Source organism: Vanellus vanellus (genome assembly GCF_965231255.1).
Source record: "Vanellus vanellus genome assembly, chromosome: 13".
NCBI classification, from domain to species: Eukaryota; Metazoa; Chordata; class Aves; order Charadriiformes; family Charadriidae; genus Vanellus; species Vanellus vanellus.
This window is the reverse complement of record NC_138918.1, coordinates 9152062-9296240: the sequence shown is the minus strand read 5'-3', so window position 1 is coordinate 9296240 and position 144179 is coordinate 9152062. Positions and strand designations below refer to the sequence as shown.

The 144179-nt window shown below is 42.3% G+C and overlaps 2 protein-coding genes and 1 long non-coding RNA gene across 4 annotated transcripts; all 3 read right to left on the bottom strand.

Annotated features, from left to right (window-relative positions):
- Positions 1-18359: 18359 nt before the first annotated feature.
- NSG2 (neuronal vesicle trafficking associated 2) lies at positions 18360-53939 on the bottom strand. The gene is made up of 4 exons (XM_082490098.1): positions 53784-53939; positions 39983-40102; positions 20658-20768; positions 18360-19080 (listed from the first exon to the last, which is right to left on the bottom strand). Exons 1-4 carry the CDS (start codon positions 53910-53912, stop codon positions 18889-18891), a joined length of 552 nt encoding a protein of 183 aa, XP_082346224.1. The 5' UTR covers positions 53913-53939; the 3' UTR covers positions 18360-18888.
- Positions 53940-65956: 12017 nt separating this feature from the next.
- Positions 65957-70119, bottom strand: LOC309677141. Its single transcript, XR_014269660.1, has 3 exons — positions 70104-70119; positions 68536-68638; positions 65957-65988 (listed from the first exon to the last, which is right to left on the bottom strand). It is a non-coding gene; the product is annotated as an uncharacterized lncRNA (long non-coding RNA).
- Positions 70120-80361: 10242 nt separating this feature from the next.
- On the bottom strand, positions 80362-124184 carry CPEB4 (cytoplasmic polyadenylation element binding protein 4; the record flags this gene model as incomplete). 2 transcript variants are annotated; one of them, XM_082489760.1, is made up of 8 exons in its annotated part: positions 80362-84793; positions 88193-88374; positions 88572-88686; positions 89596-89714; positions 90648-90737; positions 93190-93363; positions 112976-113057; positions 123063-124184. In XM_082489760.1, the coding sequence occupies 8 exons, from the start codon at positions 124182-124184 to the stop codon at positions 84566-84568; spliced, it is 2112 nt and encodes a 703-aa protein (XP_082345886.1). In that variant the 3' UTR covers positions 80362-84565. The 2 variants fall into 2 exon arrangements, with proteins under 2 accessions (XP_082345886.1, XP_082345887.1); XM_082489761.1 differs by lacking the exon at positions 123063-124184 and adding an exon at positions 118691-118924.
- Between the last annotated feature and the right edge of the window lie 19995 nt (positions 124185-144179).

The window sequence follows — 144179 nt, the reverse complement described above, 5'->3', positions numbered from 1 at the left end:
TCTTTTAGTAGTGAATCTGGAGTTACAGAGCTGGTATGAGTTTTATGGCTAAAACTGCAGACATTTTCTTTTTTTTTTTTTCCTTCTGAAATATATAGCAGGAGTATTGAGGTCAAACAAGTGTGGGTACTAATGAGCCCTTCACAAATGTGGTGGAGGACCATTTAACAGGGTACTAGGAGACACTGAGAGAATTGACTTCTATAATCATTTAGAAGCTCCTCAGAAGGAAAAAAGATAAGTCTTAATTAGCTAAACTCATAAATATAGACAAGGGAAGAAGCATGTATATGATGTAAGGGTAAAGTGGACAGGGTAAACAGAAGGATTAGGAAGAAATTCCCAATGTATAACATCACAGTTGTGAATTTATTATGAAGATAAGTTTTATGTTGACAGGAAGGTCAGAGGAAAAGATGTGTGGGTGCTGCAAAATCAGAGCATATAATGGTAGTAAACTTTATCAGCGATGGACAATAGACTAACTGGTTCTCTAGTACCAAGACTAAATGAGGGGTATGTTGTAAATGAGAGACAGTCATTAGACAGACAAGGGCAAGAAATACACAATTAAAGAATGGAAAAAAAAAAAAGAAAACAAAAAGCCACAAAACCCCAAGGTGGAGATTCTTTGGAGGTTTTCTTTGAAAAGACCATGTTAAAAAATAATGTGGCAAATGTGAGTCTTGTCAAAGCTGGATTAAAAGAAGAAAGTACAAGTATAGTCAACTCTGCACCAATATGCAAAAGAAAAGATAAAAGGTAGAAAGATGTAGTCGCAGCTATGCAGACATGCTCCGGGGTGTATTAGTTGTACTACAGGAGGATGTACAGAGTTACCCAGAGGTGGGTGTGAAGCACAATATGACAAATGTGGCAGGACTGCGCACTGGACAGTCTGCCAGTACGAGCTGCGTCTCACACTGTGAGCCTGACAAAATGATAGGGACGCAAGAAGATAAGAGTAATGGAATTTCTCATGCATTGATTTTCTTGAAACATTTCCTAAAGGTCCTGGCAAGGTTAGCGTAAGCACAAGGTATGATAGTGCTTTACTGTGGGCTTTGCCCACTCAGTTAGTGTGTTTTGTTGGAAACAGAAAAAATAGACACCTGCGGCTATGAATGTAACTTGGTAAGGGTTGTAAAAAAAGATGAAAAGTGTAAAAATTATACCACTTATTTGCACACACCTGGGATGTCATGAAGGAGGTGTCACACCTCACGACTGAGAAACTGAAGCCGCTGAGCCCTTCTGGCAGCTGTATTGATGGCAGTGTCTAAAACTCGGAGGAGAGCTTTCGAAAGGATTCCTTGGCTTGCCCTGCCCTGTGCTTGTGCCCCCGAAACAGTCAGTGCCTGATGATGACTGTCTCCTTATGGTTGTGTCATGGGAGTGACACAAACTGGAAACAGGGAAAGCCAGGAATAGCGTCACTGGAGGATCTCACGCTCCCAGCCGTGTTTCCGTGCCGCACATTTACAGCCATCCCCTTTTCTCCCGGCCTAGCCACTGGACTCGCTGCTTCAAGGTCTTGAAACTCTGTGCTCAGCAGTTCATATTGTGCTGGCTGGCGCCCTTTGCTCCAGCCTTATCCTCAGAAGCCACATTTAGTAGCCTATGCAAGGCGCGCAAACGTCTGATCTGTAAACAAAAGCACAGCGACTGTCAGCTTTTGTTTGGATCATAACCATCAGCCAAGTGCTTTGGGGGTCAAGGCTTCCCACTGTGCGCTCCGTTTTGAAAGGGACTCTGTTAAATTATATATGTGCTGGTATAAAAATGGCAGGCGTTTGCTGCAAGCTGGGTTAATAAACAGGCATATTGTACAGCTGCCTCGTTCGTGCTAAAGGGTAAGTCACCTTGTCGTGCAGAGTTGCCAAAAGCCGAAGCCAGGGCCACAGGGGTCAGTTTGGGCTCGATTCTTCCTGGGGATGGAGTTGGCTCGTGGACTTTCTGTTCAGTTTTGGGTACGCAGTTTGCAATTGCAGTCCCGGGACTGTGATTCAGGGGTGGGTTTTTTATTCTCTCCCCCCTCTCCTGTACACTGGCGTTGTTCGTAGCCATGTCCGGGCCATTCAGCTTTGCCAGGCCTCCTTCGCTCTCATCTTTTGGGTGGGCAGGGCTTCTCCCACACTCCACCCACTCTGTGTGCAGGTCCAGGAGCTGCACTCCAAATGCTGATCCAGGTTATTGTTTGCTTTTCCTGCCTTCCTGATGTTTCCACAACCATACGTGATGGAGGCACTTGGTCCCCTATAGCAAACCTCTGCATTTGACTCACACCATTTGAAGGATTAAAGGCAAGTTACAGCACAGCTCCCTTTCCCCCCTCCCAGATCAAGTGCAGGATCACCGTAGCCCAACAGGCAACCCCTCAGCCCACTGATTTTTTGGGGGATGATTCCACTACATATCGATGGGCTGCACGCAGACAAGGTCACATCCGGCCTCGAAGGGATAGGCAAAGCAGGGCAGGAAGCTTCTCGCTGTCTTTGGCAAGCCATCGAGGTGACCAAGGGGGTTCATACCACACAACTGCCTCATCCAATTCTGTCTCACACCCGGTCAGAGCCCAGGCTGTGCCCCATCCACCCCTCTCCGTCGATGGAGCTGGGGCTGGGGCTGGCATGCACCCGGAGCTGCCGCTGAGTCTAACTGGGAGAGACGGCAGTCTCAGGGTATTCGGAGGCTCCCGTAGTTAAGAGCAACACAAATGCTTTTTAATATCCTGTATATCATTCTGATTAACAGCTGGGGGACATTAATGCAGATACAGTCTCTGCATGGCAGAACGAGCTGGAACAAAGGCAACAGCAAAACCATCTTTCTCTTATTCCTAACCCCCTCGCCAGGGGTGGGTGGAAGTGCTAAACTTTCTGGTACTTGGGAAAAGGGAAATGATGATAGGAGAAGGAGAGTGTCAAAGAAATATCCTCCATTTCCAACTCCTCCTCCGACTTTGTACTCCCCTCCGCCGCCTCCTCCCCGCACACACGCTCTTCAGCATAATCTTCACGAACTTTCAGACTAAAAAAAACCCGAGCTGTTCTTCAAAAAGAAGTAGTGGGGGTTTCTCCCCAGTATTATGGTACCATGCACAAAGGCTGGGTCTGCGCACGCTGGTTTGCCATGGCAGCAGGGTTTGGGAAGAGAAGGCTCTGCAGGCTGGGAATTCTCTTTGGAGGAACAAAACTGATGCAGCTCAGTTCGAGACTCCCATGGTTGCGGCAAACAGACCAAGGTCAGGGGGAATGTGTCATGCTTCGGGCCTCATCAGCGATCCTTTAAATATACTTTCTTTCTGGAATGCCAGAGATTTAATCTTGAACCTTAGTGCAATTAATATAGGATAAAAGTGTTTACTCTGGTACCTTGTGTTGATATTTTGACAAAATGGAGGTGCTGAGCGCAGGGAATAAAATACTTTAATGAGCAGGAGAAATAGTTGTTCTTTGTTCTACACCTCCCTAAATTAAATCATTTCCTTTCAGTTTGCTTAGTTCCCGAGTGGGAAAATTGCTGAAAATGGACAAGACTATTAAAGAGAGTTATAGCTGGCATAAACGGACCTTCGAGGAGAGAAATGATAGGACTGTATTAGAAAAATAGATCTTATTGCAGCCCAGCAAAAAGCAACAGTTTGGGTTTACAATGTAATTTGCAAAACCTGCAGGTGATTGCAGGAATACAGAGAGGGTAAAAAAATCAATGATGTGAATTATTAAAAAACAGAGGGCCAGATCCTCCATTAATATGAACTGGCTTGGTCGTTAGCATCTCTAGGATACGTAGAGCGCTACAAGTGAGTTTAGCGAGACAATTCTGAAGGGCAATACAAGGATGAGACAAAAAACTGTCTCACTATAATTTGGGATGAGTGTGGTGTTCGTTAGTGGTGAAGTTGGGAGTAAATCATTCTGACTATTACAAGAACAAGCTGAAAATTCCCTTAAGCCACTCTGCTCCGTCATATATATTGTGTGGCAAATCTATTACCAAAACCAGTTTGAAAAATCTTTCGGAAGGCTAAAAATACATCCTTGGTGCTATTTGCTACTAAACCCTAAAGCGAGGTTTCTTGACATCATTCAGGATTCAGAGAAAAGCATTTGAAACACCTGAAATTACCTTAAGATAGTCATTCTGTATCTGAAAGTTACCTGAGTGGAAATCTAGGGGGTTTCAGTCAATGGAAGATTTGCTTCTGATCTCAACGCATCCAAGAACCTGCCTTAAGGTCACATTCCCCGCTGTGGGCACCCGGCATGGTAGTAGGTGAATGGTAGCTCCTTGCAAAGCTGAGACTTTCCCCTTCCCTCTGGGGTGGAGCTACAGGGATGCTCTTTCCAAAGAGTCCAGTTCCCCTGTGGCATCAGGCCTAATTGTGGTTGTTCGGGTTTTCTGAAAATCTGGACACCCACTTCAGAACCCAGGGCAGCTGTGGGAGAATTGCCTGGAAACAGAGTGGAGTTTCTTGGAGAAAATTCACCGGTTCGCTGGTGAAGGGCTGATTCTTCCCTGCTCATGTTTTCCCAGCAAAACTACCCTAGATGATGCCAGCTGCAGAAGTGGGGATTCGCCTCTTCCCCGGGGCAGCCACAGGCACTCAGAGGATGGGGCTGATCCCTGTTTCCCCCCAAAGCGCGTGGCAGAGGACTGCTGCTCTCGGCGGCCTTCGCCTTCAAACGTAGGAACGGAAACTCCCCAGGAGCTGCCAGGCTGAATTCAAATTAGAAAGCAGTGCCGAGCCAGCTGGTGGAGTGTGTGAGGACCGTCGCCGAAAATCCCCGGGCACCAACACTCCTCTCCTTTCTACATGCCTCGGCAGTCACCACCCACCCGTTTGCCATCATCACAATTTGGAGGTAGGATTAGTTTGGGATACGTTTGACAGCCTTGGCACGCTCTATATTCAGGGGGATCAGACAGTAACATCCTCTTATTTCTCCACAGAGCCATTGTCAGCAGGTGCTCACAGTCATTTTGGGTTATATAGTATCTGGTCCCTTTCATGGTACAGACTCATTACATTGATAATTAAACCGATAATGCCTATATGTCTGCTGTTATCTCTGAGGAACATGCAGCCTGAGCGGCGAGCCATTAACACACCTCACCACTCATTGTCTTACAGCAACGATGAAAGCTTCCCTAAACTTCACTCACTCTCCTTCCAGCCAGACTTTACAGTCAACGTGAGATTATACCCACGTGTTTTGGGTTTTTTTTAAATGTGATTTTTCAATTACGGAGCCAAGCCTTGTTCTTGCGGCTGGTGCAAGTGTATGGGATCCCAGTCCAAGTGCATGGGATCCCAGTCCAAGTGTATGGGGTCATGGGCTGACAGAGCAGTGAGATGTCCCGCTCCTTGGGCTTCTTGCTCGAAGCAGAGAGAGCTTCTTGCAGCTCCAGCCCTCGCCAACCCTCTGAAGTGAAGCGATGCACCAGGCAGCCTGCCTGGGCAGGGGGCTCGTGGGGACACGTGGCAAGGACGTGGGTCTCAAGCTGCAGCCCCGCGGACTTATTTCATGCCTCAGAAATATTAAAAAAATGAAGTCCTTAAAATTAAGAAAATCCAGCCTCGGGTGAGACCTTCAGCAAGGTACCCCTGATCCTCACCGGGGAAAAAAATGCTTCGCCGGTGCCTGGCTTCAGGAAAAGCCCCGGTCAGGGTGAGCAGCCCCGTGCCAGGTCAGCTACCCTGGCAGGGAAAAGGCTTTGTATCTGCCACAGAGTAAGACTTTGTGTTTTCTGATTTCCATGTGTCTGAAGGAATCGGTGACCGGGGGGCCCTCTCTTTGGGTCTGAAAGATGCTCTTTGCCTTGCGTTCCTCATGCCGTTAAAGCACCAGTATAGATTAGGGGTGGACCTGCTGGGAAGTAGCTCTGAGGAGAAGGATCTGGGGGTCATGGTAGACAGTAAATTATCCATGGCCCAGCAATGTGCCCTTGTTGCCAAAAAGGCCAATGGAATCCTGGGCTGCATAGGGAAGAGTGTGGCCAGTAGGTCGAGGGAGGTCATTCTCCCCCTCTACTCTGCACCGGTGAGGCCACAACTGGAATACTGTGTCCAGTTTTGGGTTCCCCAGTTCAAGAGGGACAGGGAACTGCTGGAGCGAGTCCAGCGAAGAGCAACTAAGATGATTAAGGGCTTGGAGCATCTCCCTTATGAGGAAAGGCTGAGAGAGCTGGGACTCTTTAGCCTGGAGAAGAGAAGGCTGAGGGGAGACCTTATTATGGCGTACAAGTATCTGAAGGGTGGGTTGAAGGAGGATGGAGCCAGGCTCTTTTCAGTGGTTCCAAGTGACAGGACGAGGGGCAATGGGCACAAGTTAGAACATAGAAAGTTCCGTTCAAATACACGGAAAAATGTCTTTACGGTGAGGGTGACAGAGCACTGGCACAGGCTGCCCAGGGAGGGGGGGGAGTCCCCTTCTCTGGAGATCTTCAAGACCTGCCTGGATGCAGTCCTGAGTGATGTGTTCTGGGCAATCCTGCTTTGGCAGGGGAGTGGGGCTAGGTGATCTCTAGAGGTCCCTTCCAACTCTGAAAACTCCGTGATTCTGTGATTCCATGATTCCGTTATAAAGTCTTGATACAAGGAAAGGAAATAAAGAACAGACTTTAGAAACAAGGGGAGGGCAGCACAGAAGGGATTTCTGCTGAAGCAAATGAAGCCATGCCATAGCCAGGGAGGAAAATAAGTTGAAAAAAGAAAGAGAAAAACCCCAAAACAACAAAACAGAAAATCAGAAGGAGCTTTTCATCTCAATTACAATGCTCTTCTTTCCAGTGGAAGCTGAATCAAGTGGTCTTCAAACAGGCCAGAGAAATAGAATTCAAATTGAAATTTTATATCCCCCTCTCGCACCCCGCTCAGCCCAGCGCGGCGGCTGGAGAGGGCTCTGCCCCCCGCCTGCTCCTGCCCCCACCCTGCCGCTCGCCCCCGCTCTCGCACAGCCCCTGGCAGCCAGAAGCAACAAGCCCTCAGGACGTCACGAGCCTCTACCTTTCCCTTTAACCTCGAGGTCCTGTTTCTCCATCAATCAAGAAGGAACGGGGCACCAGGCTGTTTTCCTAAAATGACTGTGATGGTTTTTATTTCTCACAGCAGGCAGCTCCCTGACACAAAATGCATCGCAGGCAGAGGTAATCAGGGATCCCAGACCAGCAGCCTAACCACACCGACTAACTTTCTCTCATCTCTCTACCCAATTACATGCTGTAAAATGCTCTCTCTGAAAGTAATTAGGTTGTCTTGTTTAGTCCCTGCACAAGTGATTACAGAGAGATTCGCGCTCCTGTGAGTGGTGGAATTACTCACAGCAGATACATCCCAGATAAAAGCACCCACTCTACGGCCTTAGTGCACTTCAAGAGCATATTTGTGCTGTTTGATTTTAAATACGCACCAAAGCTTAAGCTCATGTCGCTTCAATGCGTTGCACTGTCCACACTACAGGACACCTCTCTGCCTCGGCAGCTCTCAAGAAGCAGAAGAAGACAACTGCCGTTCGGTAATAAAAAAGAAAAAAAAAACACCAAAAAATAACACGCTATCATTTAAATATCTGTATTCTCATGGGAGACAGCAAATCTGACTTACAGAGCCGTATAGCCAAAGGCTGGTGGATCACCAGTACTCATGGCAATGCCCAGGCGTCCGCTCCCTTGCTGGCAGATGGCACAAATTGACATTTTTTGTTCCCACCTCTGATACGTATCTCAGGACTTAGGAACTTGTGCCAGCTTAATGCAGAGGCAATTCTGCATTCTCCCAGTCAAGCGGGAGAGAGGGCTGAGCCCAAACCTGCCACTAAATGCCAACACGATGGAGTTGAATGGGTGACGGGGTCCATGCGGTGCCCGGAGCCCAAGGATGTGTCTCCTGCTGGGCTGTGCCGCCGGGCACGTGTGCTCCCGGCCCCGCAGTGACCCAGGGCTGTGCCAGGCTCTTTGCTGGACAGAACTGCAGAGGGGTTTGCATGGGCTGTGCTACAGGGAGCCTCATACGTTGCATCTGAGGTTCCCACCATCTGTCTCCCGGTTTAAGTTCTCAGACTTCACAGTTGAGCCTAGAGGATGTGAAAAGTGGAGCACAAACAGCACCCAAATAAAGGCAAGCGGTTGGGTAGGACACAATTTCTCGTCTGTTTTATGACTTCAATAATTGTTAGATTTGTTCCCGACTGGGGATGGCCTAATCCTCCCCCTCCCAGAGCAACGCAGCTCTGGGCACGGGGGCTTTGCTGGCAGCAACAGCTTCCAGACTGCATCTCGCTGCAGGGCTGTGCGTGCTCTGCTCTGTAATCATCGCAGAGACTCTATTGACCAATGTATATACTTCTGAAATGTAAAGCTCTAAATACCATCCTGGTTGTTCTCCAGTCACTCTCCTTCTCTTTCTATCCCATAAACTTCCCCCTTATCACCACTTTCCTGCATTTTGCCATCTTATGTCAATTTTAAAGGGTTCCCCCAGGAACAATTTTATTATCCGTGGCAGAATAGAGGCAGATTTAAATACATTCGGTCAAAGCTGTCGTTCAGATTCTCAGAACAGCCTTTCTTCCACCACAGGGCTGTGCGTTTCGTTTACACGGTTCTCCCCGAGGGCCCGATTGCAGGGAGCCAGCGGTGGGATTTGAGATGGAATTAGGTAATACAGGACTCTGCTGTCTGAACATTATATAGTGCGTTTTTTCACAGACACACAGACTTTAAAGGGAGGGAGGGGAAACCTTATTTAATCGGCCGGATCATGCACGGCTGTTCAGTACAGTGCTGCGGCTCAGGCCTGGGCGGTGATGCGGGAGAGGGTCCCCACCCCAGGCACGTTTCCACGCAGGTCCCGGGATGCTGTGGGACTTGCAGCACTCCCAGACCCCCTCTGCACCGCGGCAACCGCCAGCCAGGCTTTGCAAATGCTGCGTGTGCTGCGCTGTAGCTGGTGGCAGCCCATCTCTCATACCGCCTTTTTCACCCAGTCTGAAGTCTAGGATGAAATAACCCGAGGACCAAACGGGAAGGCAATAGGTACTGGAAGTGCAGAGGTGTTGCCAAATACCTCATGGCTTCAAGTCGGGAGCTAAAAAGCTGCCATACCCCTCCGGGAGCACCTGATGTTATTTGATGATCTGTTCTCTGCACAGGTGGAGTGTGACGGATGGGGCACGGCTCCTCCTGCCGCTGCTCTTTGGGGTAACACGTGTGGTCTCGCAGCGCACGAGGTTTGGCTGCCCACACCCCACAACCCATCCTCCGTCCCAGTAATCCCTGCGAACACGTCGGAGCGCCCCAGGCTCCCCGGCAGGCTTTGCCCCTTTGGGCTTGTCTCTGCCCGGCCGGCGCTCTGCTGAAAAGAGCCCCCGCTCTGCTGCAGGGAGGAAACAATTTGGAGGCAGGTGGACCAACTTGAAAGTGAAAACCTCATGATGAACACATTTACTATGCAAAAGAAGCCAGTTTTAGGGAAATATATTATCCTGTGCTTGTGCAAAGACTTAGAAAAAAGGTGTTTGAGCTTAGCTTTTGGAGGGCTTTGCTGTTTCTGTCAGTTACGTGGTGCCTCCTAGGAACCTGGGATTCCTTAATCCCCTGCTACTTCACAGAGGCATTCACTGACATGACACACAGCCCACAACAGGGTCTGATGGGGTTTCAGCCCTCTACATATCATTCACTGACATGAACTAATCCCCCTTCTGCATCTCAACGTGGTTCATTGGTTTCCCTGGTGTGGGGAAACTGAGGCAGGCATATGCCTGGTGCCGTGGTGTGGGACTGTCACCATCACAGCCTGGACTGGACGGTGGGTGGGCAGCCGGCTCACCTGCGTCACAAACACAATTCCATCACTTTCCCTGAAATTAAAAAAAAACAAAAAATGGCGAGGGATAAATAAATTCTTCATTACTCCATTTAGTATCTCCCTCTCTCTCTCTCTTCAACCTGGAAGGAGGATGAAGAAATGTTTCTCATTTTTTTCAACTTATGGTTTTAAAACTCGGTTCTTTTTTAACTTACTTCTATTACAAAGATGTCATCAAATTGGGGGTGGACTGTGGGCTGCATTACCCTGTATTCTTGATGCTTAAAATGCGTTGTCAGGCTGTAACCCGCTACAAAAATTCACTGCAACTCCAGACCAGTTAGTGGGCAGCTCTGTCTCATCCTGTGCCATTCATTTATTAATTTTGATAAAGAAGAGCAAATTGTTACAGAATGTGTTCTGTGCATTTCAATCAGGTGCAATATTAGCGGCGCTGGCGGGGTGATGACCAAGGCAAACAGTTCTGGACACCCTTTGCTTTCTGAACTGACATTTCAATTCACTGCTGGCCCAGAGACACAACACGAGCTCGGTTACACGGGGCTTATTGTTCCTGCAGTTTATTTTCTCCTTATAGTATTTGACCGGCACAGCAGGTACCATTTGCTGGAGAAAAGAACTGAAATAACTAAACCCTTACTGAGCTGAGACTCCCTGGATAAAGCGGGAAGCGCGGGCGCGCGGTGCCGCTCGCTGCACCCCTCCCCTGGGGGAACCCACCTTGGGGGGGTCCTTCCTGCAGCCGCAAATCCTCCGAGCTAATGGCTTTAAAACCATATCACCTCCAACAGGACTCTCCGCTGCACCATTGACCTGTTCAAGCTAGGGGTTTGTTTTCTTCGGAAGCGATTCGGGAATCGCTCGGCCCTTGGACGAGGTATTTCACCCCCGTGCAGGTGCCGCTCCCGCCTCCTCTGGCCGCTCACCCGCTTTCTGCAATCCCATTTTTCTGAGGCGCAGTCTTTTTTGCAGCATCTCTGCAGAGACTGGAAGAGCGGGGGAACCCTGAGTTCACTCAGGACTTTTCAGGATTTCCTCCATGCAGCAATAAAGCGTATATGGGGCCCACAAAAAGCAGTATAAGGCCAATTTCTTTAATAGCAGCAAATCCCCATTGAAACAGGACTCGTTCTAGCAGCTAGGTTATGGCTGTATGTCCCTTAAAGTAATAACAACAGTGATGGGAGGAGGTGTTTTCTTGAAAACATACTTACAGTTTACCAGAGTTGCCTTTTCTTGCTTGTGTGTGTGTTTTTGTGGGGAGCACTGGTGTGTACACAGTGTGTACAGCAGATGCAGATGCAGCTGTAGCGTGGCTGGCACGCACACACGTGCGCGTCGGCAGAGGTGCCGCTCGACAGCCTGTGCCCTTCTCGCCCCCACAAAGACAGCAGCCCAGCCATCATTTCTCACTCCCAGGCTCCGGTGGTGCACGTGAACCCTCGCAGTCCTGCTGTGGTTTTAATGGGCCTCGTAATAACTTTTCACAGAAGCAACCGCCGATACCTACAAAATATCAGCTGTTTAGGGACCCCAGTGTTTTATTTCCACCTCCCCTTCATACTCTCCTTTTCTCGCACTCCCTCCATCGAGTTATTAATATGCGTCTGTGCGAAAATCAACAGCTCCTTCATCATGTCCATGTGAAAATATTACTGGAAATAAAAAGGCTGAAGAGATGGCAAGTCATCCCTTTTTTATGGGCAGTCACCACTGTGCCGCATGGATTGAATGCAGCAGGGAAAAGCAACAAAGCCCTGGTGCTGAGCAAGGAACAGAATAGATTTTTCTCCCCTTCTTTATTTAGTTTGAGGAAGTTAAAGTGGCATGTCTGGGGTTTTGGTTTTGTTTTTTTTTTTAAAAAAAGCTTCATTGTCATTTTTTTTTAAAAAAAAAAGCTTCATTGTCATTTTTTTAAGCAAGGTCAAGATGCAAAAGTAAGAGATAATGGGGTATGTTGCAAGCTGGGGTGACAGCACGGACGTGGAGCATGCACAGATTAATGTCATCTGTATGAGCCAGTGACTTTAACATCTTAATTACTCATTTAAGGTCTCAGTGATTAAGCCAATTGATCAAAACCATCAGAAAAATGCTTTCTCAAGGGATAACATGGAGCAAGGAGGGAATGTTACAGCTTTAAAGGTTAAGTGACTGCGACACCTCTGTGAACTGGAGCCTGAGCGGCGATGCCGGCGCCCCGCGGGAGCCCACTTCTGCTGACATTGCCTCTTCCTCAGCAAAAAATCATAAACCCACTTTTCTCCTTCTGTTATTCTCTTCCAGACCTTCAGCCTGAGGATCAGATGGAGAAAAATGGTTCCTCTGAAGTACCCGTTACTTGCAGCATCAAACCAAAACTCTGCTCAAACGAGTTTGTGCAACCCGAACCTGCTCTTAGCTGTTAGCGCCTGGCAGCTAACGAGGTTGCGTTGGAAACGCTGGTCCTGCTTAAATGCGTGGAGCAGTCCACATCTCCAAATCTTTGCCGTCTGTGTGTTTGCATCCTCCTTGCAGAGCCCCCAGGGAGCCTCTCCTGTTACGAGAGTACAGAAACATCCACGGCTCCTCTGCAATGGCAGTTGAGACTCTGCGCAACAAAACAGCGCCTGCAACAAGCTGCGTGTTGGGGGGACGACGACCCGTAAACCGGCACGATGTGGGCACATTCACAGCGCTGCACGTATGAAGCAGCTGGAGCCTGCTGAAGGTACTTGTATGGCAAAGTGTTGGAAATGTTGGTGGGTCAAATGGTTTTGGAAAAAGACGGGTTCAGCTTCCCCTTCATTAATGAATTTGTGAAAACATCCGAAAAAAATGTTGGGTTTTTTTTTCACTGTTTAGGTACTTTAATTGCTACCACTAATTTTGAAATTCCCTTCACCTTTTTTTTTTTTGTCTTTAACATTTATACTTGTAAATTCCCAAAGAAGCTCCAGCTCTACTACAAAAGTTCTATTTTTCGCAGAAGAAATTCTCTTATTCCACTACCTCCTTTCAACAACTCTTTTTTTTTCCTGATGGCAGGGGGAGAGTGTTTTTCCAGTGGGCCAAAACTCCATAATTCACACAGTAATTCTACTTGCTGCTATAAAAATAGCCACATCTTCCCAGTGGATTAAGCTGTCTTGCACACCAGACTAGCCAGTCCGGACCTCTGCCAAATGCTATATTTACATTTCCAAACTAGAATCTGTTTCTAATACATTTTTATGGGGAGTTTTGACCCTTTATATTTATTGTTAATGAGCTTTCATCTCTATAATAGCCTTTCATCCCAAAGGATCCTGAAGAGTAATTGTGATAACCTGGCATACAAAATATACACAGAAATCAATTTACCCACCATTGAAATGTAGCCACGACTGGAGGGGTTGAGAATAAGCGACTGTTGAGCAGAAACCTGTGCAGTGCTGCAGTGCTGTTCCCGTTTGAGTGACAGGGCGAACTAATTACCTGCACTGGCTCTTGTCCAGACGAGCAGGGTTCACCCATAGGCCTGCAAAGCAGCTTGCGGAGAAGGTATTTAGTGACCACGAGGGCTGGGGAGCTTGGGGTTTTGGGGTTGTCTGAAGGCCATGGACAGCTGCACAGTCATCCAGCAGGGAGATGGTTCTGGTGGAGTCCCCAGCATCGGTCTCTGCAGAGACCCGGTGCCACCATAGCCTTCAAGCAGTGGTTGGAACGCTGCTGGCATCCTCGCTGGGCATCGCTCCTTTTGCCGCAGCAGACAGAAACCCCCTCAGCTTTGTGACTGCACAACCACAGCGCAGCATGAGCTTGTCTCTTAACCCCTGGGACTGTGAAGGGAGAGAGCCTTGGCCATTTGCAGCTGGTGAGCACTGGCCTTCAATAAGCCGTGCCGATGGAGGAGGGCAGGGGAGCGGTAGGTAATAATGTCGCCGTCAATCACCGATTGCCACAGGGAAGCCTCGGCCCGCGATTCGTCTAAAACACCGCTGCGAGTGGTGTAAATATTTTATTAATGGCTGCCTCGGTTTGCAGCGTTTTCATTATTGCTCACGCCAGCAGCGCTCACGCTTTGCGTTATCAGCAAGGGAAGCCACGGGGCGGTTTGTTCCGGACCCCCAAACCCTGCGCTAACGGGGCCTGCGGCAGCCCCTCTGCGCAGGCAGGAGCCCCCGGCGCAGGGCAGCAGTGCGCAGCCCCAGCAGATGGGTCCTGCTGCGGCAGCGGGTTCAGGCTCAGGCCATCCCGTCATGTCAGAGCAGGGCAGGGCACTGGCAGTGCCGGGATGAGCTGTGCAACCTGCCGTTAAGAGGCTTTTCCGTTTCCCCTTGCTCTGCTCTTCCCATTCACAGTCCGCCTGACAAAAGCCTCTCCGGCACTAATCCTGCCCAGCCTTCCCCAGTGACGAGCGGTTCAGGCATGATGCCACCGCATTTATAACCTTCCTTTACTTCAACTTGCCATGGATTATTTCCCAGGATGGAGCAACCCACAACTCATCCAATGACTTGTCAGACACCCTCCTGAGCGAAGTGACATTCTCAATCAAAAGGATTTTTACCTTTTTTGCCCCTCAAAGGGCACCCGCCCAGGCGAGAAGGGGAGCTGAGTACCAGAGACCCCTGCCTTTGCTGGGCTCTCATCCAGTGCCCTCAGTGGGATCCCTGTAACCCCCCCGCCACTGCATTTAAAAAAAGCAAAGGCCAAAGAGATGGAAGGAAAGAGCCTTCCCTTCCCCCGTCCCCTCCCGTAAGTCATTTTCTCTGGCCTATTTTACAGGAACTGAAAATCTATTAGAGGAATAGCTTAATCCGGTTTGACTGTAATAATTAGGGTGCTTTAAAAAAACCCTGACTAATCGTATAAAATGTGATTGTAGACAGTTCAGTGCACGACCCTTACACTTATCACTTGAGGTATTATTACAAACCAGAAACAGCTGGCAAGCATGGAGGAGGATAAAGGGGGAAAAAAAATCACATGCAAAGGGACAGGGACTGCTCCTTTTCTGATCTCGTAACAGAGGCGCAGGCAGCGCCTTGAGCTGTCTTTCAAACACGGATCCAAAGCATAAAGTCACCTCCAAGACCATGGACAGACGCCTCTGTTTTCATCAACGGTGTTCCCCACCAGCCGCGGAGTCCTGCGTCAGCACCTCCTTTTCTCACACTGTTTTTGCAGACGGTTCAAGAGGATTTGAATTAGTGGAGGAGCGATTCCCCTCGGGGCACGCTGCAGTCAGCAGATGTTTGTAGCAACAAGGGTCAGCTTTTCCAAAACAAGACAGTCCGTATTAGTCAAGCAGGATATAGTGCTTTAGGGTCAGTGGGTTAGGACAGAAAAGCAATGCTCACTTCCATGTCTGGGCTGGTAGCAATCTCTTTTTCTCTTGCTCTCGGTCTTTCTCAGGTCTGACAGCCACAATTTCTCCCTTCCTTTCCTGCGCCTAGGCTAGGGGCAGCTGAGTTCCATCACGGCATCACCACACCTTTAGTAAAGCTATTTTTTTTCCCACATGTTCCACCAGTCATGCCACAGGATTGCTGCCTGTTCAGGATGCCCTTGTCCCCACAAGATGAGGTCACTCATGTGCTGACACTTCTTGTTCATCCCTCCCTACCACTCCAGATACGACAAACAGTCCAGGCACCCATCTACTGCATGACTGTCTCAGAAGAGAAATCAACTCTTCCAGTCCCAGTGGTCCACAAGCATATTTTGGGGGAGAATTCAAAATCTGAGCCCACTGCGGCAATCTAGTATAACAGAGAAGATCACCCAAAGGGACTCATGCCTTAGCAGGGTGAATCACAAATGAAGAGGTAGGAGATGACTTGACTTGGCCATCACATAAATGTTGGAAGAGGCACAGGGAAGGGTCTTGTTCATCAGTACCACTAAGAGCCAAGACTGAGCCCTCGCCCAGACATTAGCTTGCAAAAACACTGCTCTGTACAGCCAGTCAGGAGCTTTAGACTTCACAGAGAGATGACAGCCGGGATGAGACTGTACTATCACCAATATGCTACTTTAATCAGCATTGAAAACATATGATCAAACTTGAAGGAGGCTTTTAAAGACTGAAGTAAGAAGAAGATGTACTACACTTTCAATTTACTCTCCCTCTGTTACTGTGATTAAAATACGTGGTTGATCTTGGAAGCTCTATTGCAGCTTGTACAAAAGCCAAAATAACAACATTCACAGTAATGGAACTTGCAGCTGGAGTTGGGTTGTTCGGTTTCTTTTACTCTCCCATGAGTCTTCCTTGGGTCTTATTTTTTCCCCATTCTGCTCCATACAGATTTTGATCTTTCCTTTATTAAATAGGAATGGTTATCCCCACTGACTCACTTATCTAATAATAGCTGAACCTTTTAATTCAAATGATTTGATTCCTGGGGTTTTTAGATTAAAGTAAACATACAGTTAGAGTATTACTGGGAGAGTGGCAAGAGAAATACCATGGTCAAATTATCCTGTGACTCAATTCTGCAAAGCACGCTGAATCCCTTTTAATACATTTCACAAGTACTTGGTGGTGACCTCTAACACCAGAGTGGTTTCTCTCCTACAGTAGCTCAATTTCACAACTCTGAATACACTTTTTTTTGGAAGGAAAGCCATCCAAAGGTTTTTATAAAATGTTCTCGAGCCCTGGGGAATGAGCCAATTTAATGTCGGGGTATCATTCCATTTCGAAGAATTGAAGGACTTGAGGAAACACAATCTGCTTTCTCAACAATGTGAGATGAATATAGTTGTGGTTTCATTCGAAATCAAGCTGCAGAGTTTGGATACAGAGCTCAGATTTTTCAAAGTTCAGCTGCGGCTCTTGGTTTGTCAGATGTATTTCCCTGCAGCACTCTTTTTGTAACGGCCCTTCTGAAGGAGCCTGCTCCAGCATAGATGAACACTTGCATTGGGAGTAGACGGCAAAGACAGCATTGCTGCCAGCCAGAGTTTCTATCATTCATTGGCCTTAAAATGGGAAGGGAGGGGAGGTCCCTCCATAAAGTCAAGAATCACCAATAGAAGATCAGCTTGGTTTTAATTCCTGTTTTTCTATTTGCAATTGAAAAATGGGCAGGAACGTTGGGGATAAACCCCCAGTGATTAAAGCGGAAAATGTCAAGCTGTGGAAATGCCTCCTGAAAGCCAGAGTGACCTTGGGACCCCTGCAAAGGTGCAGTCCCCACTGCAGCCACGCTCGACAGCACCAGGCACACACACATCACCACCCGCTACCTCCCAGACCACAGCACAGGTCACTGAAAAAAACCTGCTGGAGCCACAGACGCTCAGTCACATCTAGCTTTATTTTAATCCCGTCAGAAAAGTTCAAGAATTACACCAAAAAATACTTCAGTCTCTGCTACCTACTGACAAAAAATACACCACAAAATTATAAACTGTTCAGTGGTTTGCTGGAGTTTTGATTGTTGGTGGAGGGGGTGGTTTGTACATTTTGAGTGAGAAATGAATTTACAGGTGGAAGGGGAAGGAAGGATAGGAAATCAGACAATGGCATTTGGCACTACATTTTTAGCTACACTATACAGTTATTTATCATGATGCCTGTTAGGACTGAGGAGTTCTGCCCTCATTTACACCCTCTAGTGTCTATGTATGCAAAATGGAGGACAAAACTGCCCAATGAGGGGGAAGAAGGGGCCAGTTCCTAATTTCCATCCCAGTCTAGCCACAAATCTGAAAAAGCAGCCTTCGTCAAATGTGAGCCTTGCCCTCCCTGTGCACTCTGCTCCTGTTGCTCAGTCTCACCCTGCCTGCGCTACTGAGGAGCAGAGCTGCTTTGCAGCAATGGCTTGCAGCTCTGAAAAAAGATAATCCTTTTTTTTTTTTCTATCCCACCAGTCTGCACTAATTGCACGTACCATTTGTGGGGAGAGGATGTTTTACATTGGCCAGAACCGGATCAAGATTGGGGTCTGGTCTGTGTTTGCAAGCAGAGATTTGATGGGACCCTTGTACCTTGAGAGCATGCTACGGCCATCCCTCTCTAATTACCTAGAATGACATTAAATACTGTAGCATCTGAAGCTGAAGGAGGGAAGCAAGAGCATCCCATTTCATGGGTGCAGCAAAATTAGGGGCTGAAAAGTTAGAAACTTAATACTGTTCTATACTATCACCACTCTCGAGAGGCTCCTCAATTCACAATGGCATTTCTCTGTCTCTGGTGACCCTCAGGAAAGAGGTCCCAAAGGATGAAGCCTCATGTAAATTGCCAAAGGTGATGCAGGAAATCTGTGCCAGAAGCACAAATAAAGCCCCGATCTCCTGATTTCTAGTCCCATGCTCAGAAGTATATTAATGATTTCACTATAGCAGCCTCTGTCTGCTTCCATCCTGTTCCATATCCAAAGAGCAACCAGGATTTCAGCCTCAGAGCCCAGCGAAGATCACCAGCACAGTAGCGGCTCACTACGAATGCCTAGATCTTTCTGGATTTACTTAGGCCACTGTGCAGGAGTGTGTGTGCATGTGTGTTTGCATGTGTGTATGCTTGAGGGAGGAGGGGATGAAATATTTCTCTATCAGCAAATGAACACTGATGCTAGATTCAATTTGACAGCAAAATATCCCCCCTTTGGCAAGCTAAACAACATCACAATGTCTCTGTACCAGGTTCTTCCTACCCCTCTCTCTAAAGGGTTTCAGCTGTTCCTTCACTGCATGTTAAGCCTCTGTCACAGCTTTCTAGCAATGATAAAACTTTGTGGGATTCTCTTTGCTGCTTTTATCCTCTCTGGCTGTTTATCTAATTTGCTTTTTTTGTTTTTTAATTTCTTTTTCTAACAAATAGTTAAGCAATGATTTAAAAATATTTTTACATCGTAAGATACAGTCAACATCAAACATGCCTTTGTACAAGAGCTCGACTCGGTTACAAATCAACAAGAACAATGCACGAAAAGAAATATCCATTAAGATGACTCCTCCACTTGGGTTTTATTTATTCCTCTTGTGCTGTTCTCACAGCACCCTCAGCTACAGCGATGCAGTATAGACATGGTGTTGTCCCCCCACCCTCTTACTTTGCCCATCATCACTCGTTAACTTTAATGACCTTCTGTCTTGGCAGCCTTGGCTTCGTGGTTTACCGATCCTGAAGACAGCCAGGGCGATACAGCCCGGGAGCTGGTCTGCTTGGCCATGCTGTAGTGGCTGATGACAGTGTAGAACCTGCCCCGGGAGTTGGAATCCTGTGCGGAATAGTACGCATCCAGTGAGGCTGGGATGCACCTCTTGTGCTGGAAAGGGGAAGAAAGCAAGAGAATAAAGAGTGGTCCCATCACCTTCAAGCTCTCGCTTTAAAAAATCTCAGGGTTAGCTGTTTGCATGGATGACGCTTGACTCAGACTTGCTGCAGCGAGAGCATCTGCTGCGTAGCCCTGACTGCCTTTCAGCACCATGGGAATGCACAAAGTTTAGAGTCAGGCAACAGCCTTCAAAACCTGTTGCTATTGGCAACCCTGGTTGCAGGCTGATTTCATCCGTGGATGGCAAATGGGGACTGCAAAATGAAGGTCTGACTGGTTTGGTACATTACTGGCAGGCACAGAGGCTGAGGCCCCTTGCTGGAGTCCCAGCAGGGCTGGCTGAGCAGCTCTTATCGCGTGCTGGACTGAAAGCTCTGTAGAGCGAAGTCCAGAACTAATCCTCAGACAAGCAGAGGACAGGCAAAGGAAGAGTAAGCTGCTTACGTGCTGCTCTGTTACAGTGTGTTATCTCTGACCTCGAGGATGACCACCTTGGTTGGGGATGGTAGGAAGCATAGCCCAACTGGCCAGCCCTTGTCAGAGCTTCTCGTCTGTGCAGACACTGCCCACGCATCTCTGCTGGGCCAGTGCAGACACTTGTGTGCTCAGAACTGCAGAGACAAACAATTTGCTTTGCAACAGCTCTAAAAGAGCAATCAAATGATAACGAATGTTGGACTGGTTGGGATTCACGGGAGTCAAAGTGGCACCAAGAACACAAGGGGCCCCAGGTACAGTTATTAAATTATGAGATACCCCAACTCCCAGTATAATGTGACTAGCTGAAATCTGAGTCCAAAACCTTTAATCTCTTCAGAAGTTCAGGTTTGGATCTGATTCTGAAATTCACGACTCTATCCTAACTTCATTTTTATATAACTTAAGAGAATAATTTACAATGACTAATACACCAACATCCTTACTCTGTTTTCCAGCCCACAGACTACCCACAGTGTGGTCAAGACTCTTGTGAGTTTATGAGTTTATTCACATAAGGAGTCAGTGAACTATTTTGCAAACTTTTTGGTTGTTTTTTTTTTAAATCTCAACAAACCAGGTAAATAGTTCTCTGTGAATATTCAATACAAAATTGCTGGGCAGCAGCGTTTTAGCAATTAAATTACAGGGTTTTGTTCTTGATGGAGGCTCGAAAGCACCTTAAAATGAACTACATGGGCAAATTCATATTTCTTTCACAAAGGACACATGTGCCAGCACCCTGGGACTTTGTTTTGCACTAAAATGTATGCCAGTAAACCTCAGTCACTTGAACGTGTGGGAAGCAAATGCAGGAGACCAGCTGCAATAAATCCATTCACAAATATGACGGATTGTTCCTGAACATCTGTCTGTAGTGTTCACCAAATGCTAATCCCAACAATTTCAGTGTAACAGTAGCTGACGGAGGCAGATGCAAGTCCACATTTCCCATAACACTTTTCCCCTTTCAACACATTCTTGCCAAATGTTCTGTTTGGCCTGGTCAGAAAAGCAGACTAGACTGTAACCATGTAGTGAATTAGAGTCTATCATTATCTCAGGCAATTCATCCATCTGAAGTTTCTTACCTTATAAACAAATCCATCTGGGCAACTGTGGTCGTAAGTAAAGGCTTTGTATACCACAAGAAACACTATGCAGGCAAGGAATGCAAGAGCCAGACTTATGAGAATAGTGACCTACAAAAGAGGGATAATGTTACTCTACATATGTTAAAATGGCCTATGAGCAACCTCATAATTAAATGACTTATAGTAACAGCCATGCTAACAGACTGCAGTCTTCACTCCACTGTGCAGTATTTAACTAAGCATGGTAATTGAATGAATGCTAGATCCAATGCCTTGAATTCTCACATCATTTCCATCCCCCCACAGACCTTCGGGAGTGCACATTCCTGTGTTTAACCCCTTGCAAATGTATGGATTTTATAGAGGCATTTGGTGTTCTCGGTGGCTTTGCGTTCCCATGCTCTCAGCTGTTCAACAAACAGCATCATCTGTTGGCTCAGCAGGATCCACCAGCAGCCAGAGTCCACATTCAGGGTCTAATCTGTGCAGTTAAACTATCTCATAACCATGGTGAGATCCCGCTTTTCTGATAGCAGAGGTAGCTGAGCAGGTAGGAAGAATGAAGCCTTTGCAGCACACATCCCTTTGTGCCTTCTGGGTGATGCGGCAAGGATAAGTTGTGCCTTGCCAAAGGGAAGGCTGGAGAAAGGGAATCCTTCTCTATCACAGCTGTAAAAGGAGAATACCCCAACCACCAACAAAGGCCAAGCATGTAAATCCTGCAGCATGTCCAAGAGCAGATGCCAGTGCTGGCGGTACCAGATGAAATACCCTCTTTTGGGCCCAGTTATTCCCCCTCTCCTCATTCCCGATCAGGTTACTTTGCTGCACCATTCTGTTTCTTTGCTGTAGCTCCCTTCTCTCCAGCCCTTCCAGGTCCCTCATAAATTGTTCATTCAACAGCAAGTTTCCTGGCCCCATCCAGATGTCTGAACTGAGGCCCCGATCCTTGATTTTAGCTGAGCTGTGTCCTCCCTAAGGACTGAGCAAGGGTCCCAAACACACTCTTGTTCTCCCCTTCCCCAAAGGTTTCTTGGTCCCAGCTGGCAATTCAGCAAATGCAGCATAAAAGGCTGTGAACCTCTACTGCCTAAATTACAGCAACGCATACTGTCAAGACTGTCGTTGCACACTGTTCTGGATTGGCGTGAAAAAAATATCATAATCCCTGGGGCTCCAGTGTTACCATGCAAACTAGAGTTCCTAATCAAATGAACTCACTTGCAGAGATGATGGGGGTGGGCACGGCAATAGGGGAAACATTTAAAGCTGTTGCACAGCCAGCAGCATGGGCAGGGAGCAGCAGCAGCAGCTCCCCAGTTTGCTCTGGCTCGCTGGGACTGGGCACCAGCAGCACACATTTTGCAGGATGGGAAAGGGGCTACAACATTCTTGTGAGCTGTGAGAGCTCACACTGGGGAAGTTCCTACAGCAAAAGTTTGGGGTCAGGCATGGGTTCACAGGAGGGATAGCAATGAATGAGGCTTTTTCCTACCTACAACCTCAACCTGTTTGCTTCTGAATCCCACTTTCCCATCATGGTACCAGAAGCCGTGCCCGGGGCTATATATTTTCCTTGGTCGCATCAAAACCCATCTACTGAGAGAACAGCAACGGTAGGATGTGGCAGGGACTGTGTGCCTGCCCTGGCTAATGCCCCTACCTGCAGGCATGCTACCACAGTACCACACACGTGTTCATCCTCCAAAACATGCTGCCAGCCCAATATCAGGGCTGCACCTACCTGTAATAAAGGCAATCATTATAATTTACTGCCCTAGCAAGGAAGAACCACAAAATTTTCAGCTCCATCTAGTCACTCAGGGTTCATTCACCCTTTTGTTGTTACAGTTGTGTCATAATCTTCTGTATTTTCTTGTATGGGTGTGCAAGGAAATTGAATAGTAGGTACAGGCGGAAGTTTTCCTTAACTAAGTTATAGGAGACTGATGATGGTAGAAAGTGGGGAAACACAGAGATAATTCCTACAGTATAGTGGACAGGCTCGTCAAAAACAGCAGTTAATAAAGAGCAAGCTGGCCACATCCCAGAATTCATCAACATATTATTAATATAACAATGATATTATGTAATATTATATCAATAAAGATACACTAATTGCTTAATATTGGTTCACACTGAATTTTGCTCTATTTCTTTCCTGCAGTCATCGTAGCAGCTGTAATTCTGAGAACCTGTATGACATGCAATCCCTGCACAGACTCAAAGGGGCCACTGTAATTGCTTGCAGTGCAGGAAAAGACTTCTCACCCTCATCAATCCTGCAGAAAGATGCACTGCCTGGTGAGATGTTTTCCTACATCGCACACAGCACATTGGGACTATTACTCAGAGAAGGTAAAGCAGCTCTGGCAATGCCACCTGCAATGCTGGAAGATCCAGAGCTACAATTCTGGTGGCTGTTTAAAGACAAAAGGAAAGACTGAAGGTAAATCTGCATGTGCGGTGTTAAATCTGAGCCAACACATCCTGTTCAAAACTCAGGAAAGAGAGCACTGTGGAGACTGTATCTAGCAGGAGAGTTTTATAAATTCATTGTTAGGTAAGAATATTTTAGAATAAAGTGTAAAAAGGTAGCAAGATTGAGGCTAACAGGCTTTTCCAGTGATGAACAGTTCACTGAAGCCCCGACCCGCCTTTTAGAATAACTGCTCATACTAACCTCCTCCTTGGGGCCCAATCTGCTACAAAATGGGCGAATTAAGCAAAAGGCAGCTGCAGAGGGAGAAGCACTTACTGCTGGATCTCATCAGAGAACATGTGTAAGAGAGTCCTGGTGTGCTGAAAAGGTAGCTGGTAGAAAAGGAGTACAGTTGTATGAATTGCACTAGTCTGACCAAGAAAATATGGGCTCCACCTCCTCTCCATCAAAGCACACTTGCCTGCAAGTTTGAACAGAAATATTTCAGACCAGCTTTATTGTAGCCCACGGGTTCCCAACCTGGGGAAGCCTTGTCCCGATTCATAGAGGGAGAAGTCTCAGTCGGATTCAAGGGAGATGGAAATGAAATTTGCCATGATTTCTGCCCCCAAAAGAAGTCATATTACATCTGAAAAAAATGAAAAGAAGTCACTTTTTGAAAAAGTATAATCGCAAGGAGAGACTTCCTGGATTAAGTATGCCAACTGTTTCCATACTGTTTCAACAGGAAACCTGGGAGAAAAGACTCCCCTTCAAAAAGACCCCTCACAACCCAGCTCTGGCAGGCCAATGTGGAAGAGCATTTCCCCCTGTGGAACAGATGTTCACCAACTCTTCCCCATTTAAAAGGGTAGCATGTTAGGCCTGGTACTTCCTCCAATAACAATGTATGTAGTAATACAAAGATGACAATGACACAAGTCTCCTTTGAGGTTAGTTTGAAGGCAAGATGTACATTCGTACAACGAAAAAAGAAATCTTGCTTGGGTTAAGCTGAAGGAACAAACTTGTGCTCAGGGCAAAGGAATAGACAAAGGGCAATGAAATTACACCGAATGCCATCTGGGAATGCATAGAGTGTAACTTAGTGACAAAGTACCTCTTGATCCTGAGCAGTAAGAAGCTGCTCATCCTCTAGTTTTTTTTAGTAAATACAACCTTCATCATCAGGGTTAGCAAGAGCTGCACACCAGCAGGACACATACACGCTGTGCTATGATTCCTCCCGCCCTAATGTGTACCTGGTTCCTTTCTCCCCATCTACATCCCCATTTCCTCCATCCCAGACAGATCCATCAGGGCTGACTGCACCAAGAGAAGAGGCTGTGAAAGGGGAATATCCCTGGACGGCAGGATGTCTCCCTCACCCAGAATGCCTCTGTGTCTGCCCTCCCCAAGAACTGCCACCAAAGTTGCTTTGAAGGCTTCTCACTCTGAGCCAGTTACAATGTGCAAGTTCTTCCTTTAGCCTTCAGAAAAACAAAGAACCAAGCTGTCTGGAATAAGAATGAACGTCTCTTCTTTTGTTAAATCCCACGTACAGGCACAGCCTATGGAAATGACCATTAGTAATGTGATTTGACTGGTTCCTTTCCTCTTGTCTGCCCACTGAGCCCCTAAAAATAATAAATTCCCCTCTGCTCTGTCGCTCTGCTCCAGCAAAGCACTGACACCCAATTCATTACCTCCCAGGAGCAGGTCCCTCCGCTAAGCTCTCCCCTCCCTCCCGGGTGTAATTGAGCCCATTCTCACCTCCCTCCTGACGTTTCATGCACTTGCAAAATTACAGCGTGACACAATATTACACATGATGATACATAGTGTAAAATTGCTCTGGGATGAAATGTCATGTAAGATGTTAAAACCCAGAGAAAAGAGAACAAAAATCCACGCCAGAGCTAAGATCCACCTCTCCAGCTATTCCAGAACATACAAAGCTTCATTAACATTCAAACACCAAAGAATCACAGAGCTGCAATACCTAATAAACCTCCACTTTTTTTTATGATTAACATGAACCTTGGCAGTCTCTAAGCAATATAAACACTCACAGAGGGGAAATAAAATTTAGTGAGCAGATAAAACCTAGAAGTGCTGCAGGCATGAATCTGTCACGTGTGACTGCTCCAGTGGGTAAAAGAAGGAAGAGGGGGGATTTGCCTGCCCTTTCCCCAAAGTTTTATATGGTTCCCAACGGTTCCCTTCAGATGGGAGCGTCTGCTGGAATGGAGAAGTAAGAACATCATTACCACACCAAAAAACTCCCCATCCTCCACAAAACATGGAAAGACGCCCTTAACATCCATGAAAGATGATGTCAACAACAGCACACTTGGCTTGGTTCCTCTCCACCTTTCCCATCAAAGAAGCACACGTGCATTTTCACAACACCACCAATAAAAAAAAGATATATCCTCATCAGGCAACAGGACATAAGTTGCCACTAGGTTTTGCTCCAGTGAGATGATACCTAATTGCAATGGTGTTCCAGGTAACCTGGCTTTCATGATGTCCGTCAAAGTATCCTTCTTACTCTCTGATTTCAACTGCTGCTTGTGTTTTTTTTTTTTCATCAAAAATTCCCTTTTTCCCTCTCTAGTGACAATGAAAAGCTTTATTTAAAAACAAACCAGAGAACAATGCCACATCCAAACAACAAGGCATTCTTTTGATACCCTTTTCCATTGCAAGGTTTCTACAATTTTATTCCTTATTGTTGTCATTGGCAAAAAAAATTTCTGGTTTATGCCCTTAGCTTTTAGAAAGGGTGTGCACCCTTCACTTCCCATGGCAGTCAAGAGCAGGGAGCTGCTGGTCCCTCCAAGAATTGAGCCTTACGGGCTTTGACAGCAATACTGATAACCTGCTGAGCTGCAGAGCCAGCAGGGAGCTCCATGCCAGCACTGGGCTGGTACTGACTGTCACATAAACCAGTGAGATATTTCGGTACCCTGGAGTCCTGGGAAACCTGAACTCTCTGGAAATACCTAGGGGGAAAAACGAAGTAGAGGAAGGCGGATCCTGATCAGAAATTGATGGGAATGCTACTGCACAGAGCAGATATTCATAAGGAAGGATTTTCAGGCAGTGTAAGTGGGGGAAGGGTCTGTCAGCAGATGGCAGTTCCCTCAAATTTATGCACTGTTTGAACTGAGTTGACAAATATTATTTTTCCCAGTGGGGACTGGATGCAGACGGCTCTCTATTAGTATTCAGCATCCAACCTGTGCTGGTGAGTTACCGGGGGATGGTGGTTTTGTTCCCGCTTAAGCCACATATTACTTGCATTAGCAGCTGGAGGAACATAACTTATAATTGTGGCCCTGGTGGCAGGGCTTGTCATTCCACCTTTATGTTTTGTTTGCAGGGTCCACTGATGGTGACACACACTGTGAGGACTCGGTATAAAAATGGCTAAAAACATTGGATAGGTAGAGAAAATAACATGGGTGTTCAAATGCAAGCCACCAAGCAGTGAAACACAGAAGACGACATCCTACAAAACTGTGAAGCAACACTTTTTGAAGAAGAAAAGGTTGGGTCTTTTTCTAACCAAACCCACAATTAATCTATGAAATTAATCACAATTAATCTAACAAATTTATTCTGTACAATATGGTCGTCAGAAGGAGCTCAGTAAGATTCCACAAACATGAGACATTCATATGGAGAGCCTCCACATGGCTTGAAGTAGGGCTTAATAAAACAAAAGGCACAGCCCCTTCTTTCCCCTCCAAGTTCTCGTATTTGATGACATGAAGCATTCACTTAGATCCAGATCCACAAAGGCAGTCAGGCATCTAAATGTCCTTCAGTTTCCTACAGGACACTAGAATCAGTAGGCACCTTCTGTAGGCTCAGGTGTCTTCAGAGGGGTAAGAAATTGTCCATTTCGGATTTTTACACATTGGTCTGACACATCTGCCTCTGGGTCACTAAAATGGGTTTCAAATGAGATGGTCAGCTAGTCTGGTACAGTACTGCAATCCTTGTGCTCCACTACTAATGCTCAAACCCGTCACTGCTCGTACTCAGGCAGCAGCCTTATCACCTGCTGTCTAAAATTCATTTGGAAAATCACTGTGCTGCCCTTTCTTTGGGGGGAAAACAGCTGCATTCAGTCCAGCTTTTGAGGAACTCAGCAAGTACCACCTGCTCTTTGTGGATCAGTCATAAGCCTCAGGTGCCCAGGTGTTTGAAACCACCCTCCATTTGCCACCTAAGTGCAGCAGTTCTCAGGATGCAAACAGATGATGTGATGATCTCTATCAATCTGTCTGAAGAAAACAGCGCAGAATATCTCTTCCGTGCTCATGCATCTCTTGTGAGAGGCTAGCAAGCAGGGGTTTTCATCAGCGTGGGTGGCACTTCTTAGATATCAAGCATGATTTTTTTTCTAAACCTGGCAAATAAATATTTGACTCTGTACACCTTTCCCACTGCTCAAGGCATGCAATATATATGCTTACATACGCTCAAAAATAGGAGTACAGCCAAGAAGATGCCACAACCAGGAAAAGCATTGCTCTCTACAGGAAAACCAGCCAGACAAGCAGCACCCAGAGAAGAGTTAATGCTCTCAGAGTGAAGAATTGTGTGTTACTGTGAAGGTGTTCAGTTTAATGCCCAGGTAAAGACCATTTACCATGGAAAAAACCCTACAAAATTCTGCAGTCTTCCTAGTCTTAGCAGCTGTAATGTGAATAAGGGACCTCAGAAGGCAGACACCTCTGTCCATTCCTGCACTGCAGTCTCATTCTCTTCATATTCACGTTTGTCAGGAAAGGCTGCCACCGCCAATGCTGTGTCTGGTTCTCCAAGATACCTTCAACGTGGCTGAGTACTGGGAAATTCTGTGACCTTTAATAGGCAATTCAGTTGAAGAAATTCTCTTTCTTTCTAATTTTCTCTTTGTAGAATAAAAAAGACTCTGAATGAGGCAAAATTTGTTAAAAGCAAAATTGGCAGAAATTCTGTCAAGGTTATTTTCACAGAAGGGCATAAAAGCAACAAGGGCAGCAAGGCTCTTTCCATAGTTTATGGCAAAGCCACTACACCTGGAAACCTATCCATCCATTGACAACCTAGTTAACTTGCATGCACGGAAAAAAAAATAATCACAAAATCATCAATCCATTTGCCACAGGGCCAGTCCCAGAGGCCTGCCGCTCAGTAGGAAGGTTTCAGCTGTAAGGGCATCTCACTATACGCTCATACATCTCATTATAAGGATTCTGCTTGACAGTGTAAAATTCAGGAAGGTAATTTTTTCCTTTCATCCCGTAACATCTTCCACCTGATAATTAAATGTAAGATTGACAACATTAGATCTCAACATGAAAGCTACAGCTAAAGTGAAAGACTCAGGAGCACTTCCCAGCTCCCAGATCCAGCTGTCTATCCTGGCTGCCTCCCACCTGTATGCCAGGATGAAATCCAAGTGTGAACCACCCCATCATTTGAATCCAGGTTGCTTTTGTAAGAAAACTCAGGAATGTAGGCAGGGAGGGAGCCACGGGCTGACAGGACACTCAGATGGATCGACCAGGGGGATAAGGAGTCTGAAATACACTCCAAGATCTGCTCTACTGTTTAGACTCAGCCAAAGAAATGGTGTGGTGCATTGCCCATCTCCCTGTTAAACAGCCTAATCCGTTCTGCAGATAAAAATTATTTGGCTGCACTTCTCCAAAAATGGCATTTCACTCACTGTTTTTACAAATCTTTTTGTAATAAGTTGCTGGTTTTGCTGATTTTATTGGGGGGGGGGGGGGGGGGGGGTGTTAGTCCTTTATCTTAGAATCCATAAACATAAACCAATTTGGCTGCAATTCTGCTAAGAACACTGAACACCATCCATGAGGATGGTATAATCTTGGGGTCCAAAAACATTTCACATCTGCTCCACTATTCCATGGGTTGCTTTTAGCCCACACAGCCCAGCAATCAAAGTCCAAAAAACTCACAGAGTAGAGAAAAGAGAAGGTAATTTCTCCAACTACCCTAAAGCCTCAAAGGTATCCCCTTGAAACAGCACTAGCTGTCTTTGAGGCCGTTTGCTATTCCTGCCGTGTCCCTGTTGGCTCTACCCATGTCTGCATACACTACCCCACCATGACCACACCAGTGAACCTCTCCAAGTTTGCAAATCTTAAAAAGAAATGTCTACCTTCTGAGATGACTATGTATCCACCAGCAATTCTTCTGCTCCGCACCTTGTAATACTGTAAGTGCAGCACGAGTGTGGAACAAGAACACCGTGTTTCTAAGCAATTTGTCAAATAATTAAATTATGCACACAATAACTAGCTGGCTCAATTATATTAGCCGGTCTCCATCATGTAATATAATTTCTAGTGGCTGTTTAGGCACTAATAGCCTCAGATCTTTTTAACTGTGTCTGGTGCCAGCTGCGGTCTGCATGACGTCTTTCTGTGCCAAGTCAAATCCCTTGAATGGAAAATTCATGGCTCAGTTTCCAAGCCCCCGCTCCTTATGGAAGTTCTAAAAAGCCATTTGCAATAAGGATGCTTCAACCATTGAATATTAGTGAATTTCTACTTCAGTAAATAAAAAGCTTTTTGGTTTGCTTTTTCTTTTCTGCCATTTAATGGCATAAAAAAGGGCTTCATCAGAAAAGGCTGGTATATTGAGATGCTATAATTTTGTTTCTAGGAACATCAAATAAATACATGGCCTTTTTGGCAGATCATACAGGTGTTTAAACATCTTTTTGCCCTCCTCCTACAAGAATATTTTCTTCCTTTTTCAACCATCATTCCATCCTTATTTCTGCGACTCTGCTACCTTCAAAAGAGAAGCAGCAAAATTTAAACAAAACCCCCAAATTAAACAAGTGGGGGTGACTTAGGAACACTGTTTATAAAAGTGCTTTTCTTCCCAAGCCCATGGTCCTAATAACACCTGACATACCATTTCACAACCTGAGCAATGCTGGAAGAGGCTTCTTTCCAGATCACTAATTTGAGATGGTTTTTCAGTTACTGGGATTGCAGCAGACATACATCATCTCCACGGCTAACCCTTCATCAGCGACATGCTGCAATTTCCCATTGCATTGTGCAAAGCCTTGGCTGTGACATTTTCTCTGGTCACTTCATGTGGGACATGACAATGGATGCCTCAGCTCATCAAGGGCCCTTTTTAAATGCATTAAGAGGAATACAAGATAAATCAAGTAATCAATAAAATGTCTACTTGCCTACCCTTTGCCTGCCAAGACTCAACCTCTGAAGAGTCTCATACATGCAAAATCTTCCCCTCTCCCTGCTTCCCTTGCACTGGATTTGTGCAGGGAAAGCATTAGGAGCCCTGAGTAAGAACGGGTTCAGGGATTAGCACATAGCAACAGACCTGGGAAATGCAGATTGTGTTCCTTGCTCTGCTACTGGCTTTCTTGGACACCTGACACACACTCAGGTCCAGCTCCACAGCTTGCCCCCCACTGGTACTCACAGACACCCCAGTAAGATTCACCCAAAGCTGCAAGCATCGAAGTCCCCAAAAGCTTGGCTTTTTCTGGGCCCATGTGTGCAAAACCACGCAAGCACCAATACCATCCCACCACCAAGGGTCACTCTGTTTCCAGGGACAAGCTGAGGTCTGTCTGCTTTATGAAATTACCTTCTTCCACAGGCAGGGCAATTTTCAAAGCAAACCTTTCAGACTTGAGGATCGATGTACTGGGCTAAGGCACAAAATGGTATTCCTCCAGGTATGTTTTCTTGTGTATTTGCCTCTTCCATCACTTTCTTAACATTTTGATTTTACATCTGGCACCACCATTTTCCCCATCAGCCATCAACAACAGAAGACTGGATTTAAAAATGCACAGAACAATTTAAGCTCTTTATATGCCAGGGCAGAAGATAACTTTCCTCCACCACTCCTCAGTCCCATGGACTTCTTAAATAAAATGAAATCAAAGGTCAAGCTTGCACAAATTAAAATGCCTTTGTTCACTGCACTCTCATGGTCAAAAAAAAAAATCAATTGGAAGCTCACTCCTTAAAGAAGGTCAACATATTCACATGCATTTCAGCATCTATGTCTACCATGATGGGTCAGGAAATAAAGCTAATAATACAGCAGCATTCATGGTCCAGTACACCCATTTCTCTTAAAAATCTTATTCTTATTATGTGGGTGCTTCATACAAGGACAAAGTGAGGACCTGGTGAGCAAAGCGTCCCCTGGATAACTTAAGAATTAAAAGCTTTTCCATTTTAAATTAGAAATGTGAAGCTTTATTGCTGCAAATGACTTACAAAAGCTACTCTTTTAAAAACAAACAACAAAAATGAGTAATCTAGCTGATTATGATGCCTTCAAAGGCATGAGGCCAGTTCCATTAGCTGTGGATCTGACCCAACAGGCTTAATACATCTGCAAGTACTAACAAGAGGGAGCTCAGGTCTGTTTAACATTCAATCAGCAGCCCGTGCTGCTTTATAAATAGAGAGAATGAAACATTACATGGAAAAAAAATGTATGAGTGAAGCATTTCACTTCCCTGATTATTATTTTTTTTTAGCATTCTGTGGTTTGGCTATAAGACTCAAAATGCACTTCATGACAGTCAATAAACTTTGCTTTGGCTTCAGTCAGCTGAAAACTCTTCTCCTCTGTTCCATTCGGTCCCTTTTGCTACATCAGCCAAACTAATATTAAGCATATTTCATTCAACCTCAAACGCTGACAAGAAAATTACTCAACAAATAGGGCTTACTGTGGGGTGGCAGAGGTACCAGAAGGAAACATGGTATTGTATTGTTGAAGACAAAGACACAGTGTAAGAAATCATTCAGACTAAATGGAAACTGCAATTACATTTCATAATTAGAGGAATGGGTATCTCCATGCAGTCCCTTATGAAAATCTTTTTCAAGCATTTTGTTCCAAAGCAAAGGGTCAGTGGAAGTTTCTGTTCTGTTACTACTTTCTTCCTCCAATGTATCATGGTCTGGAGAATTTAGATTCAGCAGGTCTACCCCACAAACCCTTAGTCACATGACTATTCACTATGACTTCCATTTTTAGACATTTTCTGCATAGCAATTAACTTTCTTCTTCCCTCCAAAAATCAATTAAAGGAAAAAAATCTCTTCAGCTGATTAGTCTGTCAGTGCTCGCAGATGGCAAAAATAAAATATATTTGAGGTCCTTTATCTGACTTTGCAAAAGAGTACGTGTATGTGTTTCTGTAAAAAAGAATACAAAACAAGAATACACTTTAAGGAATGATCCATTTCACATAAAAAATGTCTTTTTTTTTGCTTTGCTTTGCTAAGTGGTCCCTAACCCAGTTGCACAGAGCACTCTAGTTAAATCAAAATATACTACTCTTGCATGTGTTTTTGACACAAAAACTCTTCCTGGCTTTACCTTCTTGGGACCTGGCCTGTACCAGAAAGCCATGTATTAGCTGGGAACTCTTACAAAACCCACAGACTTTTACCCAGACGAGGGAAAACTTGCAGGGTTTATAGCACCATACCTGGGGATGTGATCAGAAATACCTGTGTTCTGGCAGCTGAGCCACAAATTCACATTCCATTCATCCTCACAGCTCCAAATTGTCACTGATGATCACAAATGCCTCCATCAATCTACCTCCATGCAAGCTGTGAGACCAACTAGGACAGAAATGACCTATCCTCTTCTCTGCCCATTACAGCCAGAGGAAGAGAAGAATGATTTCTGAGCTCAGGCAGAAAGATGATGAGCAACATTTCTCACTTCCTTTCACATACACACATGAGAGTCTGAATCCATGCAGGTGCTAGTTTGCTTCAGATGTAAGTAGACACAAGGCTAGGCAGGGCTGGGCGGTGGGCGAAGAAACTGTGACCCACTGCACTGCAGTGGAAAATATTCAACCTTCAAAGACAAGGCAAAGAGACAACTCACTCCATTGCTGTCTGGAGAAGACTTCGGTGAAATGAGGGCTGCCTGACACCCCTGCAAAAAGAACACACCCACTGCATCTGAGCCCACTGGGAAAGGAGATTGCCTGATGATAGTTGAGAACTCCCAAAGGAGTAAGCCTCCAAATCAGTCCCTGGAGACTGAAATCAACCCCTTCATACTGACAGCTCTCCAAGCCCCTCTTTGAATGCAAGGCTCGACAGGACACCATTATACCATCCCCGATGCTGGTGCCAGCACAACAAGATGCCTGAATGCTATTGCCACTGCTCCCCTGTGCCTGCCACCTTTCTGATTTGCCTCCACTTTGTCCCTTTTTCTCCTGGATCACACAGCCCATTTGAGTGCTGTGCAGCCTGGAAACAACATCTCAGCCACATTAGCAATTATCACCAAAGTGAGAAAAATCTCTGTGTATTAGAGCGTGTTCCCTCCCTCGAGCACCACTCACATTAGTCAGTGTAATGGGATCTTTCAGCAGCCACTCTGCATCTTCTAGATAACCAATGTGATGTGGCAGTCGCCATGGTAACATTGTTATTGTTAGCATTAAAAAGCAGTAAGGAAAATTGTCCTGCTCACACTCAGAGGAGTCCTTTCTCTATGGGTTACTCCTGCCCTGTAGTAACTTAACAATTAAAGGAATCTTTAAATTTATTTAGCTATTGAATGGGCACAATGAAAAGCGCCATGACATTTTACCAGGATTCATTCCTTTGCAGGTTAGAGGAAGAACTATCAGCATAAAGCAATAGGCTACAGGTGAAAGCAGAACATCCTATGGAGAAGTCTGCAGGAACTATGGCACGGAAGGGGAGTTTGGGAAGGGGGAGCGGGGAGAGCAGAAAGAGGAATGCCACATTTGGGGCTCTGTGTGCGTGCAGCAGAGCAAGGGAGAGTTGTCACCTACACAGCTGCAATGGTCATGCACCCTTTAAAAAGAAGGGCAGGGTGGGCAGGTAGATATCTGTGTGCATTTGGGGAAATGAGGCATTTCTCAAAGCTATCCTCCTGGTACAGTCATTTGGCACACAGCAATTCTCTGCACCGCAGTGTACAAGACACCTTGTGCTCATGTCTCAGTGGACCTTACCCACAGAAATAAAGTGATCAAGACCTGCTCCCCACCTTCCTCCAAAAGCATGCAAGCCTGGAACTCTCCTTTCCTCTGAACCACAATGCCTGTGACATCAGGCCTCTTCCACTACAAGATCTACCTGAATACCCAGGGGATTGGATGGGTCAGATTCTAGTGGTGCAAGCAGGGGTAGCATCTTCTGTTTCAGCAAAGCTATTATCAACAGCAAATCAAGCTCTGGCCTTGGCCCAGAAAAATCTTTCTTAATTAGGAGCCAAGTATTTCAGATACTGGCTTGTTATTGATAATGAACAACTATTGCATCAATGTCTGTTTTGTAAGGTCTGGCTGGAGACAAACCAATTTTGTTCTAAGTCTTTCACATTAGGTCAGAGAAAAATAATTGTTTCAGTATGAGCATTTCAATGACACAAACATTTGAATGGGTTCACTATATTTTAAAAACCTGATGAAAAGTGTGGTGAATAATTCCATCCACTGGATCTGCATGTATCAGAGCAGGTTCAGGGTGGAGGGAGGAGAGGGTTGATCTAATGATAAGAAATATATTGTCATTGCATACTCAACAGGAATGGATTACACACCCAGTGACTCTGAAAACAGATCTTGCCAACTCATAGCAAAAAGAATGAAGTTTCCAGTCTTCTTCTGTGACGTAATGATCAATATGTGCAGATGATTTTTCCAGGAAGATAAATTGCTCACAAGAAAATACCTTAAATATCTCTATTTTCCCCCCATACACCCACTCTCAACTTGTTCTGTTAAAGGCAAGTACATAGTCTAATTATTCCAACTCTGAAAGGCTGATAACTTCAGCTTTCTTAACAAAATGATCCATGAAAAGGAAAGAACTGTGGAAGACTTGAGAAGTCAGATAACTATGGTAGTTTACTATCACCCAGCTAATAGTTATTAAATCACTGTCTCCCTGAAGAACCAGTAATGAATGCTCTATGGCATTTGGTGATAACAGAGGTCAAACTGGTTGCACGTGAACTTACTTGTGTAATAAAGAGAGCAATTTGCACAAAAACAGTAACCAACAGGCAGTTGTGTGTGTCAACCCAGTGCTCCGTATTGTAAGCCTATGCTGGAAGGCCACTACAGTGCCTTTTCTGGTGCTATTTCGAGACAGAAAAATCTGGGCAAACTCAGGGCTAGCACAGGTCTACCTACACTCACTGGGTCTGACTGGATCAAGCACAAAATCCATCAGCAACTATTCTCCAGCTTGTTCTTTCTTAAGCAGGGTGTTGATGTCTTGAACACAAGCTCTAGCTAAGCGACAGTAAAGAATGTGGGTAGAAAACCACTCTTCACCATTTAAGTGCTTCTGGTTGATTTCTGTGTGACCTGGACTGGTTGGAAGACGAAAGGAGTCACTGGAAACCCTGTCTTCCAGAAGTAACAAGATTTTTCATTCAATGGATAATCTGCTTGAAAAGCAAAAGAGCATTTGATCTCATTTCAGTATTGACAGAAATAAGGGCAGAAACTCACAAGAATGGAAATACTTGCATATGAGAGAATGTTCTTTAAAGCTGTAACATAGGATACCACTGGCAAAAAGCAGCAGTAAGCCCCACCTCCAATGCAAAGTGGTAGATCTGGTGTCCAACAAAGGAACATGATTCTATGATAGACAGATCATCACATTTGCAGACCTTTTCTAGTGCACCTCAGTGTCATCACTAGATGGTAAAACATGGTAACATGTACTGCCTCCAAAGCATGCAAAATGGAAGGTGAACACCAGTCACTTTTCCCCTCCAGACTGAGAAACCTTGGTATATGTCGTTACTGCAAAATAAGATCTTTGCAGCAACTTCCTAGAGGGACACACTCAAAAGGCATAAACTGGAGGAGGCAAGGTCTATAAATCACTGCCAGTCAGCTTAGGAAAAATGTTGTCATTGCTTCTCTGTGGAGGAGTAAAATGATAAAAGAAATTTCTTTTATGTATAGATGGCTCAACCATAACACTATTTTAACATCATTTTCTTGTAACACATCTGCACACAACTATTTAAACATTGGTTATAAAGTATGTATGGGGTGACTCATCCAGCTGAAGAATAAGCCTAATTGGTCAGACTTCCAGGACACTGTGTGCTGAGCTATAGAGAATCATAATCTCATCTATTAGGAGATGTGACAAGTTGCAGAAGCTATCTAAAATTCCTGGAAGAGGTAGTGTGAAATAAGAACCGTTGCCTAGGGACAGTCTCTTCTTTACGATTAATTAAAGAGCTCAGATCTGTGCTATTCTGGATGGATGAAAAATATGCATGCATAAGCTTAGATTCTGGCTTTGGCTTGCTCATGCAAGAAAGTTGTCTAATAATTCATTAGCCTCTTCAATAAAAGATACCCAAAAGGCGGAATAAAGGGCATCTGTGGATTTGACTGCCATGTTCATATGGTCCCAAAATTTCCCCCAGAGATCCTGCTCTTCTGTATAATGCAGCTACACGACTTAGAAAAAAAACACAACAACAAACAAAACCACCTTGGGAAGAGTTTCCTTCTTCCCTGAGAACATTCCCATATCAAGTGACCATAAATAGAGGAAAGAAAAGCACTTCGTTGATTGACACAGGAATGTTAAAAACCCTTCCAGAGAGATTATTAGTGGGTAGGGAGCACAGTCATAAACGTGGAGCCCCAGCAGAATTTTTCCACAAGTACTTAGTAATGATATTCCCTTTGCCATATTTCTGTTTGAAATTATGATAATTCTACTCTTTGGGTGAAAAATAAAATACAAGACATCTCACTTCGTTTTCTCCAGGATATCAAAGCAGTGCAATAGAAAACAGGAGAGGACCTCTTGGCTGTTTCTTTGCACCTTCCTACTGTCCTGTCTCTTTCCCCAGCATCTGGGTACCAGATAGTCCTCCTCATACACAGATTAGTAGAGCCATAGTAGCAAAATTTCTCCCTGCGAAAACCCTTGAATTCAGGCATTGCTATGGACTCACACTAGTTGTACATGCATTTCCCATACAGATCCCACTTACATGGAGTGCGCTAAACCAATGGACCATCTACACTTGGATGGACTTTTTGCCTTTCCCTCCATAATTTCTCTTTCAGAAATCAGTGGGATCATTTACTTGCTTTTGCCAGTGTATAGCTACCAACAGCCTGGCTTAAGTATAAATGAACGCTTTAATTTTAATCAGTGTGTTAGCAAAAAGGTGTGGATGGTATTTCCAACACACCACATACTGGAAGGCTATACAAAGCAACCAGCCAGCAAAAGAAAATACAATTATCTCATTTATATTATCTTTTTTTTTAAGCTTTTAAAAGTGTAGCCAAACTGAGATAATAAAAGTTAAGTATTTACTATTATTTCCTCTTACAAAAAACAAATGTAAAATGATTTCATCAGTACCAGATAATAAGCCTGCTTATAACCAGAGGGCAGTATTTTTAATAACTGCACTAAAAATATGCACTGATATAAAAATGTGGTGCAATAAAAAAAAGGTACAAAAGGTAATGAAATATTACCTATTATCTCAGCTCATTTTTGTCAGGAAATAATACTACAAACTTAATATGATACATGGAAGCCTTATGAAAAGCAGGCAGGGAGAGGCTTATAGTCTTATCCAGTATTAGACGAGAGGCTAAGTGATTAATAAGTTGACATTGAAGAGCACAGCATGGAAATCATATGGACTTTAGGGAAAGGAAATAGTTTCAAAATGAAACTGTCATGCCGCCAGGCTGCATAGGAAGAGGCACAGCTTCCACAGCCATCCCCACCGTGCAGCAAAGGGGAAAGCAGCTTAAACCTCTGTCAGTGCTGTGCACGCAGCTGGAGCCTCCGGTGCGCCCACTCCTGCTGCTGTGCAGTCCTTGTGCACACACAGGTGAGAGCAATGGGAGAACTGCACCAAAAATAGGAAGGGGAGAGGAAAAAATACATTGCAAGGAGAGGTCTGAATGCAACAGCAAGTTGGCCATTTGAAGAATGGGAAAAATAAGATATTCTATAGAAGGAGTTGAGATGAGATTTATCCATAGCAGTGGATGAGCTATATATCTAACTTATGGGCCTCCAGCATACACAGTGAGTACAGATGAGATGTTCTTGATTGCTTTTTTAAATTAGGATTTAAACTTGGTCTTACCCTGACCTTAACACTGCTCAAGGCTCCAGAATTAAGTTTTAAATACCCAGTGAAGCACCGCTACTTACAATATCAACAATGCCATTTATGGCAGGTCACTTCACTTCCAGGAAACTCTACATTTACTGTTGTTTCTCAGGCACATTGTGTCTGGTTCTGATTTGTACATTGCTCACACTGGAAAACGTCTGCTGCGGTTTCCAAGACTGGGGATTTAACTGTGGTTAATTCACTGTTTGCTGTACTAGTGGTACCAATGGAGAGTCACTACTGGTGGTAAATAGGTACTACCCACGCAATAAGATCAGTGAAGAATTCAGCCAAAATCAACAGAGTGTAAGCCCCTGGTAAGTAATTTAGACCAAAACATGTGATGTCCACTGAAAAAAAAACCCAAGAAGCTATAAACATTTATTCATAGACCCCTTTAGAATAAATTACAGCTTTAAATACCCTGGACGAAAGCAACAGAACTGCCCTTGTGAAATATATGTTAGTGAATTTCTGGAAAAAAACAGAAAGAGTGCCATTGTGTAGTGCTTCAGAAGAGATCAGCTAAACATTTCTCCTTTCCATAAGTTGAACAAGCCTTACCTTGAAGTTTATCAAGGATGAATGGTAACAATTTTTTCTGGATCACATCCCAATTTTAAAAGTGATAGTTTTCTTTTAAAATACTAGAAAATAATTATAATAAACTTTTTTATTTCTTGCAAAACTAAGAACCGGGCCTAATGAAAGACTATTCAGTTCCTTGAGTCATTTGCTGTTAATTCTCAAGGATGATACCCTTTCACAAAAATTTATAAGCCCAGCTTTGCAAGGAACACAACTATAGCTACGCACTGCATACTCTCTCTGTTTTCTACTCAAGTCATTGATATTTCCTCTGACTTTGGAAATGTGAAATCAGATCTCACATTTTTATCACTCCCATGCTCTGTGGTTTAGGAAAAGGACCATATCTTCTCAATGAAAAGGGAGAAAATGCTAGCAGCTACACGCTTGGAGGCTAATTTTAGGAGGAACTGAGCCATTCTGATATGCAACAGTCAACAGGAACTGAGGGCATTCAATAATTCATGAGTTTCTTTCCATGTCTGAGTAAAGCCTGTTGAAAATTTCTCAAGGAAACATTTTTCACCAGAAAATTCCAATTCCTGTGAACGAAAACTGCTTACAGCACAGGATATGCTTGGATACTTGTCTAATATATCTTTTTTTATCCAGTTTGAAATGGCTTTTAATCTATAATAATATAATTATATAATAAGTAAATATTTTAAATATCAAGAGTTGTTTGACTACAAGACAAAAGAATATTTAAAAGGCAAAACAAACTTTCAATCAATCTTCACTGTGATTTTTTAATTCTTTTTAAACACAAATGTTTGAGAAGAAGAAAGATTCAAACTTGGTTTACTTTCAGTTTGTGCTGGAAAATATTTTCATAACTTTTCCTGGGAAAAGGAAAACTTACTTTCTTACTTTAGATCTAGTTATGAAGGTATTTTCATGCCTGTCTTCAAAAAAAAAAAGCTTTATACTCATGCAGATAAACCTCTCTTTGACCCTAGTGATGAGTGGAGTGTTAAATTTGTTATGTCTTTACTGTCACTTTGATTCAGTTATTTTAAAATGAATGGCATTTGCATCAGAAGGCAGCAGAATAACCATTTCTTACCTTTAGCCTTTCTGTTACACCATCAGTGAAACTGACTGTGAATTCAGCAATTTTGGGCACTCTGAGTTTTCCTTTGTTCTTCTGGTCAGGCTGGTATTCTGTTCTTGTTTTCACAATTACCTGGAAAATACCAACACTTTTAAGGCTTCTGCACACAGCATACATTTTTTTTGTTATCTAAGCTTTTCTATATAAACCATCCCATGGACCTACACAAGTATCTTAAGAATCACAAATTCACACAAACTCATCATACTCTCAGGAACTGAGAGAGACAGATACATAGGCCTAAGACAGTGATCTTATCTCACTGCATCTTAAAATAGCTGACAGCAAAGTGCTTGACATCCACTTTCATTTAGGACTAGGCATATAATTCTTATATCATATTCAACAGGCAGAACATGCAGAATAACAGCCCATCCTAAAGAAGAGCCTCACTTATTAAAAGCCCCATCCTAACAAGTTCCACTGAAGCCAATTTAAATTTAGGCCATTTGGTGTCTCATTTATTCAGGCTTCAGATTATCAATATTAATCTCATACTATCACCTTGGGTTTTCCCCAGACAATCTCAGTGTCATTTGCTGACTAATCCAGGTCCTACTAATCTTATAAAAATGAGGTGTCTTATGCCAGTGGAGAAGCCGTAAGTGGCTTTTAAAAGGATACAGTCAAATTATCAAAATTGCATTGTCAATCTACATTGAATTTATTTGTAATCTAGAATGACCTTAAATATTTTGGGTGAAATGCACCCACTGCAAACACAAAAAAGGTAACACCTAATGCCAACTGTTCCCAGAGGGGACGAGCATCAAGGCTGTGCTCTGAAACTAACAGCCCTTCAGAGGAGTGAGCGTATCCATGCCATTATACACGAGAATCTTAAAAGACTACCCATCCATGAGCCTATGCAGCTAAATAGTGTCGTGAGAGCATGCCGGCGTAGCCACACTATCTTACTCTAGCTGGAAAATGCAAGAGAAGACAAAACAGCCCTGTCTTCAGCACTGGCCGAGAGCTGGAGCTCATTCCTAGAGAAGGGGGCTGTGGTTGTGAGCATACACTACCGATGCACTCCTGCACAGGACTCCCAACCCAGGGACAAGGCCCACAAAGCATACAACAGTTTGGTGTGGTTTGCAAGGTTTGGATAGGTTAAACACAAAAAGGATAGAAAGAACATCAAAGCTCTCAATCCCAGGGCCAACACTTCCACTTTTTGACCTTCCATTCTGAATTGCAGGACTACACAGCCATCAGCCCTGCCAAGGTGAAAATTAAATGCTCCAGGAGTGGTGACTGGTTCATATGAGAGTGACAAGACCGACCCTAAAGCTCTCTGTTAGGAATAAAAAGTCTTGAAGGATTGAAAAAGATTAAGTGATGCACAAGGTTGAGTTACCAGCTAGTGAAGAATTTATTTCCAAATTAAGATAGCAAAGTCTGGTTTGGACCAGAGAAGACCCCAGCTATTTAATCCTCCTGCACTTAATGCTATGTGAAAATCAGTGAGAGAAAATCAGTGAGGAGTCATAAGCCAATTTTCTGGATTCAAATGCAAATCATTAAAGACTGATGAATATTTACATCCTTCAGCAATTCCCTCTCAATAATATTTATTACAGTAGCATTTGCAACATTAACACTTGGGAAGAAGAGGGGACAAAAAGCCACTCAAATATATTTATGTTAGCATTTTGTAACTCAGGATATCTGATGACACAACACGGATGATGGGAAATGACCCATGGGGGCAAGCTTGATTTGGCGGGTTTGGGATGAACACCAACCCTACTCTGAACCTACTATTGCATCAAACCCTACTGTTCTCTAAAATGCACTCCAGCACGCTGTGGACCAAATAAAGCACAGCTTCCTCTCCAGTCAAGAAAAACCAGCCCAGGTTAGCTCTGAGCTATGAGTAAGCAATAACCTCATTTTCTCACTCAAAAGGAGCCAAGTGCACTCAGGACTCCGTGCAGCTGGCCCCCACCTTTTCAGTCTTCTCCCTGCCCTTTTGTAAACCCAGTACAGTAAATTATGGAGTGTCAGCCATCAACACCAGCCAACCAGTGTTCAGAAACGGCACTCATTCTGTTTTCAAACCTACTAGTCACAATATCCAGTTCTCCCAAATTCATGTGTCCTGCTTAACGCAAATCTTAGTTGCAGACAACATTTTTTAATATACACTTTTCCACAAACTCTAACATTAGGTCTTAATGAAGGACCACGAAGCCAGAATATGCTAAAAATAAATTAAAAGCCTTACTTGTTTCTAGATGTAATTTAAATTTCTTCCTTTTTTTTTTCATTAACGCCAGTTTTCTTAAGGGTATTTTTTAACTGTTGTTACATTCAACCTATAAGCAGGAAAGTTTGGATTATACTGTCTACAGAGATACAGCATGAGACTGAAAATAAGCCCACACAGCCCTTCACAAGGCATCAGATTCAAGTCCAGTAGCAATGTCTGTGAATAAATAAGTAAGCTCAGTCCCCAGCCAGCTCAGAAGCTACTTGAAACACAATTCGCTGAGTGTGCCAGCAGGGAAATGGGTGTGTGCGCAGAGCCATAGTCATCCTGCTGGTCAGTGTTTTGCAGAGACGTTTGCAGAGGTATCAAAAAGCTTTCATAGAGGAGGTAAGAACTACCTTTGCTAAATGCCTTTTGGCATTGCAAAAGCTAAATATCTGCTCTCCAGAAGTATCTTTGTCAGACACCTGGTGGAATTACTCAGCAGAAGAAAGCCAGGGCAGTCAATAAGATCTCCTCTTTAAAGGAGAGCACCGAAATAAACTGACAAAGGGCAAACAGAAAGCTGAAAACCTGTAGTGTGGGGGTAGCATTCAATATTGTGGCAGTAACGATAAAAATGCAATTTTGCTGAGGGCACAGGGTGCACATTTAGAAGTTCAGTCCCCTGCAGTCTAAATAAATAAGCCTGAGCGTGGATCCCACTTTTACAGCAACGTTCACCCCCTCTTCATCCAACAAGCTGCCATCAGGATGCCCACGCAAAGGCTCTTGGAAATGGAGTTGTGTTCATCACACTCCTTGAGCCTCCTGCTCGAGTGAGACCACCCCAGTCAGGGCTACCTTAGCAGCATCCAGAGACAGGAGTGAATGCTGTCAGATGGTAAAACAGGGATACACACGCACCCCCCACACACAGTTTTTAGCGCAGCATTTGCTACGCTGACAGCCTCCCATGCATGTGTCAGTTTTGAGTGTCTCTGAAACAGGTTTAAATGAGAGCTGGTCAAAACGCAAAAGAACTTTTCTAAAGCAGAAAGTATTAACCTAAGTGCAAATTTAGCAAAGGCATAATTAATCTTACAAAGTTTTTTCTATATTTTTAGCATTATTGGATTTTTGCGGTTTTGGTGGTTTGTTCTGTTTTCATTTTCCAGTTTTCTGATTTGGGTTGGGTGGGAAAGGAGATTTCCTTTCCCCCTGTTCCCTGCCATCACTCCTTTTTCACCTTTTCTTTCCATTTTGTCACTGAGAAAAAATTCCTGGCAGTAAAGTCTTCCAGAAATTCTAACCAAATTGCTGTTGGATGTACAGTAATAAAAACCCCACTGACTCCACAGTCAGTGCAATGATCAGCGTTCATTTATCACTGGCTGCCCCAGAGCAGTTCCATGAGAGCCCAGGGCCCCGCTGTTTCAATGCAAACAAGGTACATTCATCTCACACCACGACAGGTTTCCTGGGAGAGAGACTGGCGTTTATTACAAACCGCAGCAAACAAAATGATCCCCATTCCCTCTTCTTGTCTGTTTTGCAGCTTTGCTGACTTCAGTAGAGTTGTTCTTGATTGAAACCGGTGAAAAGGAGTTTAACATCAGGGTCCCGTGTAGGTTGCAATTCAAAGCAAACTGAAGTGAAAGAAATGCTCAGCTCCTCATTCCCTTCTCTGCAATGCCGTCGTGGTGGCAATGAACTGCTGTAAGGGGGTAACTTCCAGAGCTGGCAGCGCTGCTTGGCTGGGCTCTGGCCTTGGCAGTACAGACAATAAATGCAAATAAGCAAACCAGTGCTTACATGGAGAACTTGAATACTCACAAAAAAGATAATTAGCCCCCTCCCCACCTCCACTGCAGCAACACCATTCTGCCCATTCTCTGCACTTGGCTTTCACTTCCTCCTGCACGCTCCGTAAGGCTTAACTCACACTCCTCGTGGTGAGAAGGGTCTGGCTGGTTTAAGTTGGCAACCCTAACCATGAGCTTATGGGGACAGAGATTTTTTATTATTGTTATTGTTGTTGTTGTTATTATTATTATTATTCCTCTCATGAAGCAACCTGCACACCTGCAAATGAAAATTAAAAAGCAAGCACAGCCCTATCAGCTTTTTGGATTGTTTGAGCCTTTGCAATTGCTGGATAGATACCCTTTGAAGTTTTTTGGACACTTGTCAGCCATTGTGTTTCATTATCAAGTCCCTGATTCAGCACCAGCTTACGTCTGTGCCTCACTTTGTATGTTGTGACCATCCACCAAAGAAAGAAGCTTCCCTGCCAGCTAAGTCCCGCCTATCTATAGCACTTAAAATCCAGTACTGTGGATGGAGTCTAGAAGAATACTAACTCAGGGGATCTTCCTGAAAACTGTGTTGCTGCTGTAACCTGTTCTTAAAGTTTTCACACTATTTCTCAGAGACCCTCCACCTTAAACTGCAGAGAGACTGTGCTGTTTATGACAGATGCAACAAAGGGGACACAATTAAATTACCTGGGACTTCCTTCATTTTACATCCAAAATAAAACTGTTCTTTGAAAGTTGCTTCCTAGCTGAAGTTTACAGACTGATTGTAAGAATAAAAGAAAAGAAAAATGGGCTTCCATGGAGCAGCAAAAAGACATGTCTAATTATGGGAATCGACACAGCCAGTCCTCTCAGCTTCCTCCAAAACTAAGTTTATTTAGCATTTGAACTCATTAACTTCCAACTCAGTGAAGCACTTAAGCATGCAAGCAGTCCTATTAACATCAGCAGAATTAGTCAGATATTTAAAGTTAAGTGTGCATTTAAGCGCTTTGGCCAGATCAGAGCTTAAGCTGGCTTCAATCACCTTCCCACAGCCAGCTGTAATACCGATGCTCAGGGCTCCAGTGGCATCCTTCAGTGAAACTGCTCAAAGCGCTTTATATACCAGCATGACCCCAGTATCCCCCTATTACTGAGGGAGGAGTAGGAGAAAAAAAGAGGGAAAAAAGAAACTTAGTAATATTCTGAATCACACCAGTGATTGGTGGTTGGGTCAGGAAGACAGACCACGGCTCGCTGCTACTTCCAGTGCACTGTGTTTCCTCAGGTTTTCATTAACTGAGTGATAACAGTAGCTCTAGCACATTCTCCATACATATATAACATTTGGGGGATTAGGGGCTAGCAAGAGATATGGCTGGGGTGGGTAGGAAGCTAGATGCTCGATGGAAAATAGCAGCTCTCTGCAGAATTGTTGTCCTCAGTCATCCCAGGTTTGCAGACGTAATAACACTCTCCATTTCTTGGATGGTTTTCACTTTCTGTTCTCTTTCTTGCATCTTCTGATTCCTCGTTCCAAGCCCTCAAATGCTTCCCTGCAAGAGTTCAGTAGCAGTCTATAGAGAATGGCCTGTGAAAGTTATAAAAACCCAAACACAACAGGACAACAAGCCATATCTATCATGCTGCTCCACACAAGCAAGATTTTTCTAATGATGCTGTTTGCTAATACATTTATCGAGTCCTAAACCTAAATGCAGTTATTATTCTAGGCTTAATGCTAGTGACACCACTGGAATCAATAGGAAACCTTTCCTCAGCTTTAATGAATGCAGGACCAGGTGCCTTCTCTGTAGCAATGCTTCGGAAAATTATAGGTGTGCTGAGGTGAGAAACAACAGATGAGAGTCTGCGTACACCAGCAGGAAATCCATCATCAACAACCTTGAGAAAGTAAACAGTAGGAGAGTGCTGGGAAATATAGAGATTTTGGATTCTGAAAGAAAAAGGAAGTAAGCTTCTAACCAAGTGGACTATATTAAAAGCATTTGTTTTCAGGAGGTAGGAGCAGAGTAGACATGAAATATGACAAATGGAAAAATATCACATTGAGCACGGAACCTTAAAAAGGATTTTCCTGCAATGGGATGAAGTAAGTGTTTCAGAAAATGAACTGATATGAATTCTGAGTCTTGTCGCAGACTGGCTAAATGTAACATCATTTATTGCCACTTTATATTTGCGTTTGAGCTCTATGGTTTTCCCTGAAGAAATGAGTAATAATATTTAACATAACTGGCATTGTGAAAATTTTAAATTATTCATTTGGAAAAGGACATGCAGCCCCGCTGTAATTCCCACTTCACTGCCACAGTGCATGTAATATATTGTGGTTCAGGTGCTGCAAAGTGCAAACCATAAAAATTTAAAATACTACTTCCCGGGATTATTAATAATGAAGAGTCTCTCACTCAGAGTGGCTTTCAGATTGACAGAGGAGATAAACAAAATGTGTTTCTCCTACCAAGGAGAAACGTTTCCTCCAGGTTCAAAGCTGGACTCTCTATTCCCACAAAATGGTTGTAACACACCCATCAGTTTCCATGTGTATTAGTCATGCTCACTTTTAAATGAAAATGAGACTCTTGGCTTCCAAAGACATACCAGCCTTCATTGCTTGCAGAGAGAGAGGAGAAAATATAAACTCATAACTGGCACCGACATTGTGGTTTCCTTTGCCTTCATTACCCAACTGAACACCGATAGCTGAGAAAGTCCTTAGACCAAGTCCCAGCTGCAGCATGCTGTCCAGGTTACTGATGATAGCACAGTGGTGACCCCTGGTCTTGGCACTAAATCTGCTGTGACTGAGTCAGTTTCTATGCTTACGTGCTACAAGCCAAGGGATGGCTAAAATTCACCACCTACTCGCACACAAAATACTCCAGTGACCTACGAGCTCTAATCCTCACACACAGCCAACTTCAAAAAGCAAATGAGATGCGCCCATTGCCAACTGTAGCTGAAGTTAAAATACCTAGCAGTAAAAGAGCATAGGAAAAGAGATGGAAAAATCATGTTTCAGGGCTTCAATCTCTTTCCTTGCAGGCTTAGGATGAAACATTCATAGACATGAGCAGATCCATGCCTACTGTAGCATCTCCTGGACCTCCTTCTGACTCTTGCACTGGCTACTGCTAGAAACAGGACATGTTCAACTGGATGGACAAGTAATCTGAGAATACCTGGCAATCACCAAATTCCCAGATGTTTAAACTACTAGCTCTTTAAAAACTTGCCCAAATAATTATGACTACGTCCCATCCCATGGGAGAGGCAGCTATGCTTCCAAATCTACAGGATGAACATATCTCAGCAGGCAGACTTCCCAGAGAATTATATTAAAATTGGCATTTGGGATGTATGTAACGGTAGTCCCCATGGCACCCTACTCACTATCTGAATACATGGATATATGGAATGCCTGAAATATCAAGCAGCAAAAACGAAGGTTAAAAAAAAAAAAGAGATGCCTGGGGATCAAATCCATAGGCAATGGAGAAAGCCACAGTCAGTAGAAACACTGCTTTTTTTTCCTGTATCAGCTCATCTAATGGAATTTGTGCTGGAAAATGAGTTTCACAGAGGGTGGTAGAAAAAAATGGTCTCCTGAATCAGTGCCAGGAGGATATTCCAGGCATAAGGAACATACAAAAGGACAAAGACAGCAAACGTAATCAGCCCTGGCATCACCAATGAAAGGCAGTACAAAGTGCAAAGGCTGCATTGGGAGCTGAAAGCTGCTGAGAAGGGAAAAGCATAGCTCACAAACACAAAGGGAGCTTGGAAATTATTCAGCTAAGTCTCCCTACAAATCCCTAGGTGACCATAACCATCAGGAACCTACAGTAGGCTGCGAAGAGGTGACAAAAATTGATTTCAGTAGATTCAGCCAGGAGAGGGCACAGCAAACCAGACAAAAGAATCAATCACTCGGCTGTAGTGATGGTAAATTGGCCAGGGTAAATTAGCAGAGCTCCCCACTGATTTCATCTAAACCATGCTGATTTACACTAGTCAAGAATTCTATCCAGTCTTACTCTCTAGAGCAGTAAGTAACTAGTATGCGGGGTTCACTTCAGTCTTGCTGAAATAACTTCCACCTGCAGCAATGGGCTTTCATGTTAGAATAAAGAATAGATTGCAACAGGTTTAGCCAAACATCCATACCATAACACACTTTTCCTGTGTCCGTTTCTGCTCTTTCTGCAGAACACAGCTCTAGGAATTGCAGTGCAGACATAACCAGGTTTAAGAGAGGCAACGGAGCTCACAAACCCAGACATGAGCTAGCTTTAAACAACTTAATTCAGACATGGATAGCAGTGCAGTTAAGGTGAGAAATTTCTGCACAGGCTACATAAAACCTGAGACTTTCCACATGCAAGAGCTGCAGTAGCAACATGCGTTATCTGTATGCAGGTGAGGCAGATGACTGCTACCCCAGGTGTCCGCGACGGCTGTGAGAACACGCTCGGATGGCAGCACAGCTCTGCTGCGACTGGACCGCCCGTCCGTGGAGGTGTTTGGTGTGCTGTAGGGGATACAGCAGCTGTATCCAAAGAAAAGGAGCATGAACTGCCAAGAACCCCAAGTAGGGCTGTCCAAGACATGCAAACAAAATCAAAAAGGCTACCCCAGAAATGCTGCACGGCCTGAGTGAGCGTTGCTGCAAATACTTATTACAGCTTAATGAGCAGAGGCAGTGTTTACATTCAAACACACATTTAGAGGACAAATGGATTTGCACAGTGCAGAAGGGGGACAAATGTCACATGACAGGAAGGCTCAGACCTTGGTACATGTGGGGATTAGGCAGAGTATCCCCAAGTGGAGAAAAGAAAGGATGGAAAAGGCAAGACAGCCTGCCCATTCCTTCCTATTTGCAATGCTCTCTTTATTCCCTTTCTTTTATTCACATTTTCTTTCCCTTTGCATCCTCCTCCTCCCTTTTACTCTTCCTTCCTTCAACTGCCACAATTACTAGCCCTGCCCCGTCTCTCCTTTTGCCATTTGCTCCATCCCACCAAATTCACCAGCAGCGTGAGCAGCAGCACAGGCAGCTCCCCCCATCGGGAGCCCCCCCAGACAGCAGCAGGGAAGGCTGAGCTGCCTCTGGCCCCACCACGAGTAGTAGCACTCTGAAACCATCTCCCCGCTGCCCTGACGGCATGTGCCTTCAGGCTGCCTCGAGCCACCGTGTGCCACTGGGCTTCACAGAGGGCAGGCTGACATCAGTATTTCAGGACAGAGCTGTGAGTAGTCCCCTAGGTACAAAAGCACTCATCCAGCGTACTATTAATTATGCCTGCTCAGCTGGTCAGGACAAAACATTATTTTCTGTTAAACCAATAGGGACAGGCTGCGAACACAAGGGACCCTCTGGATTTTCAGGAACTCTTGATTAGTCTGGGTAACCGCATGGAGAGGGGTGCGGCCAGGGAGGGCGAGAGGCAGGAGCACGGGATGGGAAAAGCATTTGAAGAGAGCAGTTACACCTTTTTTTCTTCTTTCTTGGGTTAGATGGCAGGAATTTGTCACCAGAGAAATTATTTCTCAAGCCTCCAGATGCATTCAAAATAAAGAACAATGGACCACATGATAAGCCTTCTGCAGCTTTCCCCACAAAAGAGATGCCGGATGTTTTTTTCAGCCCTGACAATAGCTTTCATGCACTTTTGTGTTATGTAAAATTAGGATTGTTACTGCCAGAACAGAGGCATTTCCTGCTGGATTATACTGAAGTGAGCCTACAAGACCAAGGGGTCCCCAGTTGTTGGTCTCATTTAAAATTTCAGCAGAACAGTATGGTCCCTGAAAAGCTGCATATCTTTTAGCATTATCATTGCAGAAACACGTAACGATTACAGCCAAAGCACTTTGTCTACGCCTAGGAAAACAAGTGAACATCTAGCCTTTTCCCCTTTGGTCCTAAAAGAAAAAAGGCTTCTTTTTTTTTGCTTTTTGAAAAAAGAAGAAATGAAATTCAGAGACATAAAAAGCCAGGTCAGGGGCTTGCCACCAGTGACGGCTATTATTCCTGTTACATAGATGGATTTCAGCAAAAAGGCCACACAAAAATTATTTAAGAGCCTCTGTCTCTGCCTTCTGCAAATGCCACCCCAGCAAGAGAACAGGGGGCAAGGGAAATGCTTGAAGATAGTCAATAAATATAAATACACAGCAGGCTTAGCCCCCTAGGGGAGAAATTACTGTCCTGGGTACATTTTTCCCCTTGCAGTAATACACCTGCTGGCAGAATGAGGAGAATGCTGATGCTGCAAGGAAGAATAGCACAAACCTTGGGAAGGGACATCCTCATTTGGTGGAAATAGTCATTCCAGTGGCAAATAATTTTAAAAAAGGTTGCCAAATGCAAACCTCCTGAATTCCTGCCTGGATTCTTCCAAGAGCATCAATGTGGAAGTCAGAGGGAGCTGCTAAGCTCGCAGCGCTTTGAAAAACAAGCCAGTTAAGAAAGCATCCCCAAAAGGACAGGCAATGAGTTTAAGCATACCTTTAAGAAAGTGTTTGGCCCTATCACCCCACACATGATTTCTTACAATCAAGGAACTATCTGAAAAGAGATGGGCTTCAGGGATTACAACACATGAGCAAAAGCCTCATTTTTACGTTCTTTCTCTGTATCCTTTCTCTGAAAGGGAAGCCAGACTCAGAAAACACTTTGAAAGAGAGGAAGCTAGAGTGAAACACCTACAGAGGTTAATGCTGAGAGTCACTTTGAGTGACTCTCAAGTGATCCAGTTACATAAATATCCTTAAAAAGCAGAAAAACAATGCATTTAAAGCCCTTAAAACACAATTTCCAGTCTGTAGATTCCAGAGACATACCATTCCAAAGGTGAGTATACTGACAAACAATAGGTTTCTTTTTCTTCAACTTGCATGCAGGTTTTTAGTCTAAGCCTCGACTGGAAAAATCCTATAGATTAACAGACCTTGCAAACCTTTGCCGTGCAATATACATCCTCCAGGGGAAGGCATTATTGCACACTGATAGTAACAACAGTTGGGCTGCCCCGCACAGACCTAGTATCCTCTTGGATCGCTAGTCAAAGCCTCCTTTACCTGATTCTCCTTTACCAGACAGACTGAAGTGAGAGCCAAGCACACAGCCCCAAGCTGCAGTAAAACCTCCTTGCTCTGATTTTGATGCACCCTGGATTGCCCCAGACCCAAGGTAAGATCCAGGTTGAGAGCTCACATCATCTTAAGCAAAGATACCCTCTAACGATGAAGAGAAGCCCAGAAAAGGGAGTATTTAGCAGGGTAATTTTTTTTTTCCTTTGATTCTAGATTTCACTTGCAGGAAAATGCCAGGGTGCACCAGTTCGTTGTTGCTGCAGTGGCAAAGGTGATGAGAGTGGCACCAGCTGGGGGCAGCCAGGGACCTGGGCATTGCCTCCTTGTGGTTACCAGGGAGCAGCGATGGGCTTGCATTGAAGAAACCCAGCGAACAAAGCCCTTCTGAGCTGCTGCATGCAGACCCCAACACCAAACCTGCTTTGGCTCCGGTCATTTACATGGCATCCCATAGAAAGTGCCTTGGCTTATGTCTTCACTCTCCCAAGCTAAAAATCAACTGCCGTCAGGTTTTAGAAATACATAGAAAAACAGTCAAATCAATTTCAGGGTTTTTTTTTTAGCCCTGCCTCCTGACTACAAGGCAAGTCCAAACAAGAATACACTCTGAAAGGCTTGAAATCCATCTCCTCCTCAGGCTCACAGTCTGACCGAATTCAGTAGCAGCTTTGCTTTCCTAAGTATAAAGCTGAAATTTCCCCGCATCACTTAACCTTTGCCCAAGCTCCTCACCTGAGGCTCAACTCCTTATTAGCAGATCTTTAAACAGAGCCTCTGCCCTAGGGTGAACTCACCCCAACAGAATCTGTTCTACAAAGAGCAAAGGAAATAGATAGTGAATTATTTTGCTTTTATCATAAACAACCTCTCCTCCTTGGGAAGGGATATCCAGTCGCCGTTAACTCCAGGCCTACTGCACACAGGAGCTAAACCACAGTCTGCAGAAATCAATACCGTTGACTCTAATGAGTTCTGAATCATGCTTAGCACTCCTGGAGATACATCCCACTCTTCCAGCAAAGTAAAATATGGATGTCAGTAGATGCACTGACAGTAATGTATGCTAATGAAAGTAATGTAACCTAACAACATGTGAATTATTGATGTAGGCATGTTTAAACAGAAAAATCAGCAAGGAATCACACCAGACCAATACACTCCAGTGTTTGTTCACCAACAGGCAATTGGAACGTGGTGGTTGTGAGAACACTCATTACCACTTTATTAGCTTGAAAGGACTTTTGTTAGGTTATCCATGTCTCACCTGATACACGAGTCATTTAAATTTCACATCGTGTGACACTGCGTGATGTCAATAAGCCATTTGTACTAGCATCAGATGAGCTACTTTTACACATCTATAGTTTCCTCTGAACTCTTCAGACATTTATGATAAATCATACTGTTTTGCCTGAATTATTTTCTTAATCTTATTCACCAGAGTCATAGATAAGGGCTGGTTTAGCCTCTCATTCACAATTCATGGAAGTGTAACTCTCCTGAATGCAGCAAAGTTGCTCCTGATTGCTGTGAGGCACATGGCAAATCAAACTAGCTCCTTTGTCTGGCACAGCTCTGGTTCCCAGGATGTCAAGAGAGTTGACTCAGCTCTATCATAAAATAAACATAGTTTGTCTATCTAGGCAGTTTTATCACATCCATCATCATGTTCTCCTAATGTATTTAGAGAAAATTCATTTTGTACTACAGCAAAAACAGGATATATGTTCAATAACCATCAGTGTTAATTTTACTATTATTCCATTATCCTGTGACATCTAATCATTCTGTCTGTGCTTTCAGGTGAGTTGGCTCCATCTCTGTGGTATCTGGGAACTACATTGCAGACAGGCTTTGTTTTTGCAAGGACTGTTGGGGCATATGGATTTTCACGGTCTCATCATGTCCTCACCAGGTTATATTGATATGCATCGTCACTGCATCGATACAGACAAAAGATTTCCTAGTACATACTGCATTGAAAAACCCCAACCACCAAACCACAGCCAATCACTGATGCACATTTCTGGACATTTTAGTGCTGCATTTGGTTCTGGGAGTATTGATGGGCAGGGGAGAAAGCTGTCCCCTGGCTGGAGCCAATGGGGGAAACCAACCCCTGGATTGCTCCATCCCCACCCCATGCAAGGGGAAACTCAGCCGCTCTCTTCTGAGAAATCAGCACCCTCAATGCCCAAATCAGCTCTGCAAAGCCACGGAGAACAAAACAAACCTTAACCGAGATAATTAAAATAGCTGCTTATTTCAGAAGAGTTACCACATTACTCTCACTGCAGGCAATTAATCTTACTGATAACAACGACACATTGTGAACCACTCCTCAGTTTCTCCAGCACTTGCAAGAGAAACACACTACGTCTTTTCCAGTTGCATTTATGAAGGAATATTTGGGGCTTTTTTGAGGAGAGAAGGAGTTGAGGGACAGCTGCGTGTTTATTTGCTGTGTTAAAACAGATAAACACACTATGAAAGATAACCCCTTTTTATTTATGGAATAAACACAATGCCACAGTACATCTCATCAAAGACCAGTAAGTCACCAAGGCAGTGAAAACTGAGGGGCATGTATGTGTGCGGAATCATGCAGGAGCGCCGTTCGATTCTGATTTACCTTTTCCGGAGCCGGGAACTGCAGGTGATTTACTTCCAAGGGTGTGATCAAAGGAACTGTCTGAAAACCATCTTCGTTGGATGGTTGTTTGCTGTTCTTGTCGTTCAAATTACTCCCCAGCTTCACCATTCTCGGACCTTGCTTTCCAGACCTAAAACCGGGGAGACGGTCAATGTCAGGGGGGAGCGGGACGGGGAGGATTCCTGCCTCACCCTGCTGAGTTGGACGGAGCGTATGGCTCACCTGGGCTCGGACGCCCCCATTTCTATACACCCCGCAACGCCGCTTGACTCCACACACACGATTTGCCCTGCCTCACGCTGACACCCCTCAAAAACCCCTCAAACCCCCCCACCGTCAGCCCAAACGGAGCGGCTCCTGACGCACCCACACCCCAAACCGCACCACCGCTGCCGAAAAACCCGCACACGCTGCCGGGGACGGGGGGGAGGCTCATGGCCGGTGGCCCCCAGGGGTGCTTTTGCATGACCCCCCCCAATTTTTTGTGTGCAGCTTCCCCTTTGAGGGTACAGCCCACCACACCCCGGGGGGACTCGCGGGTCCTCTCCTCCCAGCTCCCCGCGGGGGGTCGCGCCGCACGGGGGGGGGGGGGGGGTGGGGGGGGGTGTGCTGCGCCCCCCCCCCCCCCCGCCCCGCGCCCCTCCCGCCGCCCCCGAGCCCCTACTTACTGCAAACCAGGCGGTCACTGGCGGCGGCTCGGCCCGGGCGCTGCGGCGCGGGGGGGGTGGGGGGAATGGGGGGGGCAAGGGAAGGCGGAGGCGACGGAGGGAGGGTGGCGTGTGTGTCGGGGGGGGGGGGTTAAAGGTTTCCGTTAATTTGCGTCCGCGGTGCTGAAGGGACAGCGCTGCGCTCTGCGCTCGGCTGCAGCTCCGCAAGCGCGACTGAGGGCGGGCGCGGGCGGCAGCTCCCCCCCCCCACCCTTCCCCTTCCCTCAGCCGTTCCCCCCCCCGCGCTTTCCCTCAGCCCGCCCGCCCGCCCGCCGCGCGCGCACGCCCGCCCCGCGCGCCGCCGCGCGGCCTCGGGCACCCCCTGGCGTCCCCGCGGCGCACGGCGGGCCGGGGCGCCCCCTGCAGGCCCAGCGCGGCGCCGCGGAGGGGGCGCGGGGGGGCGGCGCGGGGGGGGGGGGGGGGGCGCCCCGGTGTCGTGCGGGCGCAGGGGCGGTTGCATGAAGGTCAGAGAGGGCCACGTGGAAGGTGTGACACTGCCACGGGCACCCCCGCGGTAGCAGAGGGGGCCGGGGACTGGAGGGGGTCCCCCAAAGCGGCCGTGGTGCCGCATGGAGATGGGAGTGGTGAGACCCCACCTGCGGCGCTGCGTCCGGCGCTGGAGCCCTCAGCACAGGAAGGATGAGGACCTGTTGGAGCGGGTCCAGAGGAGGCCATGAAGATGGTCAGAGGGATGGAGCACCTCTCCGATGAAGACAGTTGGGGTTGTTCAGCCTGGAGAAGAGGAGGCTCTGAGGAGACCTTATAGCCCTTTCCAGTACTTAAAGGGGGGCTATGGGAAAGCTGGAGAGGGACCTTTTACAAGAGCATGGAGTGATAGGACGAGGGGTAATGGCTTCAAACTGGAAGACAGTAGGCTTAGATTGGAGAGCGGGAAGAAATTTTTCACTCTGAGGGTGGTGAGGCACTGGCCCGGGTTTCCCAGAGAAGCTGTGGCTGCCCCATCCCTGGAGGTGTGCAAGGCCGGGTTGGATGGGGCTTTGAGCAACCTGGCCTGGTGGGAGGTGTCCCTGCCCATAGTAGGGAGCTCAAACTAGATGATCTTTAAGGTCCCTTCCAACCCAAACCAGTCTATGATTCCATGACTGGTGTTGCTGCTGGGTCAAGCAGGCATGCCGTTGCCCCTCTATGGCCCACTTTGCCATTGACCAACTTGTCGCTCACCAGGTTGTTGCATAAGGTCAGTCACTGCCCCTTGGTGCCCACCCCCATGCTGGAACAGCCTGACAGGAACAAGCCACTGGCCCTGCTCAGCTTTGCACGGGACTCTTCTCCCATTCCCAGAAGCCACATCTCCACCACCAGCCTGGTAACCCATCACCACCACGGCAGGAGGTGCTGCCACAAAGCACCAGGCCGGGTCACCAGCAAACACGCTCCCACCCGCCAGCAGCCCTGGGATCACCAGCCCTGCAGGATGAAAAGAAAAGCCCTGAAGCGCTTTGCTTGGAGACAAAGGATACTTTGGGATGACTTTAGCCTGATTTGTTTATAAATATAGAATTTGCCTCCAGAGCTTGCAACTTGGCATCTTTTGCAAGACCTAAATATACTACTAAAAGGCGTGAACTGTTTCCATAATAAAGGCTTTTAGAACTCACTTGTGAAAATTCATGTAAAGCCATAGTTGGGCAGAGCAAGTGAAAGCGCGTGGTGCTTCGGTATGAGCTGGTTCACAGTACGGCAGGTCAACGTCTAGAGCCAGAAGTGCTGAGAGGCGGTCAGAAGAGGTGGGACAGCTAAAACTGCCTTCTACTAACGTCACCTTACATGGTCCATTGAAGAGCTTGTTTCCGGTAGCTTTGCCAGTTTTTAATGCTTGGGTCGGAATTTTCTGTATCACATTTCTGCATAAGGCCAAACAGAAAATTTAATCCATGAGAGTTTTTCTGTTTTTAAGAATAAGGTTCTGCCACATACAAAACTTAACTTTGAATAACTTTTACTCAGAATGTTAAAATTCGTCAGCAGGTAGCTTTCTAATATTCTCAGAATCATCTGCAAAAAAAGCTGATCATGTCGTAAGAATTTGTGAGCTCATATTCAGGAAATTCAGGAAAGATTTCTTAAGCTCAGTAGCAGAATTCCCCCCAGATCCCATCCATGAGAGGCACACTCAGCTCAAGACTCAGCAAGATTTTCACTGTAACTACAACTGCAAGTTGCTGCCGACTGGACCAGGAACAGATAGCCACAAGGAAAGCTGACAGGTTGCATCCCACAGGTAAGGGATAACGTAGGACTTATGCTCTACGCATCTGGAGAAGCACATGAGACCACTCACTAAGGATTATTGATTAAATTACTACAGTATAATGATTTAATATTAATACCAGAAATCAACCGTCCATGCCCATCGGGGCTAGGATCTGTGCAAATGCACAGCAAGGTATAAACCCTGCAAAGTCTCTCATGCTCTGCACAGAGATGAATGTCACTGTGATAGTTCAGCTCAGGGTGATTATTAGGGCCTTCAAATTGTGGAGGTTGTAAGAGAATCCAAAAGCACATACTTTGCAAATGATGACAGAGGTCCAGTCTTGTCCCAGACGTTCTCCAGATCCTGAGCAGAAGCCTTCTGGTCCTGTGGAGCACTGGACCAGGCTCCTGTCAGAGTATTTCTTTTCTTTCATGTCCAGCATCATTGAGGAACCTCTGGAGACCTCCTTGTGCTTAAAGCAAGAACAGAGTCTGGCTCTGAGCCCCCTGAACCTTCTCCAGGCTGAACAATCCCGACTCTGTCAGCCTCCATCAGCCTCTCCCCGTATGGCAGATGGTCCAAGCAAGAAAGTGCAAGAAAGTGCAATTGCAGCAACTCTTTCCCCAACTTTCAATATTACAGATGATATCACCTGGAGTGATTTGACTATCCGAAGAGATTCACAGACTCTTCCACTGAATGCATTATTTGAACTACTCTTAACTCCTCTGTCAGCAAAATGGCTATTTTCAACTGAGGGACTAGGAAATATTAAAAAATAAAAAGGAAACATTGCATTGTGACCTCATAGAAATGGCATTGTGGTTTTCCACCTTTGTCTGGTAATTACTAAGGGATGTGAGAGCTCTTTGTTGAAAACCGAAGTGATGTCTTTCATAGCTTGTAAATGCATTCTGTGATCTGAAAACTAAATCATTTTCATGCGCATCAACATTAGGAATGGATATCCTGGCAAAACACTACCTTAACAACATCTAGGCAGGTCCTCTGACGTAAGAGAATGTCTTAAGCAACAAACACGCTGAAGTTAAACCTCCAGGATCACTTGTGAGAACCCATGGACAGTGTGGTTACACAATGAAAAATAAGGTTGCAAATAAGGTTATCTGCTTGCCTGGGACGTCTACTCACTTGAACACACTGAGAGCACACTCGCAGAGTTTAATATATTAACTTTAGTTGGTTATACTTGAATACTCCTCAGAGTAACATAGCTAAGGGGCAATGAGGTGAAACCCATTCCTTTTCGGGCATTACTACCACTGTAAAATACCTTTCATGTAGCTGCAAATCTACTGATAACTAAACAGAACTAAACTCTGCTGGAGATACTCCATATAACCCAGAGAACGCAGGTCAACATTGCCAGCACTGGCAGTTGGAGCCACTTTTCCTCTAGAAGGCTTTTAGTTCTGAGTACCAGCAGCGAGAACCTGTGATAAGTGAGCAGATGCGTCTTTTACCTTATGACTTTTCAGGGTAGAAACACGTTTTACGCAACGTCTTTCAGTGGCACCATCTGAGAATTTTGGCAGTGTGGAGGAGGGAGATGGGCAGAGAGATGTTGAATCTCTCAACGCCCTCCTTGGTGTTACATCCAGTAACTTCCATTTCCTCCATGAGACTGAATGAACTAGCATGGCACCACTTAGGGTCAGTATGCCCCGTTTCAGTTTGAAAACACCACTTTGCAAAATGCCTCTTTCACAAACAGACAAACTACCCGGAGTAAATTTCCATAGCAGGATGCTCTATGGGAAAAAAAAATGGATGCCTAAAGTCGCCAGCAAGATCCTAAAAGAGAACATTCTCTAGGGACAGCGTTAAAGCAAACCCGACAGAATATAACAAATCAAAGGGCAACATACAGATTTTCTTATGAAGGACATACAAAGTCTGACATCCGCACCCACGCAGAGCAGATCAGTGACTGGCAACAAGACAAAGCAGCAGCATGAGCAACATGAGACTCCAGAGAAATAAACAATGTATTTCTTCTGTCAACAAAAATATATGCCTCTTTATTTTTTTAATAAGACTTCCACGATATATTATTTTCTATTTCCAGTTAAACAAATTAGAGCAGAATTACTGTTTTCATTATCAGTTTACACTGAAGATTATTGGCTGTCATTAAGAAGCATAATATTTGTAATAGGGCTAGGGCATAACTTTTCACTGTGTTGTAAATTCTGCAACTTGTAAGAAAAATGTCAGTCACAGAGAAGTTCAATCTCTACCCGCTTCAAGCCCGAACACATGAATCAACTTCTCTTCAATGTTAATGAATATTATTTTACTTACTTGCTCCTTGATCTATGAAATTCTTATGCTCATTATTGCTCGTCATAAAATATATTGCCTGCACTCCATGCATTTTTCCCTATAGTGTTCTTGCTCATTATTATAAGTACCATTATTTTTATCTGTTTTCATATATTGAAAACCTGGGATCAGGCTTTCAATGAGAGTATTTGAAAACATGTGAACAGGCAGCAGAAGTTACTAGGAAGTGAAACGACAAAACTTGAAGGCGCAAAGTGAGGACAAAGACTCAGGAAGCCAGACCAGGCAAGGTGGTCAAGGTAGGGCAATTCTAGGGGGAGCGTCAGCCACCTCCAACTCTGCTACCAAAACATCGGGTTTGTTTCCCAGACATTCACACTAATGCCTTTCAAAATTAGTCTAATACTAATACAACAATGAAACCCAGCACAGAAGTTCAGGAGACAGTTTAAGCCAAACCCAGCCCTGATCTAAACCCCGTGGCTTAACAAATGCATACAGTCAGAATTCAGATCTGTGTTTTCCCGGAGAAAACACCATGATGTGGATGGAAAGTAACATTTAGACAGAGCACATCAACATGGGAAGAAACCTTACCACAATCTCAACCTAAACCCAAAATATAGGACTATTACCACTAAAATGCTTGCCCGAGTGAACTGCAGACCTGTAGAGGCAGTCTCTGTTCCCTTTCCATGCTCCAGACTGCTCCTCACTGCTCACCCCCCCTTGTTTTGCTCCGTCTAGGACAACAGAGTCAAGAGAGGAGGGCACTTCTGTTCTTTTCCTCGGGAGATTATTCCACAGACAAATTAACACCACAGTCATGAATTTTTAACCTCTGCATAGTTAAAGGAATTAAAAATACCAAGGGGTGTAAAAAGTGATCGTATACCTTTTAAGTTGGAGGTTAACTGCTCGTAGTCATTGCTATGGAGGAGCTTATCCATTATACAGAATTACATCGGCGCCACCGACTTCCCGTCACACTCACATTAGGAACAAGAAAATAAGCATACAGCAGAACAGGAAAAGAAGCCATGTTAATTTATTATTCATTTCAAAATACAAGAGATTACAAAGATTCTGGAAGAGAAGGAGCATTTGTCAGTGCCTTAATGAACCTTCCTGCACGGCTCTTTTAATCTGCCTCCATTCCTCGCCTGTGCAGGAATGCCGGGCGTGCAATACATTTCACACATTCACAGTGTGAATGTATTCTTGTCATGATCTCTGGGAGACTTCACAAACCAGACATGTTCACACGCAGCCCGGCAACATCCGCAGTTCAGCTGAACCGCTCGGATGAGACGCACGTGGGTTCACAATGTAGAGGAAGAAGAAGAGAGCCTCTCATTAGCGTGCCCCATACATACAGCACAGAAGACGTGATACAGCCCGTTCTAAGAGGGGCCACAGTCAACGGGAGGTGAAGTACTCAGCATTTTCCAGGAGGTATTCAACCTCTCTCTGGATCAAGGCATACTCCTTTTTTCCTCAGGGGCCTCCATATCTTTTGTTTCTAACAAAATGAAACTGCAGCTACACACATTGATTTTTCACTAGCTGCAAGGCAGGCAGAAACCTTCAAACAGGAATTCTTCTGCATCAGATCAGACGGCCGTGATGCTGTCACTAACAAGTGAGCAACTTCCTCTGAATGTTTATTAAAAATTCACTGTGGCATTAATATGCTTCAATAAATTTTGCTCTTTTCCTCATAAAGTAAGCTTCCACTGAAACAATAGGTTTCCCTGCTACTTCAATTTGCTGGAAAGCCTGTAATGTTAAACTCATCAAAGTCCGGCTGCTTTGGTTTTTATGCAAATTCCTATCATCATAGTTATAAAAGTGCTTATGCAATGAAAATATACATAATACACAAACCTGCCCGTGTCACTGAGAATTATTTACGAGAGCTATAAATCAAAGTTGCATCTTGTTTTGTTTTAAGGGCCTAATGCACACATAAAATGTCACATATGCCCAAACTTTGCTTTCAGTCACTTCCCAAAAAAAGCCCAAACCAAGCCAGAATTGAACTGCCTGCTGAAGGCTATTCTTTAGTCAGAGTCCATGCAAAATTGTATTAGAAACTTTCAAGTTAAAACATGAGCATTGACTACCATAGAGGGCCCTAAAGACAAAGACATTTGCTGGATGTAAATGTTCAGTGAAGACAAAGGTCACCTCATACTTTCCCGAAATCTGACCACGGTAGAAACTCCACGTCTTGTTCTCAAGTTTTGCTTTAGAGCTGAAAGCTTTTCACGGCAGGAATCAGCAATGAAATACTATTAACCCTGGTGATTGATGATGTTGTAATGGCCAAGTTATGATAACCTCACGGGCCATGGGACTGCAGAACCTCTGCTGTTAGGACAGAGGAATCTATCACAATACCAGAGCAGATGGGGCCCGAGCAGAAGAGCTGCCTGGCAAGCCAAGCCTCCAGTTTGCAGGAAATGGGATTTTATCTGAGTCGGTGGCTTTGGTCCAAATCAAGCAGGAAACAAACTCTTTTGAAAATGCCCACAAACTGGAAATTCCCAGAAAGGTCACTTCAGAAACATCAAAACACTTGCAAAACACAATTCCCAAGTTCCCAAGCCTGCGGCTGAGCAGTGACACAGTCTCTGGCAGTAGCAGCAGCATGTGTGAACGCAGCTCCGCACAGTAGCTGTGGGAGCTCCCAAGACCCTCTGGCTCCAAGTGCAGCCCTGATGCTGAGGACTATGCCGGGAAGGCTGCCCAAAGTCACAGCTCCACATCAGGGAGTGCAGGAGCTCCGGCAGTCCTGCTTCAGCCAAGCCTCTTAGCGCTCCCAGAAATGGAAAATCAAAGTGGAGTTCAAGCTCCTGGGATTTTCTTGCTTTTAGCTTTACAGCAGGTTGGAAGTGGTAGCCCCAGACCACCGGCTGGAGTTTTGAGCCCCCAAGCCCTGGACAGTCCTCGGTGCCATTGGACAGAGGAGGCTGTGTTTTCTGGGCTGACCTGCCAAGAAGCGCTCCAGGAACCAGGGGAGCTCAACATGGCAAGAACTCACCGACTGGGATAACTTCAATCAAAACATTTCAGGCCCAGATGTGCTATTTCCAGCTCAACTTTGTTTTACCAATAAATCTCAAACTAGCATGGAATAGCAATATAAACCCCAAAGGCCTTACTCTCCATTGCTTACCTTCATATAGAATCATTTGTATTTATGAAAACACAGTGCAAAAGAACACTCATTCAGACCAACTTTAAGGTCTTGAGACGAGTGGCTGGCGCTAGTATTTACAGATAATAAGAATTCAGCAGCAATGCCTTCCGTTACTGTGTGTGCCCCGGCTGCTCCCTCCCACCCCCATACCGCAAGGCGCCTCTCCAGTTCTCTGGCAACTGTTCATAGGGCTGAGATGAAAAATTTTCAAACTTTTAGAATAAGCTAGAGTCTTTGTTTTCTGTGGAAAGGTAAATCATGTCCTGAGAACAAGGCAAAGCAAAGACAAACTGTGACCTCTATATTTGCACATCTGCTTCGGTTCACACTCCAAGTGAGATTTGTTATTAAAAACTTCAGGTAACTGATATGCATTTTGAAGAATGTGAAAGAACAACACTGCTTCCCGGGAACCGCAGCAGGACGGTATGACACTTGCGTTTGGGTCTGCAGTGATGATTAAGGACTTCAGAGGAGGATCAGTTGTTTTCTGAATCTCAAGTATATGATCTAGTGCCCTGAGGTTCCCTTACTTATTTCTGACTCCTTTTAACAAAGAAGGCTTCGATAAAGTTTTTCCTCTATAAACCAACCCTTTTTTTTCTTGTTGAAGATGTTACTAACTTGGATCATATAAGCATTTTTTAATGCAACACAATTACTTCCTCTTCTGCATTTTATGCTTAAATGGTCATATGAAAAAAAACATGCATTACTACAGGGGTCTGAGCGGGTGGTGATGGTGCATGTGTCAGCTGGTCTGGTTTGTATATCTTGAACTAGGTTTTTCTCCAGACTCTTTTTTCAGCAGCTGAACTGCTCTGACTACCCTTGTTCACAAGAGTACCTTTGCAATCTGGTCCCTACATTAATAAGCTAGACTTCATCACCCCAAAGAGTTAGAAATTGAACCTAAATCAGGATATATTTTTTCGTCCCTCTGCTTTAGCTGTTCTGGCCCACAGTGATTTGAAATGTAAGATCCCTTTCAAAGTACTGCCAACTGAAATTTCTTTTCTGTTAGTGGATCCCAACCAATTAATTATACCATCAGCACCGCAGGGTTTCTGGGGAAGGGGCTGCTGGCTCTTCGTGCGGTTTCACACACGTTGCAGCCTGAGAAAGCACTGCTGCCCACCAGCCTCCACTCAGGACACGAACTGCATTCCGGAGCGAGCTGGAAGGGAAGCACAGGCAGAACAGAGGCATGTTGGACAAAGGCTATGACAAGTAGGCAAGAAGACAGATTTGCTGGGATTAATAAGGCAGGCAGTAGTTATTTCTTTCTCGTGATTAGCAGGATGTTAACATGGATAAAGGCATATGGCAAAGTCGATGCTGCATAGGCCCTCCCCCCTCAAATCATACCTGAATGAAAACAGAGCAGCACAGCGCTTAAGCCGGGAATACTGTGTCCCCACAAAATCTAGCCAAGCCACTGAAGCTGGGCAATGCCGGGGCTGGACTATCACACCTCACTGGTCCCCGAACACACAAAGGGGAAGCTACCGCCCTTCCATTCCCCACATGCGTACCAACAAAAGGTCAAACCTGTTTTATAGGGTCTGAGTCTTCCCTTGCACCTTCTGGTCATTTACACACGTGAAGCGGCCACAGCAGGCACCTAAAACACTATTAGATAGCCACAGCAGCTACTGACAACCAACCTGTACAGACTTTTCTAATTGTAAGAGGTATATGGATAGGAATGATCTAGGGCCATATTTATCTTTTATAATTTCTTCCTTTTAAAATAATTTAGCATAGTACCACAGACAAAGGACTATATTTATCCAAAGCATCTTAATGAGTTGGCTGAATTTCATTCAGAGATTTAGGTTAATGTATCTCATCTATCCTGTAAGAGTAGCAATTACGCACCGGGAAGAAAAGCTTGTTTTCCAGGGCCCCTTAAGTCTGTGCCAGAAAAGGTACCAACTGCAGGTGTAGTTTACAAGAAAAGAAACATTAGAGCAACAACTCTACAATTTCCAATCCAGGATTATAAACTAAATACTCTCCATGCAAACATTTCATTGATAGAACTGTGGGAACAGGGAGATCATCTCCCTTAGTACAAAAAAAAAACCCAAACCACCACCAAAAAAAGATGTGACTCCAAACACGTATTTTGAAAATAGCAAAGAACTATGACATTTTTTTCTCTGCCAGAAAAATGATCACATCTTGATTGAATACTTTGCTTTCTCACTTCCTTTTCCAAGCTGAAATGTCAACTATTTTAAGTAAAATCGGAATATTACTCAACTACAAATCAGAAATGAACCTTGATGCCAGAGCTGTCATCAAAAAGGCACATTCCAGTTATATACTTGCAGTTTTACTATTAAAAAAACAGATTAAACCCTTCCAAATGCTTTGCTGCTTAATGACACAATCACTAGCATGTTATTAAAGCTCAACACTCTGACATTCCAGTCATCATATCTGCAAACACTAAGACATTATGCATTGAGAAAACAATCCTTTTATTGAAACCAAGGACATTTAATTGTGACAGGTGAATGTTTTATCTACAGAGATGAAATCCATATACATACTATTTTTGTGCAGTCTTCATGTTCCATTTACACAATTTGCTAGTTTAAAGGGTTTAACAGTCAATCAAGAGTTCAAGTATGAAACTCCGTAACAGAAGAAAATTATATCATGTTATTGAAGTCAGCTAGATAAACAGTACCTTCTGATTATGACGATATCATTATGTGCTTCACGATGAACAGTAAGACAGAAAATATTCACCTGGTTTCATATTCAAAATACTTGCTGAGATTCATGTATAAATGGATGAGTGAACAGAAGGGTAATTGTGTATTATTTTAATATAATAAAGTCAAATTTATTCAAATCGGTAAGAAAAAAAGTGTTTCTTTATATCTTGTGTGGAGTTCTGCCTTACTGAATTTGTGTTTGTTTATGATTCTGACAAGCTACAAAAAATACATATAAATACAGAGTCAACACTAAATGTGTATCTCTATTCTTTTGCAAGCAAACTGTCACAATATTATGATCACTAAAAAGCTTTTGAAAACTAATAGCTAAGTGAAACACTAGACTTAATGACTTGAAATAAATATCTTGCAACAGAGCTGTTTAAGCCACTGTAAAAACAAACCTCTTAAACAGTAAAAGCACATTTGCCAAACAAAGAACCTGTGTTCACTGAAATCATTTGCGGTCTTGCCAGCAACTTCAGTCAGAATTAGATCAAAATAAAAACTTTCACTACTTTTATGTTTTCTTTTGGATTGAATCTTCCATTATTTCCTTGCTATACCCAGCCAAAGATGGACTCCTCCTAGAGAAAAAAGATAACAAAAAAGTGAAGTGGTGCATTCCCTTTAATATAAAAAAATGGATATAAAGTGTGACACAGACTCTATTCAGATTCTTCAGGTTTTACTTTAGACCATGACAGAAGGATTTAACTCAATAAAAAGGCAAAATTCACCACTCAGCTTTGGCAATGCACACAGCGCTTCCTGCTGCGGACAGAGCTCCTCTGCTTCCCACACACGACCGAAATCTTGAAACACATGTGAGCCCCATGTCAGTAATACTGAAGTATACAACCAGTACTTATTAATAACAGTCAAAAATACCTGTGCATCTTTTAAAAATATTTTGGTTTAGCATTTAAGTTTGCTTGGCAATTAATGGACTACATACATACCTTGTCCAGGTAAGATGGCTCCTTCTGTGAACTTTGGTTCATATCATTGCCTGTGGGAGAATATTATGGGGAAGCACATCATCATTTTTAGTCACACTGAATCTAATCTTAATTGCAGCATTCCAAGGATTAAATAGGCAGCATTAGAATTCAAGTAGATTTTTGTTCTCTCAAGAAAACTATTTATAGAGGCTATAAAATGCAGCATTAATTTTTTAGCTTTATTAATCTGGTAAAAAAAAAAAAGATAAAAATGAACCCCGTTTATTCAGATTTGTTGATCCATATCTAAACGTCTGCTAGAATTATTCCATTTGCTTCAGTTAATGAAAAATTCAGATGAATAGGAGACTTATCTCCTTGATTTGATGTTGTGCAAAATCTGCTAATTAGAAAGAAGGTATTAGAATTGACGCGTTTCACCTAAAAAGAGCTTAATAGTAGATTCTCAATTAAAGCTCCTGAAAAATGAGGTACAATTACAATTAAGGATAGAGTTGGAGGGGGGGTGGGAGGTTTGGCGGGGTTGGGTGGGTTTGTGTGTTTTTTTTTTAAGTCACTGGAAATTATATATAAAGATAAGGCCTTCCCTCCAGATGACAAAAAGAAATGAGTATCTGAGAAAGGAATGGGCCCTATCCATAAGTACAAGCTTGACAAAGCAGCACATTGCATATCCATAACAACAGAAAAGCAGATTAGCAGCCATTTTGTGGAGAGGGTAAATCCACCTCGGAAATCTTGTGCGTCAGCTGAATTCTTGGCTTGTTTACAGTAACTTGAATTTTGGAGGCAATCACGTATTAAACATTCTTCCTTGTCTCTTATTTGCCTTTTTCTTAAAAGCAAGCAAACAGAAGTCCTGGAAGACTTATTTTTTTTCTTCAGCGACTGCTAAGGCCTACATATACATTAAGAGCTGAGCACAGAAACATCTGGAATGATTTCAGCTGCAGGAGAAAGTACGTGAAAGCTGCTAGATCCAAACCCTTACTTTAGGTAGGGAAGCACAGTGTTACTATGGCTGCTGCAACAGGTGTTAAAAAGTCCTGCGAAAGACATACGCCCCCTCCGGCGAACCTCTCCTGGCGAGGAGGAACGGATGAGCTCAGGAGGAAGGGTATCCATGCCCAACCCTGTGCAATTCTTCTGTTTCACAGGTGCGCACTCACACAGGCATGAGTCAAATATAGTGTTACAGTTGCAAATAATTACTCTAATTACTGCAGACAAATGAGCAATAATATGGATGAACTACGCAGCATATAGAGAAGGATATAGCATTCTAATTGATGACAAAGATAAGAGAATAAGGATTATCAGAGCCAGGAAACAGTGTCCGTATGAGGAGGGACTTAGTAGACTGGAACTTCTCAGCTTGAGAGAGAACCAAATGGGAATATGACAGAGGCCGATGGAACCATGATTCGTATAAAGAATATGAATAGCACATAATTAATACCCAGCATCTCATAATAACATAATTAATAAGGAATTAGTTTTAAAGCAAACAGAAGAAGTGCTTTTCCACATAATGCAGAATATTTGCAGAACGATTGTGGACTATGTTGTTGCAGCATATTGTGGAATTTCTTATCCTACTCCAATAATACCCACTGTAGGTCGCAGGGGACATCCATTGGGGTAGGCAGATTTCTGTTTTGAATGAGAATCGCACTTCTTTTGTTCTCATGAAGAAAATTTTTAATGGAATATTTTCTTGTCATGTATGTGGAAATCTAATCAGTATGCAACATACAACATTTTACAAAAATAAGACGGTGGTAACAATGGATATATATTTTGGTATATACCCTAACATGTCTACGTGTAGAAAACTTCCATAAAAATAACTATAAGCTAAGCAGAAGTGCTGCAGGTGAATATACCATTTTTTATCTTGTCTGGTAATTCTTCGCGGATAAGTATTTTCTTTTTCCTAAAAAAACTCATCAGACTGTGAGGCCAGAAATTCCAATTACATTTGTAAGCATACACTGTATTATCTTAAATTGTGCAGCAACTACAATGTCTCTAATTGAAGTTGTCTCAATGCAGAGCACCAGTTTTAATTTCCAAGTCATTTTCCAGTAATGAAATAGCTGTATTCAGGGCACAGCGTGAGAACATGTTCGATGGTTATGTTAAATTGTTTTACAGCTACCTTTGGGAAGCATCTAATATATTTATTGTCTGTATGAAACCAACCACCATTTTCCTATGTGAAAAAATAAATTATTATTCATACAAGCGCTGCCTTAGACCAACCTGTGAATAATAGTTTACAAATTTCATGTGTTCAGAAAAAGTTGCAGACATTTTATCTTCATGTCTTTAATGTCAGACTGCAGCAAACACTTCTGCCATCCTTCTTCCAAATTAATACATATAAGACCTTCAGTGAAACACAAGGGGTTTTCATATATGGCTAGAAGTGTCTAAAGTATGTAATGAATTCCATAATTTGTGAGTTGTAAAACCTACTACCCAAAACAAACAGCTGAATGGACCTTAAACCTAGGGATCTTAAGTCAAATCACTTGCATTAATTATTTGTTTTCTCTAGTAAAATAAGACATTATCAGTTCATTGCTTACCTTCTCCATTAAATTGACTGCAAGTCAAGAGTCGACTTCTGAACTTTTCATTTTCTTCAAGCATTTTTGAAATTACTTTCCAAACCTTAAGCCAGACTTTGGACTGAAAGATAAAATTGAACTTTCTCAGTGAAGCATATAAAAAGTTTGCATTAAAACATCTATAGGGCAGAACTTTGAATTCTCCAGCATTACTGTGAAGTCCAAGTGGTTTTTTGTTGAGGGTTGGGAAGGGGGAGATGTGGAGGAGGGATATATACGTGGGCTATACTGGAAGAATCACCTCTATTTAAAAGTCAAACCCCATCAATTACTCCATGATTTTCCACATGAGATATCCTCCTCCTTTCTTGCCTAGAACTCTTGTTTATCCAGGACTTGTGAAGTGCCCTTCTAGATAAGAAGAGCTTATGAAAATGTGTGTAGAGTCATTAAACTCTCTTCAAAGTGATCCAAAATGGAGGGGTAAGGGTGGGGAATAAAACTGCTTATTTTTCCAGGAGCAAAAACTTTTCCATGTAATCCCTCAACAGCAGCCTAATTCAGACCCCATGCTCAGATTCCAGAATAGCAGTGGCCTTACCTATTTCGTATCAAATCCATATTAAACTGTTTTATAGATGTTGATGACCTTTATTTTAGAGGCATAAAGCTCCATTTATAGTGGGCACATTTCAAACTTGCGCATTGAAAATATTAAACTGGAACTGTTGACAAAGGCATTCAGACAGAGAGGCGGCCTAACAACTATAAATGGCTGTTAACATGCCAACATTATGACTTTTGCTGGACCCCATCCGTGAAACTAGTTTAAATCTAAAGATAATTCCTTTCTCATGGACATTTATTGCTAAAACATAATACATATTCCTCATTCTTTTTGAAGACTCTTTAATGTACTAGAAGAGGGATATTATAGTATGTTATTAGCTGTTCCTCTGAAGTCAGTAGTATTTTGCTGGTTTTAAATCAAGTATCTGTGACATTACTGTATTATAGTCTAGCTGATTACTTGTACTTCACACACCACAAAATCTCATAATGAGTTACTCTTTTAATAAATGTGCCTTTTAAAATTTCAAGCATTTGTTGAACTACTGAACAGGAACAGAGATACATTTGTGGAACAGAAAGTAATTTTGTATTGCTACTAGTATGGTGTTCATACCTCTGATTCTTGCCTTCGCTTCTTCATAACCTGTGGGATTTCTTTGCTTCAAACAGAAGAGGAAGAGGAGCTGCAGAGATTTTCCTTGCCAGATTTCACCCAGCAAGGTGTGCAGCACCCTGGCCCCAATCCAGCAAAGCATTTCAGTACAGGCTTTAAGTCAACAACATACTCTCATTTTTCAAGGTAAGCACACACTAAGTGCTTTATTGAATGAGAGCCAGAATTTTAAAGCCTCCAGAGAGGGAAAATAATACCATTTCTCTTTTCTGTAAGTAAGGTTTTCAGTAACAGACTACCAATTCAATCTTTTAATCTCCCTCATGCTCTCACATAGATATACACAGAACAAGCAGAAAGCGTTTTTCTCAAATGCAAAGGTAGATCCCACATTTTATACCTTTTGCTTCTTTCGTTTAATTACTTTATCAACATTTCTTGAAGGGAAGGGAAAGTCAAAGGTGTCAGCCTTAGCCTCTTGAAGGTCACCTAGGAAGAGAGTTTAGAAAGAGTATTGTGAGTGTTTACAAAATATTCCCGAGGAAGCTGTAGGTCTTCCAGAGGGATACTTATTTCTGGTCCCAGCAGGTTACAGGATATCAATCCTTGCATCATGCTGACTATCACCTTGCTTATTTTCTCCATTATAACCATGGGGCACGTGGGTGTCTCTCGAATGCCACAAAACAGATTTCAAAACTGTGCATCAACCAAAAATTAAGCCAACAGGCTTCTGGGAAATACACACTAGCTTTTAATTCCCTCTTTTTCGTCTTGCTATGGCAGCTGCTGAAATTTTGCCTGAGCTCAAAGAGGAAATGGTGAGTACATGGAGGCAAGAAACCAGACAAATGACCTCTGCTAGCACTAAAAAACAGAAGCAAGAAGGGCAGGTTGATCTTGTGGCCTCCAGACACACATAGCCGCGAGGAGGAAGGACGCAGGTGAGTTCCCAGAGGGGTGAGGACGGTGGCTTTCCAAGGAGCTGCTGGACAGGCAGGGCATGGCGTGAGCTGAGCAAAAGGGTGACCCATGTGGGGATGCTGAACATGGTCACAGCCGCAGGCTTGTCCCCTGCCGCAGCAGGGCTTCAAGCAAACCAGCATCCTCCGGGCCACCACAGCCCCACCACCAGCTACCCACGGCGGCCACATCGCTGGAACAAGGCTTTGAGTTACCGACAGTCACCAGCTGCCTCCGAGCCACAGATTGGCGTCACTCAGATAATAACCCAGCAGAGCTGGTGCTTTTAATTACAGACCAATGTAACATTTCACTTTGTCATCTTGAGAAAAATGCCTTTTAGGAAGAGGAAAAAATGCAAGAAAATGAAAACATCTCAAGAGCACCAAGTTAGTAAGTTCAGGACCACACTACCTTTGTCACCCTTCATTTCCAGCTCACACCCCGGCTTCTTCTCCAGAAGCCAGGTCACGTACTCCATTTTCACTCCATTTCATCCTGTGCAGCAGGGCTGTGTTTCATTACAGATCACAGCCAGTGGAAAACTGCCTAATCTTTTTTGTTTGCTTTCATAAAAAGAGGCACCCACACCCATGCCCATCCCAAATTTCTTTGGTCCCAGCCGCAAAGGAAGAATATTAAGAAACATCTTCAGGCTGTGACAGCAACGAGGGAGCCAGCAGCACAGCGGCTCTCTGGTTAGGGGGGAATCTCCTGAGAGGAGAAGGAAAGGACCCAGTTCGGTGTGTAACAGAGTGGCTCTGTTGGACATAGCTTATTTTTGGCCTAATCGCTACCACAGAAAGGGACGGGGAAGGCTGCACTGCCGGCAGCCACCTCACCTTACAACATGGAGACACTGCAGTTCAACAGCCTAAGAGTTTGGGGCAAAAATATTAAATTTTTCACCCACATAAGTTTAACACCATGTTCCACCTCCTGCCTGAATACCCAGTCCGAGTGTACTGGGCACATTAACAAAAAAACTGCCGCGTTCACCTCTCAGCGTTCCCAGTCTGATTGCAAGGGAGGACCGTAGTGGGACAGTACCAACAACACACCACAGGGAAAAGGTTTCCCACCAGAAGAGAACATGGCGGCAGCTCAGCCCTGGCATGCAGAGGTCCCTGGGGCTCAGCAACACGTACCATGGCGATGGCCGACAGGCTTCACCATGCCACAGCTCCCCACCGCCTGCACCCTGCCACGGGCGGCTGGTGGCCCAGGGCCAGCCTTGTCCCCTGGCGCTGAGGTGGCCCTCAGCCCCCCGGCCTCCCCCTTGGGGCTCGTCTGGGAAAGGGGAGGCCCAGCCTGGCCCCCCTCAGCCTGCCAGCAGCCATAGCGGATGACGGAGCCGCAGCGGTGGGAGCCGAAGCTGTTGACATAAACGAGTTGCACCGGCGGCCTCCCCTGGTTGCGGCCGGGCTCCATGTGTGGCGGGGCAGGAGGGCGGCGAGGCGCCGCCGAGGCTGAGCGCTGAGGAGAGACGGGGCCTCGGGGGCCGCGGGGAGCATGGCACCCACCGCCCCTTCTGCTGGGCGGGCATGGCGGGAGGGGGCCTGCAGAGCACCCCTCCTGCCTCGTCCTCTCTGATCGCCATCGGCCCATGTCAGTGCCTCGGCTGGATGGTGAAAATGGGAGAAATAACTGTTTTCTGAGCAGGAAGGAGCAAGGAGCTGAGTGCGGAATAGGTGCGGGCCTTGTACCGTGCCAGTGTCTCTCAGACACACACGGTGGTAACCTGCTCCACAAGGCTGCTGTCAGCCAGCGTTAGTCAGGGTTTAGCACAGGGTATGCTGCCTGAAGTCATATATTGATATATTTCATGCAAATTATTGATGAAGTGGGATAGGGGACACGTAATGTCTGTCTCTGCTGCAATTTAGAGAGGAGGAACAAGCAGCACTTTGCTGATGCAGTTCCTGCGTTGACATAATGTGTTTTCACACCGGTGTACTCCAAACAGCTTACCTGCGAGTGCACGGGGGGGCTCCCGCCACCGGGTGAGCAACATTTATGGAACATTAGGCTAAATACCTGCTGGCATTTTGTCCCTCGAGCAACAGCAGGCGTGCACGCGCCCCGTGCGATACCGAGAGGATGCCCATGGCAGTGGGGAGTCCCTCCCATGAAGGTGCTCCACAGCGACGGGCCCCACTGCAGCTGCGGGTTTGTGACACACGGCCGGTGACAAATGGGACTTCTCAAACCACTTAAGAGCACCAGCGCCATTGATTTTTGCTTTGGCACTGAAACACCGCTCGGTATTATTTCCCAGAGTTTCAGCACACTTAGCTGTCCAGAGGAGGGAAAGCATTGTGCCTTAGAAAGAATAAATTCTACAGAAAGACTTTCCCCCCCCCTCCCCCCTCCCATTGTTTTAGCAGCACCAGCAATAGGAATGGTGACGGCGATGTATCGCTCTTGCGAATGGCTCTGAAAAGACCGGGAAGCAAACTGGAGCCTTTTCCCACCGGACCTTCGGAGGAGGCTGGGAAGCCCTCGAGGTCTCCGGGGCTGCTGTCCCCTTGTCCCCGGGCAGGGCAGGGTGCTGTGCGGAGGGACCCCGCCAGGTGGCAGCCTTACCTACCGAACCAGCCCCTGTCCCCGCTCCGGCCGCCGCCCGCCGCGAAGGGGGGGAGCCCCGGGAAGGGAAAACACCCACAGCGCTCTTCTGCGAAGTATCCCAGGATTTCCAGCTATTTTATACACTGGCAGAAAAAAAAAAAAAAAAAAAAAAAAAAAGGCATTTTGTGTATGCAGTTGAAAAAGAGGAAAACGACTTCCAGGGGCACAGCTTGATAGTTTGCCAAAGTAATGTGTTATTTTCCCCATGATAAAAGGGCATCTGCGGCAGGCTCCAAAGCATAAAAGCTGAAAAGGAGGTCACTTACGATACAATCACCGAGTCAGTAGCTTTGACATCAACTGTGATCTCAAAACCAACCAAACAAACAAAAAAAACCAACCCAAAAACTAAATGCCAGAGACTCCCTCCTCCTCTGCCAAGATCAGAGCTAACAAATTGGCCTGGTGAGGCAGCAGCCAGTGCGTTCGGTTTGGGGGTATTAAGCCCAGAGAGAGGTAACCGAATAGCTTCATTAAAAACGGATCCTGGAGTGCAAACTTCCTCACGTCCATTAATCACAAAGCCCTTGTAGAGAAAGCTGAAATACACGAGGGTCAGTCCACATGACAAAAAAGCACAGAAGACACACACATAAACCTAAACAGCACCATTTCTATTCCATGCCTGTCCCCACGCTGTGCACGAACACTTGCTGCCATACCTTCCCGACCAGGAGTCCCCTTTGCCAACTGGCAGGCTGCTTCCTTCCTATGGCCCCGTCGGGGCAATCAGGGCTGCCAGATCAGTGGTTTTCTCAGCATCTATATTTATGGAATATGCTTCCATCCGACTTCTGCAAATACACATGACTTCTGTGGCACATTTTGTCCACTTTTCCCAACACCACATTGCCAGAACTTTGATTTCAAAAGCTAATTCACCTCAGATCCCTTTTAGGCTGTATTGCTACTGACAAAAATCAACGCTACCTAAAATCTATGAGCGATCTGCAGAACTGGAAAATTCAGCTCTTTCAGCTGCCGCTGTTCTTCGTTCTCCTTTGCATGCGTGTGAACTGGCCACCACCTAGCCACTATCTCTCTATTTGTCACTTTGAACAAACATCTGTTTTCCACCACATCTTCAACTGCCTAGTTAAAAATAGGCCAGATTCTAGCTTTCAGTCGGCACCGCGTCATGCTGTTTTATATTCATACGTCAGCTCTTCCAGCTCAGAACTTGCATTGTTTCCTGAATTCTATTGTTTCAGTTTTACTTTGGCCAAGGATGCATCATCTGCTATGAACCTTGACTAGCGTTTTAAAATAAGGTAGGTTTTGGTGGCAGCAAGTACAGCTTATGCCAAGGAGAAGGAAGGAAGGAGCCGATGGGACATCGCACATTTAGTGATTCCCTGATTCTCCCTGCAAAAAGGGAACTCCTTCTGCTGTTGGAGATTTGGTTTTCTATGAGGATTCTTTGCAATGGAGTTAAACAAAGTACTCACGTGAGTCAACATAACTCAGGAAAGGCACACTGCTTATTAGGTATTACATTATCTTGATCAACTGCAAATTGTGAATACGTATGAAATAGGAATCTTAACACTGTTAACAGGGATTTTTACGTGGAAAGTATGCTAATTCTGACAACAGCTACAGTCAAACCTTGTTAATTATACCCTCAGCAGTAGCACAAACAATTACTGTATCTCCTTTGTTTCCACAGAATATTTAATAAGAGTCGCTGGAGTGAGGTATTTTATTAGAATGTGGTTACTTTACGGAATACACTGGGGACCATTTATTAGTATAACTAGGAATCATTATAAAAACAAAACTCACTACTTCTGGTAAATCGAAGGAATGCATTATGCCTTCAGTTTTTGCTTACTTAGAAAATTTCACAATTTACAATGGATCTCACAGTTAATTATGCAAGCAACAACACAGCGCAGCAGAGAGATAAAATGGCCAGCTGCCATTTTAGCACACCTGCATTTCATATTAATGAACCTGCATATCTCAGATTGCTTTACAAACCAGACATGTGGGAATCACTTCATCCACACCAGTCATAAGGAGAGGCATATTTCCCCATTTCTCCATGCTGTGCATAAAAATATTTAGCAGACTATAAACTAAGTTTATTACATAAAAGCCTCAGCTTCCCCTTGAGAGATTTTCAAATCACTGCGAAGATCCATAGATTTTATAATCAAAATCCAAGTCAATGAGACCGAAACCCTTGGCTTAGAAGAACTTTATGTTACAGTATTTAAATAGAGATTGTCAACCTGAAATAAAACCATGGGGGAACTCAAAAAGGCAAAAGGATTGCAAAAAATAACACCAGAATTAAACAGCCTTATTTCTGGGAAAGGTTTGTAGTCAAGTAGATACAGCAAAAGGCAGGAAAGGAGTTCGTTCCGTTTCTCTGATTTCATTTTTCCACACAAATGCGCAAGTTGTTCGTATTTAACGACAACATCCTTTTTTTCCAAATCAGAGACAGTAAAACTTTACCTTGGCTCTTCCAGATCTCATGCTGCAGCGACTATGAGATTAAATGTTACTAGTGTTACTCTGTTGAACCTGCAGTCAGACCCTACGTGAACACACGTGGGGCAGTTTACTCCTACCTGCGATTAAACCTCCGGATACTGTTTTCTCACATCCTGGAAGAATACTGGTTCAGCACAGGATATAAAAAGCAAAAAATCACTAAATCATCCTCAGATTCAGCAGTAATGTAGGTCTTCCAAGACCATCTGTCCAAGCACAGAAAGCTCAAGTTTTCTTAGCCTCTCTTCTGAAATCTAACATGATCTCAGGCCAAAGTGTGCCTGCAGGCGAACGTAATCACCAATACATCTCTCTGCATATATGAGACAGTCCTATTTAACTACGGTATAAATACCACTGAACATACTCATTCCTCAGCAGTAAGTCTACTTCGTAACGACACCAGGGTCTGTGCAGAACTGTTCCAGATACTGAACGTTCACTCCCTCCCTACCCCCAGAGACATAAGGATGCTGCCAGAAAAGGAACACAGCAGGGCTTCTGTCTCCAAGGATCGCGGGCTCTGCAGAGAAAATCGAAGCAGTCACTGCTTTGTTCTGCCATCACATTCCTCCAAAGACATCCCCCTGTAAAAGCAACCCTTGAGCAAATTTTCTTGCCACTGACTGAAGAGCTGAGTTGATTCTGCCAGTGTGTACAGAGCAACATCTGCCTGCGAACAGCTGGCCCGCTGAAGCAAAGCTGGGGGCTACTGCCTGCTGCTTACAATGAGAACGTTCCTCAAAACCTACAAAAATCACATTTAACTCACTGAAAGAAAATTCAGAAACACTTGGCACGAATGTACTCCATACACAAACCAGTACTGGGCATGTGCTTAAAGCGACAAGCACTGCCTCGAAAAATGACACTTGGCTAAATTGACAACGGAATGCTTTCACGTGCATAGCAGGGCACGAACAACCAGCAGGCAAACTGACCCTGGTTCATGAGTCAGCAGCACTGCGAGATGGTGATTTAGACTGAGCAAACATTTTCTCAAACGCTGGGTTGGAGAAGGTTGGCGGAGACTTTTTAACGTATTACTCTATATGTGAATTGCCACCCTTTCACAGATCACAAAACCCTGTTAAGAGTTACTAAGGCACACAGCGTGTCAGCTGCATCTACACTGTCAGTCTGCCATTTAAGCAAACTCAATGCTCTTTGCTCACATGAAAAGGAAAGCAACTCACCCAGCTATACAGTTTTGGAATAAACAAAAAAAAAAAAGGCCACATAGTTGACAGTGGTATAATGAAGTCCATTTTAAACTTTAAGATTAATGCAGAACCAAAAATGTGTTCTCACAGTTACCCTTTACCTGCGCTGTGTTCAAAGGATTTAATCTCAGCTTTCATGACTCATAAAAAATTAAATTTCAGAAAGAAAAACACAAGCAAACGCAGACCGTACATACTTCCATATTTCATATGTACAAGGAGGACTGAGAACTTTTGACTAGCAAATTTTGTGCAGGAACCTTAACAGCACAGTACTGCGCTATGGTTTCCCAGGCTGCATGAACAAGGTGACCGAGGGAGCCTCCCTTAGTGACAGATACATTCAAATAAATTAACATGTAGTATCAAATTGTCTCTCTGACAAGCCCTACAAGAAGACAGCAAAGTATAGCTCGTGTGTCATGACAACAGGTGATATCTGAGAGCATAAATCAGAGCATCAAGCTTCAGAAAGACTTTCTCCCCATCTTAAATGGGGAGTTCAGTAACACATTTAGAGCACTGATTCACTCCCCCCCCCCCCCCCCCCCCCCGCACTGCCTTCAATTTCTATGACTGCAAAGACAGCTGCGAGTATATTCTTATCCCAGAGGCTGTTTTTCATACTGACAGACTGAATCAGCTTATTTTACACAGAGGAAGAGATGTCAGTGTTTCTTCCTCATCTATCCTTTCTGAGGCTATTATTTGTCTTAGGTTTCCTGCAGGCAAGCAGTGCATTTTGGACTGTGGCTGGGCGGGCTTTCACAGCACTGAATAAACAGCAGCTGGAGAATGGGGGCAGACAGTAGAAACTGTCCAACAACGACTTGACAGCTAAGAGACTCTCTGTAAAATATACCTTAGCCTTTAAATCTGTATTGGATGGGTTATATCCACCTCCACCCAAACGTAGTTTCTTCACTGATGTGGAATGTAGCAGTTCATTTAGCGAAAGCAGCACCCAAGAGAAAGCTGGTGGCTGACTGTGGTCGATGAGCAGTTTGTGCTGAAAGAAAATAGCTGAGATTCATGGACTGTGGAAATTCTGAAATTCCACCCAGCAGGCATACCTCCATCTTCTGGAGTCTGCCTGTAGCATTTATTTATAGTTTCAGGACAAACTGAAACCCAAAAGGGATTTGTTATATCATCTTTCCTAGAAAGTTACTTCTCAGTAATTCAGAATCAGCCAAGGCCATCACGACCAAGGGTGACTGGTTTTAGTTTTGAACGCTCCAGGCTTTTGGCACTTCACCTTACTGAGCTGAACTTTTCAGACTCTGCCTATGTAAGAAAAATTCATTTATTAAACATTCAACAAAGTATTTTGCAATCTTCAGAATAGGAAAATTTTAGAATGAATATACATATCCCCAGCTGTAAATCAGATGCCGTGTCCTGATAAACACCTCTCCGTTTATAGCATTTGGAGTTGAAATCAGTCAGGGAGTGCCTTGCTTCCGGAAGACATCACTAATTCCACCACTGTGGCATCAAAAGACTTACCCCCCCCCCCCCCCCATATTTCAGGACCAAATTTCAAGTCTAGCATACTTGTTAAAAAACATCAGATAAACCACTGATAAGCACATGCTTTCTAAAAGACCATTTGCATTTGAAAACAACGTCAAGAACTTGTTATCACATTGGGAGAGGCTGAACTATGACTATTTCCTAACACTACCAAGGCAGAGAGTGGAGAGAGAATGCTTCTGTCACCAGCCAAGTCACACGCTACAAACTGGTCAATACTATCTGGTGCTGTTTGGCTGCACAAAACGCAGTACCGAGGAATTCCCTATTCACCGGGCAGACAACCCATCTCTGCCCTCTCTATTTTGGATCCAAAGGGTACCAGCATTTTCTGTTTATTTTTAAACAGCCGTTTTAAGGGATTGGAAATATATACACGCAGTCACTAGCAAAACTTTCCATTCTTGTTAAAAATTAGTTTCTAAAGGCATTAGCTTCTAAGTTTGCATCATCTGAAGCCAATGGGAATCGAAGTGATGAGCATCTTGCAGAACTAATGCCATTATAGCTCAGTTCTGTAAGATTTGCATTTCCTGAAGCACCCACAGAAAAGAATGATACTCAACACCTATTTAACATTTACACCACCATTCCTTAGATGATGCCACAAGGGAGGAGCGGCTCAGATGCCAGCAGCAGCGTGCTGGTTGGCGCAGTGGGCGCGGTTTGATTCCTACTCCAATACTTTATTTTGGGCAGCAGTTTTTTCTCACAAGGTACATGTGCATATTCCAACTCAGTTCCACTTAGCAGAGCTACTTCCAGACCAAGCAGAACTATACTTCATTGAAGCTTAGCTGTTTGTATCAAAGTAAAAAAAACAACAAAGTTTGGGGAATTCCTAGCTACTGAGGATGCAAAACTCTTGAATCCTTTTTGCACAGTTCCTGTTGGATAATCCTCGAAGGGCAGATACATAAAGCTGTAACACTTCATAAGACTTTTTAGACATTTCAAGTTTAGATATTTTACATTAAAGGCTGATGCCAGCAAGCTCTTTAAAACGCCAGACTTCTTCCTTCTGTTAGTATCAGATCACAACCATGAGACAATTAAAAAAGAATCCTTGTCTGTCCACGCCTTGCTTGGCTCTACTCTGACCCTGGTCTGGTTATCTTTTTGTCCCAGCTGCACAGCGGTGTCTGACTTACATGATGCATTACATGTGCCTCAGTGGTGTTCCTCTCGTGTAACATGTCACCTGCCCAGTTAGCTTGATTTTGCAGCTGCGTTTTGGTTTTCATCTTTGTCCCTATGAATTAGCTGCAGAGAGCACTAAGTAGAAACAAGTGATCAAACTCCAGTTCTTTGGCTAGGTTGATATGCTTAACACACAACAAATAGAAACGGCAGTGCTGAAACTGCTGAAAGGCTGTTCCAAAGCTACACACGATTTCTAACGAACACTCAACAAGCACCAAATTCACAAAATTAAGTAGCTTTCAACATTCCCTAAAGACAGCATCTGGACACAAGCAGTAAAAAGGGTTCTTCTTACTGATTCACAGTCCTCTAGACATTGCCCTTCCATTTCTGCAGCTTTGCACATCGGTTTTGCACCAATTTAATGCAGTATTCAGGGTACTCGCCATCTCTGGATGCTTATACCCTCCCTCACACGCCCCCTACAAAGCCACACTCCACGTTTTGACTGGAACAGGACTGCAGAACCTAGCCTGAAGCACTTTACACATCATGTAGCCAGCCGTGTGCTGTACGCTTCATCCCCAAGTCCCATGAGCTTCAGGCACAAAGGAACATGTTTCTACAGAAAGCTTAAAATAAAAAGGTTAAGAAGAAACACTGAGTTAAAAGTTTTATTCATTCAACATCTCACATTACAAATATTTAAAAATTATATGCATACTGGTATAAATAGTCATTTGCAAACTATTTAATAACATTAATTTTCACTAGCACTTCAACAAATGAACTCTTTAAAAAAAGTAACTTGTGTTATATAACTTAGAGTAGAACATACAAAAATATGAACTTAAACGTGAAAATGACTTTAATAAAAAATGAATTACCCTTATTTAAAATGCTATAATAAATACTACAACCTCCCCATACACAGTAAAAACTATATGGAAATTCAGCCAAGTAGTACAATTAACTGACATACTTAAATAACTTTTCCTTCTGATAATATGAGCAATACATTGGGGGAAAAACATATTAGGAATTAGTAAAAACTAGACACCCACTTGCTAAAAGTTTCACTTCCAAAAAATATAACAAAAAATCTGATGAAAATTATAAAAACTAATTATACTTTAAAATTTAAAAATATAAAAAATAAAACAGTTGAATACAATATTGTCCCAATTCTTACAATGCTATCACAGTAGCTTTAAAATAAGATAATAAAATAAAGCAAATGACCAAAACCTTTTATTCCATTTTTTTAAAAATAATCTCAAATTTACATTAGTAGAAAGATTGATTTCTGATTCTTTTCTTTAGAAACACCAGCAAGAAAGAGGATTTACTAGAACAGTAGAAAATGACATTTTTAAATGTCTGCAATTAAAAACAAAGAATTACACTGCAAAGATCTTCCAGAAGTCTGAAATAGGTATTGCACATAACTTGAAGTTAACTTGCCACAATTCATCACATTCAAGTTTTAAATCACCTTTTAACAGAAGGTTTTAACTCTTCAAAAACAAAAGGGGTGAATTATCAAGTCTTTCCAACAGCATCCTTATAAAACGCTAAATTCATTCACTGCAAGTTTTAAATTTGCATTCTGCAGAGGTCTGTGTATGGAGAAGTATATACTATACCAAAAAGCACGGGGCAGTGGGGTTCCTTTACATATAAAATAATCAGAAACACTTTATTTTACATTGCAAAAATAACCATGTAATTACTCTGTAACTACATTGTAAATACATGGCCAGTGCCATGCTAGTGTGAGAAAACTACATGCTTATTAACCCCTTTGCAAATTGAAGTGATACCCTAAGACTGGTAACCTAATTACATGTTAATCATGTTTGGAGCTACATGGTAACCCCAACTACAAATCCCATGTAATCAGGCGGACATGTCATCACTATTTAAGTACAGAGTAATGTATATAATTGTTTATGCCCTGTAAATCGAAGTGTAACCAAATAATCTGTAAACACGCTTGTCACACAATCACAAGTGAATATTAGTAGAATAACAATTTCTTACATTAGTCATGCATACTAACATTACATGCCTGCCACTTAGCAGGCTCTCTTTTATTCTTTAAATATAATTTAAAAGAGCAGACACATTTCTGCATCAAACACCTAACATCAATTGTTTATTAATATTAAAAATGGCTAAACATTCACCAAAAACGTCTGCATTTGTGTATAATTTTTAAAAACTTAGTAAGAAGCGGTAGACAATTTTGATGTTTCTTTAAATTTCTACACTATATGCATTTAAATTTCATGGGTCTAAAGACAGTGTCATTTGTCACTTTCATGCTTTTCTTCTTTAATTCTCAACTTTACATATACTATTTCTTAAATTATACGTACACCAAATACCTGGTGCTGGGCTAAGATGTTTAAGCAACATGCTTTCTTTTCTCTGCAGATTCTAAAATAGCATTGCCAGTGCACAACATCCATAATTCAAAATGTATGCAGAGCACTGAAATGTATAAAAAGCAGAATATAAGAAAATAAAATTTATTAAAATTATTTATATTAAAAAATGAAGTATATGAAGATCTCTCAGTAATAAAAGTACAAAAAGCTACTCTTTGCAATATGAAAAATTGAGGTATTGCATAAAGAGATATCCCGTCAGTGAAAAGTGTGCCTAAAAATGCTCACTGTTGGAAAAACAAGATATACAAAAGTAGTGCATAACAAATATACATTATGTGCATGACAAAATAAGTTAGCTACAAAAACACTGTACCGAAATTCAGCAGGTCATGTACAAAGGGAAAATTATTATTCAAAGCTAGTTCTCAAACAGTGTTATTTCTTGTAATGGTAACCCATCTCACCTGTTTACTGGGTAGGATCGGCACAATAGCACACCCCAAGCCACCTACAAGCGTTAAAAAAATTAAAGGAACATTCCAACTATAATTATGTACTTCAGAGAAAAAAAAGTCCCTGACAATCTACACAAGAGCACTCTGCATTTGCATTACTGTTGTCAATATTTTCAGGGATTTCATTAAAAGCAGCTCCCTTTCTATACTTGACTAGTAGACAGCAAATGTCTCCATTTTGACCTTTGGAACTTGGTAAGGTATAGTTCATTAAAGCCTGTATTGAAAACAAAAACTGCTTCTCATAAAGATAAGCTGGGCCGGGGGAAGGGGACGAGAGGGGCCGACAAAGGCTTTTAAGGGAGCAGGGGTTTCCCAAGCAGTGCCGAGGCAAGTCTTTGGTTTGAGAGAATCTAGGATGGTACCGTGCCGCTCGGGCAGTTCAGAAGATTGCCACTAAATCTGTTTGTTTGCAACACTGCTAAATAATCATTTGAGAAGTTGGCCGGGGCATTAGTTCAAAAGTAATAAAAATAATTTTCAGAACTACTCCTTCATTCAACTATTTCAAGCTAAACCCCTGCACCCACTCTTCATCATTCAGTTAACATGTACTGTGTTAATGCTTCTCAAGGTAGAACTTATTTATAATAAAGCAGGCATTAACTTAGCAATGTTGGCACTTCAAATACCTGTGTTTCTGTATTTCCCCATGTTAAGCTCTGACGAGGTGGAATCTTACTTGGGAAACTTTCTACAGGAAGAGTAAGAAAGGCATATGCCCGCTTGCCCCATTTCATGCACAAATTCAGAAAACAGTGCAAAATGAGACATGGAAACGACGTAGGTTCGTGCCTTCTGTTACAACTAAGTTAGAGGGTATTTAAAACTAACTTTACATCCAAGATGGGAAACGAATAAGCAGCCAATTTTAGTTTGTGTGACATAATGGAATATCAAAACTTCAGTAAAAATCAGTGATATCCTTGAGGTATCTTTAGGTTTTCTACTTTTTCACGTCAAAATGGAGAGCAAAGGCTGGCCCCTGATGAATGTTAGTATATTAGGATATAGAGTTATATATAGCCATCAAAAATAAAATCTATATATTTATCCTTCAGGAGAGGAAATGCCAGTTAACTAGTTGTCATTACTCTAGCTTTGGTAGGATTTCTAGGGCTGTAACGAGACAACTGAGTTCTCTTAAAGAAAATAAAAAGTGCACTCCCCCCTCAGTAGTAACTTTACTCAACTTTTACATTCAGGAATTCTTAAAATGTAATCATTTTGATGAAAATATAGTAAGCTCTGCCTATCTCATTAGTAATTTGGATGTGGGTGGTAGTCAGAGGCACGGTCCGAGCACATACCGAGCTAAAATTTCAGCCTCAAAACCCTTAACAGATTTTTTAAAAAGATCATTATTATAATGCTGCTTCAACTTTGCTCATGCATTTTTGTTGCTTTAAACATGCTCTTTCCTGTTGGTAGGTAAATGCTAACTTCATCTGGTGCTGGAAAAATCCGAAGTCGAAACAAAAAGAGAGGCAAAAACAGGCTTCCCTGGGGGAAAAGTGTCAGAACAGACTGATAGTGTTATTGTTACGTGGTTATTTTAATAAAAGTATTCTTATGTTCTTTATTAACAATAATTTAATTAGAAAACCAAAATACTCTATTGTTTCAATTCTCTTTTCTTAATATTTTTCTCTCCTCTAAGAAAATGTTGCATGAAATTAAGTGTTCTCTCGGTAGTAAACACAAGAGAATGCAACTCACTTGCAACATGTTATCAATACGAAAAGGAGTTCCCAATACAGTTTTCAATGACAAGATTCTACAAAATACCCATATTATAGGTCATTCTTTCATTATACTATTGTTAAATTACAGACTACTACAAAAGGACATGCTATGTTGTATAAGAGAAGGGGTAGGGTGGGGTAGGGACAATCAGGATAACAGAAGAGTGCACTTAATTTGAGGCCTGCATATGAGCACTGCAGTGATCATTTAGTTCCAGCGGAATGAAATATGTCTTGGGCGATCTCCTCCCTCCTTCACCAGGGGCTTGTGGAATTCCCTGCCAGCGCGTGAATGGATAGCAGCCCAGCAATATTCACAGTAATACTGCAGACAGGTAACATTAGCACAGAAAAATGGAGCAAATTTTCCACCGCAACGGGCCCCCTGACATTCATCACAAAGCTGATCATCCAAGACATATGGCTTAACTTCCACCTGTATTCAGAAAAAGAGAAGAAAGTTTACAATTCTTAATAACAACGTAGATAACAACAATTCCACACTATTCACTGTATGTGTTCTAGCAGCATTGCGATCACAGTTCTGTAGTAGGGAACATCACGCTCAAGAATTTTCCCCCTCATTACACATGATCATCGTCATTAAACACCCAAAGCTACAGGCGCTTGAGAACAATCCTGCTCGTGCTGTACTCCTTGGTCATTAAAAAAACCCCGGAAACCACTGCTGACCAGCAGTATCACATGTGCTGTTGCTGCTTTACAGTCAGGACCAATCAACCTATTGTCACAGAACTGATACACAGATTCACATCAAAATCCTGCAGAATTCGGGGGGGTTATTTTTAAGTATGGTGATGCACAATTAAGCTCCTACCCTTTCAGGGAGGAATGTAAACTGTTTACACAACACTGTAACTGCAGATTAAAGATGCACATGGTCTGCAAATTTCAATATCTGAATTTCCAACTTTAAAATATTTAATTTATTATCTTAATAAACAGCACATTTCTGTTTTCTTTTTCTGTGGCTTAGTCCTCTCAGCAAAAGGAAACCTACCTAATCTCGTTGGGATCAAATGAGAAGCTTAAAATGGGTCTGACAGCCACCTACGCTGTTGGCATTAAGGGCCAGATGATGAGCAGTAATTCAGCACAGCAGACAAGAAAGGAGAAGAAAAATTTCTTCAAGTTCTTAACTGATAATGACTCACAGGAACTGGTACCAGCTGGTGCTCCAAGGATACATCTCCACTGCAACATCTGCAGGCTACTAGCTTTTAATCTAGGCATTTGCATACCAAAACCAAGCCTGCTGTACTGTGGGCTACAAACCCCTGCTCACAGCACTCCGGAGCGCTTTCTCTGTGACAGCAGGCAAAGCTTGCTGCTTGCCATACCCAAGCTGGCTAGAGCACAGCTCGTTTAGACATGCCTATGTGTTTTAATCACAAGTGCAGCACTGCCATCCCCTAAAGGCTCGGTTTCACCTCAAAACCAGTAATCACCTCCACTCCCATTCCTTTGCTCCACAGAACTGTGGAAGGTCCATGGGATACATCAGAAGTGCAACACAAAACTTCATGTTAAAAAAGTACAGGTACAAGTTCCTGTTCTAGGAGTGTTTGTGAGCCTTCTCTGAAGCTCATTTAATTAGGTGTTTTCACAAACATTTCCAAATATCCAGACTGTGACTGGTTTCTCTGCTGGTAACCTGTTATCTCAGCATCTGGCTTAGGGATGCTCCTTTCTCTATCTCAGAAACCTTGGAGGGATGCCGGCTCATTCTGATAAGGACATTCACAAGTTTCTGTGTTTTTAAACTTACCCAATTTTATTACAGTCCAGACAGGGCACTGCAGTAGTTTAATGCCATTTGTGCTTATAGTACATATAAACTACTTGGAGACAGTACAGCAGCCTTTTTTTTTGGCCTCAGTTTGTCTCCTCTTCCACCGCTAGAGTTCTGCTTCTCAAACACCCCTTCATGCCAACTCAGAAGAGTAAAATTGTAGAAGAGCAGCGGCAGACAAATATTCCTAAGACCACGTTCTCCCTCCATCACCTAGTTTGCTATGTAGTTTGAGGTTGGGTATTCACTGATGAGCATCATCTCCTGCAAGTGCTAAGAGGAAACCTACAAATGTGCTATGCAGGCCTCCTTAATGTGGCAATTCTGCTGCTCTATGATGTCTGCTCAAACATATTCAGAGGCCAAACTATAGCACAGGTAATTATACCTCTGCTTGCTTTAGCCTGTTACTGCGGCACTGGATTTTGTGCAGGTTTGCAGCCCATAGATACCAGTCAGAGTCCTCAGCATATTTATTCAGCATGTGCTGAAGTGCGTGTGCCAAACACAGCCTGCAATCGTTACTTGTGCGAGGTGTATCAAGGCTTCCCAAGTACAGAGAAATACCGTAAATTACTGCAACTTCATCAGGCACGCTTAGGGTGGCAACACGCTTCGGAAGCTCTGCAGTGGTGGGTGCTGCAGGCCACTGAGCACCTAATTTGCATTATCTCTCTGAAGGGCACACCCTTTCGCAGCACCTCCTTGCCTAATTTTACAGGAAATCCCTTCTTGTTACTAATTTTTTTTTCTTTTTACAGAAAAGCTTTATTAGAAATAATTAATAAGAAAAGTAGTATTGCCACTGTTGCACTTTTGTATCTCTCATGCACCCAACCCCCCTTATAACAAATTCTCTGAGCACTTATCTTGCCACATTTCTTCTTAACTACACACAAAATGGGGAAATAAGGAGGAGTGGAAGGAGAGAAGGAAGGGGAAATAGATTGCAAAATCTTTGCTAGAGTTCACAAGTACTTACTTAAATTTGTAGTCCCACCAGCTTCAATGGACCTATTCACCCAAGTGTCTGCTTATGCAAGCAGGAGTTGCACAAGGGCAGCCCAAATTATTTGTTCAAAGCCGTACAGAACTTATTTCAGAGCCAAGATTAGAACAAAGACATTCCAATTCACAGGCCCACAGTCAAATTGTTGTTACATTTCTTCTACCCAAGCTCTACAGCCAAAGCAGAAGCGAAATGATAAACAGCTAAGCAGCCAAGTTTGGGGGTTTTCCTCTGTAGTAACTATAAAATTAAGATCAGTGAGATCAATAATGACAGTCGTGTAAGAAAAACCCAGAGACAAAGCATGAATTAGACAGAAAGGTAGATGTAAAGATCTGAGTTTCTCAAAATTGTGGCCGGAAGATCAGTGTAATTGGCAAAGTCACATTTTCTATAGATGAGAGGGCAGAGGCAAGCAAACTGCAGATCCATTTGGCATATTACTTTAATTTATAATAATAAAGGAATAAAATAACCAGACACAGCCTTTACGTAGGCAGCAGAGGATGACTGTGAGGCTGTAATGCATGCTAACGAGTTTACAGTGCAATACTATGATGCTCTTTAGGAACAGCCAGCACACAATGTGTAACACTAGGGCCTCATTCTGCCCACTCTCTCAAGAGATGCAGAACAGGAGGAAGAACTGCTCCATCCTTGGCAGATACCTTACTCCCTGACATTATACAAACACTACAAGTGCAAATACTTGCAGTGGGAGTATATGACGAGTGCAATATTCTTATAAAAGGGCAAGGCAGCTGACATGCTTCCCATTATGCAAAGCAATTTGAGAAAGTCTGCTTCACAGTTGCCTCCCACGTTCCAGAAGCAATAGCTCTGTACCGCTCCTTCATTTTTATTCTGTGTTGTATCTAAGTGGCACAATCTAGCCCTAAATATGCAATTAATCTGATATAACATTTACAGTCTTCACAATGACACACATTTACATGGAAAAGCATTTCTAGAGAAAGCACTGAACAAAAATAGAATGTGCTTGAAGACCTTACCCGTTTATCTATCTCTCCATGCTGCAGCTGAACAAAGCGAGCACTGATAGCAGCTATGTAACTCTGTTGATTAGAAAATGCAACCCGCCCAGCTCCTTTTGGGTACTTCAGCTCAGGGTCTGTGTCAATTCCAGCATAGCACACCCCTCCGTACAGCCGATCCATTATCATTGCAAGTTCCACTAAACCAGAAAGGAAAATGAAACAGTGGTGTAGACTTGGTAATTTTGTCTAAAAGCATCAAATGAAACAGTCCATTTGTATTCATGTCCCCCGCTATAAGTGTCAAAAACACTTGCTGAAATAACTTGTTTACCCCGTTGCTCCCCAATCAGACTGCATATTCAACATGCCCAGTGCTGCGGAACACGCAGTGTACCTGCTCGTAAAGGCCGAGGAACACCACCAACAAAAATGGTTTTTCGTGGGTCAAGAGGCTGTGAACCATCCATAACAAAATCACTATCACTAAGGTTCCAAGGCCGGATCTGAACCTATGGACAAAAAGCCTTTTTTTTTAACCATTCACAATTCAAAGTATCTCAGTAATATAAATTAAAACAGTATCCTACAAAGGAGAAAACCACTTAAATGGCTGTACTTTCTAAACTCACTTTCTACCATTCAGCAATCATTTTTCAAAATGAAATGGTAATAAGCTCTGTTAAGACAGACAACTTGATCACACTAAATTTCACCACTTCCTTGTTACCCAAATTTCTGGGAAAAAACTCACCCTCTACTTACACATTTACTTAATCATGCCTGAACTGTGCTGTACGAACCACATTGGTGCGTACGTATCTACGCTATTCGTGTTGTTCTAGCCAAGTGTGAGCACTAGACTAGCGTTATCTCAATGCAACAGGCTCCAGTGCACAAAGTTGCATGTTTATTTACTATGCAAAACTAGCTGCCTTTATATTTGCTTACAGCTGGCCAAATGTGAAATACAGAAATACAGCAAAAGTCTCTCCAACTACTAACAGACTCGCATCAGCCCCAAAACCATTTGTACTATTAATTTACAGTCCAATGCCATGTCATGTTTTTTGGCATTTAATTTGTCTCTGTCAAAACATGTCACATGCAACACTCAGGCAATATGACTTCTAGATTTTATTCAATAACAAGCATAAAATACCTGTCCAGAAATATAATTATTAAGCCAGCAATGGTGAAATTTAGCAAACCTTTTTCTAACAAAAATATGAATCGTAACTAGACTAAAAAGCTTCATAATGTCTAGTTTAAAAATAAGTAAGTTGGTCTTTTTGAGAACTTAATTTGACACCTTAAAGAAATTTAAACATTAGCACTCTGAAGACAGAAAAAAGGCATCTGAAGAGAACAATTTCTGGTTATCATACAGGAATTGTGCAGGCCCTGACAATTCTACCTACCGGTTTGTCTTTGATAGTGGGGCTGGAAACGCAAAGATAGAGCTTTCCATCTTCTTCAATACATGCATCAATCAGTGCCTGTACAGAGCTTTCATCTTGGAACAGCAAAAATGCATATCCTACAAAAGGGAAAACAAACACATAACTTCTTTTGTCCATTTGCCTATAGGAAATGCTACCATACAGTAAGGGACAAACTTTAAGATGCTCTCATGCATTTCCAACCCAGCCTCCTGCAAGTTCTCTGCAGAGACGTGAAGGAAAGCAGGGAGCTTGCTGATGAGCGCACCCTCTCCCCATTTCCTTTGGAAAGGATAAGCCAGTAGTATGAACGAACAAAAGCCACAGCTGTGGAGGCAAACCTGCCATGATGGTCTGTGGGAAGCTTTTTGGAAAACAACGGACATGTTGAAATGATGAGCTTATGAACTTTGTGTAACAGAAGAGATAAGAGACGAGCTGGTACAGTCTGAAGGTCGACGTGAAGGAGGAATTCACACACTGATACTGAAACTGCTGCGACGCCTAAATAGATGCTGAACGTGTATTGTTACAGCTGTGTTTAACCAATAATAGTTTGTGTGTATAAGTTTAAAAACCATTGAACACAGGCCATGGGGCTATTCCACGTTGTAGTAAAGTATATAACAGTTCAAGTATTATAATAAAACGGCTTCAGCACGATCACATTGGTCTGCGTCTGAATCCCAGCACAATGGTCATTAACATAAGGTACAAATCCTTTCCAGATTCTGTGGAGGGCATTTAGTTCCTTAAAGAGGACCAGACTTGACTATTATTACAAAAATGAAGAAAAAGGGGAGAAAAAGGAAAATGGAATAAAGTAAGCCCAGGAAGTTAAGGAAGAATTCTTTTAGTGCAGAATAATTGCAAAGCCACATTCTAAATTCTACCAGTTTATAACAATCCCAAGAGTTCAACATTTTTCCCCCTAAACATTGGGACATTGTCACAAAAATCTTGTCTGAAATTGAGTTTTATCACGAAAAATGATTCTAAAATGCTCATGTTATTGATTATCAGATATTTACCTTTAGGAGGAAAATAAGATTTGCTCTCTGCCTTGTGTGGCCAGTCTACAATCAAAGGTCCAAAACGACGAAAACTAGCAGTGATCTCATCTGTAAAGACAGAAGGGAAAAGGCACAAATTGAAATTAAAATAAATTGAATGGAAGACATTTGAAGAACACTGATTTCAGGTAGCTTCATCCTATAAATAAACATTCTGTGACCCTAAAGGTTCAGCAGCTCATAGCAATGCTTACTAGCTGATGGGGAATCTTTATGACAAGTCAGAACACACATTAGAAAACAAGACAGGTCAGAGATCAAGCTTTTCTTTCTACTGATGATTATAAATAAAAGCTTGTAGCCCACTAATTCGCAGAAATGGAGTCACTGCATCTATACAGCTATAATAAGCCAGCTTCAACTGTTCTCCCACAAAGCATTTAGAGACAATTTGCTGACTTGCTAGTAAGCAATCAGCTCTGCCAATATGCCTTATAATTGCAGAAAGAGTGGGAAAAAATGAAGGGACTATCACAAGACCCAGCCATGCCTGTTCGTATCACATGCCAGTGCCACATGTGCCAACTCTATCTCAGCTTGACCTCAAACTGAGTAAACTTGCAGGACATAGGCAATTTTATGGCAGAAGTGGCAAGAACATATTACTATATCACGATGCAATTCTTGCATTCATTTCAATTTGTTCTTTGACCACAAATTACTGGTGTAAATTTGCATATGCTAGTCCCACAGAAGTCTTCTAGTTGCAATTCTGTTCTTGAAATTTAGTGATTATTCCCTTTTCTTCCCCCAGAAACACACTTGAACCACCGCTAGTTAAAATTCTCTGGACAAGAATTTTTATTAAAAAATTGAAACAAAAAGAACAAGCTTCACATTGCTGGAGCATCATCTAAACCAGCACACAGCTCACCTGTATTCTGCCTATGGTATTACAGGGCTTTCTATACTAGCACGCTGTTGGGGGTTCCTAATACACAATTTAGAGCATTTTCCACATCCTCAAATTCAGTTAGAAATCTGAAAAGGTGTTACTAATTATGTCTTTTTCAGTTTCTTGACACTCTTCGATGACATTGCTAATGAAATAGCAACTGAAATCCACTGTACCGACAGCTTCTCTGTGCACTACAGATCATCAGGAACGTATACAGCAATGGTAATATGCCAAGGTTACATGCTGATGAAGATACAAACCAAGGAGAACAATATTTACTACATATCTATTCTTAAAATAGATCTCTGTTAAGAACAGCACTTAAGAGAAATTTAATATTAAAGCACATACATAAAATGCTTTCTAGAGACAGGATCAGAAAAACCTCAAAGATTCAGCTGTGATGTAGATTTTAAATCATATACTCCTTATTCTAATTCACACTTGTGCACTTAACAGGAAGAGCGCTGACAGAAGCAACTCTGAAAAATTCAAGCTACCTTCCTAGCACAGGTTTAGAAAAGGTCCTAACCTTCAATAACTAGGGTCCACAGAGACCAAACTATTCGTGTACTCATCTGCTTTTAAAACAACAAAGGTGACAAAGTTAAAAACAAACAAAACCCCAATACCAACACAGAGAGAGACTATAAGATCATTTTTCCTCTTGTAAACACCATGTCATATTTGACCTTTTAATAATAAAGTAGCTCTTATGTTTGACATGACAGTCAGATTGTCACATCACAGCAGTACATGCTGCAGTGCATAACAATCACTCTCCCTGACACAAAAAGTGGGTACTAAAATGATTCTGTGATTAAGAAAAAGCAACTTTTCAGATTTACAGTTGCTGTAGTTCTTTTAACCACGATCCCAGCACGCTCAATACAGAACTCTGGTGGAAAGAAGCTTCACAACACTTGTGCATGAGATATATATAGATATATATAGATATATATAGATTTTTTTTTTTTTAATAGCAACTGCAATATTCTGTCACCTGGGTCTGTATGATGGACCCACCACAAATTCTGGTTTCTCACTGTATGCAACTGCCTCTGTACAGATTCATTCCTGTATAAGTCCTCACCATGCACATGTCAGAAGCTACAAGAAGACATAATCATTGCTGAGAACAACCTCCGAGAACTACACATAAGCATCCAAATAAAGAGCTATGAATTACTATGCTATACAAACTTTATAACACTACCAGCAATACTTTTCCTACTACTGGCTTCTGGTGCCTATAAAATGTTTGCAATGTATTCATGAGTTTCAACGGGTGGTATTTTTTGTTTATTTTTGCACCACTATCCCTTTTTTATAATTTTCATACTGTAAAAGTCAGTTAAATGTGTGGTAACGTATGATTTTGTTCTTCAATGACAGAACAATGCTATAGCCTAAACTAGTTTGAATTATCTCACATTTGCCATGGACTGAAAGTGGTAATGTGCAAAAAGTCATTTACATATCAAAGCTTTTCTGTTGAGTTCGGAAAACAATCATTCATTAGCTAACAGACAAAAAGTTTCACACCACAGTTCTGTCATTAAACCAGAAAAAGCTTTTCTGGCTAAGATTTCTGGGGCGTACCTTCATCAATATCTGGTGGCAGTCCGCCGACAAAGACTTTACGGGAATACCGTTCCACTCTTTCTCCATTCTGATGGGAGAAGCAGTGAGGTGATCCTAAACCACTATGAAGACTCTGATCCCCACGTCCATCATCCAAGAACCCGTCTTCCATTGGAAACAGTGAAGACTGACCTAAAGAGGGGGTTAAAAAAAAAAGAAAGAAAACAAACATACTAACAGAACAAAGCACACACTGTTTAAATAATTTTTAAAAAATGCACTAGTTGCTACATTAGCAGTAGAACTGTTTGCAATATTCCCTTTTAATGAGCAGTAATGTTCTCAATTTCATATGACCCTTATCGTTTTCAATATTATTCAATAACTCAAAGGCATTATTTCAGAGAAAATATTCATAACTGCACTACATCTAATGAAAATCTGAAACAAAACAGTATTTCTAATGAATGCTCAGGTTGACCATTTTCCATTATAATTCACGTTTCCAATTAGATTTCTTTTAAAAAGGTTTAAAAACAGAAGAGAATATTAGCCAATTTTTTTTCTGGGACTTTCCCAATAGCAGACATCACTGAAACGAGAGCCGTATATATCATTTTCCAGTGAACATCTTCTTACAATAAGTAGATACAATTTCACAGTGCAGATGGGAAAACAAGAATTCTACCAGCTAAATATGCTACACATTTAAATTACCTGAGATCAAAACATATCATGAACCACCCACTTGTAAATAACAAAAAAAACCTGATAAAACAAGGAAGACCCACTATAAATTATTGTAAATGAAGACTGAAAACTGGGCAATACTGTGTCATTCCTAGAAGCACGTTTACCTAGACGTTACAACAGTGTTTTGTTAATGGACTCACTCTAAGAGAAAATGTTGTAAGCATGCTTCCCCTCACAGCCCAATGTTCTTCTATGATAATCCTTTATCATAGATTTCCTTAATAATATTTATTGCTTTTAAATAAGATTCTTTGATTTATAAATGCAACTGTATAATATCATAAATAAAGCACACAAGCTGATCTCTTCCACGAATTCACCCTTTAGTTACAGTATTCAATAGCTAGACAACAAACTGAACAGCCTTCTACTCATTTGAGGAGCGTTTTAGGAATAAATAAATACGTATGGGGAAAGTAAGCAAATAAACAAGGTGTGCTATAAGTTTTAGGATACATTTCCTTTTGCCTATGATGCGATACATTATGCCTGCTTTTTCAGAATTAATTACAATCTACCAGAGTAACATGTTGGTAAGGTTAAATTATCCTGCTTTTGCTTCCTTCCTTTGAAATAAATTTATTTTAAAAAAGAAAACATCTTGAAAATGGAAAAATTTACTAGTTCCAATATCCAGACATTTTCCATGCAAAAATCAAACAGCTAACAAGTTGAAAGAAAAAAATACAATAAAATCCAGACTCCATAGAATTTATACAAATAAACAATGGAAGGCTCAGTCAGCTTGCTTTATTTGAAATCTCAAGAATCTATGTACACCTTTAACTAAAATAAAAATCAACTATATTGGGCCTATTTCCGTAGCTAGGCCAACCTGGTTCTTCCTATGATAAAAATAGCGTAATACAGACTTAAACATTATTTTGCTTTCCCCTAGTGAACTGATGCAAGTCTTTGGTTTCATGTCTTAAGACCCCAATCCTGCAGGTATTGTTGGAAGGGAGCAATTCTCCATACCTAAACAACCTTCTCAAGTTCATCAGCATTACCACTGCTGTTAGATAATTCAACATGCATGCTTGCAGGATCTAGTTCTTTAACCTAGCAGGCCAGGACATATATTCACTATAGTCCATGCTGTGGCAAAAAAAAAACATCAACACCCAAAAGAACCAAAATAAACTTCCGCAGCATTGGTGTTCATACATAACATACACACAAACACAGCAACATAGCTCTCCAGTGCAACAAATCGTACAGATGATGTCCACTGTAAGGGTCGTGATCATTTCAGCCTCAATAGTACTACTGTGGAGTACTACCTAATTCAGTTAAAATGGTTATTTATGGCATGCAGACTATGTAAACGTATGTGAAACTGATGCTTTATAGTCTTAAATTTTTGAGTTTGCGCTCTAGTAACAACTTAATGTTTTTTCTCCCATGAGACATTGTCAACATTAGAAAATTAAATAGGAATGTTGTTACCTCGCCTTCTCCCATATGTCCTTGCTGCATGTTAAATGAGAAAGAAAACAGCCTTTCAAACATTGTTATAAGGACCAAAAGACCTTGTTTTATCGCCTTTATACTACCTCAGTGATTCTCAAGCCTTTTCATACTCCAGGTCATTTTAAATGGTGTTCAGTAGCTGACCTCCCCCACCGCCCACAATACCATGCCTTCCTTGCACCATCTCTGTTACTTATTGATAAAGCATATTGATATGAGGCTGACAAAGTATATATTTAGACTCAAAGAGAATTTTTAAAACAATTTTAGTTCTTAATTTGCACATTTATTTCGAAATCTATTCCTTAATCCTCTGCTTGGCGTATGCCTTTAAGTAAATGGATCTTTTCTCACGCGCCGGGTCTCCTGAGGCATTCTGCAACGCGCCGTGCCCTCTACCTTGCCAAGTTCATGCATACTCTAACACTGATCTTCATCTGAACTGTAGAAAAAGCCCTAACACGAGGAAAGTGGAGGACTATTGTGTTCATTTCTGTTTTCAAATTAGGTTGCTATAAAAGCTTCGCACAAAACGCACAAAATCCTTGGCTGAATTATTACTGGCAAATAACCAGCTGAAAAACTTGAAGTCAAGGAGAAAACGTCTATGCCACTAAAACTGCCTTTCAGACCTCCTGCAGCCTGTGTACAACAGTACAGATTCCCTCATACGAACTTACTACACTTCACTGTAATTATTTGACAGCTACCCACTACTTCCTACTTTTCATTTTCCAAAACAGATCAATTCTACCACTAAAAAATACAATATTTTTTTGCCCTGGCTTCCAGGACCCATTGTCAGAATACAGCCAAACTTTGCAATCAAACTTGCACGTTCTTTGTCTTTTAATCTCATTAAAGTCTGTGTCTGAAAGCAGGCCAACTGTTTTCAAAACTTGGTTTCTCCTGGCAAGTACTATGAGAAACTGAGCACATCATGCATTTTATTTTGCTTCCTCATTTAAAATTGAGGCTGACGATTAGTTTAAGCATTTAAGTATTTGTAAACCACAACAGAACAGGAGTTGCTTCCTCTTTCAAAGTAAAAATAATATCAAACCAATTTACTTCATGATTATTTAACATCTGTAAGATCATTTTACTTCTCTGCTCTTTTGCTGATAGAGATACTGCCTATGAACACCAAGAATAAATAGAAAATAATGAAGCCCTAGTCTTCAGACTGAAGCATACTCTCAAGCATTCACACAGGTACTGGCTTTATGGGAGAACCTTAAAGGCTGAGGGCCTTAACGAGTATAATTTTGCCATGGTAATTTCTAATTCAGAAATCCAAGATGCTCACATAGTCCTCAAAGTAGAAAGTTTTAAGGAACTCGTCTTTCATGGAAAGCAATCAGCAATCTTACTGCATTTCTGACAAACCTCAGAAGCCTTTGCACGTTTCAGAAAACATCAAGCACTTTCAAAAACAGCGCTGTCTACAAAGCCATAAAAATCTTGCTTGTGGTTTCTAAATTACTAACAAAACCACACAAACTCCTTCACTAGGTACACCCATTCTTGGCAACAAAGCGTGCAGCAGAGATACGATTCCCACTGCAGATCTGTGACCACAATTTAGGTCAGCAGACTCCACACTGCTTTGCCACCTGTGTCACTCAAGGCAATAGGATCTTTCTCCTTTACCAGTACAGAAAACAACAAAAAAAGCTCAGGCACCACTAGGAAGTATTTCCAGCGCCAAATACTACTAAAGAGGTTTTGAGAAACAAATACTAAGATTTTTTTTTTTTCTTCTTAGTTTGCTTCTTATTTTCTGCATTTTCTTCATCTAATGCACAAAATATCAACATTTGACATTTCAAAACATTTCTCAGGAGCCACAGTTTATAAACTACCCCAGTGCAGCACAGATACAAACTTTCTCTGCTCACTGAATTCAGAGCTCATCACATGCCATTAATTTCACACAATGTAATACACAGCACTGAAACTAAAGAATGCTCTTTTGGCAGGCCAGGAAGACAGCTAACTGTGATTTACCAATGCTGTCTCTGGCTTTCGTAATTTCAAGTTAAGAGAAACCTTTGCTATGGGAGTAGCTGAGCTGCAACATAAATGAAGCCTTAAGGTAACTGTTACCAACCAATGAAAAAGATTTAATTCTGAAGATCAGAATTATCTAATTGCCTATTCCCTGCTGAGAAATAAGACAACTACAACGCTGGTTTGGATTCCTCAAAATCTATTTTTCCTTTCCTCATTTCTTCAACATTTCAGATAATTGCACAAAGGGACTAGGACAGATTTACTAATCTCACAAGATATTTGAGCAAGAATTGTGTTACCAAACCTAAAAAATGCAAAGTATTTATGCAACAGGTTCAATTGCTCACTGATAACCTACGCAGAGATATTTTTCCAATAAAATCAGTCTGAAATATAAATTACTATTAGCAGCTGCTTCTATTATTTTGTCACCTCAACCCTCCCTGCAATACTCCTTTCTATGTAAGAAATAAAGTCCTATAAAAAGCCAATGATCTTTTGCAAAAAGTCTGCTGCTTTTACTGTCTTTCATTTTAAGGAACTTAATGAATAAGCAACACACTCAAATTTTTGTGTCTTCTCTTCATTTGAGACACTTAGTGGGCTCCTGGTGATCTCCTCTCTTTTCTTTCTTTTTTTAAAAAATCACATCTTTTGTGTCTAACATATCTCCAATTAAATGTGTTGAGCTTTCTTCTCTCTATAGGAAGCACCAACAAGACTGCCAATATGTTGTGTATAATCACACGTGCAATTCTGTATAAAGTATACAGTCACCAAATGACAAAGATATTCTGCTGAGGAAGCATGAAAAAACGTATGCAAAGCCCTAAATCACTTAAACCTCAAACTTACTACAAGGTTGTCCTGCAAGAAGTGTGCCCAGGCCGAGCACCCGATGCTTTTTAATGGTTCCTGCTGCCTTCCGATCTGCAGGATGGTAGCAATTTCAGGTGTATTTTGTGCCATTAACTGTGGAAAATTTACATTAAAAGGTCAGCTCAAGAGCAGACTGTTTAAAGCAAAGGGACCAGCAAGCAAGAGGATCCGTATCTCCTGTGAATGTCATCCCAACTTTCTAAGGCCACATTAAGACTAGGAGAATTATAAGAGCATCCATAGATCCTATTAATATAAACATCATAAACCCCTGGAATGGACAGAGCAACTGAATGCTCAAAGATAAATTACAGTTGTACCTTCATTCTCACTACCTTGCTATATTTGATTTAAGGCATGTAAAGTCTAGGTTGATGTAATACCTGTCCAGTTCTGTACCCAATTTATAACTTTAGTCCAAGAGCTCCCCAAGGCAGGGAGTCTGTTCTCTACCTGGGCACAGAGGCCAATATAGTAACACACTGCAATCTTTTATATTAGGCAGCGATATGCTCTCATTTCTTTCCTCTCAAAGATCAAACCAGACTAGTTTCATTAGTGAGTTCCAAGGAATTTCAGGTTTCTATGCACATTAATCCCTGAAGTTACCAAAGAAATATTTTTGACATTTAAAAGGGACAAATATTCATATTGACTTTTTACATAACCTGACTGTGAGAACAAGTAAGACTCAATCACACCCTTCCACCAAGCATTCGCTCTACCACAGGGACAGCTTCCCACCACCCAGCTCCAGAAAAGCTAGGAAACTTATGTCAATTTGCATATATTCTTTCATATTCTACACCAATCGTACAGGCGCTAAGAAAAATATTCAAGCTGAACAAGATTTTGCTGAAGTGACCCCAACTTCATAAGCTTTCATGAATGATGTAAGATTTTTAGGGACAAAAAGTGACAAACAAGAACCTGCAGTACAAACAAGGGAACCACTGCAGGCGAAATAGGCTACAACTCTTGCAGATGAAAGCAGTTGAGAGCAGAAGGGAAAACAAAGCCTCTATACCACCATCAGCTATGAAAGTACTATATAAATGGAGAAAAGTGTAGGAGTCCAGATTTTTTTAAAAAGAGGGATAATAAAGTTTTCTCTAAGACTATCTTGAAACGTCTCTGTATTACTTAAAAAAACTTTTAACTGTAGATGGTCATAGATGGTCAGTTTCTTATGTCGGAAGGCAAATATGATCAATACACAAACATAGAATTTCAAACTGTCACTGAAAACGTTTACTCTGCTAGTCATTTTCTTCCCCTAAACAGAAGATAGGGAGATAATTTGGTGCTGGTCTGCTTTCTGTTTTACTTAGGACTTAACTTTTAGAGAAACAGAAGTATCAAAGATTCACGGGATTATTTCTAAATGTGAGCTAGGTATCCCCGAATCTATTACAGAAAATATTTATGTTTTCTTGAGTTTTATTTTTAAATTATAGAAAAATAATTGAAGTATAGTCTGGTTTTGCCATTCCAACAGCAAAGCCTTATTTCTAAATTAATCTACATTAAGCTGTATTTTGTAATTGTAGCAAGATTAACAATGCTGTGCACAAGGCCATTAAAAGATGAGCTATAGTATTTTATTACCTTTTTTCCTCTACTACTCCCTGAGGGCAGGTAGGGTTGATTATAACTCAAGAGTTAGATTTTATCACCACTTCATGTTTCACAACGCATTTCATATGTAATGCATGGACCACATGTTTCTACCATAGGTACATTTCACAAGAAGTTCTATAAGGTCATCTCAAGCCTAGTTTCACCGGTGAAGAATCTAGCTGTATCCTTAACCAAACCAAAAGCAGAAAAAATAAAATTAGAAAGAACATCTATATTTAACCTACCTTTGGTTCGATTATCTCTGTATATGAAGGAGCAATTCAGAGACCAAGGCAGGTATATTCAGAGAGGTATATATACTTTGTCAGATTAGAACACAAAAACCATATCTGTCTGTACATATCTATATACAAAGGTATTTGTTCCTATTTAAAAGAGCCTTGTAACTTAAGTCTTAGATGACATTTTCAATAGGAAAGCTGACAGTGTCACAAAGTGTTGCATGGCAGACAAAAAAGTACCGCTTTTTGTGCATTCCTTGGCTTTAGTTCTAAAATATTAAGGACAAAAGGATTAGACCACAGTTCATGATTGTTAATGTAAGATGTGCATGTGTGCAAAAATTTTGCCCAGTTCAAGTACATAATCTCATTTCTGCCAATTTATCCAAAGCACATGACATGTTGACTGTGGAATCAACAGCTGATACATGGTAAAGAGTGGCACAGACACATGATACCTGGTCCAGGATAAATTCTGTCAATATAGAATAAAATGATCAAAATTTTAACAAATCTACACTGACAGTGGACTTATTCATGTCAGAACTTCGTATCTTACAGTCACAGCCATCTTTGTGATATTGTCAAGAGATTACTGTTTTTAAAATTGTTGTCAAAACAAAGCGACTAAAAAGGGATAGTAGAGATTCCCTATAATGTGGATTTCAAACACTACTGAACTTAAAAGAATAAAAAAACATTCAAATAGTATTTTCTTAATCTAAGACAATCTTACAATAATTAAACACCTCTATATATACATCTGGAGAATGCATATTCATCACACTTTGACAAATGTCAAAGTCAGCATGAAACCAGAAAACTAGACTACATTTGGCTGCATAGTAAAATAATGGATTAACACCTTTGGAAGTACTGATCCTGCAAAATTAAGCAGCAGAGATGCCAAAAACTGCATTTTTTCCTCCTAACTTATTTTTAAAGAAACACGATGTAAAAAAAAAAAAAAAAAAAAAAAAAAGCATGTGCTGAGAAATATAGCTCTAGTTTATGTCCAAAATGTCCAAACAAATGCTGAAAAACAAGAGTACTACTATAGATTTGAGTATTATGCTTTATTTCAAGTAAAGCCAGATACCCGAAGACAAGTATTTACCCATTCCTTCTGTCGAGAACACTAACGAAATGAAGTTTCTGGTATTCCGTAGCTTTCGAGTACAGGTCTGACTAGAATCTTTCATTTTAAATTCCGGGTCTGTGTCACAAAACACAACTGACATATAAAAAGCAAACTCGTTTCTTTTCTTTTCTTCTAAAACCCTGAGGAGAATCTACCTATAAAAGCCTTTTAGTGCTGGCTCTTCTGATGGTGATACTTTTTTGCCTGTGATTATGTTGAATTAATTGGGTTCACATGGTAAAACAGTGGAACCTGACTGTATGGTACAAAGCACGTTACCAGTGTGGTAACGTCTAATAGTTTGATTGCTGACAACTTTATACATCAAATAACCAGGGGTGGGGCGCGAGGGAGGAGAGAAGCTGAGAAACAGTGAAAGCGAAAGGTACTGTTTCCAAGCCTTGTGCAATGAGCTTTTGGGGCTTTAATCTGCCTAAAGCAAAACTGCCTCACCAAAGGGATTGTGCAGTTATAATTCAGAAAAGACTAATCTTTGGGGAAATAAAAAACAACTAATGGCTCTCAATCCCACGCACCGGACAAACCCAGCTGTCGTGTACCCAGAGACACTGCCCAGGGCAGAAAGCCACACGCGCTTCCAGACGGGCCAGTCCAGCCCAGCATCAGTTCAAATCCACCTTTGCAAGAAGCTCAAGCTAACTCCCAGATTGGACAACCAGGATAAGAAGTCCTAGACACGCTTGCAGCTTGCTATTCAAGCATAAGCCTGATGGGAAAATGGTGAAAAAAAAAAAAAAAAAAAAAGGTTAACTATGAAAAAACTGCAGTTAGGCTTTTGTGAGAGCTTTAAGAACCACCACTGTTACTATTCCTTTGGTGCTGATGCTCTCAGGTAGTCTGCCAGACTAACACACGGACTGAACCTCAAGATATCATCTTTCATACATTTCAACAACCACTTAACTACTCATGAAAGGTGACAAACCAAATCCAGTCAGTCTCACTCCTCTCTCAAAAATACAGAAGCTTCAAAGCTAACTTTGAAGTTTTCTTCGCTATCAAACAGAAGAATACAGAGAAATCTAAAAAAACATGCTTTAAATCCTAAACATAGCTACAGCTTTGTCTACAAGGTATCAATATTTTTTCCGTAATTCCGATTACACTGGGTTACTGCAAATCAGTTTAATTGTAACCCTTACATATGATACATATTTGAAGATAACTCTTCCCTCTCCTCCAGGAACCCCCACAGGGTCAGAGATAAGAAACTAAAAGCAGAAAAAGCAAATCACGGAACACAACCTTCTGCTAGAGACTGGATGTTAGTTGGAATTATACGTGTATTTCAGAAAAGCAGGCACCCTACTGCTAGTGGCACTGAGCTTTATTTTATATTAATGTATGACTTCTGGAGAATAGGTAAAACGTTATAAAAACATCCCATCTTTTCCCTCAATACATCTTCCAGTTAGTGATATGGAATAATTGGCAGCATTTATTTTATGAACACTTAAAATATTACTATATTCACTTCAAAAATAAAAAATGAAAGGCAGAGCTTGCAACTGGGAGAAGGAAAAGTATTACACAGCTTTGCCAGCAAAAAGCAAATCAGGTTCTCAGCCACAAAACTACTTCAAATGTGGTAACTTCAGTAAATTCCAAAATACATACTAATACACACTTTCTGACATGACAAAATGAAAGAATGGGATGTCATATGCTAAAAATAGCTAGACAGAATTTATTTTGTGACAAGAACAATTTATTGAACCTATCATAGAATTTATCGAGCAACTTATGAAAACATATGGAAAAGATGCAAAAACTTCACAAACCTCTCATTCACAGCCATGGCTCACAGGCACTGTGTTCCTGGATTATTTATAGGCAGCATTCCGCCTCAAGGGATGCTGGTATCTGCCTATACGATCAGCCTAACAATTAATGTAAAGGAACTGGCTGAATTCTGCCTATGCTTTATGAATAACCTGAAATGCAATTCCTGCTTGTGACCTGCAAGAGCAGGATTTACATCGGCGTATACTTACACGCTGCAACATTTAAAACCAGAGTTCCTTAAATATAATAGTAGGTTCAAAGCAACTTATTTTTGTCTGTGGAAGGAATGATCACAAGACAGCCAGGAATGCAACATGAGAGCTTTGTTCCTTTTTTAAGCATCCTCTTACTTCACTCCCAAACAATAAGGAAATAGTAATAAAAGCAAGTAAACATCAAGCATGCTCAAGTCCCTGCAGCATAACATTTCCCCATTTTTCATTTTTACAGTAACCAGCACAGATAAGACACTAATTTTTCCAGTAATACACATGAAAAAAACTGTACTATACACTTCCCCACACCCAATCCAAATGGGAAGAGAAACAGAAAACTGTATTTTAAAAGAATCAGCACTTCATTTACTCTGCCCAGGTTCTAAATGGTATACCAGTCCACACACCAACACTATTATAACAACTTAATATGACACATGAACAACCAAGACATTCTTTAGAATGCCTTCAGAAAGCTATCCCCTTTACCTCATCATTTGTGCACTAATGCCAATATGAAGATTTGTACATAACATTATTATAAATTACTGGGAAGTTATTAATGTATTATGAATTGCTTTATATCTTTGATTTTATCTATCATAATTATCCCCACATTCCATACACAAAATCTATCCTCTTCTCATACGTATCTGATCTGACTGCAGAACTGGGACTCTTAATAGTATTTCTAAGCAAAGCTGAAAGAATACCACTCCCTGTACCTCTAAAGACACTTGACATTTACATATCTAGAGAGAGCACGTGACTGCTCCACTCATCAACTATCCACATTATAGTCCAACTATCAACATTACAGTGAAAAAAAAACACCCCAAAACAAAACCCCCAAAACTGGCACCACAGCTAACCAATCTGCACTCCAACAAACAATACATTAAGCCAAGTACGGACAAATCTACTGTAAGATGTATTTTCAGATTCGCCTCATTGATAATTGCCATCACTCTACCTAATGTTGAATTAAATAAGTAGATATTGAATACAAAAACTGTATATGCATCACAATTCTTTCTCAAAATACCTGAAGTAATTGATGCAAAAATCCGATTTCAGGCTGCTGCACAGTCACTCTTGGTTATACGCAAAGACTGTCCACTACTGAAAACTGCTTCTGTCTGACTTTCTTTGGAGCTTGTTCCGGTTTGCACTTACACGTCATCTGTCACCTCCTTATCTTTCTTCAAAACTCATCCCTATTCTCATTATACCTCCCATTTCTTCTTTATCCCCAGGTTTAAGAAAAGCACTTGAGGCTTTTCTTTCTGCTCCTTTCCTGCTATTGCTAGCCAGATAAACATGCTGGTAGAGAGTATGCAAAATGTGGCTAACAAAAGACTCAGAGCTAACAATTCAACATCAAGGAAAAATGTGAACAAAGTGAGCAAAAAGTCGAAAGACAGGTAGTTTCAGCAGTTTGGGAGGGGAGGTGGGCGAACTCTCTGTTTTCTAAAACAAGGAACAGACACTACTCATGGAATACAGCTCCAAATTATAGGCTGCTTTGAAGATGATCCAGAATGGTCAGAGATTATCAAAGCAAGAATTCAGCAAAGAAAAAAGAAACCAACAACCACTTGGTGGACATCGATACTGAAAAAGGCAGGAGATTAAACACACTTCTAAAAAAAAGGGGATGGAATTAATTTAACAAAGACAAAAATATAAGCAAAAAAAAAAAGCAAGCAAGAAAATCTTAGAAAGGTTTTAATCAGATTAGCAAAACTGCTGTCACAGAATTCAGCACAATTTTGTTGGCTGTAATACTTTTCAATGTCATATCACTGATTTAGACATGAAAATTTTTAGCAGTATTTCAATGTTTTGTTGTGTTTTAAAAATCTCTAACTGCCACATCATTTGCCGTACACACATTCTTAGGAAGTATCTTGTCTAAGGCGTATGAAAGGCATTTAACTTTCCATACAGGCTCTGGAGACGGCATGGCAACGGGCCTATGAGAAATGTTTCAAGATTGCACAAAAAAACCCGTAGGTCTCATACTCCCATGAAGTTAACAGGAATCCTAATGCTGATTTCAAAGCTGGACCAGGATCAGAAAACCCTGGGATATTTGTACTGCTCTGTGGTGGCAGGGGAAGGAATTTCCTGGCCTGAAAGGGTGGTTACATTAATACCCTCTAGCTTATTGCTCAATGGCTCCATTTTAGACAGATAGCATAAATCAAGGTGTTGCTCTTCCTCAGCTGAATACCCTACCTCAAAATCCTGCAGTAGCAAAGTACAAACACGTAGTTTTTTGACATCTGCATTATCAAGACCTATATTTCTATATGCGGGTATTATCACAAAGTTTAAACTAGTCAGTAATTCTTATGTAAAAGCAGTACCAGCATAGGTAACCAACAGTATCTGTTTCCTTACCTTATTTTCTTCCAGTACTATATTTAACAATATATATATTTAATACAAGTCAAACTCAAGCTCTGAAAGCAGTTCCAAAGGCAAATAAATGTCAACATTTTGAAAAATTCCCCAAACTCTGAGCAGCACCACAACCTACAAACTACTTCCCACACACTTAAAGAATATCAATAAATGCAAATGAATTAATTTAATGTCAACAGTAATTCACCTCTTCCAACTGAAAACAAATACTAAACTGATACATTTCAGTACATAATTTGGATTGTGCTATAATTTCCCAAATCATTCCAGATGATTGCAAAAGTGTTTATTATACAGTCTTAAATGCTGCATCCCTGTCCTGGGATTTTTGCAGTTTTCATCATAATAAGAGAATTTGCAGCAAATAGTAAAAAGAACAGCACTAACTTAACTGCTTTATTTTTTAAATCATATGCATCAGTGTACACTGATACAAATGGTTTAAATTATTTATTAGGCAATGCACAATGTTTCCTGAGATAGTATAAATGGGTCTTGGCTTTTCACAGTTGATAACAGAAAATTAAGGTGCTAAAGCCAAGGAATAATCAGGAAAAAATATCAAAGGTCTTAACCTAAATGACACTTTACCTTTGCCTCAGGGCAACCTGTGTTCCAGTCCACATACGCCTTCCAAAGAACAGGCAAATTCTCATTTCATTTACGTCCGCCTAAATGCTGCCAACTGCAGACTGCTATAAATTAAAAACCTTTTTTAAATTGACCCCATTTTCTTATTGCATACAGTGCCACACCACCAGGCAATCATTTGACAGCTTGGCAATCGGTCTGGTTCCAAGGCTGTAACTGCCCCAAACCCCCTGGACAGACCCACGGTCCTTCTGCTGCCCGAACCACCCGCGCCCCGTGCGCTCGCACCGCTGCTGATGGGCCCGTGGGGTTTGCAGGTGAGGACTCACAATTATGGAGGGGGGGAACAAGAGAAGAGAGGGCCTGCCTGCGACTTCAACAATACAGCCCTATTGACAGTCTCCATTGTTGTTTAATACCGGTAGTGCACAAACCGCGCAGGGCCCGCAGGCTCCAGCACGCCTCCAGGAAGCACCACACAAACGGCGACCTTTCAATCGGCGCTCAAGGACCAGCACGCTCCGAACCACGTTACCGGAGCGGCCACCGAGGGCAACACCCGCCAACGCGCTCCTCTCCCCGCCGCCGCACCGCCACCGCTCCCGTCAGCCTCCAGCACCTTCAACGTACAGCCAAGGCCCGGCTACGGCTCGGAGGCTACGCCCCTCGCCGAGCGCGGCCCTCACACGGCCGCCCCACGGGAGAGCAAAGATACCTCGGGCTGCGGAACCGCCCGGGGCAGCGCTCGCTGCGCGGGGACGGGCACTGCGCGACCAGCGCGGCCCCGCGGCGGTGCACAAGGCCGGCGTGCGGGAGAGCCCACAGCGGCAGCGACTGCGGGGGGGGTGGGGTGGGGGTGTCTACGCCCCCCAGGGCCCCCTCTAAACCAGCGATCGGCCGTGCAGAGGGGGTTGACTTTTAAACTGGAGTCTTTGCCTCCAGGGTTCACTGGATTCCCACTTAAGAAAACAAACAAACAAGCAAAAAAACCAAACCCAAATTTCTGTTCCCCGCTGTGTGAAATGCAGACGCTCCCCCCCCCCCCCCCCCCGCGGGGCAGGTGGTAGCGCCGGGGGAGAGGCTGCCCGCCGCCCCGCTCGGCGGCACCGCCGAAGTTGGGGGTTATTTGAATTTCTCACTGGGGTTATTTTAACTTCTCACTGCATCTCGGCTATACTCAAGTCCTCTTTTTTTCGAAGTTTGAGGCATAATTTATTATTTTTTTTTTCTTCTCCCAAATCAAGTTTTGCCTCTCTGAGCCTCATCGAATGAAGCGTCTCTTACAAAGAAGCTTTCGGTTCCAGCCACAAAGCCAAATGTCAATTTAAATAAGAAAGCTGGAAGTTTATTAGGTAATAGCAAACGGATGTAAAATCGTACATAAAATTATGTGTGGTTGTGATTACTCCCGTGTAAGGTTAGAATCCAGTCTATGATCTGATCTCGGCATTTATTAATGGAAAATTTCTGCTCCTTCCTGTCACCCAGGTGATGCCATTTCCTTACCGGATTGGTGGCTGTTTCTAAACAAAGGCCCTGGTAAACCCCAACTATTGGGAAGATATGGATAAATCAACAAACACTTCAATTGCCAAGAGAGGAGGGACTGGGGGAAAAAGCATACCAAAAGACTAGAAAATTAAAATACTGAATATTGCCCCCAAATTTTGAATATTAGCTGCATTTGGGAAGAAAGCGTGCTCTTGCTTGTTAAGAGCAGTTAGAACACTTCTACTCTAACCTGAGGGAAAACCATGGGTTGCAACAGGAATGGGGCTGCTGATTTCAAATAAAGCACACCCAGCCTGTGTGTCCCCCATCGCAGCTCCACAGCATGCGTTGTTGTTTATTGCTATTAGACCCTGTTCAGCAATATTTTGAGATAGTAAACCAATTGGTTTTCCTCTTAATTAATATGCGCTCAAGTCTGCAAATCCCGTTAGCCTTTCCTAGTTACTGCATAGGAGGTAAAATCCAAGAGGATCCTGAGTAGGAAATATTCAACACAGTAATTCATCCCCAGTTTCCAAAGACAAGTACAGCAAACCTAATTGTCTACAGAAAATTGCCGACAGCCTGGTGCAGTGAAGTGAAAGCTTTTGTGCATTTTATCCTAAGTTGGACGCAGTAAAAAGTTGCAAGTGAGTAATCCTTAGATGAGACTGTTCTGAGAGAAGACACACGAATGAGACCAGCCGCTGATGCTGCACTCCGACGCCTGAGGTGCGACAGCCACGGTCTCCTGTGAGAGCTCGCTCATGTCCAAGGGGCAGCACAGGCACGAAGGCGACTCAGCACCCGGAGGGATGTACGCATCTGCCGGAGGTCTTGGACTTTCAGAACTCCATAACTAGATCATGGAGCTCTTCGCACAGACCAAGAATAGGGAAGAAAGGTTGACCTTCGCCACCACGCTCAAGCATTCCTCACTGCTATGAAAACGACGATTGTTTTAAAATTTAAGAAAAACTTCAAAATTTATTATTTTACATCTTAAGATAGATTAGATTTTGTCCTGTGCATATATAAAAGACGTTTCCCTAAAAAGAATTGTAGCCTCTGTTATTTAGCCCTTGGCAAAAATTGGTACTGGTTCTCACCAGATTCTCATTAATTTTCTGGATCATATAGGAAAGCAAATGGCCCTTTCTACTCAATTAATATGAACATGTTGCATAATCCACACAGCTAGAAAGGAAACAACTAGTTCCGTTTCTTATCCGATATCCAGAAAATGCCGTCAAAACTATTTTGATCCCTCTCATCAAAGAACACTTTGTAAGGTTTACCTACTTTCTTCACATCTGAAATAGTTTTTCAGACCAACATTAAAGGGCTGGTGATTGCTTTAAAAACAGAGTTAGGTATATCTGCTTGGTCAGAGAAATCCTGAATGGTGCCTGTTCTTATCATTCTGGTTTTCTATCTCTAAAATTTAGAGCTGCTGTTCGACTCTCTCTCCCAGTGTCTGTATGCATATTCTGACCTTACACTACTTCTAAAACCTTCCTTTTTGCACATAAATATGCTTAGACTTTAGAGACTATTAGTATTAGAGACTCACAGCATTCATGCAGATACTGAGCTATTCACACCCAAATTTTACAGGAGTGCTTTGCAGTGCTAGAAGCAGATGTACTGGCTTGCTCCTTTAATCCATTTCACCTTGCATAATTTCCAGGCAATAACCTTATATTCTGAACAGAACCATAGGATACTTCAGTAATAAAACAGTCTGTGGTTATAACGTATTTAAAGACATTTCAGTGTCACTTAACAAGGAAATATTTAGTCAATCTACTACTATTACAGTAATGCTCAAATTGCCATCTGGAAGACCCAGATTCAAAAATCAGTCTCTGGATCCCAGGCTCAGCTCGCGAAGGCCGAATACATTGTAAAGAAGATGCAATTAGTCTCCAGGGAAAGGCTTCTGCACGCCGTCATTGGCTATGCAGCATGCAGCACACTCACTCGTGTGGATAAAAATAACATATTGAAATGGCAGCTGCTCAGCAAAGGAAGAGGATTTGAGCAGGGATAAAAATATACCTTAAAAAGAGGGGGGAAAATGATAAAAGGCCTATCAAAAGCGTTAAAAGGTAATACTGAACGTACTGAATCAATGATAGTTAAGATTCACCTTTGGACCTCAAGCAGGAAACACTATTTCATATAGCAGGACAACCCAAGAACATAATTATTACTGTCCTAAACAAATCCAAGACTAGCACAGCCTAATCACCTCAGTCAAGAAGTACACACTGTGAATGGATTTTGTTAAATTTTGAAGAATTCCTACTTAGAATTTTATTACAGGATCCAAAACCTGCTGCTCTGAACACACCTTTTAAAGATAGAAATTATTTCCAAGAGACAGCAGTGACTGTGACTGGTATCTATTATAATGTCCATACTCTTTAAGTTGCTTTGAAGGTATATTTTAACATAGTACCTCTTTCTCTTAAGTCCATTACAATATGAAAGGGGGTGGTGTTAGTGTTACATGCTAACCTCACATTGAGTCAATATTAAAGCCTCTCAAAGACTCATAAGATAGCAGAGAGACCTATTAGATCATCTAAATTATTTCCATGCCATTCTGAGATTGCTCTCTACAGTATGTTTTATTAGTGTCTTGCCCAGGCTATTTTTAAAGTCTCAAACCCAGAAGCTTTTCCTTTCTGAGACTATCCAACTTCAGTTTAAAAGCACTCTATGCACTGATTAACCCATTCAAAATGCAAAACAGAAAACTTATGAATCTGTTTATTTAACTGCAGGTGTTTGAAATGGCAAGCAAGATTTAAACAGATAATCATAATTTGTCATGTTTCAAGATTTATAGATACAAGGTTTTTAGAGATTCCTTTCAATCAGTTTAAATAAAGATAACGCAAGAAAAGTGAAAACAGGAGAGCGCGAATCTGCGTTGACTGATACAGATGGAAAAAAAGCCACAAAAGGCTTGTGATCACACGAGGCCTTCTTCAGACCTGACTTGAAATATGTTTTGTACGAGCAAGTTACAATTTTTTTCCAGCTGTATCAGTTGGTTTAACTAAAGGTATTTCCTCTCCTTACAAATCCTGCCCTACTTAACGATGACCACTGCAGCATTACCACAACACGGTAGATGCTAGTTTGAATAAAGATCTATTCCTGAGTATATTACAGCAACTAAGTTACTGTATGCTATCCAGATAAGCAGCAGTCAAATTCAGCATACTGCATATTTCACTGTAAGCAAACAATGTTTTTGCTGAGGAGATCCTTGAAAAATGAGACTTGACAACAAAGTATTTCACATAGGATCGCTTAAATTTTTCATCTCAGTTTTGAGGCTTTTTGTTTATAGTTTTATAACTATTAACCATGAAACTGAAAAATTTATAAAGAACTTAAGAAATAATTCCCAGAATACCTGATTGATATTACTGTGTTTCAATCAGCATGATACAACACACACAAAACTTTAGACAAACCACAGATGACTCTGCAGAGAGGATTAACAATCAAGCTCAAGCAGGAATTAACGTATATCAGAACTATACATATCCTTTGCTGACACACTTATTCTATCATTCTTAAAACATGGTAAGCGCTAAAAAAAAAGGTTTCAATTGCAAAGAATCTTTTCAAAGCATTTTAACTAAAAATTATACTATTGTACAGAACTACCCTTGTTTAGTTGCTGAATATAAATACATATGAACCTGACTTTGTTAAATTCAAATTTAAAGGGAAATTTTATTTGTCCTACAGTCATGTCACCTTGGGTTGTTACCTTGCCGGATTCCAGCAACTAAAACCTGAGTTGAGCCTGCCTGACAGTTGAATAGAAGGCGTCATGGCAAATCCCAGGTCTTACAGTCAAGGAAAGGCATGCGATTCTTAGTTCAGTATACAATGCTGGGGGTATAGGATGTTGCCACACAGCATATAAAATAAACGAAAGCTATTACTACTTGTTATTAATAAAAGCCTGGCCCCCACTGCATAAGGAGGGAATGGATTTTGGTTTTTTAACTCATTTGGCATTACTTTTATCTACATCAAGTTCTCCTTGTCGTTTCAATAGGAAAGTGTATTTCTTGCTGTTTCTCATCACCCCGAATTGCTGCACAGTACTGGGGATGTGAAACGCAAGCTGCATTTCAGACCATGCTGAATGCAACGAATACAAGTTATTGCCAGTTTATCAGGTTGGTCTTCTGAGCAAGAATCACTATTAAGACAGATTTAATTAACACCACAAGGCTTGATAACAAAAGAAATTTACTTTCTGAAACCACAAAAGCAGGTTTGGTTTTTTAGTGGTCTTGTGACTGGTAGCAAAACTGAACGCTTAGATAATGAGCATAAGTAAGAGTTTGACTACTTATACAAGGAACCATCAAACTGAAATAGATTACTCACTATACAGAACAAGAATAAAAAACTAGACTTCTGATTTGTATACCAGAGGCAGTTTCTATTCGGGTTTAGGTAAAATACGTAGACAATGCTTTAAATATTTTGTAAGTTGAGGTATTTTCAAAGAAAGATTACCTTTGCCAAAAAAAAAAAAAAAAAAAGAAGAAAAAAGATAAAAAATATAAATCCTAACTGCAAGTCAGGTCAACCTCCCAATGGTACAAATTCTGCAATTCAAGGTAACAACAAAAAGAGAGCTAAAGAACTAAAAAAACTTGTGATTAAATACTCAGTGTTCTTCTCAAAATGACATAGTTAAACCTCATTCTTCCCCAGGACAGAAGAGCTACGACTTCAGCCCGACAACACTATTTAGCAAAAAGTTACATCTCACTGAGTTGCATAAGATTCCTGAAGTTTATCATTTTTACAGGCTGCACACATTGTGTCTACAAAAACAACACTGGCAACTTACACAAAAGATCAGCTTATGTTTGCGTTTCACATTGTTTTGTATAAAGACAAAACACACTCAAGTGCTCATGTGCTGCAATAGCTTTATCTAGAGACAACCAAAAAAAAAAAAGAGGCCTACCCAAGCTGACATGCATTAGGTGCACAACGTAATTTTACTTTTCCTAACCAAACCTGAAGTTTCTTATTCTAAGTAAGCACGTCTTCCCAATTATTTACTGCAGGAAATAGTCTCTTTCTAAATTTACCTTTCAGTGAATCATTTTCAGCTCTCATTATGTCAATTAGCGAGTTCTCCAGTGAATGCATGTCAAAAGTCCTTGTGCGATCCTGCAAGCAAATACAAATAAAGCCAGTTCAGCCAACAGTGTTAAACAAGACCATCTGAAACATAAAAACTTCAGTTTTGTTCTACGTTACTACAGCAGAATTAATCAAAACCACATACCACTAAAGTCAGTCTGAGACAGGAATATTAATATCAGAATATTCTTAAATATGAATCTGATCTATATCACAACCGATCATTTAAGAACCCCAATTCAATATTTAGTTTGTATTCCTTGCTATACAGTTAAACTTCATTAAAAATAATTTCACGGTTAGGAAGTAAAGATCATATCCTGGGAGACAGAATTGCAAGGAGAAGTCATAAAATAGGTATTTCATCCTGAATTTAAGTCAATCTAAATTCCAGAAAAACATAGAATTTCTTTCTCCTAAACTACTACCCCAATTACTTAAATAGTCTTATTCTGCATTAGTCAGTTCAAGTTCTGCATAGTTATAAAGTATTCCATACAAGCAGTAGTGTTCCAAATAGCCTGGCTTACTAGGTGACAACTTCACTTGGATTTTTAATTCCCTGACTTTACAAGTTTGGTATTCCAAGCATTACTAGAACTGAAGGACTACTCAACAAACGGGAGGCAAGATGTCTCGTGTACCTTACTGTTTCATTATCTCAAGCCATTTGAAGTATACTTACCAAATATTTCTCCTTCATTTAACCAAAGCCATCATTTAACATATGTATGGTTCAGACTTTCCCAACTAAAACAACAAATTCCACATCGTACAAATCTGACGCTACATTAGCGTAAGACAATATAAAATATCCTGGCACTGCATTATTTTAATTAGCAAATTCAGAATAACTGAAAGGATATATAAACTTTGAAATCTTTACAGTATCATAAAAGGTCACTAATGGAGGCAAAAACTCATTGTCATTCCCGAAATTGTTCACCTATCCATGTTATCTATGTATTTATACAAATGGACATTTGTAGAAACACCTGGATAGAATTTTATACAATTATATTAATCCACCTTGAATTTAATTATTCTGTGTCCAAAGACAACTCTAACATCAGTTCTAAAGATTTTATTTCATTCATGTTCTAAGAGTCACCTCTGAACTGAGATCAAGCATGGAAAGCATCTGTTCAAATAAGAAAGCAAAATGAGAGCAATTCAAGATAGATATTTGCTATAAACTTCTTCTCTACAACTATTGTTATTACAGCAGTGAATATATATTTTTTTGTCCCTAACTCTAGCTGTGAAGCTGAAATTTCTCCAAAGCACACAGATCCAGCTTTGATAATTTTTAAAACCAGTGGTGAAGTAAAAAATGGTATTGCACAAAGACTGTTGTGTATCAAGTTATAACGTCCTTTACTTCCAGTGATGAAGTGCTAAAGCAGTACTGATTGCAGCACTGCAAGAGGCATTCTTTATATCAGACAGTCATCAATCATCTTGCACTTTAAACACCTAATAACATTTTAAGAGCAGAAATCCACTCGCTCCTAAAGTCCTGATCCATTTCCAAGTTCGTAAGTTACATTCTGACCACAACAAAATACTATTTTTTCAACAAAATTTTCTGATATTTTTCTTCTCTTCAGAACAGTTTATTACTGAGACAGAACAGGTGAAAGATTTCTACCTGGATATGCTGCATTTCAAATAGCATTAGAAAGATCAGAGTTTGGAACCATTTGCTTTATTAGTCTAGTGCAATATCAAATTTGCTATAAAAAGCATAGTGCTGCCCTGTCTCTCCACAGAATTTATTTCCTTGGTCATTTATATTACAAGGGAATTGAGGTACCTTAGAGAAATTATAACAAGCATTTAAAGTCTTAAATTCTGTGGTTTACTTTCACACGTTTCCTACTGGTTTCTTACTTTCTTAGTGGTACTTAGTTTATTGGCTTGGTTTATACACGAGTTGTTCATAACTATTTCAAACTCTAGTTACATTAAAATACCTTAGCAGGATTGAGTAAAAACCTTGGGTCTGCATCCTGGACCCGTTAGGATGCAACAGCTATGTAACTCAGGAATGGATGCTAGAAGACAATCTCTACGCTTTCAGCAGCCCTCACAACATGATAAAAATAGCCTAAAACACAGGTGGGAGCATTCTCTGAAAACCTGACATCCCTCGGTAGCTACTCCTCCATTCTGGCTTTCATAGTTTATTGTGTTTCTCTGTGTGGAATTAACCTCAAGTCCAACCCGTGAACAGCTACAAAATTCTTATTTCACAAAGTGCAGAACCTCAGTAGTTCCAAGTCTTTGTTGAATTGGTGACACTTAACATTTCAGTTGCCCGACAGACACAAAAGAAGAAACCCAGGCCGAGTAATTTCTAGTTTATTGTGCTGAGTATGTGCTGGCGTACATGAGCCCGAAGATAAGTCTCGTCTCTAAAACGTCTGTGTTGTGTTGGGTTGAGCTATAGTAACAAACAGATGGTTTTGCTGCAATGGTAAGTTTTTAATATTGAGAACACAGAGTTTAAATATTTGAGGAAAAAAAACCTGAATTGAACTGGTTAGCTGACATTCTCCAATGGAAGCTTTGTGTGGTGAGGAGTTTATAGTTTGGCCCTTCAGAGTGAACCAGCTAGTTGTCATTTTTGGAGTACAAGTTCCATAACCTTCTAATCGTACTGCAAACATTTTAAAACATGACCCTGTGCACTGATAGGAGAGATTAACTGGTCATATTCCTACCTGCGGCTGTTAGCAGTCACATAAAAAGGAGGACTGGCTAAAATGTGGCCCGCATTCATACTCATGCTCTCCAGTGGTTCCAGTAACTTGTCATAGCAATGGAGAAGACTCCCATAGGCTAGAGCACCCTCAAAATGCTGATACATTTCTATCTATTTCTTGCCTATCTTTCCAACAAAACATCTCTGTGCTTACAGCATATCTAATCATCATCATCAATTCATGGTGCTGAACTGCCCCAGCCTCAACACCCTTGGGAAGATCAGTCTTATTCCTGGATTGTTTGAAACAGTTTGCTCTTCCATGTCTCTGCTAATTAATTAGAAGATAACAAACCAAGTTAAGCACAACACTAAGAGCCACTACTACTGTTACATTGCATTTATATATATTCCTGAAACTAATGCAGCGATCCACCTCTCTGGAAACGCAGAGTAATTCAGGAACATGGTATATAAGTAAAGCTGTACACATCTATCCAGTGACAAGATGTCAGTCACGTATGTCCTAAATAAAGACCAGCCAAAATGCCATGCTGAAGTGGTTCAGAGGTTTGCACAGTGCTTAATGTAAAAGAACTCCATTAATTTAGTTGAGTACTTGTCCTGATACTGAAAGGATCAACACTACTAGAGAAAGCCACCATTGGTAGTTTCATAGAATTTTTATACAATTTAAAGGCCTTTTATTCTAAAACTGCTTTGAAAACAGTAGCACAAATTTTGCCAGTCTTAACTTCCAAGATGGCTAGCACATTTTATCAGAAGCACATTATACATGAAATCTATATATGTATTATATACCTAACACAAAAATAAAGACTGATGACAGGTTAGTGGTAGTGGTCATATTGCTGAAGAAATGTGAAACTATACATTTAATTCCCTAACATCAAAGAAGCTGTAACAGTCAATATATCGATCATTAACTGGCAACTAAATGTGAGCTACTCTCAGATACACGTTGGTTATGAGTTACAAAGCACGTAAGCCATGCTGTACTTCGGAGAAAAGTGGCGTTTTCTTCAAGAGACTTCATGGAGAGAGAATTAACAACAACATGGTAGTGTTTTTAATGGATCAACGCATGAAGTTACAGAGCTTTCCATAGAGCTGGACTGCTTACTGTATATTTTTTTTATTTATTCTTTATAAAGAAAAGATATAGGGGTAATGACTACCCTGGAATAAAGCAGAGTACGTACACTTCAGTAACAAAATAAGTTAACTGCAGCCTGATATTATATACCGAGGCTGATCACAAGAACTTGGCTTTACACAAGTTTGTTTAGAGCATCTAAAATTTTGCTTTATCAGAGGGCTCAAAGGGCACACATATTTATCCCTGGGAAACAGAACTGAGGCAGAAAGATATCAGGTTGAACATAAAGCCACAACAAAAGAAAAAAAAAAAAAAACAACAAAGACACAAAAAAAAAAAAAACCAAAAAGAAAGAAATCAAGCTGCAGTCTTAATACATTACTATATTTAAAATGTCAGCCCACATTTCAAAAGACATTCATTAAACATAATTTTGAATAAGCAGTATTGTTTTCACAATAACATACAAGAGGTGACAGCTAGCAGATCTGGTTAAGACAGAGCTATCGAGACTGTAAATATTCTACAACAGCAAACACAACAGTTTTGATCTGTACACTGGCCAGCTCTGTCTACACAAGAATAAAGTTATTCTGATTCTCGTACTGTCTAGAAATAAGTGTGTAGAGTGCTCTTAATAATGCAATCTCATTGTTAAAGCACAGAGAGTAGAACTCGGGGCTTCACGTCACAACTTTGTCATTGGATTCATACAGTATGGGCAAACCGCTTCACCTCTGTGACTACAGAGGTTTCCCCACCAGCACGCAGACAGATTATTTTGTTTAGAGGTCCTGTAAAAAATTGAGCCATTTGTAAATAGGAAATCACTAAATTGTAATTCCTCTTCCAATTCTATTTTTCAAAGTCCAAAGACATTTCATTCCAAAAAGGAAGACCATACTTTGCACTTAAAAATTCCACACCTAAATTCTCTTGCACATCAGAAATATGTACATCTAACTTCACTATTAAAGTGCAGATTCATTATATTTAATCTGCACTCAGAGCATTGTCATCACCTGAAAAGTTAAGATTCCAGAACCTGAAAGTTTCTTTTCAGTGCCTCCCACAATGGGCCTCCCAATGCTAAAAACCCAAACTGTACAAAAAGTAAAGCCTGGCACGGTCTGAGCACTTGCTGGTAGCTAAGGCTGTGCCTAATCTCATAAAATATGATTTCTCTGAAGACCAGGGCATCAGCAATAATGCAAAGTATGCCATTGCATTAAGCATATTATTGAAGGTGATTAAGCAGTGTTTATAGAATAGATGTAGTTGTAAAACAGGGGCTTATTTTATATATTTAAATCTTTGTCAAACCGGAATACTTGTGAAAATTGTAAAACTCACAACTACATTTGCTACCCTCATTATAGCATGGGAAGCCTGAAACTTTCTGAAACCTTGCACATATTTCCCACAATTAAAAAGCCTTGCGTCTCAGGCAAAGTAAAGCGTGTAGGGAGAGGTAATATTGTAGGTACTAAATACAAGTTCCACATTTTTCTTCTAATTGTGAAGCAAATTTGGACTTGATTATGCTTCTGGGTAAGCTTCTCCTCCTTCCCACCACCCTGCAAATGCTGTGTTCCAGCTCCCAGTCCAGTATCCAGTGAATTAAAGGCTTTGAATAAACAGGTTTTTCCTGAAAGGATGTTGCTGTGTGCTGCCCTGATCATCTTTTATAGCTTCACCAGGGAACAATAAGAAAAAGCTGGAAAAGTTAAGTGACGCATAACATAGGATTTTTGGGGGGAGGGAGCACTTCTGGTTTAGTCAAACTTGAACTTTTCTTTTTTTTTTTTTTTTTAAGTGTTAGAAATTACAGACCTTTATAAAAATTTCCAGTAACATGTCAGATTCTATTTTAGCCACATATTAAGTTTTTTATGTATCTTCTAGAAATTATTTTCCACAATATCTTGTGTTCTCAGTCTTTGTGCTGGGCTGGTAAGTATGCCATTTTCAAAGCAAAATGCTTAATAAGAGTACTCCTTTTAATCTTAGGAAAATACAAACATAATTCAAATAGCTTCTAACAAAAGCTCTCTTTAAAAAGAAACCCTGAGGTCAAAAACGCACAGGAGGGCCAAAGCCAAAGTATTAACGTCAGTAGTAAGTTTATAAAACAAGAACAGTGCTAACTTCCACAGTACTTAACTTGTGCATGTCATACCACATTAGAGTGCTTCTAATTCCACAGATCAGTAGCTGTGGGGAACAGCATACAAAACACTAATTACTACACAGCTGATGTAGTTATAGAAAAATGGGTGAACAGATTTAAAAATTCAACTTCAAGTATTTATTCTATTTTTAAATGATAGCTTGAAATTTCTTGGAATAATTGCTGTTGTTAGAATAAAAATAAAATTCTGCAAAACTTTCTGCAGCACAAGTAGCCTCATTTTATGCAACCAGCCATCAAGATTTATGAAAAGGTTCCTCAGAAACAAAGAGCAAATATTAAAATAAAGAGGCATGGTAAAGAAATTTATTTGCAAAATTCCTTCAAGAGGAAAGATTGGCAAGTGTATTCAAGAGATTTTTTTTTAATTCCAGTTGCCCATGAATCTGTTTAATGCACTTATTAAGTTGACCCATTTCTATGGGCAAACAAATCATGACGTATAGCTCAGAATTAAAACACATTCTGTAATCACGTATGTGTTTTCTCAAACATTTCATATCTGCCTAGGGGAAGAGAAAGTCTCTCTGGCACAGACCCTCAATGGATTTGGAAGGGGTTATATACCTGGAAACTAGCCACTGTAGAAGAAAGGAAAAAACATTTTGAACAAGTGGATATAATGAACCGCTCTCATGTACAAAATTCTTTTAAATGGGCAGTCATTTTCAAGCCTGGTTCCAGGAAGAAACACAAATTATTTTTAATCATTTTTACAGAAAGCTGAACACTATTGCTTAACTTTCCTGTGCCTTCAAAGACCAATATAAAAAACATCATCACGCATTTGAAGATGAGATCTGGAAACCTGGAAATGCCTATCAAAGCAAGATTTATGCATTGCATAACAGGCAGGATGTTCCACTCTCATGAGGAAGTGCAAGTACACAGCAAAAGGAAAGCCAAAACAATCTTGAGGGCAATGCTGCAGTAAAATGCAATTACTGAGCAACTTAGTTTGTCAGTGCTGCTGGGAGAGAAGTAGAAGGAATTATTTAAAAGATCAGTAACTTTGGAAAATGCAATAGTCACAGCCAAAGCATTTTCATTTATTAATTCTCAGGGAAGGCTCTTGTATCCAAAAGGCTCGATTATTATTTTTTTATTATTATTCAGGAACCATTTTTTGGTTTAGAGACCATTTCCTTTTCAAATGAACGTACAAAGAACAATGGCTTTTCTCTTTTCAAAAGATCTTTGAAGGGAGAAGCTTGCCCAGTGGCTAAAGCACATTATCAAAACTTAATTTCATTAACAGATCTGGTAACAGTCTTCTCTGACCTTGCTTCCAGTTCCATCTCTGTAACAAGAGGTTCCTACAGACATGCTACTTCTGAAATGTTATGAGACAGAATTCCAAATGAAAAACACTTACAACAAAAAGCACAATGTTTTGCATGCAGCTCTCCATACCGAACAAGCACTCCTCAAATTGCAAGGTTATCAAACAGATCACCACAGTATTTTCCTTTTACCTGTGCCATTTGGAATGCCCACTTCATCGCAAGCATCTAAGGGCCATGGGCAGAAACATTTGAAGTGAGCAGTAGGTCACATTAGTGGCTTATAGGGACATTATGCAATGTTGTCCTCTCCGAAGAGGAAACGAGCACTTACACTTGGTTTCCCTAAGATTTCCATCAAAACAGAGACTTGTGTTTCACCAAGCTTTGGAGTAGAGACAACCTTTGAGGGAAAAAAAAAAAAAAAGCGATCCCCAAATATTTGGAATTGCTGGTTTACACCTTGCCTTCTAAAGAAACTAATTTTCACTAGATTGCAGCAACACTTGTTAATGATTTAAGCAGCAAAACATAAATATTAAATGAAAGGGATAGTTGTATCAAATTACTCCATTATGTTGCTGCAGCAAAGACAGCTTTCAATTTTTTCCTAAACAGGAATCCAAGAAGATTCCAGTAACAAAATAGCCTTTTCCAGTACATAATTCCATCATCCAGGATACTTCATATATATATGCGCATAAAGACACACATACAATGAGCAAAACTCCTTATTTCTGCTTTGAGTCAAGCATACAGTCAGCATAATCAAGAAAAAATAAAAAGACATCAAAGGTCAAATTTTACATCATTTGTTTCCAGCGATTCAAAAATTCAATATGCTTTCAACACACAAATGACCAAGCAACCAAAGGAGCTAAAGATTTTATACCATAAAAAAAGTGATAAAACACAGTTGTCCAAGATGGCTTCAAAATTAATCAGCATCTTTCTAGGTCTGCAGTGCTGAAGTCCTGTTTTGCTGCCCTGCCCTTTTCTTCACAGAAGTGGTAGTAACAGACTGGAAAGTACTTCACTCCAACACTTTCCTTTTCTTGGCATGAAGAAGTGTCAGACTTGGTCTTGACATGTACAGCTTCATCTTAGTGTTTATGTAAACAGATAACAACATGCTACACAAAAATTATTTCTTTACCCTGATCAAAATATGTGCGACTGATATTTTATGTTTGGAACACAACCCAGAAGTCAAGGCTGACTTTGCCAATTTCCTGAAATTTCCTTGATGGCAAACCAAGCCCATTTCTACCGCTGTGTATGTATCTGGGCCTTATACACAGCAGCAAGGACACACTTGATCTCATTCTGTCACTCTGAACATCAGCTATGTGTCAGGGTACAGAATGAATTAAACTCTGAGCCAAGTCTCACTGCAGTGAGGCTGAAAAAAGACCGACTCCAGCTGTGTCCGTTTCGCTAATGGTTTCAGTGTATAAATTTGGTATGCTGGACACAGGTTCATTATATTAATTACAAATCCTGACATTAAAATCAATTATTACTATGCTTTCTAAATTTACAAGGGCTCTACCTGATATTAAACCAGCTAGTAGCTCTGCAGTAGAAAAAAGGTCTCTAATGGAAAGTTATTGCCAGCAGCTGCTGTTGTCAGAAGGCTGCAAACAGAAAGAACTGAACTGTTCCTAAGTCTGAATCCACAAAGTCATTATTAAATATATTTATATTTCTTTAGGGTGGTTTATAACATGATACATATTGCACGGGTTTTACGTACAGATCTTTCAAATGATTTTAAAGTAGGTCACCCTGGTTCTTACAGCATGGCTAGGAATACTGCAATCGTTTTGAAATTTTTACTTTTGGGCTTATTTGAAGATCTTGAAAAACAGCCCACTAAATGTAAAAGAACTCTTGTGTTTTTGGATTCACCCTAAAGGAGTTTACAAAAGGCACACATACATAAAAGCTAGGTTTAATTAGCAGTCAGATTAAGAGTATTTGTGTTTTAATTTTTACTGCAAATTAGGTCCAATGTTATACAGTTCTTTTCAAATTCATAAAGAGCCAGCCTAGAAGGAGAGGTTGAACGGCCAGACAACCTGCCTCCTGACAGGATAAGGCCATATTAAAATATAGGAGACCATCAACTGAAACTCGTCCACATCTATTTTTGGTGATGGCCTGTAACCAGAATTTGCTGCTGTTACTGAGGAAAGCAAACTGCGTTGATAAGCATCATGTAAAAAATTCAAAGTTTCCAAAAAACACTACAAAAATTATGTTGCACGACAAATCCATATGATACTGTAAAACAAAATACAATCACTTAATACTTTTTCTCAGCTGTGGTACATTCTCGAATACTTTAGAAGGCCTCAGATCTTTCATACTTCATCAGGCAGCACTTTTCTTCCTTACTCCTTTGTATAGATCTACTTGCTACTCGTAACTAAATTTGTTCATCAGCTATTTCTGAATGTAAGTATTAAGCTGAAGGAAACCAGCTAATACAGATGTCTGGTGGGCAACAGATATTTACATGACTATCACTATTCAAAAAACCCCATGATTCACAGCTCAAAGCAATAATTCACACTATGACATTTTAAGTTAGCCATATTATTTTTTTTCAATTGCAAGCACAGAAGTCATACAATCAGACTGTACTGTTCAAACCCCCGACCCTTTTTAGGGCATTTTAATGCACTCACGTGTTATTTTTCTTATGGATATAACAGGGTATGCTCACCTGAAAAGGAAAAATGTTGTCAGCTCTATTCAAACTGTCTTCCATCCACGATTTTGGAGCAAAGGCTGAGCTGGGTCGAGCATATTTCTGCAACTGGATATGATTACTTGCAAAATTCTTCTTTAAGGGCGAGATGGAGTTCAGGGGTGTTATCCCTCCATTCAGTCCCCTGCGGTGGTCTCGACCTTGGGACCCACCCCACCCACCATATCCACCGCCACCGGGGCTCCAGGAAGATGGTGTAGGCGATGGACTTTGGTAGCTGCTCCACGGAGAAGGTGGCTTGTTAAGATTATTAGCCAAATGAGGCAATTGATTAAAAGCAGCATTTCTATGTGTGAATGGAGGTGGATGAGGACTTGCAGGAGACCTCCTCTGTTGCTGATGCTGATTGTGATGATGCTGAAAATGGGGGTGATGAGGGTGATGTTGAGAGAGGGGTCCAATTTGGGGGGAAAAGCTACCACCAAAGCCAGGGCTGACGTGATGTGGAAAATTCTGAAACAGCAGAGCACCATTATTAGCTGAGGCAGTAGGGACCCCTCCCTGGTGAAAAAAACTTGCATCTTCGTTGATTATTGTAGAAGAAGAAGGAGCTATAGCTGCAGACCAGTTACTAAAACCGGTCAGAGAAGATGCAGTGGATGTCAAGGGCTGCGTCGAAGTACCTAGCCCTGAAGCCTCTTGATAATCAAATCCTGTTAACACCGGCGATTCTATTCTTATTTTCTCCTTTCCATTGCTGTTCTCTGAAGAAGTATCGCCCTGATTTTCTTCGGTTTTAGCTTTCTCCGGTTCAGAGAGCATGCCTGCTTCCTGACTTTGACCAGGGGAAAGCTGCTGTTTTTCTAGGGACTCTTGCTTTTCCTGTTGCTGAGTTTTAGATTTTTCTGACCCCAGAATCTCATCCTGAATATTATGGGCAGCTGGAGCAGGAAAGAGCCAAGCTGACCCAGCACTACTGCCATTGGCAGCTGTGTTATTATTTATAAAAGCAGCAGGGCTGGGGGTTGCATTTTGATGATGGTGTGGAGGCTGCAGATGTGGATGAAATCTGACTGGAAAAGCTGACTTATTTCCAGTGTTGTTTTGCACTAACACTCCAAACCCGTAATCCCCCATTTATTATATTTAGGGTTTGAATCCTCCCTGTAAGAACAAGTTGATGTTTAGTGTTTACCTCGTCCTCTTCTGAGGCGAGATTAGCAAGTATCCTGGTTTTAGCTAGATATTCCAGTTTCTCCCTCCACGCTATTTATTTTAGATTTGGATAAAGATGTTTGCTTTTTGCAAAAGATAGATCTCTTCAACTATTTAAATGTGTCAATTTGTGTCCGTTTCCTTCCTTTAGCCAGGAGGAAGGGAAAAAATAAATCTTTGGTTCACAAAATAAGAGGTTTCCTTTTTCTAAAGGAAATGCACAGCAATGAGAGAAAAAGCTTCTGGGGAATAACGATAAAGAGATTCTAACTATCCTGTTTTTTTCTTCCTCAACAGCCCTGGCTCGCCCATAAATGAGTTAAGAGGGAAGAAAAAAAAAATATATATACAATGACGTCTGGTCCCCCAACCCCTTGGCAGCAAAAAATAGATTTAAATCTGGAATAATTTAATACATCTCTATAATCTAATATATATTTGTGTCCTGTTCAAAAAGAGTCTTTGCTGTGGGTAAGGGAAAAATTTACCTCAGGATCTCAGCATTCAGAAGGGTGAAAAGGGGCAGTGAGTTACAGAAGAGGCTTCTTCCCGTGCTGCTGGGTTTAATCTATTATATTTAGTAATAATACACACTCTGTGTGTGTGTGTGTGCGTATGCACGTGTGTGGTTGTTTAAAGGGGTAAGATTTTATCTCAGGAAATTAGTATTCTATGTGTGTTGGGTGGGGAGTGAGTTGTGCAGGAGAAGGGTGGATTCTTGATGCTGCTCCTTTTGGGCTGGGTTTCTGAGCTCGCCAGACTCGCTTCTTATTTACGATCCAATATTTGCGTGTCCTTCACACGAGTCCCGGCTGTCCGGAGAGGAAGATTTTCATCTCAGAAATCAGCGTTCGGGGAAAGGGAAGGGAGGGGACAGCGAGTTGTGCAGGAGGAAGGGGAAGGAGACGGTTTCTTGCTCTCTCTGCTGCCGGGAGGGTGGCTTCTGGTGCGGGGCTCGCCTCCTTCCACCCAGAGATGCGGGCTCCCCCGCAGACGAGCCAGCCGCGGGCCCAAAACGCCGAGTGGATACGGCTGTACGTGTTATTCCTCCTCAGGGACCCGGCATCCAGCGGGGCAGGGGCGGGCGGCGCGGGCAGGGCTGGGCTCGCCAGGCCCCGGCTCTCTGTGGGGTGCCCCCCGCGGTGTCCCCCCTCCCTCGCAAGAGTCCTGCTGTCGGGGGACGGCAGGAGGGATTTATCTATTTATTTTTTTTTTACCTCAGGAGAGGAGCAGCCTCCGGCAGGGAGGGGAAGGTGCAGGCGGCGGGGGGCCGGGCTCCTCTCTCCCCCATGGAAGGTGTTTAACCGGTTCTCCCAAATCGCCCGGAGATTACGGGACAGGGTCTCGGCCGCTGGGCGCAGCGGAGGGGGGGCCCGGCGGACTAACCGGGGCGCGGGGTCCGGCGGCGGCGGCGGCTCCTCGGAGCAGTCCTTCCCCTGCTGCGCGTCTTCTCGGCTCCAGGCGGGCTTCCTTCCCCCTCATGTAAACCGGCCGGGCACTGGGAGGGTCGCGGCGGGGGACGCTGCTGCCGGGAGGTGGAAGGAGGGGGGAGGCTCCGCGGGCGAGAGCGGCAGGAGAGGGGCGGGTGGGGGGGGAGGGCTGCCGCGACACCGGCTCCGGGGAGTCGGGAAGCGCTTCGGTAGCCGGCGAGCCTGGCGGCGACAGGTCCTCCGCGCGAAGCCTCCGCTGCTGCTGCCTTGTTTTGCCTCTTTTTCTTTTTTTTTTTTTTTTTCTTCGTCTCCTTCCCCTCCCCCCACCCCCCCAGCGGCCGCCGCTTCCTGCCTCGGTGCCGCAGCCGGTGCCTCCCTCCTCCCCACCCGGCCGCTGCCGAGCCCCGTCTCCTCAGGACCGAGCTGCCGCACGAAATGACAACCAGCTGGAGGAGGCAGCGCGGCACTTCCGGTTCGGCGGCGGGCGCGCCCCCGCCCCGCCCCCGGGCCCGGCTCCCCGGGCCCAGGCCCCGCCCTGCCCCGCCCGCCGGCGGCCGCTTCGCGCCGCCATTTTTGGTAGGGGCAGGGAACCACCCCGGCTGGTGGGCCGGAGGGCGGCCACCTTTGTTTTGGGCACGTCGCCGGCGGCTCGGTAGCCATCCTAAGTAAGGGCAAAAGGTCAGGCGGACGGCAGCGGGGCGACCATCTTGGGCTGAGGAGCGCAGTTCCCGCCGCCATCTTTGTGCAGGGCAGGTCGTTCTCTTCAGCGGAGGGCTGGCGGCGGGGCCGGGCCCTTACAGGCCGGGCTGGTTGAGGGCACCCTAAGGCGGTGGCCATTGACAATAATTCCCTGCTGTAATATCGTGGCTAATATCAAAAAATCAAATCCTACCCGAAACGCTGCTGTTTGTAACGCCCTTGGGTGCCCAAGGGCTGAGCAAACCTTCCCCTCCCCAGACAGCCCTGGCCAGGGACACTGTGCTCGAGCCATTGGGCTTGTGGAAGGGAAAATCAGCAAAGTAATGTAACAACATGCTCAGAGGGCAACTTACGTGGAGAAAATAACACAACACCTGACTTCTGCTTGCTTTTTAGCTCTTGAAACATGGGAATGGGATACCCTGACAGAGGGGGGTATTAAAAATGTGGGAAAAACATTGTGAGTTTTCCGAGATTGTCATTCTGGAAGTCTTTCCAAACTCTGACTCGCTTAGGTGTTTTAAAGGCTTTCCCAAATAACTTGGGCTATTTGGGTTTCAAAAAGGCAAAAAAACACTAATTAGTGAAAGATACAAACAGATAGAAGCAAATCAACGGGTGGTAAATCAGAATTACGGAGGGGTGGTCTCTACTGCTGAGCCGGCCTGGTCCCCCCTCAGCGCCAGGGGAATGGCTGCTCTCCCCGCGGGCTAGAGAGGGGCTTGTCTGATTTTCAACTGTATTTCTCCATGAAGGGGCAGGAGGTTTCAGCTGTGACAGCCAGCAAGCCTCATCTTTCGGGATGATGGATGAGGCCAGCGCAACATTTTGAGCACTATAAATAGAGGTGTTTATGGGGAGGGGGATTACAGAGACGTCCGCAGTCAGAACTGGAGGGGTGGTGGGACCAGAGGAGCTTTGTTGCATTACTCTGATATCTTGAACTTTGTTGTGGCTCACAGAGTGCCTCCAGGACCAGTGTACCTTCACCTCAGCCTGGTGTCAAACTGGCTGGAGCACGGGGTACCTGAGGACGGGATTGCCCCAGTGAGAAATTCTGTCCCAGTAACCAGCACGAAGGCCCTAGTTTCTAACATACTCTAGGAAGTTCTGGATTGAAAGCGAATGCATATTACAGCAAGTTGTACAACATAAAATATTAATTCAGCGTGTATTTTGTATAGCTCTGGTATTTGTTAAACATTTAGTGATTATTACTTCATCAAGCATAGCAAATCGGTATAAAAGCAATGGTCTTGGTTGTCCCCAGCTGCCAGGCGGAGAGTGAAATTCCAGTTCTACTTCTGCTGTGGTTACAAGAGGGCTAACACCACACATTGCACATCTGATTGGTTTTTTATATATACAGTTATGTGGGCTACGGACACAACCATGGGTCCAAAACCGACGTGCGCTTTAGAATTTATTCTTGCACAGAAACATGCATTGTTCAAGAGCATCATAGCTTTTGTCTACTACAGATCTGGTTTGTAAAATAGTTAATTACTGGGATGTGTGCCCTTTTGCACATTTACAAATTAGAATATGCAAATAAAATATAGTTCAAAATTAAAAAAAAAAACAGTGAAATTAAAATAGCTATATGCAGATATACCAGTAGAAAAATCAAGTGGAAAAGGAAACATGGAGAAACATTTCCTGAACAATTTTCATTTAGTAGTGGGGTATCCACTACTACCTCCTCCACGACTCTTTCCAATCTGCTCAGTCACCTGATTGTAAGGTTGGATGATACAATATTTTTACCAAACCCAGTATTTCTCAACAATTTTATTAAATAAACTTTTTTATTTACAATCATATACACCTTGTTTCCACGTGTGAAAATGGACTTGTTTACATATGGTGAAAACATCATTGTTTGTGAACATGTAATTGCTGGGTTATAATTTCCCCTTTTGTTTACTGTTTGCAACCTATGTGAGCCCATCTGATATTAAGTATTATTTTTCTCTGTATTTTCCCAGTCATACTGTTATTATCATCATCATCATCATCAGATTCAGGGTTAACAAGCATTTCTGTCAAGACGCTATGAACCTGGCTCCAGCAGCAGATTGCTGTTACATGAATAGTTTGGGAAAGACTGAGTAGATGGCCGTAATTTAATTCCAGGCACACCCTTGCAATGCATTAGGGTAGATGCAGATCAGCTAGAGTGATAGGAGTAGAACTTCCAAAATCTGACTTTAATCACTTTGCTTGACAAACATGGTTTGCTGAAACCATGGGAGGTTTCTTAACGTCTGACATTTTGATGGTATCAGCTGCCCAGCAGGATTTGTGTCATTTTATTCAACCTCTTTGAGGAAAAATGCCTGAACAATACACAGGGATCACAGTCACTACATTTAGTTGCAAAGAAGAATAAATCACTAAAGAAAGTGAGTAGTGTCTATAAATAAGTGCATTTAACAACCTGTGAGGAAATTGTCACTTCAATGTCACTTCGATGTCAATTGTCACTGGGTGACGTAGAGAGTCTCAAATAATGTGTCTGAGTTTTATTTAGAATACATGAAGACCAACAGGATTATTTTTTTTAACTTTCTCATAAGTTTTGCAGAAACTAATCATGAAATCAACTACCTGATTAACTTAAAAATTGTCAAACATTTTAAAATTAATTACTTTTAATAGCAATAGGATTTCATTCGCCACCTTCTTTTATAAAAGACAATCTTCCTTTTCCAGCTGTCTTAACATTGCAAAACCAAGCTAGTTTCCATGGAGTGATAAAGATATTATTGTTGTTGCTTTTCATTACAGACACATTAAAATAGTAACAAGCATTCCTAAAGACTTTCTTATTACTCTAATTCAACATATAGCTAATGGTATAAGGAAGATTTTCTTAAAACACTCAAGCCCTAAACTCAAATCTTTGCGCAGTCAAATCAACCCTTTATCATGTAGCAAGTGACACGGTGATTTTCCTGTAGCTTATACCATGACCTAACTTTTGGATCAACTTAAAACATAAGAACCAAATATTAAAAAAAAAAAAACAAAACCAAAAACAAGCCTTGGGCATCTAAATAATGTGCATCTAATTTAGAAATTTAATCCTAAATTTCCTTTTACCTCAACAATAAATATCCAAGAATATTTTCAATGGGAAAGAAGAGAGTTTTCCCGGTGGTGCTTGTTCTCAGTGATGAGATTCAGCGTCCAGATTTGCTGCCACATCCACCTGCAGTTCAGTCAGGATGTATCTAACACCATTCACCTGAAAGGGGTTTCAGACTGAATTACTCTTGAAGTACTTTTAGTCATTATGGTACCTTACACTAATCACTATAAGCACCTAATGGATTCATTTCTGGAAGCAATTTAACTCTTCTGGCTACCTCACAGGAGAGGATTCCCCTGGCCACTCCGGCTGGCATCATTAGGCAGCTTTAGCTGATGACTGCCAGTGGCACTGTGCGCTGAGCAGGCTCCCCCCGCAATCAGTCTCCAGGATCGCAAACCCCTTGACAACCTCTTCACTGTGAGACTAAATCACAAGTGGGAACATATTGCTCTCCTCTGAGGATTAGTTTTCCTCTCTTGCTTTTATTCTGACAGTCTCACCATAACACATCACCCAGTAAGTGCTCGGCTGTGACTCAGGTCACAGGAAAAATTGAGGATGGTGGAACTGGTGTAGAAAAATCTGTTTGCTCACTTTTACTTGGTCAGAAACAATCTCAAGATCTGTGGTTTACCAGGGTCTGGTGTAGTGCCCATTCAACCTTTCACCCAATGAAACACAGGAAAGGGGAAGATCTTCAGTGCAAAATGGAACAATTTTGTCAAGTGGACCGCATAGCCTTGGTAAGGTTGTATGACCCATGAGACGTGGAATCATTAACAATAATCTAACAAAATTCACTCACAGATAAACTAAACCTGAAAAAAATGTAAGCCCCAAGAAGGAGCCTCTCCAGCTCAGTCACACCCCTCATCCTGGGAGACTCTGGGAGAGCAGATGTGCGGTTTGTGATAGACCCTGAGTGTTATCAAATCAAGGTCCTATTGAGCTAAGAAGTGAAATGACTTACAGAGCTTAGATGGGACTCCTTATGAAAAATGCCTTGCCAGCAACCCTCTTTTTTTAAAATCAAAGGTCTGTCAGCTCTCATGCATCTGCTGATTGCAGCTGTCACGGTGTCATCTGGAAAGAAAGGTGAACCCTGGGTGACTCAACACACGAACTTCAAACGTTAACACTGCACACATTGCCGATTACAGAAACAGCAGACTGATGCACCTATTTAACACTGGTGGTGGGGAAGCTGAGGATTCAAGTCTCGCTGCTGTACATTTAAAGTCATCTTCTGCCTTAGAAAAAAAAAAGGGGGGGAGCAGAAAGAGGATAAGAATCTCTTTTCTAGGAGCAGAATTATCAACTGTATCTTCTGTATCAAAAACTGTAACAAGGCCTGATGTCTTCTTGAATGTCAAAAGCCCTATCAGGATGTCCAGATCTCTAGTTTTACATTAATAATGGTTGTTTTTATCTTGTCCATACAACAGCCTACAGCATATGAGCACAATTTAGTAAATCAAATTAAAAGTCAAAATTAACACTATCCGTACAGCACAAGGACTTTAGGAAGGGTGCAGTGGGCTCTACTAAAATTCAAAGGGATTATTTATGGGATTGTTTGTCACTCAGGTGTTCCTCCACATTACTTTAGGTCTAACATATGACATAAGACACAAGACTTGCTCACGTTCAAGGGTAATAAAGGCAACTGACAGACCTGAAAAGCTGCATCAACATTTTGTCCTAAACAATTGCTCCAGGAAGGCTGAGCTAAAAACTCTAGGCAAGCTGTCAGTAGCTAATATTAGCCTACACGTAGGGATTATTTTTTTTTTTATTTCAGAGCAATTTTCAAAGACTGCAGAAAACGTCCTCTAGGCCACAGAGAAAATTCAACAGTTCATTTTTTGCTGATGAAGCTGCAACTGCTGTTTGCTAGATCATATCTCAGCTTGGTCATTGCAATATCAAAGTATGATTTTATAAACCCGGTAAACCATTTAACTCTTGTGTAAAACACATTATACATGCTAATGGCTTCATTTGGCTAAGCCAGCTTCATCATTTTTCTGCAACTGGATGAAGGTACTATATATATTGATATACTCTCATAGGTTAAGCAACCCCTGAATGGAATACATTGCCTTGGAGTCTTTAGTCTTTATGAAAAAATCCTTATCACTGCCCAGAGAACTATTTTGTGTGCAGTAATTATGTAATATTAATGAACAATATTACGTACAACTGTATTTTCCAGCCCTATTCTTTGTATGGAATGTACTTTAGAATGACCTGACACTGCAAAAATGCCTCTAGCTTCCACAGCTCATGTAAAATACAATAAATACATAAATAATTTAGAAGAGGAAATAGGTGGTGTTGCGAAGGCGGTGGTGATCTTGCCACTGTACTTCAAATCTGGTGATGCAGCCTTTGGAAACTCTTTTTTCATTTAAGGATACTGCTCCCTCAAGCTGGACAAAAAGTTCCACACAGATGCGAACTTTAAAATGCAAATTTGAAAGCTAATTTTATAACTTTATTGCTGAAATTGTAGAAGGAAAAAAATACATGAGGGGTATCTGTTTGCCCACCACAGTCATTCACAGAGCCCCTCGCCTGTCTCTGGGCTAAGGTGGGATTTCTGAAGCTGCAAGTTCCTAAATTTTGATCACAACTGCATCACAGCATTGCATCTGTGAGGAAACCAAGAGGGAGATAGCTCTCCGGCACCTGGTCTGCATGCTGAGGGCTGCCCCACAACCCTTTCCAGACAGGCGCGTCTGCCATGGAAAATGGCAGTCAGCCTGCAGGCACGACCTCGGGCACAGCCACGGTGCCCTGTTCCAAAGATTTGGGAGGCTGAGCCAGCCCCAGGCATGCCAGGACAGCCTGTCCATGGGCACCCACCACGTGTCCAAGAGGCAGCTGGAAGGCAGTAGTCATTCAGGACATTTAATGGGAAAGGAACTGTTTATACTATGGAGACTTACCTTCTCAATCTCTCTGTTTTTTTGTTGTTGTTTTTTTGTTATTGGGATTTTTTCCCACCTCTAAAATAAAATAACTGGTTATTTAATTCCTGTTAATAAAGGAGGAATGCATCAGGGCTGTTGAAGGGGCCAATTAGTCAGGGCTTATAAAGTGCACTGGTGCTAAGTATAATTTTTACTGTGACTCGGTGACACCTTCATTTCTCAAAATAAGATTTCATAGCCTATTCATTTACAAAGTGGGCTAGTGCCTTTGGGTATTTGGGAAGGGCAAAAAGACAAATTGAAAAGCACCAAATAATTTAATTTCAAAGTGCATTAAGCACACACCTTCCAATGTTCTGCCTAAAATGTTCATCACCTTTTTCCGAAGAGGTTTGTATTCAGGGCACAGAAATAGTTTGCGGATTTTAGATTCCTGAAATACTTAACAATGCTGTTCAAGGGAAAAAACACTGGCTTCTTGTCCTAAAAAAACAGATTCACGTGCGAAGTGTTAATGAATCCGAGTGACAGCTTAAGGATAAAAATAGCATAAACCCCCCCAAATGTCAGCTAATCAAACATTTTCAAGAACAGAATTTCTGAAAAGTGTGAGATATAGTAATAAAAAGAGCAAGGAAAACAATATTAAGAGACTAATTCAGAGTGACTCAAATGTGGTTGGCCTTTTTTTTTCCCCGACCCGGGTGTCTCAGTACCCCTCACTGCAGCGTGTCAGGATCAGGCCAGTGGGGCTGGATCCCAGTGAGCAACACTCTGGCTCCAGCGCAGCGCCTGGGCTGCTTGGCTCATTTTGGAGCGTTGCTTGCTGGAATCTGTAGTCTCCAGGCTGCATCTCCATTATTAAAAAGGCGAGCAGTGGTAATCTGCTCCATTTTAGGCAAATTAAGTGCAGCTCTTTGGCTCCTGGCATGGTCCCAATATGGCTCAGAGATGAGCATAATTCTACAAAATCCATAAAATTCAGAGCCGAAGACTGCTACTGTTCCCTCTTCCCCATGCTTCGCAGATAATGTAAAGTCCTCTGCTGGGGTTCTTCACAGGGGAGAGACATATTCTGTATGTGCCTAATGAATTTGGGTTTTCTCTGGGCTAAGGGGACGAGTTAAGAAGAGAGTTTCAGTCTTACCTTTGAGTTCTCTACCTGAGGGGTTTCATGTTATATTTCCACTGGCAAGGGAGGGGGGGGATGTTGCATATTCAGTGTTCCCCTCCTTCTGCCTTGCAGGGGAAAGAGGGTGTGTTTCCACCGACAGAGTAGAATGAACTCATGCTTTCCAATTTTTCCCCATGTTAGGAAATAGGTCCTGTCTCATTACTGGTGACAGCACATATTGGTAGGTCATAGAGCAAAGGGAGAGCCTTGCGTAGAACAGCTGGGGCCCAGAGCCAGAAATCTCATTAAAGTAAGCTGCTGCTATTTCCAGCCTGTAATAGAGCTTTGGAGCTTGATTATATTCAGTGAAAGCAGGTCATTACAAACACAGTGCTTTTTGCATATTATCTAAATTGAAATAATAATATGTTCTCTCCTTTCATGTGCTATATTGATAAATCCCAACTTATGAATGAAACATGTTGATTAGTTAGTTAAAAATAATTAGTTCCATATTATGCCTCCAAGTTTAAGGCTTGATTAGTGCAAACAAATAACTTTTCTTGATAATAAGTCATTTACAGGTTATTCTCTTAAATGGAGCACACAGGCATAAAAATAATCTGCAGCAATAAATTGTGTTATTTGTTCTCTCTTTTCTTTTTGACTTGCAATATAACAGTACTTTTAGAACTTGAGAGACAGAATGTCTATATGCAGATTCTGATCTCAAGAGCAATTGCCACAATGCAACTCTGGTGTTATTTGATTGGGATGGCAGTGGACCAGATAAGAATGTGACCCGTAAGTGTTCCTTGATTCAATCTTTCTGGCCATGTAGTCCCAAAAGAACAATTATTGCTTACAGTGACTGAGAATATTGCTCTGCTTAGCTTCTCGTTATTTAACTTGCATTTAAATATTCTGATATTTACATCAAAAGTGAGCTAGTGAGTGGTTGGTGGCGGTTTAAGGTTTTCCTTAGTAGTGGTAGCACTAAGTAACCTTTTCAGTTCTTTTGAAGGAAAACAAACCCTGCATGAACATTTTTTTTCTAGTCCTCAGTTCACCAAAGTCAGCACGATTTAAAGATGACCATAAAGCTTAAGCAGAGTCCTGAATATGAACATTTTCCTGAGCCAGAGCTTAGGGCAGTCATAAGGACAAAGTCTTTTTCTTAGCTTCCCTAGGGTTCTTCTCACACTGGCAAAAGATGGGTCCATAACCATTTACAGGAGACATCCACTAAAGAAAGGCTATAGATTGATAGGATTACAGTATATATACTATAATAAAATTAGATAACATCCTGGTAAAAGCCTTGACTCTGTTGATACTACTGTCTCTGCCGTTGCTCCCACCTACGTAGTCTCCCTGGTGGAAAGTTATGGCTCTCAATTATCACTGTGAAAATCCAGCCCTATTTTGGGAGTGATTATAACTTGTAGCAGTCATCTACGGTGTGGGAGTTTGACGGGGTTGTTAAAGAATATCAGCCTTCGTATTTAGGCGCTGGAGCATGACAATTCTGGATGAGGCAAATAATATACTTTTGTAAGGCATTTTTATAAAACACTTTTCTTCCTGGTTGACAGGAAAACTTGCAAAGCCTGGGAAGAGAACCAGACCCATGCTCCACGCACCCTCTTTCCAGATTGCCAGCAAGGGAGCTAACTCAATAGCAGCGGCTGTGGTGTGGACACTTGTCCACTGGTGGCTGAGACCACCAGCTTACGGACTAGACATAATCACCAAGTAGCCAGTACCTAGAAATGGCTAAATCTCTACTGTTTTGTGAAAGACCTCAAGTGACTTACTGGTTAAAAACTCTTCAATCCTTCCCAATCCTCTCAGAGGGCACTTACTGAGAAATGGTAATGGGTTACAGTCTCAGCGTGCTTTTACAGCACTCTATGTCAGAAAAAATGGCATTAACCCACTCTCCTCCCCATATCCTGGGCCTGATCCTCAATGCTAATCAGGAGTAATTGCACTGAAGTGAAGGGAGTTCTACAAGACCTGTGTAAAAGTGGAATCAGATTCATGTATCATACATTGCAGATTCCTGGCAAAATACGCTCTATTTACTTGAGGAAATTAAAACATTTCAAAGAGCCTGGATGATTTAAGGGCTATGTTCTTACTTCCTAGAAATTAGAACAGTACATCAGGTAATCAATAAGCGTATAAAACTGTCTAAAATGCAAGCATTGCAGAGGTCAGGAATGGAAGAAACACAGCTGAAAAGACTTTACATGATATACTGGAAAAGCAACATTATTTTTACCAACAGCACTGAGAAGCCATTGCAAAAGGCAAGAAACTGATTTGATGGTATAGCAAACATCATTTGTTTCATAACTCAAGTTTTGCCATTTCTATGACAAATACAACTGAACACAAAATTAGTCTGTTCAGTTAAGCACTTTGGCTCCAACCTCTGTTGAACTTTAAGAAATTCAGGGAAACAAGCTCTTGGGTTGGGCCCATCTGTATCAGAAACACAGCACCGCATTCATACCACATTATCAGTATTTTTTTCACTTCAAATCACAAGCACCAGGCAGCGTGGGTGTATATCTCCTCGATGGTCTGTAATATAAATTCCTGTTAACACGCGAAGCCTCTCCAGTTCTTCCAGAAGAAGAGGCTCCATTAAGATTAATGAAAGTGCTGATTCTGCACAACAGATGCTGCAGATCCTCCAGCAGCTGTAGGAAAGAAATAGGCTCTTAAACAGGTAGGGAGTCACTCGGCTCCTTCCCTTGAATCTGAAAGAGCTGCTTGATGAGGCTTGATGAGACTTATAGGTAAGAAAGAAATTCGAGAAGGAAATAGCCAGGACTTTGAAAGCATAAGCTGGCACGTAGTTATCTGACTTGTAATAACTCACGGATCACTGTAGCAGCTCCTGGGCTACTGCAGGAGTATAAACAGGCTGCTAGAAAGAGGAACACACACTCGTCTATGCTGGTCCTTCCCCCTGCGGTACAATAAGCCAAGGCTTGTGATGTTTGGACAAAGAATGGGGAAACCTAGGAGTGACTTTGGACAATATATGCTGGTGATCCTGAGTCACTGGCTAATGTTAAAGACAGATCTACAGTCAGATGTGGTGTGTATAACAGTGACTTTGTTTGCCGTCAGAGGAGTTGCCATTTGCTTTATGCCCGATCTGAAGTTTGCATCACAAATGCTCCTGATGGCATTAAAAGAAATTCTTGTGAATGTACAGTGAGGGGAATAGACCCCTGCAGCATCAGCCTCTAGTTTTGAATGGGTTGGCTTTTCTGGCTTGTCACATCTTTCTAGTCTCTAAACCTCTGCCTTTGTATTGTAATATGGCATGCCGTAAATATCTGTAATGGAACAGATTACATCAGCTAATTCAGTGTTGCCAATCTCAATATTGAACTCTGCAGCAGTAAGGAGCCCTGCCCAAAGGACTATGACAAGTATTCAGCTCCATTTATATTAGAATACAAAGTACGGAATAAACCCACATCGTTTCTGGCAACTGATACTACCTGTCAGATAAGAATGGCACAGGGGAAAACAATGCCAGAGCATTGAAGTTACTTCTCAGAATTAAGAGCTGTGGAGTACTTGATACATGCCCTTCCTGAATTTGCTGTAGGTTAGTAATTTTTTTTTTTTTTTAAATTGTAAGTCCCCATCCCGCCGAATACCCAAGCAAAAGCAAAAAGTAGTTTCCTATTTCTACACCCACTGACTGTTAAGGGCTTGCCGCCTGCAACAAAGGAGAGATCTGGTGGGATTTTAACATATTTTCACGTTGTTTCAGAAACACAAAAGACCGGTTAAGATTCTTAAAAACACATTGAATATTTTCTTGTGGTTTCTATACGCTCGGTCATCTGGGAATTGGCTGTACAGTTCTCATAGGAATTTCAAGTTTGCTTGAGGTTGGTTGGGGCCAAATAAAATCCCATTCCTATGAGATAAGTCAACATTAGGTTCCAGTGAGCTTGACCAGAACTATTGTCCCCATGTTCGACTGTTCATCAGAACTTTCTCTTTTTCAACCCTCACCGTGAATATTCTTGGAAGAGACTGCTCAAAGATTTATGTAGCAAGTGTGAAATAATTAGACTCAGTGGAACACAAGTTCTAAAGCGTGGGAGGCGTGATTCAGCACTTCATCTTTCCAACATTAATGATTTGTTGTTTATTTTTTGGAGATTTTCAAGGGAAAAACTGGACTGACTTCTTTGCATGGGACTTTGAGATTCTGTAACTGGAAAGATAAAGAAGTTGGCAGGCACTTCCTTTATCCACCATGCTGTTTTCTGACTGCTGCTAGCCATGCAGAGATGGCTTCATTTCGTTAGTATTTACTGCATATAAATTGCAAACAGCATGTTGAGATGCTCTGAGGAAAGAAGCAACAAAACCACAGAAAATATGAATGCTCAAAAATCGTATTGTCTGTTGTATGAATATGGATCCTCAGGTCCTGTGCCTTTATTTCAGCGAAGGAGCTGGCCTATTGTTTCTATTTAAAATTGGTTGCCATGGTGGTATCATCCGGGCTTTCACCCTGATGGAAACTGTTTGCATCTGTGTCGCAGTAGCGCTGGCAACCCAATGTTTGCATCTACCTCTAACACAGGACTAATTGTGAAAATGGAACCTGACTGTTTACCTTTGCACAGTAAACATGTTCCTTAAACACGCACGTACCTCTTGCTGTTAAAACTGCGTGGAAGTGGAAAAGCAGTGGGTTTGACAGCATCTGAGGCTGCGCAGACCTCAGACAACATGGAAGTGCTGAAGTGAAACTCCATGACCAGGCTGACCCTTCCCCAGGCGTGACACTGGTGCGCGGTTTTGATTTTGCGGCACCGCGTGGAATCTCTGGGAAGTTACAGGTCTCACGCTTTGAGACTCATGGGGAAGGCCTGCCTGACATTCAGATCTGCTGATATGAGAGTTTCTCTCTTCTATTTTCTAATGAGTCTCAATCATTAGCTGCCTTACTTCACGGGCAGCTGGTGATCCCATTAGTTAGGTGAATGGCAGCCACCATCAGGAGACTCAAAAATGTCTATGAACAATAAAACAGGCTAAAAAGGGGACTCTTCATATGCATTTATTTTAGTTGGCAGTTCAACTTCTGGTCTAAACTTACTATAGGTTCACGTCTAAGAGTGCCAGAATCTCATGAGGGTCCTTCAGAACTTCACCCTTGCTTCCAACTTGGTGCTGATTCTGTAGGGCACATTCAAAGAAACAAACCCAAGACAGCCCCAGGTCTCAAAGGGGCATTTAGGCTTAAAGATTTCTCTCTAATTAAAAAAGTTCTCTTAGAATACTAAACCTCGTACAGGGAACAGATGGGGTTAATGCTCCTCCCTGCATAAGCTGTCAGCACTATACTTTGAACAAAAAGGCAGCAGCTTTACTAGCTGGAATACTGCTCCTTAAATTGAATTCGATCTGGAGCGTTAGTATCAGTCCCTTCTCTTTACCTTTATTGGGAAATCCTCCTTTCCAGCATATGTGATAAGTGGGGGAGGAGGAACTCAAGAGCAGTTCTGAACAATGAACAAGGACCAAACATTATCAGCAGGAAAGAAAAGCCGGTAGTGCCAACTCCATAATGGCAGTTCGCATTCTGCAGAGCAGAATCGACCAGGGGGGTGCCGGCTCTACATGCCTTTCCAGTTTGGAAACAAAAAAGCCAGTCTGTCTTTCCAGCGTGCATATTGTATTTTAGCTGATGTGTCTGCAATGACGGTTCTGCTGAGCTGTAAGTGAAAGATTTGCTGAGTAAGAAATTACTAAAGGCAAGCAAGAGCCTCGTTGTCTTTTGGTGATGTCAGTGTGACCCTTATCAATAATTGAACGGCTTTTCCAGGAACACAATCTAGAGAGACCAGAGTCTGTGTTACCATGCCGCCGCTTCAGTCCAATGTTCCAGGAAAGGCTGCTCTCCGCAGAGGCAATATTATGCCATTTCTGTATTCTGCAGGCTCACGAAGCTGAGACAGTGCTCCATCTGATACACCGTGTCCCACCCACACGCTGTCATACTCAGAAGCATCCCAGGCTTGAAATGGGGACTGCTGTAAAAGGGACTGGCCTGTCTCCTGCGGACTGCAGCCCAGTGGGGTGTTTGGAGGGAGAGCTGTGGGTCTTTCACAGTCCTGTGAACTTTCACTGCTGACTTTTCCATCGGAAAGAGGAAAGCTGCAGGTCAGAGCTTCACCTCATCTCTATCACAAGGACTTGGTGTGGGGAGCAATGGGCGTATCAGAGAACCTGGACACTAAAGCCGGGAGCTTTCTGTAAAAACTGAGAAGTGGATTCCTGAAAGCCCCCTCTTAAAAAGCTGACACCCAAAGGATGGAAGAAACCAGGTGATTTTGCATTTGTGTCACTCTTGCAGAAGGACCCTTTCTCTTAATCCCTCCATATCAATACGCCAGTCTAAGAAGGGGCCAACTTGTCATAAATGCAGAAAAAAAAACCAAAACAACACATGATGGGTGAGTATCAGGGGTTACACTTGGTTAAGCCTTTTACATGGGTATATTCTGAATGATACAAGCTGAGAGCTGTGCTCTCCTGGCAACAGATTTTGTGGGACAGAATTTCATCCCTCGCCACAGAGCTTGTGGGTTACCCTGATGGCATAAAGGGGCTCAAAGCTGTGCCCTGCGAGGCTCTGCTGCCCGGGCACGCTTTGGGTAAGGCCCTGGCCCCTTCTCAGGCTCAGCCTTATCATTACGCTGCGATAGGGAGAGGCAGGAGAGAGATTTCCGCAGTAAATATTGTATCAGGCAGTCTGGGCTGCTTCAAATGAGAGCAGCTCATAAGGAGCTACTAAATATAAAATCATCCTCAGGGCAGCTCCAGTTTAAGCCAGGGCACGTCAGCCCTCAGAGAAGCACAGAATCTCCTGGATGTAAATAAGATAAAGGCAGGGTGAGGAGGAGAATTTGAGGTTTACGACTGAAATTCTGAAAAACAAGTGGAAGGTGTGCCGTGTAAAGGGAGAGGAGCAAAAAAACCTCATCAGAAACATGAAATGTCCAGCATCTGCAGTCCTAGAGTTTGGAATTTCAAGCGTCCTCCACCACAGTCCCGTGCATTGCTCCCGTGCACTAATTGCCTGTCCTGCATACCTCGGCGTCCTCTCTGGCTTGGAGGATCTTTCAGCATTCTAACCCTTCTCTCCCCTCTGGTTTCTTCAGACCATTTCTTCCCCCGTGTTTGTACAATACCCCACAATATGTTGGTGCCCTAAGAGCCGCAAGTAATAAAAATAAATACAATAAATCTTTCAGTAACAGAACTGAGTCTTCCATTGCTGCAGTCTAAACTCCACCTACTAAAAAGGTAGGAGATGTCCTCCGTGGTTTTTCAGTTTGCATCCCCCAGTTCTGTGGATGGTAGATCTGGACCCAGTTCTCCACTTTACACTGGTGTCACTTGGTCTACTGGTGGTAGAAGTGTGCAAGAGAAGCAGATCTCCAAAGCCCCCAAAACAGACGGAATATCTGCTGGGGTCAGGTTCCTGCTGGATATTATTGAACTAGTTCAGCGATCCAAAACTAGATCTGAACTTTGCTGCTTTGGCCTATATCTGACAGAGATAAAAGATTCTATCTATATCCTTCGGGCCACACAAGCCCGTTTCTAAGCTGTATTGTGTTTCCAGGTTATATTACAGACAGCTGACTCTGCTGACTTCTTGCATCTGAATCATCCCTCCACTTTTATCCGTGTTTTCAGCTGAAAAATATTGCTAATTCAACAACACACGGAAATCAACAGTTATCAGTAAACACTAAATTTTAATGAGGTGACAGAAGGACACACTAACTAGTATTTAATCATATGAGCCAGACCATGGTGACAGGTTTACAAATACCTTTGCTGAGCTTCAGTGTCAACACAATTTTATACAGTAAAGGCAGGTCCTCTCTTGCAGTGTACTTGCACCATCCCTGAGGTTGATGTCCCGGTACCCATAGTATGCATGCTCTCTATTCCATAAGCATGCCTCTGAGATGTTTTTCAAGTTCTCACCATACCCGGGCCAATTGCACTGCATGTAATTAAGCTGCATTCTCAAAATAATCTTTTAATCATAGCATTAAAGGCATAATTTTAAAAGAAAAAAAAAAAAACAAACAGAGTCTACAGTACAAGACAAAATTAGTAAGGAAAAGTAGCTGCATCCCAATCTACTCTAAGCCAGCCCAATTTAACCTGTGGTTTTGTGATCTCCTGCGATAGCAATTTAGACCTATCGGGGAAAGTGCACACATGTTCTAAATGGCTGTTTACCACTGAAGCAGGTGCCTTGCAGTCTTTTATCCCTGGCACTCTATGAAAAATGAGCAAGGAAATAGAGCAGGACACATTTGACAAGTAGGAGTGGAGGCAGACTAGGTGCGCACCGAAACAAGAGTCGGGAATCTAATTTGTCTCGGTATCAACAGTATTCAAGCCTCTAAACATCTTTTAGTACCTCGACTCAATTGACTTGGACACACTTCACCCAATAAACCTGTAGCAAAGCAATTCAAGTGTCCCCAGATCATCTGCTAGCACCCAAAATAATAAGCTGTCTTTCTGCTCTTATGGTTGGGCATCGTAACAAATGGTTCTTCAGGATAGTAAAAGTGGTACATTTGACCTGTCGGGCCAGTAGAAACCCACCAGATTATTTCTTCTTGTGCAGCCCTGACTTAATCCTGGCAGCTTTCCTGAGGTGTATGTGGCTCGTCCCAGAGTCAACTACTACTGTAGGCTGGGGGCTGAAATCCATCCAAGGTTCTGTGGGTCTTCAAGCCAAACTCTGCTCTCTGTGCAAAATGTGTTGCAACAGGCAACTCCTGCTGAGCAGCAGAAACCGGCCCAGGGATTACGGCACGGAGTGTGCGGGTTGGTGACAGATTGCTTTACCGACGCTTAAAACAAGAACACCAACCTGCAGAGATAATTAAGCAGTTGTTGCTAGGAGGCTTCAGAGCCTTTCTGAAGTTCTCCTAAAATGATGGGTGCTTTGTTTGGTTTTGTAAGCAACTTTGAAAGCTAAATACAGCTGGATCAAAATCACCATAAAAGGGAATTGGATTTGGTGACCCTCCGTTTCCTGAGACTAATATTTTCTGGGCACAAACCAGCTGTTTGAATCTGTCTCTGAAAGATTCAAGAATGAAAAACAGATTTTTTTGACACTGTTCATTTGCACTAAGATTGGAGCAGAATATCTCAGTCCAGAATGCGTATAACACATACATACAATATATACTTCCACTCATATTTAAAGTGACATGTATATATATACATGTATATACAGTGTACACAAACAAACCTCCTTTTAGCATTCATGCATGTCATTTAGCTGTCATAACACTTGTAATAGAGCTAGGCACCATTTAATTTTTCATAGTCCTTGATCACCAACCCAAAAACATACAATCAATTTACACTTTAAAATGTCTGTACCACAACTCAGATAGTTTGCGAACATGTTACATTTATTTGAATTTGTTTGAGCTCTTCATAAAGTTTCTTTTTATTCTTCTGATCAGACAGTAGAACTTGAGGACATCTCTGTTTCACAGACAGATTAAAAATGGGTAAAAATAAAGAGCAATTTGGTTTACTCTGGACCTCTGCTGAAAAGAAGAATCAAACTAAACTCATGTCTTTACTGCAAACAAAATTGGGGTTTTTTTTACGCAAATAGTTAACATACAGTCTTATTGGAGACAAGGCACTATCATTTTTGTCCTCAACACTCAACTGTTTCCGTGTTGACAGTTTTCACAGATAAGTTATGAATGACATAAGTGTGATGGCTGAGGGAGGGAAGAGCACTGGAGTGACTTTGGAGGAAGACATGAAGTTTAATAAGGCCCAGAAACCCACTGATAAGAGAGACACAAGGGAAGAAGGATGAGAAAGGTCATAAAAGTCTGTACCCACACAAGGATTTAAATAATATTACCAAAAAGCAGAGTTATCACATAAAGTCCATGCTCTATAAATAAGGGACTTTGCACAAAGTCCCTTACTGTCGGGGAGGGATCCACCAGGCAGAGTGGACACCATATTCCCTAGAGTCCTACTGTAGTCTGAGAGCCACTAACTAAGTAGATTTTTTGGGCCCATCTCCACACTAAGTCATCAGGACGAATGGAAAGTGTATTTAAACGAGGTAAAGCAGTGATGAATCAGCAAATCTCCGGCCTGCTGACATGGATCACCCCTCCACACGGGATCTGCTTCTCCGGCCTCTGGCTGAGGTACCACTGATTCTCAGCGAGAGAAGTCATTGGAGTTAAATAAAATCACAGCTTTTTCCGAGTACCTTCAAGAGCAATTTGTATATTTGATTCATGTTCCAGAAGCGGAAAAATCATTAAGCCCATTAAAGGAATATTATTAAAGCCACAGTGCAGGGGGGGTGAAGCCTGGTTACTGCAGCTGGATAGGGAAGAGATGGAGAGACCAGTCTGTGAGCCCTCACTCTTACATCGCATAAAGCACCACGTATTTAGCATGGCTAAAGCATCTGCCTTTGACAGAGATCCTCTCACTAAGGACAGAAAGAAACGTTCATCAACAGCAACAAAAGACCTTGGAGCATCCCTCCTT

Coding starts and splice junctions, on each gene's coding strand:
- NSG2 (XM_082490098.1), bottom strand. CDS start 53,912: ATGGTGAAGCTGGGGAGTAATTTGAACGACAAGAACAGCAAACAACCA. Junction 40,103..53,783: donor AGTTCCCGGCTCCGGAAAAG/GTAAATCAGAAT, acceptor GGTATTTTCCAG/GTAATTGTGAAAACAAGAAC. Junction 20,769..39,982: donor GTGTAACAGAAAGGCTAAAG/GTAAGAAATGGT, acceptor CCTCTTTTGTAG/GTCACTATTCTCATAAGTCT.